This window comes from Miniopterus natalensis, chromosome 22 (assembly GCF_054644295.1).
Source record: "Miniopterus natalensis isolate mMinNat1 chromosome 22, mMinNat1.hap1, whole genome shotgun sequence".
Taxonomy (NCBI): Eukaryota; Metazoa; Chordata; class Mammalia; order Chiroptera; family Miniopteridae; genus Miniopterus; species Miniopterus natalensis.
Window position 1 is genome coordinate 10,319,050 of NC_142102.1, and position 144,179 is coordinate 10,463,228.

The 144,179-nt window shown below is 46.7% G+C and overlaps 1 protein-coding gene across 1 annotated transcript; it reads left to right on the forward strand.

The window, feature by feature from the left end:
- Positions 1–4,679: 4,679 nt before the first annotated feature.
- Positions 4,680–100,001, forward strand: MCTP2 (multiple C2 and transmembrane domain containing 2). The gene is made up of 22 exons (XM_016197728.2): positions 4,680–5,144; positions 11,899–11,961; positions 13,241–13,349; positions 23,269–23,411; positions 24,149–24,225; positions 24,788–24,899; positions 27,848–27,883; positions 38,705–38,869; positions 41,067–41,197; positions 45,204–45,390; positions 47,255–47,348; positions 52,881–52,983; positions 54,531–54,633; positions 60,110–60,211; positions 60,534–60,608; positions 62,487–62,606; positions 77,668–77,790; positions 80,058–80,099; positions 89,940–90,049; positions 93,285–93,394; positions 97,027–97,124; positions 99,253–100,001. Exons 1-22 carry the CDS (start codon positions 4,683–4,685, stop codon positions 99,319–99,321), a joined length of 2,634 nt encoding a protein of 877 aa, XP_016053214.1. The 5' UTR covers positions 4,680–4,682; the 3' UTR covers positions 99,322–100,001.
- Positions 100,002–144,179: the final 44,178 nt, after the last annotated feature.

Below are 144,179 nucleotides of genomic sequence, written 5' to 3' on the forward strand. Positions count from 1 at the left end.
GAGTCAATATCTTTCCAATGATTGCGTTGTAATGATTTGGGCTTGGTTTGAAATTATGCTAACTTTCAACTTCTGGTGAAATTCAATTGTAAGCATAATTAATACCTTCGATAATAACATAGATGGATTCCTACAGCTTTGAGTGCCTTGAGTCATATCTTTTCAAGGGCTGCCTTGTGAAGACTTACTGAAAACTGATGTCTCACTGTGAATTTTCAGTGTCTCATGTGGACATAGCAGCTTTTATAAGGATTGAATTATATGCATATCCTATGCATTGCTGTAGACTATTTCCTAGTATTTTTTGTTAGTTTTAATATTCCTCCAGTGCTGAACAAAGTCTCACCTGAGTATTTTCCACAGAGCCCATTATATTCCCAAGTTCACGGCAATTGTTTTATCAGCAAGGCCTCTCAAGGCTCAACCCTACCCGGTGAATATTGTCATCCTCTGGCCTGGACAATTGTGTTCCATCTCTGATATTTGACAGTGATGTTTTGGAATTTGGAACAAGGGTGTGGGCTATTTAAAGAGTTTTACTCATTCATCTGTTGTGCACAACAGAAATTGTGTAGGGAGATATGTATAAGGTTTTGTTTGTTCTAAATTAACGTGCATCTTTAATCTGACTTTTCCACTGCATTTGATAACCTAGAATAGCTTCTGCAATATGCAGTTGACCCAGGTGGGGTAAGATTTTACTGGAAGTTAACATCTTCCCCTGGTGCTGTCCCCCTGCCCGCCAAGTCCCAAAGGCACTTCAGATGTCCTGGTTCTGCAGGTAATTCCTGGCCAAGGAAACCTGCGACTGGGCTGATAGTGTCAGGCAGGATGTCTGAGGTTTGGCAGTTGGTTTCTGATGTAGGAACTTTCTCAGAGCTCTGCGTGTGTGGCTGACTGTGGGGCCATTAAGCGCAATTATGCGCAGAAGTGAATTAATTTCTCTCCCCCTTGCTGTGCGTCGGTGGGACTGCTGATTGCGCAGACTTGGTTTGCAGAACCTGGGCCTGCAGTTGCAGGGCAGGTAATAAATATTCTGATAAAGGAATCAGGAAAATCTGTGCGTGTGTGTTGGCAAGTGATGGGTAGCGGTTAATCAGGTAATTATTGATTGAGCACTGTCGCCAAGAGGCGTGTGCAACCATGATCACATTGCATCAGCATGACCCACCCATGTCCCTCTTCTCCAGCCCAATTGTTTGAAAGTCACCCAATCTATTGCCTCCGTTTCTTCCTTCCCACCTCCCTTTGGAACCTATTTCAGCCGGGTCTTCTGCCCCCAAATGCCACCAGAGCAGATCATGCCAAGATCGCCAGTAAGCAATGTGGCACCTCGTGGGGGGGCAGCTAACCTGCAAAGCTTGCGGTGCTCGTGGCCACTTCCTCCACGAAATACCCCTCCTTTGTCTTCTCTGGCTTGAGTTTTATTTGTCTTAAGGTGACACCACACTTCCCCCACCCCCCTCTCTGTTTGTTTTTTTGCTTGTTTTTATCTTTTGCAAGTTTATCCTACTCGAGCAGACTGGAGTTCCTTAGAGCTCATTCCTGTCTTTTCAGTTTTATATTCTTGGCATTTCCTTGCCTCCCATTATCATCTGAATGCCACTCTCTCCAGTGCCTGTCTCTAGACCTGACCCCTCTCTCAGCCCCACTATCATGTGCCCAGCTGCCAACTCGGCCTCTCCTCTTGAGCTTCTCAAACACAAAGAAGCCAGCACCGAGCTCAGAACACCCCTTAAAACCTGGACGCCTGCCTGCGAATGGCCCCAGTGCTCTCCAGTCGTGGCATTTTCCTCTCCCTCTTTCTCTTTATTGAGTTCTGTCAACGCAGCGTCATTGCTGTTTCTCAGCACCTTTCCTCTTCTCTGTACTGACAGAACCAGAAAGAACCTGAAGAACACAGATCGAACCAATAGAGTCACTTAGTTGCGACTACTTGACATACAGAGAACCCAACAGCTGCAGGCTTGACCGTGAGCTGTGCCGTGAAGAAGGCCTCCCACTGCAGAGGAATGAAAACATAGGGATTTTTCCCCCCCTGACTTAATCCTTAGGAATTAAGCTAGAAGTCAAAACACAAAGATAACTGGGAAATCCCGTATGTTTTAGAAATTGAGCACTACTAAAAAATCTGGTGTTTTCAGAAGGTCTCAAAATGGAACTTAGGAAACATTTTGAATTGAATGGTAATGAAAATATGACATATCAAAAGTTGCAGGATGCAGTGAGCTCAGTACTTAGAGGGAAATGTATAGCATTAAATTCATAAATAAGAAAATAATACAGTCTGAAAACCAGTATCTGATTTTCCATGTCAAGAGTTTTAAAAAAGAATAGCCAATTGAACTCCAACGGTGTAGAAAGAAGGAAATAGTAAAAATAAGAACGGATAAACCAATAAATAAAATCAACAAAGGAAAAGTTAGTCAGGAAAACAAGGGATAAATAATATTACCAATATACTGTTACATATTGAATTAGAGGCCTTGGTCAGTACAGAGAGAAAAAATAGAGGTGTTTTGGAAAAGATGAAACAAAACTGTGCTTATTTAAAAATAATTTGGAAGTCTACATTGAAAACAAAAATCAATGATAATTTAGAGACAAATCATTAGAGTTAGTAAATGAACTAAGCAAGATAATTAGAATTATAATCCATGTACAAAGAGTGAGTTCCCTTTCTGTATGCTAGGAATTTACAATGAAAATATAAAACATTAATCACTATGAAACTGTGAGGTACCTAGGAATTAGGTTAGCAAAATATGAGCAAGGTGTCTATTATGAAAATTAAGAAATTTGACTCATGGTTATTAAAGACTGTTTATATAGATACCATATGATTCAGTGATCATGCTCCTTGGTATTTACTCAAATGAGCTGAAAACTTATGTCTGCATAAAAACCTGCACGCAGATGTTTATAGGAGCTTTATTCACAAATGCCAACAATTGGAAGCAGCCAGGATTTCCTTCAGCAGGCGAATGGATACGTAAACGGTGGTACGTCCATGTAATGGAATATTACTCAGCAATGAAAATGGTTTGTTCTTTATCTGGAACTGAGCTGGAGAGACTTTTTCCTTAAGATAGTCTCCCTTAGGTAAGGGCAGGGGTGGTTTCTGTTACAAGAACCCTTAAATAGGGTGTGCAGATCGTTTTCCCGGCCCTGCCAGAATGCTGAAGAATCCTGCGGAATTTCATTTGCCTTCATTTCTCCCATGAGATAAGCATACGCCATCAGATTTGCACTTTCATTGAATTTAGATTTTTCTTGTTCCCCCCATGTTAACAAGATGCAATGTGAGATTTTCTTTCTACGGGTGAGAAAAATACATCTTGATGATTAACCAAAAAGATATGTCAGTAATGACACATTCTAACTAGTAATAGCTACTTGCTGTCATTTGAGTTGGTATCTGGATTGTGAAATCAACGCCTTTTCATCACGTTTACAGTAAAAGAGAACTTCGAGAAGCACCGCACGCGAGAACTCTCATCCTCGTAGTAATAACTTGCTGATGCTATTTTCCGACCTCTTCCCGTCCTTGAGTTTCTAGTTTAGATAGTGGTTGTGGTCCAGGCTCAATCAGAAACTTGGGCGGCATTTAAGGGCTCTGTTTTTTTTCCATCTGCTAGCAGCCAGCTGGGGAGGATGTCTGGGTTAAAACCATAATAATTGAAACTTCCATTAGGCTCCTTGGCTTGGGGCCGTTTCCTGTAAAGACCTTGTTCTGCCCTTAGTGGTTTGAAGACGCTCAATGCTTGTTTTCTTCAATAAGTGAAAGCCCGGAGGCATAGGCTCCTTGTTTTAAAGAGAGAGTATGCTTGCAGTGCTGAGGGGTGCAGATTAGAGGACCCTCGTACACTGTTGGTGGGGATATAAATTGGTATAGTTATTATGGAAAACAGTAGGGAGCTTCCTGAAAACATTAACAAGTAGATGTACCCCAGAACCCAGCTATCCCTTTCCTGGGTCTGTATCTCAAAATGATCCCTGAACTCCCTTGTCCGTTGCAGCATTCTTTATAGCAGCCAGGATCCAGAAACAACCTAAGTGCCCACTGAGGGATGAATGAATAAAGAAAAATTCGGTACATATACGGGGTGGGGAAGTAGGTTTACAGTTATTCGTATGGAAAATAATACAGTAATTAATAAACAGTAATATAAGAATAAATTCTGCATTTTGCTTACTCACAATGGCAAACCTACTTTTGCCCACCCCTGTGTATACAATGGAATATTATTTACCCATCAAAAAGGAAATGCATCCATTTGCAACAGCATGGATGAGCCCGGAGGACATTATGCTGAGTGAAATAAGCCAGAAATAGACAGCACTCTTCCTATGAACCACTTTTTGTGTGTGGGTGTCAACCTAATAATTTCATTAATTGCTTTAGCTTTTCTATAACTTCTTTAATAGGAAAAAAAAATCTTAAAAAAATTCAGTTCTTTAAGCTTTTCCTGATATTTGTAGACGTTCTCAATCAAATGTTTTGATCTCGATCACTTAGGGGGAAAGCACAGTTTTCGAGTCATGCTCCCACTTTCACGGGCCCTGGCACCACAGCGAAATTTCACGTTCTGTCTCCTTATGTTCTGTCTTCTAGGAGCCTCTGACGTTTTCAGGGGAGGCGTTTTCTTTTGCGGAGCGACTCCTGGGGTCTTCATGCAGCCATGGATCTGGATAAACCATCTGTCTGGGGCTCATTCAAACAGCGGACCAGGCCTCTGCTACTCAACCTGAGGAAAATTAAGAAGAGCCCCCACAAACCGCTGGACTTAGGGGAGGGGCCCCACCTGGATCGCCGCCTCAGCCTCTCTGTCCCCGACCTCCTGGAGGCCAAGGCCCTGGCCCCGGAGCATGGCCCTTACTCCGGGGCCCAGTCCTCCTACACCTCCGTGCCCAGCAGCCTGTCCACGGCGGGGATCGTCCCCAAGGGCTGCAGTAGCTCCTTGAAGCAGCCTGAAGAAGAACTGGACTGGAGCCAGGAAGAAGCGGCCCAGCCCCATGGGGGGGACACAGACTCCGAGGAGACCTTCGCCTCCCCGGCCGAGGACAGGAGGGCCTCCAGCGGCGGCCTCTGTGATCTGCTGCAGAAGGCCCCCCTGGGAGAGGATGCCCTGGACGAGCCAGAGGTGAGGCTGGGGCCCGCGCCGTCCCCTCGCTTTTCTCTTACTTTGAATTGCACCGAGTGCCCTTGGAAAATTGGATTCGGGGTTATTTTCGTGGTTAGCTTGGATGGAGGCAGTGTCCTTTACAAGAAGTGAAGGGAAGGGAGTATTGATCGCACCAAGTGTTCCCATCGGTGCTAGGGTTGACCTCTGCGTATTTTAAAACTATTACAGAAACCCTTTCTCGGACACTTTAAGGCATTAAAAGCCCTATTGGATGAGTTTCCCTTTTCCCGTCTCCTGGCAAAGAAAGTAGGAGCAGAACTTTTCCTCTAAATTTGCTTAAGTGTGTGTCTGTCTCTCTGTCCCCCCCCCCGCCCCCCCCTGTCTTGATGAGATTGCCCAGCCCTACCGTAGACAAAACATGCATGTCACTGGTCCTAAGAAATGTAGGAGCCTTGGCCTGTGTGGCTCAGTGCTTAGAGCATCGCCCTGGACGCTGAAGGGTCGCGGGTTCGATTCCCTGTCAAGGGCACGTGCCTCAGTTGCGGGTTTGTTCCTGGTCCCCTGTTGAGGTGTGTGCGGGAGGCAACCCATCGATGTGTCTCTCTCACATCGGTGCTTCTCTCTCTCTCTCCCTCTCTCCCTTTCTGAAAAGCAATAGAAAAAATATCCTCACACGAGGGTTAACCAAAAAAAGAGATGTATGAATGTACGTTTCCTTTTGACTTACAGAGTGTGAACTCTCTTCTATTTCTTTTTTTTTTTTTAATATGTTTTTATTGATTTCAGAGAGAGAAAGGGAGAGGGAGAGAGAGAGAGAAACATCAGTGATGAGAGTCATTGATCGGCTGCCTCCTGCTCGCCCCCTGCTGGGGATCGAGCAGGAAACTTCCTCTGGTGCCCTGGCCAGGAATCGAACCCGGATCTCCTGGTTCATAGGTTAACTCTCAACCACTGAGCCACACCGGCCGGGCCGAACTCTCTTCTATTTCACACATGTGTATGTGTGTGTACGTGTGTGTGAACACTTACCCGAGGGCAGCTTCACCCGCATTCTCTAAAAGAAAAAAACTAAAGGAAATGCATTCTTACCAGCACGGTGATTTTACAAAGCTTCAATATTCCAGGAAGGTAAAGCAGCCAAATATAGCTCTGAGACAAACCTTGAATTTCTCGGAAGAGTCTAATTTAAATTTAATCGCCATATTATTAAGTCATGATTTGATGATCTATTGATAAAGTTTTAAACATCCCCCTGTTAATGGCACTGAAGGAGGCCGCAGTGTTGAGGAAAGCGGGTCATTTATCTGTATTCCAGGTTAGCGTGAGAACTGCATAGAAAAGCGGTTATTCTGCTGGGATTTTTGGTCACACTTTTGGAACCGACGCCTGTTAATTATGTCACACGCTTCACGTTAGGTGGGGAATGGCATCGCGGCTGCTCAGAGGATGCCGGGTCCGAATCTTTGGGAAATGTCACTGCCCCTCAGCTGACTTTCCTTCACCGTCTTTTTCATTTATGAAAAATCCTTTCTGTAGCAATTTTATGGTTTTTATTGGATTTATAGGTCTGAGATACATGTTTCCACTCATGAAAATATAAACGTAACCTTCACTTCTTGCTGCTTATTAGCTGATGGGAAAAAGTGGACGGGCCTCTTGCTGGGGCATCCTAAGGATCTCAGATGGAAGTCAGGGCTGGAGATCTGAAACATGCTGATCCTCAAAGAAGACTTTTATTTTTCTGTGTCCACTTAGCAGCTGGGTGGGCTTCTTGTCGTGGTCAGTAACTAGTTACCCCGAGTGAGAAGATCGCCACCTCCCGTCACCCGCGTCGTCTCCCTTGGGGCCTGTCCGTCCCTGATGTCGCATTTGCCGGCTGGAGTTTGAAACACGTAGCTTTGGTGCTCGCTTACGAGGATGAGTTGAGGGGCTTCGGAAAGAGCCCTGTTGGGCTATTTCTAGAAGCCCACAGAGCTTCAGTTTAGTGACCACAGAGAAGCGAAACGACAAACCACAGAGAAGGGGCGGCCTGCCCCTTGCAAAACCAAACAAGCCCATCCGTTGCTCCCCGCGCCAATCATGTGTCTTTTACTATTTTTGTTTTATCTCAAAACTCTTGACTCAACATCCTGGCGTTAGAGGACCTGGCCTCTTGCCCCCCCTCCTCCCCCCTTCCCGCCTGTTGAGCACCTACTGTGTGCTGATCGTGTCCCAGGCACCAGGAGCACGGCCACCGAGAAAGACAAAAGTCCCCTTCTTCGTGAAGACCCTGATTTGAGCAGCGGCCGGCTACAGATGTGCCTGGGTGTCGCACGAAGGGCGAGACTTTCCCATCCTGTCGCTCGGCTGGGCTCTAACGACCCCCTGGCTGGGGACTGCGTGGGGTCCAGAGGCGGCCTGTGGGCTCCGTGCTGCGTTGCTCACAGGCAGGCGAGATGGGGACAGCCGGGCGCTTGCTGTCCCTGCTGTGGACACGCGGCCGTGTGCTCAGGCTGATGACCTGTGTGAAGGGTGATGGCTCTGCCAGGCCTTCATCAGCCACTTCTCTGTCTCGGTCATGACAATAGTGCTGATGGGAAAGGACGGATGGTCAGGATTAAGGGAGGGACTTGGGTTGCCCACCCCGTCATGAGTTTCTTTTTCCCTTGTCTTCCTAAACAGGCCCTAATCATAAAAGCAGTGATAATATTAATAATAATAGAATAGCTACACCAGTCTAACGCACTTACTGAGAGCTAATGTGTAAGGAACTCTGCTAAGTGCCACGTAAATACTATCACCTTTGACGACATCTATTTGCTTCACTCTCTGTATATATACAAAGAGCGTAATACAGTGTCCGGCCCAGAGAAGGTGCTCAGTAGATATCCTCTGAATGAATGAATTTGTCTCCTAACAACTTACAAGGAAAGTATCTCTTTTGCCCCTTTCAGAGATGTTCCCACGTTGTGACCTTTAAGGAAACTTTTCAAGGGCACAAAACTAGGAAGTAGTGGGATTCGAATCCAGGTCTTTCGGACCCCAGGGCTTTGTCTCCTCCTGTGCAGAGCTGCCTGTCAGTATGTCGGGCGAGGTGTTCATTCTGGGCACAGCTGGGGCCCAGGAGAAAGCGTGGATGCTCAGGGACTCAGGCGAGGGCTCACTCTTGCTTTCCTTGGGCAGCCATCCAACCTCTTAGCCCTGACTTCTTTATTTGTAAATGGATGACACTAACGACAGCCCATGGGCCCCTTACAAGAAGTTAATAGAAGCTTGTATTTGTAAATTATCAAGTTATAAACCAATGTCAAGGGGGTCATTATTTTTTTTAAAGCATCTCCTGCTAACAAGCATGAAAAAAATGTATAAAGCGTTTGTGGATAAATATTACCAAGCGCTGGGACAGGTTTATTATACCAGGTGTTGGCAAACTTTTCCTTACAGGGCCAGATAACAATGATCCCCAGCTCTCTTGGCCATAAAAACTGTTACAGCTACTGAACCTGCTGTTGTAGTGTGAAATGAGTCATGGGCAATATATAAACGGATAGGCGGGGCTGTGTTTTACCTACAAAAACAAGTGCTGGGCTGTCCTTTGCTCACCGCTGTTTTATGGCATCACGTGATTGAGCAGGGTGTATGTGCACACACACGCACGCACATGCATTTACACACGCATGACTTAGATTTTGTATATTAGATAATCTAGGGGCATCCCTTTTATTATTTTTTTATTTTTTAAAAAATATATCTTTATTGATTTCAGAGAGAGGAAAGGAGAGGGAGAGAGAGAGATAGAAACATCAATGATGAGAGAGTCATTGATCGAGCCCACAACCCGGGCCTGTGCCCTGACCGGGAATCGAACCCCGATCGCCTGGATCCTAGGTCGATGCTCAGCCGCTGAGCCACGCCGGGCCGGGCTCGGGGCATCACTTTTAGAGAACAGTCTTGGGGTAGGGGAAAATCAAACACATATACCTTGATTGTATGATCAGTCCCCCCCAAAAAGTGGCATAAAAACTATGAGCAGACTGAGCCATCTGGTAGACCTGAATTTTTCCCGACACGCGTTCCAATTTTGACTCTACTAGCTGCGTGGGTCGTTTCGGTTGGACCCCCGAGCCCAGGCATTGTGGGATGGTCTGTCCAGGCAGCTGAGTCCCTTGGCTCATTCTGTGATTTCCTTGGCCCTGGAGATATTTGTGTTTGTGACGCAAAGTATTCATAGTCTCAGCAAGCCAGATGTGGGTTAAGGAATTAAGTAAATACGTATTATATCTGTCAGCTGCTATACTTCAATGGAGTATCTTTCAAAGACTACGTAAGTGGTCTTCTCAGCCAACTTTTTACTGTCACTCGGCTTTCCCAGCCGTGGGTTTATGTTTCCTTCCACCGAAGTGTAAACGGCCAGCGATGGGTTCGAGTGTGTGTCCTCTGACTTCCCGCGTGTGCTTCGCCCTGAGACCCTTCAGCCGCGTGGGTGGCGGTGTGTGTGGGAGATCGCAGTCAGTGTACACGAAAGGAAGACGTCGTTTATACACATCAGCGTCTCGCTCTTGAGGTCCTTGGCGACTGGAGGAGAATTTCTGTCTTAAATCATCATCCCTCCTGACATCTCTCCGTTTCCTGCCGCATCTTCATAGATTTGCACTCCCGCAGCTAGTGTGCTCCCCAAAAGAGAAGGCAGGCATGCTCTGCCCTCCCCTAAGTGTCCATTCAGCAAGGAAGAACGGAAATGCCCGTGCACACTCACTGTCGGTAAACACGCACAACCCGCGGACCTGAAAGGCAGTGAGTGGCACGAGTTGTGTGAGATGACTGACCAAGGCGCTCCTGCTGTGTATCCGAATCCGATTAGACAGCTTGCCGTAGCAAAACTCCTTGGCATTGTTGATCTTCCATATTATCTCTCTTCGCCTAAGGATGTCCTTGGGAACAATTTGTTTGAAATTATTAAAACTAATGCCCCGTGGATCAATAAGCCATGGGGCACCCATATGATGGAATACTACTCGGTAAGGAAAAGGAGAGGGCGCTTATACAGAAGACGCCTTGGATGGACTTCAGCGGTGTGCTGAGTGAAAGTTTCCAGGGTCTGAATCTATTTGTATGATATTCTGGACAAAATGAAAGTGTTCTGCTGATAACAGATCACTGGTCGCCATGGGTGGGGTGGAGGGCTGACCACAGTGGGATAGGATAGCATAAAAATGTTTTTTATGGGGGGGGATTGACAGAACTGTTCTGTGTCACGATGGTGGTGGTGGCTACACAAATAAATACATGTGTTAAAAGTCACATCACTATGCACATGTGAAAAAAAAGGCCAATTTTGCTGTGTGTGTTGCTTTTTAAGTAAAAATTTAAAAAACCCGGACTGCTTGATTATGGTTGTTGAGAACATAAAAAAAAAACCCCACATTCTTATGATAGTGGGATACCAGGGACTCCTCATGAGAAAAATATTAACTGCCCCCCTTAATGAAAACTCATTGATTACTAGGTTTACAGGGCAGATGGAAATAATGCAACTTTTGCTCGGTGGATGGCCCCTGAGGCTCTGTGCAGAGTGGAAGGGACACTCGTTGTGGGTCCCCCGGCAGCTGTGACCCGGTCCTCACGGGCCTGTGTGGCATTTTTGTTCCGTACGGTGACCGCTCCCCTTCCTCGGTGTGTGTATGGCGTGTGACAGTTACGGCGGCTGTGGGAACCATACCTTTAAGTCCTGCGACTTTCCTGGGAGTAAAAGCAGCCATCGCGTTGAATTAATGTCCTTCCTCACGTTTAATTTCCCTGTTGTTGTAAGTGGAAGACTTACTGCCCATGCGAGCAAAAGCTCTGCGTTCATTTCTGATGGCAGAGGAGCGATGGCGCTTGTTGGACTAATTTGGCCGCTTAATGAACGTTGTCGTCGAGCACAGTGGGGGGGTGCAGGTGGTGGGCCAGCCTGAGGGGTGACGCTCCTTGGCAGGAGAAGACCCCCAGCCACCACCCTAATAGCCATGCAAGGAATCAGCCCTGGCTAATGAGAGACACAAACTGGGACATAACCGGAATGCGGGGAGACAGACCACCTGCTCATTTCCCCTGTGCGGGGAGCCCAGGGAGCCCCCCAAACCCCCAGAGCGCCTCTGGGCCCTGCGCCTCTGCAGGTAAACCTGGAACAGTGGGGCCGTCCGCTGGATCCCTTGCTAACCGCTGGATCCTGCGCGTTTTAGGGCCTGTGGGATCGCTCCCCCAGCATCTGAGGAATATTTAACTTGGGAAACAGACACCTCGCCTTCTGGGCTCCTTTGTTCAGAATATGTGCCGCCTGCTTTTTGGGTGGTGACCGTACTGATGCTGGCAGACCCCTGAGGGTCTGGTTTGAGGAGGGTCTTTCCGATCCCATCTTGAGATGTTTTCGGCCCACCTGACAAGCTTGGTTCCCCGGTTCCCGAGCTGTCACCTCCCGCCGATGGCTGGGGGCCAGGCAGGCCCACCCTGGGCTGCTGCTCCTGCTACGCATTTGATGAGCTCAGTGTGAGCCATCGGCCCACCAAGAACGCCGAACGGGCCTTATCAGGGCTCTGATCGGTGACTGGGACGGCAGGGGCCACAGCCAGATGGGCCCTGTGACTCAGCCTCGAATTGCCCGGACTTGCCACACAGGCCGGGAGGCGCCCACACACTGAAACAGCGCGCAAAGGACAGATTCCCCTGGGGAAAGCCCCAGCACAGGATTTCCTTGCCGCTTTTGCTTTCTTTTTCTATTTCTTAAAGCAGGGTAATTTTTTCTTTGTATTTACAGAAGCTCTGTGGAGGTGGCGATCTCAGCGCTTCCATGACATCCCAGCATTTTGAAGAGCAATCTGTGAGTGACGTTCCTTTAAAACAAACACACACACGAAAAGTCAACAGTGTCAGTAGTTCCTGTTGCATGCGCCCCCGTCTGTATTTCTCTGCCTCATTTCTCTCCAAAGAAGGCTCGACGGGATTCACTTCCGAAGACGGGCCTTGCAAATTATAGCTGGAAGAGATTAATTCGGTGCCTATTGATTTGTGAGCCTGGGATAGATTCTTCTAAAAATACAGACGCTATGAGATCGAGTGACATAGAGCAGGAGATAAAGCCGTTCTGAAGTGCTTTGAAACAGAGAACGTCAGGGGTTCACCCAGCCCTGGGATCGATAAACGTGAATGTCAGATAGGTGAACAGCAAATTATTTCATCCGGCCTTTCTCTTCGGAACGACAAACATCTGAACTAGTGCAAACCTCAAGTGCAAGGCTTTAGTGGGATTCATTGAATAAATTACTCAAAACCAGGCTTGAATTGGACCTTATGGCCTGTAGGAGTGGATGCATTCCCAGAGGGGGGCCTGAGGGTGTTGGGGGGGGGACGGTGAGGGTAAGTATAAGGGACACACATTGGGGCCGGGTGCTGGACAGAGTGTGTCCCACGTGGGCGCAGACGAGGGAGGGCCGTGTGCCGGATGGCCATGCGGCTCAGCAGGCTGTCAGCTGAGGGGTTACATGCTGAAAGGTTTTTTATGCACTTGGAGGAGGTGGACTAGGGCCATTGGGGGTGGGTGGGAAGCAGGGAGAAGAGGGAGACATTTTGCATGTGCGTTTGGAAGCTGGCTCCCCAGCTGCGCTGCTGTGTGTCCTTTCCTCTCTTGGGCTCCACCGGGAGTGACCGAGTCGAGAATGCTGCCCTCAGTGAATGACCCGAGGGCCATCCAGAAATAGAGAGAGCCTGGCACCCGAGCAGTGTAACCAAGTCATCAAAGTGAGTGGGAGGGGGTTTCGCGCTTGCGGATTGGCTGTTGGAGTGACCATCTTCCTCCCCTTAAAATTATTATATATTTGTAAATATATTTTTATTGATTTTAGAGAGAGGGAGAGAGAGAGAAACATCAGTGATGAGAGTCATTGATCGGCTGCCTCCTGCACGCCCCCTGCTGGGGATCGAGGAGCCTGCACCCTGGGCCTGTGCCCTGATCGGGAATCGAACCGCGATCTCCTGGATTCCAGGTCGATGTCCAACCACTGAGCCACGCCAGCCGGGCTCCTCCTTAAATTTAGATGTGTTTCTGAAATTCTCTCCCGTGGGGGCCCAAGACAACTGACTTGACTTCTCTGTCTGTGCAGACCCTCGGGGAGGCCAGCGATGGCCTGAGCAACCTGCCCAGCCCCTTCGCCTACCTCCTGACCATCCACCTGAAGGAGGGCCGGAATCTGGTCATCCGGGACCGCTGCGGTAAGGCCTGGCTCTGCCCCCTTTTGCTCTCTACCTTTGTAGCAAAGTGGTTACCAACCTTGCCCATCTCAGCGTGCTTTGCAGCAGACGGGACCTCAAATCTGAGTCTCTCCAGGGATCAAGGCATTTGCAGAAAATTAGTTAAACGTATGGAACCTTATTACCCTTTACAGTTAGTAAATTAATAATAATAATGATAGTCACCACCACATAAAGTTGTTTTAAATGAACTAAGACCCCTGTAATAACTTCATTACCAGCATCTACAGCAGCTGCTCAAGAAAGTGTCCCCTTGATCTTACTTTAATTATCCACGAGAAAGATGTGAACAATTGTTATTGTGAAGTCATCCAACATACACAGAGACGGAAAAGTCCCCGAATGCCCCCCCCCTTCCTGCCCCGAAATCCCACTGGACTCCCTCCCCCAGGAGAGCATCTGTTACCTGTATGTGAGTGATTTGTTCCCCTTTCCCACGTGATTCTGTGAGTTCACACCCATGCTTTTTAATCGAAAATCATCCTCCGATGTCCATATTCTGCAGTGGTTTTGTTTTCACTCCCTAATATGAATTCGGGATCGAGGGTGCTTTACTGTGTACATACGCCTTTTCTCCTACACACTGACCATAGTCCACAGCGTGATGCGTCCTTCAGCTGCTCCCCTATCGCCTTCAGCTGCTGGGTTCCTACTTTCTCAGCAGGATAAATGCCACTCTGGCCATCGCTTGGCACCAAGGGGAGGGGCCAGCGCTGGCCCATCCATCTGCTCTGCGGCCCCCTTCTGCTCCCCACGTCTGCTGCCTCCAAGCTCGGAGCAGCCCTGGCTCACCTGCCAAACACCCTTCCTCCGTCCCGCCCCACCCCTGCCCCTGAGAACGTTTCTGCTGATCTCTGCTGCTCCTGGTTTGGGCTATAGATTCTTCCATCCCTCTGATCTCACTGACTTGCATTGTTTAGGGCTGTGTGAAATATGCCCACTTTTTTGAAAAAAAAAAAAAAAAAACAGAAGGGACTGTGCCTTAGAGCTGGGAGTGCTCGTGCCAGCAGCCCTGTTTTCCACTTTGTGATGTGGGAAAAATCCTAGGGCATTAATTCCTGGAAAACAGGAGCCCTGGCATTGGAACCCCTTGTTTTCTGCTATTATAAGGCAGTTAGCAGCGGCCGCTGTGGACCCGTGAAGACTGTGCTGCTTGTGCCCTCTGGTGGCCATGTTGCGCTACTGCAAAAAGGACAGAAAAGCTCTTGGAAGGCGTTGGTGTGAGGTCCCTGGGGCCAGAAACATGCCCTGGCTGCAGGCCGGAAGGTTGGTGGTTGATGGGAGTCGTAGGCGATGACATTTCGGGGCCCGTTCTTCTAGCAAGCTCTTCTCCCTCTCCATTCCCAGCACAGGTAGATGGTGGGCCTTGGTTTTGGAACACATTGCAGGAAGAATACATTTCCTGGAAAAAGTCATTTTCCTATTTGGAAAGAATGGTTTAGACAAAAGATTTAAAGACCTCCTGCTAGGGGAAAACATCTGCCATCGAATAGGTGTTTAGTAAATTACCGAACGGCTAAAGGAATGCTGAAATGTCAGCTACCTCTGATTTCAGACCCCTTCCTTTTGCTATTTAATAGATTGATTTTTATGATTGTAAACTTTTTTTATGATTTTACATTTCTTCTTTAAAAAGAAAAGATATTCTTTTTGTTTTTGAATATGTTTTATTGATTTCAGAGAGAGGGAGAGAGGGAGAGAGACATCAATGATGAGAGAGTCATTGATCGGCTGCCTCCTGCACCCCCTCTGCTTGGGATCGAGCCCACAACCCAGGCGTGTGCCCTGACCGGGAATCGAACCAGTGACCTCCTGGATCCTAGGCCGACGCTCAACCACTGAGCTATGCCTGCCAGGCAAAAAGATATTCTTATATTAGATCTAGAGAGAAACATAGTTTCTTCCTGGCAGCTGTTGATGAAAGAATTTCTAAATCTATAGAAATGTTTTATAAGAATTTATTTGAGCCAAAATTTTGAGGACATGTCAGGAAGCAAAATCTCAGTGGATTGAAAAAATGCTCTGGGGAGTGGCAGTTTTGCAGTTTCTCTTACCTATGTAGAATCGAAGGAGACCTAAGGAATGTGCACAAAATGCACTGGGGGGTAACATAGGAATAGACAATAGTTTTGTTTATGCATTTTTCGTTGCAAAGATCTTTTCAAGTCTTATGATCCTATTCTAGAGTCTTCCTTTGTTTTTGTACCTAGAAAGGCCTTTTGTGTCTTGAGAGCGATGCACATTAACTTATATTTATTCTCTTTTTTGTCTGGTTTGACATTTTTCTTTTATCTCCTTGATCTGCTCAAGTTTATTTTGATTTCTGGCCGAGAGTAGGAACTTAGTTTTACTTTTTGCCAAATGGCTGTTTAATTAACTAGCACTGAACTTTCCTTTCCCTCATGATTTGATTGCCGCTTTTTAATTGCGTATGAAAATGATGCATATCAGGGTCTGCTTGGATTTCTCTCTGATTCCCACAGATGTGTTGTTCTGGTCAGGTGCCAGCAGCGCACAGAAGTTTTATTGTCCCAAAAGGTCACCATTAGCACTTTTTATTTTGCAAAGACCTGGCCTTGGCTTCGCTTTGGAGTGTCTGCTCCGAACGCCAGGTGGCGTGAGACCATCAGATGCTGCGAGGGAGCGACAGAAACGCCTCTGGCCCGCGCATCAGAAAGACTGTCATTCAAGGGCAGACTCAGAGCTTTCCAAGATGCACACGCGCCTCCTGAAACGCAGGCCGTGGGCGGTTTCCTGCGCTGTTCTGGTGGCCTGCGCAGGCCCCACGGCAAGCAGGGGAGCTGCAGTTTGAAACCTGCCTCTTTATTCCCTTCCCAGGCTATGGAGAAATCCTTTTCTGAAGTTGGGGGTGAAAATGAGCTCCTAGAAGCAGCAGCCACCATCTGCAGAACATGGGGCCGGGGAGAGCCGGGGTGGGCACAACCCCTTCATTTCATGTGGCTCGGAATTCTGCTAGACTTGAACCTATTGTTTTCTTCAGCGAAATGCATTTTGCTCTACAAAGAAAACCATAGTTTCTCCTGGCCAGTGTGGCTCAGTGGTTGACCTAAGAACCTGAAGGTCACGGTTTGATTCCTGGTCAGGGCAGGTGCCCAGGTTGGTGGCTCGATCTCCAGCAGGGGGCGTGCAGGAGGCGGCTGATCAATGACTCTCATCATTGATGTTTCTCTCTCTCTCTCCCTCTCCTGTCCTCTCTCTAAAATCAATTTTAAAAATATATATATTTTCTAATATAACAACTCAGCAATGTTAGAAAAAGTAAAAAGAAACCATAGCTTCTTCTCTCCCATGTGACAGAGGAAAAATTTCCTCTGGGTCCCCAGAGTGCCCACTGTGGGGTCTGAAGGGGTCACTGACGAAGGCAGCGCCCGGCCGCTGGGGCCTGGAACTCGCCGCTTTGGCCGCCAGGGGGCAGCAGCAGCCGTTGCAGAGCCTCCCCCAGCTCTTTTTCTGGGAATCAGGCCTGGTCCCTGATTTTAGCCTCAGAGCAAGTCTGAACTGGTGGGTCCCAGATTAAAACAGCTCGGGTTTCGTTCGTTTTCTGGCAGAAAGAAACAATTCAAAATAGGTGTGTATATATTGAGAACATTCTAAATGTATAAGACAGAAGAAAAGAAGCCAAATGTGTGCCTTTCATCTGTTTCCCAGCGCTGTTTGTGCAGGACGGGCCCCTCTCTAGGCAGGTCCGTTTCCCTAAAGATTTGGTAAATAACTGTTGACTGGAATCTGAACCCTCAAGCTCTCCCGACAAGGGTTATCAGATGCTCCAAAGCGCGAACTTAGTGTAAAAATATGGAGACAATTTCCTTTCATGAGCAAACAGCTACTCTGAGAAATGCGTTTAATTAGAAAACTTTTCTAGCCTGAGACGACCTTTCCTTGGGAGAGGCTGTATGGTTCAGGTTGCGAATTTGGCAAAAGAGCTCTGCTGATTGCAAAGTAGTTTTGCTTATAAATACTGCTTTCACATTCAGTGTGGTGGATTTTTAGTTCAAGTTAGGAATGCTATTTTTTTTTTTTAAAAAAAACTATATTATGCACTAAGTTTTCATATATGGATAAATATACACATAAATGACCGTTAAACTGATACGTAGAAATATATTTATGGGCATGTAATAGGTCAGTGTTATTAAAGGAAGAAAGCAGGTAAAAATACAATATGATGGGCTGATTTCTCTTTGTGGTGTGTGTGTGTGTGCCTAGAGTGTAAGTCCATATCAATATATTAAATTTGTAGATGGTGGTAATTTCTTCCTTTTGTTTTCTTTATCTTTTTTAGTGCATCTTGACTTTCCGCTTTTTCTAACATTGCTGCGAACTGTTACCTTAGCAAAAGCAAGGCGTTCTTGGCAATTAGCATTTTCTTGCAGATTTACTTTATTTGCATCTCAGAGCGGTCCTTGAGCCAGCCCAGGTGAGGCTGTCAGTTCTGTGTCCCACTTACCCTGTTGCTAGTGGCTGTTTTCCCCCGCAGCAGCCGTTCAAGATGCTAAACAAGATGCCAAGAGGAAGACAAAGCCGTCAAATAATCTGGTTCTTGATGCCTCTCCTGATGAGGGACCTGCGTTGTCATGTGTCCTCGCTGGGCCGCCTGTTGTTTTCATCAGGTTTAACCTCTGAAGCCCTCAGTGGATGACTGTGGGATTGTAGGCAGTGGCTGTGAGTAGTTAGCGATTGCAGTTTTTACACGACCCTTTCCTCCCAGGACAGCTCAGGTGGTTTCATGAAAACTTCCCCCCTTGTAAGAAGTGTGTAAATAAGATTAGGCATTTTCTGTTACATTTATGATGTAAGTCCCCCACTTCTGGAGATGGCAGTAAAAGGGACACTAGAGAGGCAGGTTTTCATTCAGCACATGTCCTCTCGGGCAGCCAGAATAAAGTGGGTGAATATTAATTCCTGCCACATATATTGGTATACACGCTCCCCTTTCAACTGAACGGAAGAGTCATGCTAAGAACAGTGGCACTTACTGTCCGTGGGACTTGCTCAGTGAATGGCTGGGACCTGCTGTCATTGACTCACGTTGGTTCCCTCCGCTCGCAGCTGACCCTTTGAGGCTGGTGTTTTCCATCTTATGGGTGGGGGTGGTCAGCACAAGGATGCCGAGTGCCCGGGGTGACACGGTCACTGCGAGGACGGCCTGGGGCTTAAATCCGAGCCCGTCTTGGCTCTAAGTTCATTCATTCACTTGCCACCTATTTATAAGGCGTCCACCACGCACATTCGGTATTCTGGACACAAACGCTTTACCTTCCAGAGCTCTGAACTGGAGGTGATTAATATTAGGATCGTAGATGCTCCGAGTCAGATATTTTCTATGTTAAAATAATTTTTGTGGGATGCAGAGTAGAAACGATTGCAGCTTTTGTTAATGTTTTCGCCTGTCTTTATGCGGTTCTTGGCAGAGTTTAATATCTCTGCCCCATAACATGAAGTCCTAAGTGAGAAGATGATAAATGGCTTTTCCCAGTGGGTTTGGGGACATTACCCTCTCAGTCCCCAGAGCACCTCGAGAGGAACGTGCCACGGGCCCTGGATTTTCGCTTCTCGGGCCTGGGGCAGCTTCCTTCCAGGTCCTCGGTGCCCTGGCGCTGGGCTGTCCCGGCCACCAGGTTTCCTGCATTGCCTGTTTCTTCTGCCTTCTAAATGATCAGCTGCTGCCAGATTTATATTTCTCCAGCTTGGCTCTGATCACCTTACTCTCCTGCTCATGAGCAAACCTGAATTTCCTTCCCTCCTTCTGCTAAAATAATTCCAGATGGACCGAAGGCTTAAGTGTAAAGAAATGAAAACCTGCAGAATCAGTGGCTGAAAACATAGCTGAACCAATTTAAAATCTTACGGCCAGAAAATTCCTCCTAAGCAGAACGAAGACTATAAAGCCGCAAATGTGACTAAAATTGGGTAAATTGGGCCAAATAAAAATGAAAATTACTTACTGAGAGAAATGACATAAGTTTCAACAAATTACAACTGATTTCCATAATTAAGGGCCCATTCAAACCTGTAAGCAAATGATGAACCAGGAGCCCACAGAGAAGGGGCAAAGAATACGGGCAAGAATTTCCTTGATGAAATAGGAACTGAGGCCACTAAAATATGATTTACTCAAAAGTAAGAAACAGAGAAAAGTGGAGATACCATTTTTCATGCCATCGGTTTTTTTAAAAAAAAAAGATTATAACATCTAATGTGGATGAACATGTAGAAAACAAATAAAAATATACTCTTGCTGGGAGTATACATTTGACAGATTTTGGAAGAAAGACTTAACGTCTCTTAGAACCAGAAAAGGCATTTATTAATTTGCCCAGCAGTCCCAATAATGTTAAAAATTTCTTTTAAGGGTAATCACTGAGGAGCCCCCCAAGATAGTCGTTCGAGGATGCTTATTGTAGGATTGTTTGTATAGCAAAAAAACAGAAGTCTTTGTTTTTTTTCTTAGCTTAATCCCTTCACCCTTCTGAAAACTGTATAATTTTATTAACCAGTGTCGCTCCAGTAAATTCAGTTAAAAAATGGGAGTGATGTGAATGCCTCCTTTTGGGTGATCAGTGACATAAATTAAGACACACTAACACAATGGTAACTTACGCAGTTGTTTCATAAAAACCAAAAACCGGTGAACCCGTATTGCTGATGTGAGCAGAACTCCAAGGTCCTTTGATTGTGAGTGAAAACATGAAGTCCAGAGCATATAATATGATTGCATTAGAATTAAAAACAATTAGTGTGTTTACACCCAAGAAACTGGTCCATTACAGGAATGGGAGCAAGGGAAGCTTAAGGCTTTGCTTTTTATTTAATTTCTTTCAGAGTCATGTACATGTCTTATTTTCGTTAAAATATTAAAAACGAAGAGATCAGGAAGAAACAAAACGGCCCTGCCCGTATCTCTTCCAGAACCAACACTGAGCTCCCTGTGTGGTTCTTTCAGGGCGCTCCGGCCTCTGCCTCAAATCTGCCTTTGCAACTCCAGTCCTTACTCTATTATCCGTATTAATTTCTGGATACATCGAAATGCTTGCCCGGCTCTAGACGAATCTTGGCATTTTGGTCTCGGTGTTGTGCCCCTTTGGTGCCAGCCCCTCCAGCTCAGACCACCTCAGTCTTTCTCTGCATTTCAGATTCTCCCAGTCTCATCTCCCGTCCCCCCAGCCCCCCTCTCCCAGCTGGTCTGATGTCCCCCGGCCGTGAACTAGCTGAACTTCCAAGTTCGGTTCTGCTTGGACACTAATTTTCCTCTGCACCCCCATAGTGCTGGGCACCGAGCCATACTGTCACCTGGACCAGCTCGTGGCACCTGAGCAGTGCCAGCGGGCCTGCCAGGTGCGGAGTCCAGGGAGACGTGACGGGCCGTGGTGTCACTGAACAGGAGCAGGAGTGAGCACTGTCACACGTGTTGTCAGGGGTGTCAGTTGGTGGGACCTTTTTGGAGGACTGGTGAGTGGCTGTTAGTCTGTCTGAGCCTGCGCAGAACCACAGTGTATCTGGGATGGAGCCGGGAACTGAAGGCCTTGATGGTGTGAATCTGAGGTGGTGCCACCCCCGGGGGCCCACACGGCAGGATCGGTGGCAGCCCCAGGACGCAGGCACCGTCCCCAGCCTCGTAGCATCCTTTCCTACCCAAAGCGCCGCCCGGCCTGCTTCTGCCAAAGAGCCCCGTTGTTCCCGGAGCCCCCAGCCACGGAGGGTCAAGTCCACCCATTCAGGTGTCATCTCGTCATTGGTATAATCTGGGCGCCGGGCTTCTGAGCGGCTGCCCCCTTTTCAGAGGCTGCCTAGTTGAGATGTCACATCCCCGACAGGGGGGCCCTCAGGCTGCACCCGCGCCCCCTCCCCCGGGCGCCCTAACAATGACCGCCGCGCCGACGGGACACCCTCCTCCTTCCTTGTCGGGCTCTGTGAAACCCCGGCCCCCTTTCCGCTGGATCGCGGACGTTCATATTTTCTTTCATGCAACTGCCGCCGGTCACCCGTGAAACGGTGGGGACATTGTGGAGCTGTCAGGATGCCTGGGGATTACCCGGCATGCTCCGCCTGTGAGAAAGTCACACGCCGGGCCGCTTTGGAGACGTTCACTTGCAGGGGACGCTGACAGGCATGAAGCCCTGATCCCAGAGTGGCAATTTCATTTAATTAAGGGCCTCTTTTTATTACAGATTTCCCTCCACTTTTTCTTTTATGTTTATATATCTATCTATCAGAATGATGGGTAACGCCTGGCTTGCTCGGGGGTGCGCGCCTGTGCGCGGATGGCTCACTCGGTGGTGACGGTCCCACCGAGTGGCCGGGGCTGGGCCCATTTTTGCAGCCCGCTCAGACCCACGTGTGTGTGTCCAAGTTGAACCCAGAGACGGCTGGGATCCTGCAAACGGGGGGCTTGCATACGTGTGCGGGTATCTTCGTGGGCTAATTTCTTTATTTTGAAGCTAGCCTCTTGCAGTCCTGGACGACTAACATCAGAATCCGACCTGTGCCCAGCTATGGGGACTTGCAAACAACACACACACACACACATACACACACACACACATATATATAATATCTAGCTCTTCGGGGTTGTGGCTTTCGGCGAAAATAGTTGGGGGATGCATTGCTGTCTCTTTTAGTAATTTTTACCTCTGCAGCTACATGGAGATGTAAAAAGGTGCTAAGAAAGATTGGAGCGATTAATGCTGGGCATTCACCATTCGGGCGCTGGTGACAGAAGAGCCTTGTTAATTTTTTATCTGACACCCTTAGGCGGTTTTGGCCTGATGTTAACGCCGGGGTTGCCACCCAGCGCACACGGGGGCCTGTGCTGGGCACTGTGCGAGGCACCTGGGGGTAAATCGCTGGTCTTCATGCATTTATTCCTAATTCTGTGATTCACGATTAATTATGACATCACAGTTCCCCAAACTGGGCTTTTTCTTTCTTCGGAGCAATACCAGCTGGCTGTCCGTCTGTGCCTCCTTTATTCACAGCTCACTAGGTCTTAACGCATGTGGGTCCCAGTCACTAGTATGTGTCCCAGGTGTGATGCCCCCTCGAGTGCATGTGACACACATGCGCAGCACACAGTCCGTGTGTCATGTGTGCAGGCCTTTTCCCCCCTCTCGATTGATCTGAAAATATGGGGGAGGGTCCATCATCGGCTCTTTTTTCTGCTTGGGACAGAGAGGCTGGAGGCACCTTATTAATTTCTTTTGGCGCCCATTTCAAAGCGCCCCCGAGGAGCCTGCGGGTCAGGGGGTCCCCGAGGCCAGCGAGGGCCCGGCTGGCGTGGCGCTCCCCTCGCTGCAGGTGCGGAGGCTGCGAAGAATGGCAACTTTGTCCCTTTAATCCCCCCCTTTCCAGTCTCGCCCCGTCTTTTGGTTGCAGAGATTGATTGATTTATTACGATTATATTCTGAAGTGCGGGTGCTGGCGAGTCGGCCGTCTGGCCGAGCGCTTGGAAACGGCTCCCCTCCCTTGTCACTGCCTCGCTGTCATTCTTACGAGGGGTGGGCGCCTCCCCAGGACTCCTGCCACCGCTGGGTTTTATTGCGTGGGTTTTACTGCGTGCATTTTTGCGGGTGGGCTCGTGGTGACATGCCCACAGTGAAACAAAACAGCAGAAGCCCAAGGAGCCCCTTATAGCCCGCCACCCAAGGCGAAGAAGAACCGGTCATTCGCCCCCGATCGTTTCATGTGTCTCTTGTCCCCACCTCCGGGGCCTGCGGTCCCTGCCCAGGGACAGAGGTGTTCTGGGTGCCCCGATGAGACGCTCTGGGCCCGGAGGCTGTGGAAAGAATCTTGACTCAAAGGACAGATCCTGGGCTGCACGTGTATTTGAAAAATCAGTGTCGGTCTCTCTCTCTCTCTAAAGGCACCAGCGACCCCTACGTGAAGTTTAAGCTGAACGGGAAGACGCTGTACAAAAGTAAAGTCATATATAAGAACCTGAACCCCGTCTGGGATGAGATCGTGGTCCTGCCCATACAAAGCCTGGACCAAAAGCTCCGCGTGAAGGTAACTCACAGAAGCCTGTCAGGCCTGCCCTTTTATAAAAACGCTGATTTCTGAGCAATCTGTGCCCTCTAGAGAGTGACCCTCCCCAGATGAGCTCCCTTGCTGTCCTTAAGCGCTGGGTTAAAAATATTAGCATGGAGAGGGTCGTTCGTATGCTTTGGGGACACTGTATATTTCTTTCAGATCAATGAGAGACACTCTAGAGAAACTCGGAGTGAAAGCAGTGTCTCCGTGGATGGCATCTGAGCTTACTGAATGTGGAAGAATTATCACTGCCTGTTCGGTAGCGACGGGCTCTCAACCCCCTCTCATTAGGAATAACTTTATACTTAATAGAGTTTTGGGCGACTGGTTGTAAGCATTAATTGCTCTAACATCTGGGTTAAAACTGCATGAGTTGAGTGCAGGATGAGATTGCTATAGGATATTTAGCAGATTTCTACTTCATTGGCAGACCTGCCCACCGTGGAAAATACTAAATTGTAACGAGAGACCGTTGAAACCACTGCGAGTAGCCCATTGTGCGTCCCAGGGCCTATGGATTCGGCCTGAGATGTATTTTTGCCGCTGTTTGTAATGGGCAAGTGAGGAGTAGGCTGAATTCCTCTTGAACTGCGCTGTGCGAATTAGTTTTAGATCTAGGAGACTGAATGCAGATGTAGAAGCCTGTTGCATTTATTAATGATTTGCCAAACTCGGTTGACTGCATTAATGGGTGTCACTGGCCCTCTTTTAAGGTATATGATCGGGATTTAACCACGTCTGACTTCATGGGCTCTGCATTTGTCATTCTCAGTGATCTTGAACTTAACAGGTATTGTATTTTTTACCTTTTTAATAGTTATTGATGAGTTTTAGAGGGAACTCAAGATAATGTTCGCTGGCATGTGTTTAGATCATATCACAAAAAAAAAATCAGAACAAGTGAAAGAGTGCTTAACTGTGATATTTTAATGATTGTTGCTTTTTACCTCCCAAGTGTGCTTGTTGGATATCAAATCCTCCGTAATGTTTTCTAAAGTGTGCATTGGATTTTGCACTTTCACTTGTTAATATTCAGTTTTCTGTTAACCTCCCCTAACTTGACATTAAAACAAGTATTTCAATTTTTAAAAATTTTTTAATTTTTTTTAAGTATTTCAATTTTATTTGGGGGAGTAGGTGAGAAGAATCGGTTAACCAACTGTTGAATTAGGCAATGCCAAGCAGTTTCTCTACCCTGAAGCTGGGTGCTTCATTTTCAGAATTGGGTGCTTTTTAAACTTGTATCTCACCCTTAGAGTTAGGGGAATTTTCCCATAAGCTTCTGATAAATTATAAGGTTGCTCAGTGCTGCCAGTAAGTGCTAACGTTATTTGTTGTTGTTTTGCTTGTAGAACGACTGAACATATTTTAAAACTAGAAGATCCGAACAGTTTAGAAGATGACATGGGAGTGATTGTGTTAAATCTGAACCTCGTAGTAAAACAGGGTGATTTCAAGAGACATGTAAGTGCCACTGTTGTGTTCTTTCTGAAATCCTCCGTTGCAGTTGCCCTTTCACTACTGGGCTACCAAATGGCTGATCTTTCTGTAATTGTTTTGCGGGGGAAACAAATAATTTTATAGAGACTTAAAGAACCTATCTGTGGTTATATATGTCTTCTCTTTTAAATCTCTGGAAAGAAATTCAGTTAAGCATTCCCTCTTTTTGGGCCAGGGAGATGGAGAGTGCTGCTGTGACTAAAATGCATACATGCTGCTTATGGTTTGCTTTTAGCAGATAATTTGAAATATACCTTTACTAAGTGTTAAGGTTTTTATTTACAGCCTTCTTAGGTACGAGATGACTTGGACATTGTTCAGTTATGAAAAGCGGTTTCCAGGATTTAATTATTGCATCGTACGTTATTAAGGCAGCCAAGTATATATTAGAAGCACGTTAGCCCCTTCTTTCTTTCTTTCAGCTCCCAAGTTTTCTCCTGAGAGTGCTTTTGGGAAGATGCAGATTTTAACGTTCTCTGGTCCATTATATAGAAATTTCTAGTTAATGCACAACCTAGTGATTCCTTTAACATCACCAAAGCCTTGGGTTGTGTGGTGATATGATTGGGATTCTGTTATTTTCGACAAATAAGTGCATGCAAGTACTAATCTTATTTGACATTCAAAGAATATAATTAGACTCCAAGAATTAAAGTCAGGACAAAAGGCATCTTTGGTTGTAACTTCTTTGAAAGGCATTTTTAAAGCCAGCTAGAATACCTCCTTGATAAAGGACTCGGATGTACTCAAGTTGGGCATGTTTAGAATCTGCCATGAAACTCTGAAGCCTGTTTATAAATTAGGCTCCGATAATGCTTCAGGAATTGAGTCACTGGGGTCAATGAGGAGAATATTCCTCATTCTGACATCATCTTTGCTTGTAGTTGTAATTTACTTTCCTGATGAAAATCATGACTGATTTACTGGTGAGCTCAGAAAATGGCTTTGAGAAGTAGGAAAACTGCAGTGACTTTGCAAATGCCAGAGGGGCAGCTAAATAGTTGCTATTTTTAATTCAAAAATCTTACGAGTACTTACCTGACAATAACTGGATAAAACCCCTTCATCATTTTTTAGAAAAGTGTCAGTGTTAAAACTCGAGGCCTCTAAAAAGCTGATATTTTGATGTTGACGTGTCTTCGATTGCTGTTGAAAATAAATTTATTTTTCTGTCGAACATAATGAAGAAGGGATTTCCTGTGGCTTTTCTTAGTCTGGACAGTTTTGCTCACTGGAGTCATTGTCACCGTGAGCAGTAGGTGACCAGTTACTTGAGCTGGATGCCAGGTTAAAATAACACGCAATGTAAGTAAGTGTCATTTGCCACATGGTCGAGCAATTGCTCGCTTATATGTTCTAATAATTTCTTACATATTCAAGTGGGCTTTGCAAAGTTGGCTAATTTCCCCATGAAAATACTCACATGTTTAAGCTACATCATAGCTGCATATTTATCCCCTTGTGTGTTTTTCTGGGATGTATTAAATTATGTTGAGCAGTAATAACGACACTTAAAACATACTGAAATATTGCCAGAATTTGGAGTCTTAAACGACCTTAGTTAAAAATGTATTTCAAATTGCAGAGAAATATATTCGATGCAGCTTGAGTTTGTTTTTGTAAAACGCCCCAAGGGATATTGTTTCAGATCCCGAAAGGGGCCGCATTTGTCACCTTACTTGGTTGGCTCTCCTGTCCTTTGAGTCCTCACCTCCCCTTCGTGAGAGATTTTCTAGCTGGATATGCGCTTTCTCACCTACTTGTCTCCCTTTCTCTGCTCTTTGCTCGCCTGGCAGAGGTCTACATATTAGCTCTACACATTAAAGAGACAGTCATAGTGATTTCCCATTAATAGCCATATCCATTTTATTTATCTTTTGTGATTATTATAAAAATCAAAAGAATTATATGGCAAAAGGCCCTAGATAGCCTTGTATTCCTATTAGACAGCAGTTAATCTTGGTGTTTGTTTTGGGTTGAAATACTCCTCAACACGTTATTGGGAAAATCAAGAACTGACTTTAGGACTCGGGTTCTAGTATCTACAACTCCGTGTCACGTGCTGAATGTTGAACTCACAGTTTCACCAGGAGAAGTGTTTTTAATGAATAATAATTTCAAGTCGTTTCTGCATCAACATTTCCATTCGCTGGCCACTGGAATGTATGTGGATCTCCCCCAAAGAATATTTATTTTCTGGTTTCTAATTTACTGGGAGATGCATTGACAGAGGGGTAGGTCATTTGCCTAAAGGTATTTTTGTCCTTAAACATAATAGTCAGCTTGGGCTGCTCGATTAGATTCATAATTGAGTTGTAATCTTCCAGATTTATCCGAGTTTGAACGTCCAGTTAGCTGGTTAACCAGCCAGAGTAGAGCTTCAAGTCCTGGACGGTGATGGGAGTAATGAGGGGATTTTGCCACGAGAGAATCTGAATTGTCTACGAAATTCAGCAGCTTTCCCATGACATATGGGAGGTCAGAAGAGAGCCGTGGTGAAGGGACTTGCTGTTCAGAAAATTTTTTCTTCCCTCCCTCAGAGCTGTATTAGCCTATTTTTCTTAATTGCACAGGAATGGCTCGGAGATTTCTGTGTCTTATTATTTTGAAAATTGAGACTTAATCAGTCCAGGTAAATGGAATTATTTTTCTAACATCTAAAACCTAAACGTGAGCTAAAGAAAATGGTGTAACAACCACAGAAATGCGGTTTTTCCTTGTGTTTCTATGTTTTGAACCCTTTTTTTGCTCAGTTGTGTTTTCTCTGTAACCTCAGAGAAAGGCTGGGTGTCTGTCATTTGAATGTTGTCTGCACCGTCTAAAAATATAATAATATTTTCGTATTGTTAACGATTCTTTTCCTCTCTTTCCTTTGGCCATTTTTTTTACTGTTCAATGGATGCAATCCTCAGCGTTGGTCAAATCGGAAGCGCTTAAGTGCCAGCAAGGTAAATACCTCTGTTTTTTGTGTTTTTCTTTAAATTTACATCATTTGGATAAAAGTTCATCTTCGTTACAAACACAATGTATATGTAATTAATACAACTGACTCTTGCATGAAACAGTGTTCTTTCCCTCTTACTGCTGTTATGAATAAGGGCATGGCCTCCCTTTTAAAATTTCATTTAATAAGGGGCCCAGCCAGATGTTTGGACTCACATCTGCTCTGGTGGTGACATTTTATAGGTACCAGCCACGTTACAATGTTTCGCTTCGTTGGGCTTCAGATTATTTGCAGTGTAGTTCAGTGAGGTGGGGTCTTTTAGGAAGTTATTTACCATTAGATAGAAATTAGCTTTGGTGTTATAGGGACAGTGAAAAGATGAATCGAAAGGATTTTATGGGGTATTTTATAACTGTGTTTCAGATCTTCTGAAAAAACCATATATTCCTTTTTATTTGGGTGAGTTCCTTTAGATATTTCTTCGTGAAGCACCAGTGATTTTTCACGTTGTTAGCATCTCCTTAATCAATTATATACCCCGCCGTCCAGTGTGTAAAAAGTGCGGATACCACTGTAGAAACGCATTATGAACGAGCAGGTTATTAAATTAGCACGTCGTAACTTCAGCCACAAAATGTCTAAAGTGGTGTAAAAAGAAACCAACAGAACATTTTAAAAAATTATAACTTCATTTAGCGGCTCGGCTGCTTTGTTAAAGAGAAATCCCCGACGTGCCGGGGGCGGTGGTTTATGTGCTCATGGGGGGGGGGGGGGGTGCAATAATCTCTGTGCGCGTTTATTTACACAAAACCCGTGGGCAGGTAGATGCCGGCTCTCGGCTCTGATTTCTGACCTCACCGTGCTTCAGCTGCTTGCTTCTCTATAAAATAAGAATGAAACAAAGATTTTGTGAATTTGGGAGAGTGTGTGTGTGAAAGAGAGAGAGGGAGGGAGGGGAGAGAGAGAGACTTGTAGCCCGAGGAGCCCATCATTTAGGAAGGCAGGCAAACTTTAGAAACCTTGCCTTTGGAAATTCAAAGGACCCCAAGTCCCGACTCTTCCTAAAATCTCTCTCCTTTGCATCTTGAACACTTGAAAAATAACTCTGAGAAGGTGTTTTGCTCCGGTTCACTTGGTTTCCCAGACCCTGGCTCCTTTTCGAAAATGAAGAGACAGTAAATTCTGTGCAGCCGGCTCAGAAATCCCTCCAACTTGGGTCTTGTTCCTTTTATAGTCACTAGAGGGTAGAAGAGCATCGTCTGTGGCCACCGAGGGGCGCCCAGCTCCCAGGCTCCCGCATTAGGAGCTTCTGGAGCCACCGGAGGCCCGCAGGCCTCAGGCCTGACAAAGCAGTATTTTCTGGTTTATAGATCCTCCTGCCGCACTAAAACACTGGGCCTGTACATCAATAACCAGCTTTAGTTAGGGAGCCCTGGCCTGTGGAAGAGCGCTGGCAGTTTGTGGAAGAACATAAAGGCTGGAGAGAAAAATTGTGAGCTTGGGGAATATTGTAGCCGAGGGAGGGCAGGGGAGGTGATGGGGTAACGGCCGGAGGGATGGAGGGAGAGGGAAAAAATGTTGACGGCCTGGGTAAAGATATCAAAAATATGGGAGGAACAGAGGGGCCCGGAGAGCAGTATTTATATCCGTGCTGCAGAGTGTGTCTTCCCGGTGAGCTATTGTCTTCCCCTCCACCCCCCTACCGTGGTAGTTTCTAGAATTTTGACTTAAGTGCACTGAGCTCAGGGACAGAAGAAATGCCCAAACCTTGTACCTGTGTGGAATAGAAGCTCAGATGACTAGAGCTCATTGAAAACTATTTACGAGCTTACACGAGAGATGCAGTTTATATATTGGTGGAGTTGGGCTCGGTGCCTCTTTGCTACTTAGAGTTGGCTCCTGATTTGGCTCATGGAAATGAGTCACCTGGAAAACCCGGAGGTGCTGTGATTAACCCTCTGGGCGAGTTGTTAAAATACCCCGATCGACCGATCTTGGTATTTTTGAGCTACCTGTAAGCTGCTCTTTTAGGATTTCCATGTTCTATTTAAAAACCAGGTAGCAGGAGTTTGGCATAAGGAAGATTCTTCTTAGCTCTGAGTATCTAAAAATTTACTAATTCCGAGTGTCCTGTCACCCAGCAAGTGTCGACTTTTGCACCTCCACCTTAGTATTTTTATAATAACTTTATTTAGGTAATTCTTCTTAAGTCCACAAGTTTATACATTAGCATCATCCAAAGGAGCCCAGAATGGCCAGATCTTTCTAGAGTCTCTTCTAAAATGTTTCCTTACTACGCTGACTTTGATTTTCATATGTTAAATAGAGAGGTTGCCTTCATATATTTATTTAGGTTCATCCAGAGCCTTTGCTTATCTTGTGATGAGCATTTTAAAATGAGAACTGAGAATCTGAATCAATAGGGCCTGAACCAGATGACTAGCTCTTTTTGGATATTTACTATGTATAATCTTGGCGGTGAGTAGCTCTGTTTCTGAACCTTACTTCTGTCTGTGTAATGCATGGAACAGTTAAAAGATAAAAAATTAACAGCACTTACTTCTATAACATCAAAGAGCCTAACTGGAAAGAATGCAGTGATAAAAAATGGAAGTGAAGAATTCCTGAGTGTATTCAGAAGTCTGCACACACGCGCACACACACACACACCTGCTCTTGAGTCTGCACAGGTGTGACACCTGAGCACTGTGCCCCTTGAGTTATGGATCTCCCCTCCTTTAGATGAGTTCGCCCAGAGATAAGTGTATTTTCTTGCACAGCCCCTCTTTTGACCCACTGTCGTATGCAGTCATATGTCAGCCATCAGGGTGGGAGCCGCGATGTACCTCAGGCGAGAGACACGTCGCATGCTGGTGTAACGTTTTTTTCCTGCATGAAATCAGTTGACTGGTGGTGCCAGTTTTCGGCCTCTTTGGCTTCGTAGCCTTTTATCTCTGCTCCTCTGTTATTTCGGAGGCTGATCCCTGCAAGACAGGTTGTCAAGGTCCCCTGCCAGCTGGCCTCCAGCTGGCTGCCCGCAGTGAGAGGAACTGGGAGGGTGCTGGAGGACAGGAGGGGGAGAAGCTGGGTGTGTCCGCATTTTGCATCTTCCCTGAGCCAGGCCAGCTGCTTTTCGGCTTCTACCAGGTGACCCTGACCCCGGTGTTTACTCTTTTTGTCTCTGTGGCCCGGGGTCACCGAATGTCAGCTTGGGGGCCGAATCCAGCCCTGTGTCTTTCCCCAGATTGAAGCTGTGCTGGACACAGCTGCACGAGTGGGTCAGTGTGGGGTCTTTGGGACGGACACCCCGTGGCCTACAAGCCTCAGTGCTGCCCCTCCAGACCCTTGCAGGGGGAGGCCGCCCCCCCTTGCCCAGCCTGAGTCTCCCACGCCTCCCACTGCTCCCCTTAGTCGTCCCAGTGCCCTGTTCAGTTTCTCAGCAGCTCCTTCCTCTGGGAAGACAGCTCTTTGCAGCTCTGTATTGTGTGTCCTCTGTCTTCAATCCTGGGGCTGATTTTCTTTTCCGGTTGGATTCCAAGACATGCCCTTCCCTGCCTCTTTTGCACTTTTCCACTTTCTGCTTCATTCCTTTGGCTCTGCCTGTCCCTCTGCTTCTCCTGGCATCTGGGTGACAGGGCCGCCCATCACCTCCCAGGAGGGTGCGGTTGGCAGAATTGCTGGGCTTAGGTTGGCCTGAACCCCGACGGCTGTCCCGTTGCATGGGCCAGAGCCTCCTTTCTTTGCCCGTTTTTCCACTTGGGCTTTTTAAAATCTGCAGTCCTCAGACTCACTCATCACACAGTCACCCCCAGGGCAGGGTGCTGGGGGGGTTCTTGTGAATGCCTTGTAGATCCTGCCCTCTTACGATGGGGCCGTGGGGCACCTCCTGTCTGTTCTACCCCTCTGATAGGCTCCTGTCCCCCAGTGACTGAGTCTGGGGGTTAGCTGCCTGGCCAGAGGGGTTAAATCTGGGAAGCCTGGGCAGATTATCGTGGGGTTACAAACGGTCATGATTCCGTCACGCAGGCTGACAGTGTCAGCTTCCCCCCTGAACACGTGGCCGAGACTGGCGAGCTCGCTGCGTGTGAGCACTTTGCAGGAGGCGTGTTCAGGGGATTCCTGCTTTGCTAAGGGCTTGGCCTCTGGCGCCTGACACACGTGGTTTTTAACATACTTAGCTCCTGGAAGGTATCTTGCCACGAAGCTAGTTTAGTGTTGGCCCTGGGAGGGTGGTGGGGGTGGAATTTAATAGAGGACAGTCAGAAATTTGGAGGGAACGCCCTGTCCCGCACCTCTTTGCCCAATGGAACTCACGTCCCTGTCTCTGTGGAGGCGCAGGGAGCAGGTCAAGCAAGAGCCTTTGCAAGACGTGGGGTCCTTCAAGGGATTACTGCGAGGGCGTGGTGCCTGCAACCCTTTCCCAGTGAAGAGAGTGCTTTCTGTTTGCTCATTTCGCTCTTTTTTCATTGCCACACCCCCCCCAACTCGTTCCCCACCCATAGTAGCCCCTTTTTTTCTTTGTATTTTCTGGGATTGGAGCATTGCATGCGTGTATAACAGAACAGCCATGTACAGCTCTGCATCTCTGTACCTGCTTACCTGTCTCTCTTCCCATATATCCAAGCTCCCTAATTTATTTCTGTGTCTGCATGTTACTCTTTACTGCCTGTTTCTTTATATATCTAATCTATCTAATTTATTTGTGTGTCTCTAAGTCTGTCTGTATATCTGTCTATCCATCCACCCATCTATCTACCTACCTACCTACCTACCTACCTATTTATAAGTAGCAGTGCACAGGCCACCGCTGAATATCTTAACCCCAGTGGACAGAGCCCTGCCTTCCTGAACTTTTCATCAAATCTCTTCTCTCAAGTTCAGCCTCAAGTTCAGCCAGAGGCTTCTCGCTGACCATGTCCTCTAAGGGCAGGACTGCTGTCCTGGGCATTCAGAGATGAATGAAATCTGGTCGTTCTGGCTCACGAGCTACTAGGAGAGGTGCAGGTGGAGAAGTGGATATGGTTACACCCATAGCCTGACCTTGCCGCTGGGTGGGGAGGGCTGAGAGAACTGGAAAGTCTCAGAGAGAACTGGAATGAATCTTAATAACCAAATGAGGAGGAGGGAAGGAGCTGAGAGGTGGCGGTGTAGAATTAATGAGGGACATGCGGGAGCCCCAAACTATCTGTCATCGGCCTCCAAACAGTTTGGTTTCCAAAGCGGGCCCCTTGCACCAACACCACCCGCATCACCTGGAAATGGTTATAAACGCAACTTCTTGGCCCCCATTTCAGACTTCTTGAGTTAGGAACTGCAGGGATGGGAGCCAGCAATCTCTCAGCAAGCCTCCCAGGTGAGTCCCAAGCGTGTTCAAGTTTGAAGACCACTGGTGTGGTCTCGGGTGCAAAGTGGGCTGCTGGGCGGGGTAGGGGACAAAGGTAGGGGTGTCAGAAGGGCAGGCCGCGTAGGCCCGTGGCTACACTGCTGAATCGTAGGTCGGGCTGGGGTTAGGGTGAGGCCAAGAGGTGCCCAGGGTGCAAAACAGAAGACGCTTGGGCTCCATTGCCAACCCTGCCCTTGAAGAAGCCCGAGGGAGCGATTCCTTAAGTGTTTTATCCCCAAGAGTTCCAGTTGCTTCACTCTTTTCCCAGCCCTGGATGGAACAGCCCTGAAGCACTTTAACTGAAGAAGAGACGTAGAAATATGGAACATAGAAGTGCAGGCCGACCCATGTGAATCAAGAAATACTAGGCTTCCCGGCCAGCATGAACCGAGAGATCACAGTTCGATTCCCGGTCAGGGCACATGCCCAGGTTGCAGGGTCGATCCCCAGCAGGGGGCGTGCAAGAGGCAGCTGATCCATAATGTTTCTCTCTCATCGATGTTTCTCTCTCTCTCCCTCTCCCTTCCTCTCTCTGAAATCCGTAAAAACACATTAAAAAAAAAAAAAAAGAAACACCAGACGATGAATGATTGCATGCGAGCTTGCTAGAGATCAGGACAGTAAAGAAAATCCTCTTGTATCACCTGGCCTTCATTTATTTTTCTGTATGTGCTAAATGCATTAGAACCATCTTCTTGGTTCCAAACCCTGAGAGTCATTGAGTATTTATAGACTTTATCAATTTTTAAAATCTCCTCTTAATCTGATCTTTATTTTTAAGTGTGACAACTGAGCGATGATACTCCCTCATAATTAAAAAAATATTAAACCGAATATAAAACTTTTATCGCTAATATCTTTGTACACACAGATTATTCATGCCCTTGGCACTGTGTTAGAGTTTTCATCTACAGATATAAATCTCATCTTGCATGTCCCTGTCCATGTGGGAAATTTAAAAGGCTTCCTTTATATCCTTACACAGATTTTTGTGTAGTTGTAGGGAATTTATGCCTACAGGACCCTCTTCAGATGATATAAGGGGCTGTGGGGGAGGTTTTCTGGGATGGATCTTCTCATGTCACGCTGTGAAAGCTGTTGACAATTAGCAGCAGTTTTACATGTTGAGGACGCCGGACAGAAATATTTCAGGGAAACCTTTCACAGACCCAAGTTCTCCCTTCGCTTTTCTAAGTAGTGCCAGCATAGCTGCAATCTCGCTTTCCTACCGTTTTACTTACAAAGTTAATTTTCCCGTGCATTTGTTTTCATGGACTGCCTGCTTTCTCACAACGGCTTAGGAGACGTAACGAATGACAGTCGCCTTAGGATGCGCCGGTGGCTTTGGAGCACGTGTCTACGTATTTCCACAGCGGAGAGGCTGTCAGAAGCACCCATAGAGTACTTGGGGCCTATTCGAAAAATCTTGTGAAAATATTTTCTCGCTGCCCCCTTTAAAAAATTTTTATCTTTTAAAAATGTGGGGGGTTATTTTGTTATAGCCAAGGGATTACTTGGAATAACTACCCCATGATAGTGGTCAAGCTGTAACCCGCCGTGTATGTCCCAGGAATGACAATCGGTTCGCTGTTTGGAGAGTCCCTTCCTGCGTCAGAGGGTCCTGAGGATTCTCTGCCTGTGGGAAGCGGGCAGAAGCCCCTGAGCTTAAACTTCCAGCCCCCCCCTTTCATCCCTTCCTTGTCTCCAAAATGTGCATGACCTGGAAGTAAAGGAATGGTCTTGAAGCTGCTTCATTTTCATGAAAAGCAGTAGATTTCTAAGTTAACTATTTCACAAGTAGCAACGTGCACGTAAGAGATGACAGTCACTCTGTTTTGAAGGGTGCTGCGGGTTTGGTGGCGGGGACCCGGGGAGAGCCAGCCTCTGGATGAATCCACATAGACGTAGTAGAAGGTTCTGGTCCTTTGGGAGGAAGGAGAAACATAACAAAACCCTGATGTGCTCTATTTTATCCGTGATGTCTGCTGAGAAATTAGGGTCAGGACCCAGAAACTTTGCTCTATCTGCGGGTGTTTGTTTCGGCCCAGGTGGGGTGGGCTTCTCCCTTTGATGGGTCATTTCCTTTCCTCCTCTCACATTCCACGCTGCATTAAGATGACAAATTTCACTCACAGGCCCAGGCCCAGACATGAAAACCCGAGCCACAGAGCTCACGGAGTGAGTGCAGGGCAGTCGATTTATTGTGGGGAGAGAGGGAGTGTTGGAAGAGCGCAGGAGGATTGGAGAGCCCAGCTCTGCATCGGGGCTCAGGCGGGGTGGCCCCCGCTGCCCCCAGCCAGGCTCTCCAGGGTGGACTTCGAAACGGCTGATTAATTAAGAAACTTTTTGAAAAGCCTGTGTGCCCGTATCCCAGACTCCTTAGCGAGTGGATGCAACTTTATTTGAACATAACCTTAGAGCTGGCTTTGCAGAAATATTTAGGGGGAACTAAGCAGACTAGAGGTTTTATGTTGAGCAGTGCACATGTCTCTTTTCCTATCCTGCCTTTAGTAAGGGGGGGGGGATCTTGGACGGCACAGAGCAAATCCGTCACATCAAACAGGGCTGCCTTAACTACAAAAATGTTCAAAGTCCGACGGAGATAGATAAAGGCTTTGGTGGAAAGTGGATATTTCCCAGGGACATTGCGAGCAATAATCCAGATGTTCCGGGCTAACGCAACGAGTGTCCGCAGATAGATCGGGAGCTGCAGCCAAGCCGCGCCTGATGGAGGCCTTCGCCTCGCCCTCCCATGCTGTTCCGCCATATGGAACCTATCTCTAGGCCCCCTTAATAACCAGCTTTGGATCCCATTTTCACAGAGCTCCTAGAGCTAAGTGGGGCTGTTTTATGAACAAGTTAGACAGAAGCCTTTCCAAGATAAACATCCAATTTGAAATTAGGACATACCGAGCCGCAGAATTATTTTGAGCATATTTCATCGAAGCACTACCATTTTTCTTAGGCAGTTGCCAGACTGTAGGATGCCCTTTGATCTTCTGTGGACATGACTCCCTCCTTTTTAAAAAGGATTTTGAAATAGTTGCAGTGTTTAGGGAGGAATATATCTGTCGGGCCTTTGAAGCATGGCCATGGGACAGGTCATGCATTAGCGTGGTGGTTGGCAAGTCAAACTTGAAGAAGAGAAACACACACAAAAGGAAATGGCAGCAGGATATATGAATCAAAATCTCATTTTCTTTTTAAAGGTAGACGTTTTCAGCCTGTGCCGAATAAGCTATAAAATGTATCCACTGCATCTACCTCTATATGTACGCATATAGACACATAAACACGCATACATATATATTTATATACCTGTGTGTCTATTGTGATGGTATGTGTTGTTCTTTTTATTTTATTTTAATGTTTTTATTGATTTCAGAGAGAGGGAGGGAGAGACAGAAACATCTTAGATGAGAGAGAGTCATTGATTTACTGCCTCCCGCACGCCCCCTGCTGGGGATCGAGGAGCCTGCACCCCGACCGGGAATCGAACTGGCGACCTCCTGGTTCAACCACTGGGCCACGCTGGCTGGGTGGCATGTGTTGTTCTTAATAAGGGAAAATTGCTTCCCTTGAACTATCTCACAAACTTTCCTTAAGTAGCATATTCGATCCACGACCCAGGGGCAAATAGGAGTCACAAAAGAATGCTTATGTTCTCGAGAGGAGAGAGTTTTTTCTTCTTTATAAAACGAATTCCTTTCTTATCTGCCCTCCCTTCTCTGTCTCAGTGCCTCCAAAAGCTGTGCATGTGTGTGTGTGTGTGCATGTGTGTGTGTGCATTTCAGGAGAAAAGTGCATGCATGTGAAGTATGGGGGCAGGTCCCCCTCAGTGTTTCAGGCGGGTATGAAATGATCGGCCGGACGCTCGGTGCGGTGTCCTTGAATCATTTATTCAGAGTGGCGGAGTGACGTGTGCCGGATGATGTAAGCCGGCAAATAATTAATACGGCCCTGGCATACCATTTGTTGTGATAAATTGTGACTAACTGGTGTCCGAGCAAATTGGTGTCTGAACGATCTGGAAGATCTATTGAGCGGATGACAGGAAGAATATATAGTGTTAGAAATTCATTGCTTTCCTATGATACTTGGTGCCATTTACATTCCACAGTCCATTTATTTCGCCTTCAAATAAAGTGGCCTGTGCGTGCGCCATTTCATTGAACAGAGAACATAAATGAACTCCGGCAACTAAGCGCAGCGTGCGGATCGCGCGGGGATCCTCGCTCGAACAAACTAACCATAAAACAACATTGTCGAGCCCGTCGGGGAAATGTAAACACGTTCTGGATAGTTCACCGTATTAAGGGGATTATGGCTGCTTCTGTTGAGCGTGATCATGGCATGGTGCTTACGTGAAAACAAATATGGATTTTGCTTTCCAGTATTTCAGCCAGAAGCCAGTAGCGAAGGGATAGATGAAATAAGCCCCTCAAATCGTGGGATCTGGTGAATAAGTCCTTGGAGATTTCGGATACTGATCTACCTTTGGATATGTTTGAAAATGGACAAAGTGGAAATTAAAAAATAAAGTGTGCTGGTCCTCTTGATAGTTTAATAATGGGAGATGTTTGCCTTTTTCTCTGTGTGGTTTAAGGTGTACATGAGTGGGCTTGAGTCACATAATTTAGAAGGAAACACATGAGTTAATAGTTGCTGCACCGTCCCGGGCCCATGCTAAGTCCCTTATGTACCCTTCCCTGCCCCGAATCTGGGCGGCTAACCGGCCGGCCCATCGCAGGCTCTGTCTGGAGCCGTGACTCTCGCAGGAGCTTTCTAGCAGCCGCCCAAGGAATCAAGGGAACTGGGGACAGATTCAAGTGGGAAGGGTCACCTCCAAGCCGCTGGTTCTGAATGCCCAGAGCTCTTTTGTCTGCCTGCAAAGCGATGCCTTGGCCTTGTACCCCTTTCTCAGAATGCCCTCCTTCCCTCCCTGCTATCGAAACGGCCAAGGGCCCTGTTGAAGGGCTGCTACCCGAGATCAGGGCTGGGGCACAGGCTGCTATCCGAGATGGGGGCGGGGGCACGGGCTCCTACCCGAGATCAGGGCTGGGGCACAGGCTCCTACCGATGATCGGGGCGGGGGCACAGAGATCGGGGTGGGGGCACAGGCTGCTACCCGAGATCGGGATGGGGGCACAGGCTGCTACCCGAGATGGGGGCGGGGGCACAGGCTCCTACCTGAGATCGGGGTGGGGGCACAGAGATCGGGGCGGGGGCACAGGCCAGGGCCAAGCGCAAGAGTCGCTCCCACTCTGCCTTTCCCGATATTGTCACAGGGTCAGTGCTGGGGGGAGAATGTCGTCACTGTGATCGCAGGTGCACGGCCGAGGAAGAGCGCGCTGCTCTGCCCAGGCAGGGGTGCTGCTGCCTGCGGTCCCCGGGCGGCCCGAGGAGCTGGCGCGGCTGATGTCCCCTCTCTGTCCCCCGCAGTCCTCGCTGCTGCGCACCCTGCGGCTCTCGGACGCCCTGAGGAAGAACCAGCTCTGGAACGGGACGGTCAGCATCGCGCTGCTGGAGGGGAAGGACGTCTCGGGGGGCAACGTGGCGGAGATGTTTGTGCTGCTGAAGCTGGGGGAGCAGAGGTACAAAAGCAAGGTAAGCCGCCAGCTCCTGGGGACAACGGGAAATCACGTCTTAAAAAAAACCGATTTTTTGGAAAAAGCCTTTTCCCGCTCCACATTTTGCAAGAATAGAAGTTCCTTCTTTTTAACCCGCTTAACTGTGTTAGGATTATTCCAGAAAGCAAATGATGGCAGAGATGCAGCCAATTAGTAGGAGTATTTGATTGCTGAGTTTAGTTTATTTTCACCCAGTGATTAGAGCTAGAGAGAGCTTATTAAATAATAGATTGGAAGGCATGATTTATTTTGTTTTGATAAGCAAACTGTGTTTCAAGAATTCGGGAAAAGGGTAACTAAATGTTTTCAGAATCTAACAAAAATAAAACAGTAATATATGTTATATTTGGGTTACAATATCTATGATAACTAAAACTATTTTCAAAATTATATACAGTTTTCTTTCCCTTACTTGTTAGTCTTTACGCCAGAAGTAGACTTCGAGGGCTGCTGTTTTTTTGCTGTGATTTAAAAAAACAAACTATCTAAAGTATTAAAAGTGATTTGTTTTGAAAAAGAATAATGGCATTTTTAGCTGTCTTTAAAAATCAGTCATCTTATTCCGTCGATCCAAATTCCATTTAATTTTTAATCTTACTAATTTGGTGTGGTTTCTATTTCAAAACCCAGAGTCTCCAAACCATGGTAATTAATTAGTTTTGCATAACTGTCAGACAGGAATATTTTCTGTGTTTTATGGGTCGAGGGAACTGGGGTACTTGAACGTTAAGCCACTTGCCAAAAGCCACATAATAAAAAAATAAAATAAAAAAACTCCAGTGGAAGATTTTGAAAATAGACCCGAGGATATTTGCAGTTGAGGCTTTCCCGGGTGGAAGGCATAACAGATGCAGACAAGTTGGAAAGTGATTTAGGGAGGCAAGGGGTTGTCTCTGATGTACAATTTTCAGCACAAAATCAAACATTAAGCGTCATTTACACCAGCCCAAGGACTAGGGAATTGAGGCTCGTGTTGACGACTCGTTGATAAAAAATGTGAAAAACTGAGGGCCAGTGATGGCAGAAATACGCAGATAATTATATTCAGCAGGAAGTTTCAGGCTGTGCCTCACGCCCGGGTAACGCATCCCTGCCTTAGATCCCCTGAGCCAGCCAGGGCCGAGCTCAGGATTTATAGAAAAATTATTCATCTCCAGGCATACACTCAGCCCTTTGGACTGAGGTGAAGTGTAGAATTAGTCCAATATCTGCTACATTCCCCCTCGGGGGATATTGCATTTAATTTGTGGTCTAATTGGTTTTTTTTTCCCCCTTTGTGGTTTCTAAATTCTGTGACCTGATATATTAAGTCCGATGTGGAAACAGCTTCAGCGATGTTACGTGACGTTGGCTGCAGCTGGGGTCCGACTCGCCCCTGTTTTCCCATGGGTGACAGTTGGCACTAAGATGCCATAGCTGATGCTGTGCCCCCAGAGCCTGGTACTCCGCGGCCAGCATTTCTACTCACTTTTTAGCCCGAACTGAATCTCTACGTAAATGAAACAAAAATGACAATCCTGCCAGTGGCTCGGGCAGCTGGGACCCCGTCTCGGCGTACACAGAAGCGCTGGGGCTTTCAGCCCTCGTTTGTTCCTTTTCAAATTGGCCACGGTGGAATTTTCTAGCCTTTCTCTCACTCTAGCAGCAAACTGGGATCTAAAAACAGGCAGCAACGTACAAGGCATGGGTGTCCCGAGAAATGCATCTGACAGATGTTAACCAAGACCCCAAACTGTTAATTTATATCGTTCTTAAGCCACTGCTGAGTGGATGTGCCAATAAAAATGATCTGATGAACCCATTAATATATTTTCTGTAAGATTGAACAACTGTAAAATGCCCATTGAAATATGTCATATATGTGTGTGTGTGTGTATATGTATATATATATATATAAAAGTTATGGTTTTATATATATACGAAAGTTAGGGCTGCTTGTGAGGTAACAGTGTTCTTTCTAGCTCGGTTGATAAATTATTAAATCTGAGTGGTGATGTTTTGCCAATTCCCAAAACCTCCAAGTCCCTTTCCTTCCGAAAAGGAGAGTTTAACTTTGCAAGGGACAGACAGACATACCCTCCCGCCCTCCTGCCGTTTAGAAATGAAATGTGTAGCTGCTGTTGCACCGAATGGCATTGTGAAGAAAATAAATATTGTAACCGCATGTTTTCTAGACACTGTGTAAGAGTGCAAATCCGCAGTGGCAGGAAGAGTTTGACTTTCACTACTTCTCTGACAGGATGGGCATCTTGGACATTGAAGTTTGGGGAAAGGACAGCAAAAAACACGAGGAGCGACTGGGCACGTGAGTCCCCTCTGCTTTTTGGGGTGGCGGGAGCTGTGTGCGGGGCTTAGGGTCAGACCTCCGATCCCCACCCCGAGGAGCCAGAAGCCAGCTGGCCCCGCGCCTGGGGAACGTTTCCGTTTTGTCAAATTGGTAGATGCCACTTAGTATTGATTAGGACAGAGGGACGCAGGAGCCTAACTGTGACCCAGCCTTTGGCAGACCCTGGTGGTCAGATTTCTAGTCTGGTCCCATGTCCCCTCCTCCACCTACACGGGGTCCCTGAGACGCCTCATGCGCTCCGACGCGTGGCACCGCGGTGACATACCGGTGCCCGGCCCACGCCCCTGGGTGAGGGCATCAGAAACTTGGTGCTCGCCAGCTGAGCAAGGGTGGCTCCCGTCAACGTGCACTGTCCCCAGTGCTATCTGGGTGGCAGGAACGGGGGCCCCCGGTGGTGAAGGCCCCGCGACCTGTTCTCTTGGTGCAGAGTGACGCCCTCTCGCGTCCCGTCGTCGGAAATGCTTTTCCCCATGAGTGTGAAGTCCCTTCTCGGACGCAGGCGCTAATTTCAGGTGTCCCTTGCATGCCACACGCTGTCATTTGGGTATTTATTTAGCACTCCGGCCGTTTCCTGTTTGTAACTTAGGTGCATCCCTGTCCTAGCGGCCAGTCTGTCTTTTCTCTCATGGATTTTAAAGGATTTATTTTGGGTTTTTTTTTTTTTTGGGGAATTATTTTCCTTTTTCCTCTCCGGCGGTACAAGAAGAGATAACAGAAGTATTTATGGGAGCTGGTTACGTACCGATTCTCAGAGTTAAGGGGAGACGGGGTGATGCCTGCCACAGGCCCGTTCCCCAGTGTCTCTTCCTTCCCATATTTCACTTCTTTCTCATTTCATTTTATTTGTTGTTGCAATTCCAAGGCTCAGTTACTGGATCCCCCAAGTGTCGGGAAATAGCCTTTTGCCTCAGGAGTCCCTTGGACGGTGTGAGTCCCTCACAGCTGTCTCCCGAGGCCTGTCGCGTAGTTTGGTTTTGCAGAACACCCGACAGTTCTTCATGGCCTCTCCGAGGAAATTCTTGTCATGAGGCTTCCCCTCGGAGGCAGTTTGACGTGAAGGAAGGAACAGCAGCCCCTGAGGTGGACATCCTGGGCTTGCTGGTCAGCACACCCTTTGTAGCTGGGTGATCTCGGCCCGTGAACTTGGAAGCTGCCTTCCTCTCCGGGTAGTGGGGCCACTGACCTCCTCGCGGGGTCATCAGGACCACCAGCAACAATGCTCATCTGGTACTTAGGTCCTTTCGAGCACCGAAAGGTAGATGCTATTATTACTATTAATCGTGAGACTTTTCTGAATGGCAGCTATAGCTATGACATTTGCAGCTAGACTTAGGCAATTTAAGCACATGAAACAGGACTAGTAAAAATTCAGCCTGTTTTTCTTTTTTCAAAACAGTATAGTCATCTTTAATTTCTTATGGAAGTGAGCAGTGAATTGCCCCCAGGACTCGGTGGGAAGGACATTTGTTGACTGAGGACTGAACAGTGTGACTTGGTCTGGACAGTGCTGGGTTCTATTCCTGTGGCTAAAACGCTGGGGTACCGGTCAGCTATGGAAGGACAAATCACATTGGCATTGGTGAACTTGGTGACAGTTAAAACATGGCCCTGCCTGTCACCCAGCCTCCTCGAGGCTCCTGAGTCACGGGGAGCTGTCTGAGGCCCTGTGTGTCATGTGCACCTGAGCCCCAGGTAACTCCTGTGGAGGTCAGGGCTGGTGCTCAGCCAGTTCCCCCTGATACCATCGAGCCTACTGACCCCAGATGTATTCGCAGGCAAAAAAAAAAAAAAAGGACAGTCTTTGATCCTAGAGTCCATCAGTGGTCCAGAGACCATGAAGTTTGAGGGGGAGTAAGAAATAAAGCCACGTTTAACCTGCTCCAACTTTTAAACAAAGTGGTAAGCGTATACATTGCAGACTCTCCCATTGCAAACCTGTACCATTTCAAAATAATTTCCTTAACGGATATTTTACATTTGAAGGTGATTCTAGAGATCAACTCGTTATAGAATCTTCCAGACTTCATTGAGCTTGGACGATTTAAGAATGAGAATGCTCGAGCCCAGGCTGCCCCAGAGCCCCCATCCTTGGCCCCACAGGGTGACCCAGAGAGGGGCTCTGACGCTCACCCATTTAATAGTGACTCCGATGGGGTGGCGAACCAGGGCTGGGATATTTTTCTGGACAAATTGCATCGCATGTCGTCGATCTGCTTTTACAGCCACGCTTGACACATCCACCGTCTTCTTCCTGTTCCCCCCCTTCCTCCGCCTCTGAGATTTACAGCTTTTAAGACGAGAGCACCCTTTTCGGCCCCTTGCATTTAAGCTAAAAGCTGACCAGTCTGTAATATAAAACAGAGAATTATGGTAATGAACGAGAGGTTAAAAGCTATCATGGCAAGGGAAACTTGAGCAGGTTGGGCTGACCGATATGGTAAAATTATGTGTTGAATTAAAACAGTAAAATGCTGTGGGATTAATGGAGAAAGGCAGGGACAGGAGGTCAGAAACAGTGCGCTCTCCGCACATTAACCGCCGGAGGGCTGCAGAGCGCAGCTTTAGGATATGCTTGCTGCAGAAAAAGTAATTTAGCCTTGTTTTCTTTTTAAATTTCTACTGATTTCAGAGAGAGGAAGGGAGAGGGGGAGAGAGAGAAACATCAATGATCAGAGAGAGCCATGGATCAGCTGCCTCCTGCTCGCCCCCTGCTGGGGATCGAGGAGCCTGCACCCCGGGCCTGGGCCCTGACCGGGAATCGAACCGAGATCTCCTGGTTCATAGGTTGACGCTCAACCGCTGAACCACGCCGGCCAGGCCGTTCATCTGATTTAATAACTTTGGAGAGCAATCGAGAATCTCCCTCTCTGCCTCCCCCCTCCTCCCTGTCTCTCTTCCACCCTTCTGTGCATAAAGAAAGCAGGTGTGGTCCAGGCAAACCCAGATTTTTCAGTGTTGAAGCAAATAAGTGCTTAGCACTCAGCCCCCCTTTTTGGCGTTTGCTTCTGTATTTAAATGTGCTTGAGGTTTTCAACATCCCCGGCACACTGACTGTTAAGAGGCGGAAAACCTGTGCTTTACAGCAGGTGGGGACAGCCCTGCCTGGCAGTGTGCTGAGGCGGGATCTATCAGCACCACTTCATGCTCCATTTGTCCGAAAAGAAACCCACCGGGGAAACCCTGAGGAACTGTGCCTGTTAGGAAAACACCTTAACACGTTTATTTAACTAAAAACTTGCCCGTTGGCATTAATCTGGAAGGAAATGGTGTTTTCATTAACCCTCTCCCACAGGCCCGGATTGCGGGCTCCCACTTATATTTATTTCTCTTGTCTTTTCTGATTTTTTTGAGACCCTTTATTGTCTTTGCTGGAAAAAGACACAGTGTAGAAAAGCCACATAGGGCCATAATGCTTAAACCTAGAAACCTTTTTTTCTCCCCAATTTTTTTTTTTTGTGTGTGTAATCCTTACCTGAAGGTATATTTTTTTCCATTGCTTTTGAGAGAGAGAGAGAAACATTGATGAGAGAGAGACACATCGATGGGTTCCTCATGCCCCAACTGGGGCCAGGGATCCAGCCTGCAAATGAGGTACCTGCCCTTGGCTGGAATTGAACCCGGGACCCTTCAGCCTGAGGGCTGATGCTCTAACCATTGAGCCAGACAGGGCAGGGCTTCTCCCTAAATCCTGATCTCTTTCTCTCTGCAGACCTCATTTGCGAGGATCCGACTCCTCTTTTCATTGCCATTTCCATTCTTTGCCCCTTTCTCTCCTCCACTTCAGGGTGCCCTAGGCTGGGGGTGGGTGCTCCAGGCCAGAGGAGCCCCTGCCGCCCCCCCTGCCCAGGAAACCCCAGGCCCAGCTAGAGCACGGTTCGGGGCTGGGAGATGAACACAGGTGCTTGGGGGGCTCCGAAGTGGCCACAAAGCCTCACTTTTCTTTCTCTGATTTCTCCTTTCCCAGGTGTAAAGTGGACATCGCTGCACTGCCGCTGAAGCAGGCCAACCGCCTGGAGCTGCCTCTGGACAGCTGCCTGGGGGCCCTCCTGCTGCTGATCACGCTCACTCCCTGCTCGGGGGTGTCCATCTCCGACCTGTGTGTGTGCCCCTTGGCGGACCCCAGCGAGAGGAAGCACATCGCCCAGCGCTATGTGAGTGCTCTGCCTCGCAGCACCGTTGCCACCCCCAGCACCCTTTTGAGTTGCAGCAAAGTCCATGAATTGAGACACTGCATAAAAAGAGGTCTTGATCCCAGGTTTAATGGTATGTCTCATAAACCCAGACGTCAGACCTAGAGGTTAATGCATTAGCGAGGAGGTGGAAGAACATTAGAGTTTACCTTCCTGCTCCTTTACAAGCCAACAAAGGTGTTTAGAATTTGTAGCTTTTTGGAACTTTGGAGAAAACTGAAATCCTCAGCGAGGCAAACTTGCTTAGCTTGTCTGCATAGGAATTTTAATAGAAGTTCATGAAAGTAGTCATTTAAAAAATATATATATCTTTATTAATTTCAGAGAGAGGAAGGGGAAGAGAGAGAGAGACAGAAACATCAATGATGAGAGTCATTGATCCGCTGTCTCCTGCTCGCCCCCTGCTGGGGATCGAGCCCAAAACCCGGGCCTGTGCCCTGACCAGGAATCGAACCCCGATCTCCTAGATCATAGGTCGATGCTCAACCCCTGAGCTATGCCGGCCGGGCAAGTAGTTATTTTTTAAGCAGCCATCCATATTTGCAACGTTATAGATACTTTTCCAGAACCTTTTAGATCCAAGTCTTATAAAGCCAAGCCCTGGACAGGTGCGGAGGCCTGTTGTCCTGTCCCACCCGGGATAAAATTGGCATCTGAGATTTTTGTCTAAATAGATGCAATGTGCTTCAAAGTCTGCTCAGCACTTTTAAACCGAATGGCTTTGTCTTCCTCATTTATTTTCCCTCTCTGGCTTCCTAGGTGTCTTTATTTGCATTCTGTTTTTATCCCATCTTCTTTATAAATCAATATGTTTATTGCCACACACGAAAGACATGCTTTAGAAAAGTGGCATAAAGATGGAGCAAAGACGGATCTTTATTTAATGGGAATATTACTCTCAGCATAAACGTTAGTGCCTCCAAAGCCCTTCGCTGGGCAGGTGTATTGATTAATTGAAAAATTCTTCATCTTCGGGAGTGCAAACCCCGTAGCCCCGCATCTTATCGTGGACACACATTCTGCAGGCAAGGTTGGCATAGTCCAAAGGCATTTGACAGACTCTGCTGTTCCAAATTTTTTCCAGTGGCTTTAGTTAAATAAAAAGTTGATGGTAAAAAATAAAGCTTTTCTCCACATTTTCCCATGGATAAATTGCCAATTTTAACAAATTAATAAATAACAATGCAAGAATCAATTCTTTCGCATACTCACAATTATAAACCTACTTTTGCCCCACCCTGGGCTGAAGCCTTGGCTCATGCAAACTAAAAATGAGCATCGCTGTGAGTACAGGGTGCTACTCTGGGCTCAGCCTCCAATTGAATGAGCTGGCTAAGCATGGGCCAGAAAACTCACCCTCCGTTTCCATCCCCACTCCCTTTCCAGGGGTAATAAGAATCGACGGAGGGCCCAGGCGCAGCCCTCTGGTGTCCATAAAGTTTGCACAAACCAGGTCAGAATAATGGTGATTTAAAACTTTCATTAAAGTGAAAGAAAGAGAAAAGGGGAATGAATGGAGCTCCACGCGCATTTTCCCGGTGGGATCCCTGTGCTTTCACCAGGGGGCGATGTTAAAAGCCGATTGTATGTGTTTGTAATTTGTTCATTTCGAAGCTGTAGTTAATTAATTCTCAGTCACTTTTAATCTGGTGGCTGTCGGCGCCTAACTGTCCTGTTGACGGATACGATGCACTTTGCAGCGTTTCTAAGCGTTACGTGAGAAAGGGGGCGATCAATCTAGAAGGTTCTTCCTGTATGACTTTATGCCATTAAGGGGTATATTAGAAAGCTGTTTTCATTTGCGATCCGCGTTTCTTTTCCTCAGTGCTTACAGAACTCCCTGAAAGATCTGAAGGACATCGGCATCTTGCAAGTGAAGGTTTTAAAGGCCGTGGACCTCTTGGCTGCAGATTTCTCAGGTATAAAACAGTTTTATTCATTTTTAAATTTTTATTTATCTCCCTTTTTGAAGTGATCTTATGGCAAAGCAAAATGTTTTAATAAGTAGAAGTATGGACCCAGCAATCATGCTGTTCCAAATAGAGAAGAGATTTTCAACCTTTGTCATCTCATGGCCCATATAAATACTAAATAAAATTCTGCAGCACACCAAAAAGTATATTATATTTTTTGCCAATCTGACCAAAAAAAGGGTATAATTTTGATTGATTTACCAAAAAATCATGATAGTAATTACCTGCTCTTTTGCTCCAAAGTGACTTTTTACAAAATCAGGCGCCTATACTTGTATATAAGGATTATTGATACCAAGAATTAACCGATCAGACGCAGCCTTATCATGCGACGTGACCGGTAAGATGCAGCTGTTATGTGACCTTTATATTTATGGTTCACACGGGATGGCTACTGTTGTGTTGACCGCTGTCATTTATTTTTATTTGACGGTCTAAGGGAAAAGGGGTCAGTCCCCCTGACTAAATAGTCAGGTACTGCATGTTTTAAAAATTCTCGGGGCTCATCAGTTGAAAATCGCTGAAATAGAGTCAAAAAAGAAAAAAAGACTCAGACAAGCAGTTTTTTCACGGAATGAATCTTTTTTCACCAAAGTCTGCTTCTTCGAACGATCGTGCTCTGATTCGATAATGTTCCTGGTCCATTTGGCCCTCAAAGATATTTGTGGATTCTTAGTGTCATGACTTCTTGGTTAAATTAATTTTTGGGTAACGCTTTTCTGGGGTCCCTCCAAAACCAGAATCGGCTTCTTGCCGTGACTCTGCTGAGGGCCTCTGTGCCCAGGGTGCTTTATTCTTACCCACTTTGCAGTTGCCAGTGCTTTGCACGGGGTTTCTCTTGGTGCTCCACTAACCTGGACTTGGAGGCATTGGCTAGAGTAGACCTGCCTTGTGCTGAATGATGCCTGACCGGGAGGAGAGCGCTCTGGACATTCCAGTGTCTGATTGGAGGGTGACTGTCCCTCGTTGCCAAATAAATCATCCCCTGCGCTGACGAACGATTTAGACACCTACACGACAGATGTTATTTACCAAGAAAATTGATGAGTACAGAGAATATCATACAGCGCGGCTCCTCGACATGGTAGTGCATGTTTATTTACTTATTTCATATTTTTATATTTTTTTTAACCGTCCCCCGAGGATATTTTTTCCATTGCTTTTCAGAGAGAGTGGAAGGAAGAGAGTGAGAGAGAGGGAAACATTGATGTGAGAGAGACACATCCATTGGTTGCCTTCCGCATGTGCCCCACCTGGGGGGAGCCTAGGTGTGTGCCCTTGGCTGGAACTGAACCCAGGACCCTTCAGTCCACAGGCTGGTGCTCTAACCACTGAGACAAACTGCCTAGGACTTTATCTCATATTTTTAGAATGTGGTCTTTTCCTCCCAACAGAAACAGTTACACTGAATTTGTATAACTTCTGAACTTTGGAGTCTGAGTTTGAGGAAGCTCAAGCTTTGGAAAAGAGAATTTTCATTTTAAGCACTTTATATTACAAAAATGATGGGAAATGTTACCTTTGTTTAAGAAAAAAATGTTCTCTCTCTCCCTGAGAAAGTGAAACAATGGAAATTACTACTCTATAAGCCCCCGAAATAAATAAGGTGATCTCGATCTTAAGGAAATACCCAGTGAGAAATCCAAAAAAAGGTTTTGGCCAGTATGGCTGTAAATTTCTCAGGCTTGTAGATGAAACACTCAGATGATTACTTCTAAGGCTCATTAATTTAGTTGCAAAAGTTTCCAGTGTTGTATTTATTTAAACTTTTTTTTTTAAACAATTTACAGTTTATGAAAACACTTAATTCAAGCATCTCCCACGTGCCTTTGCAATGAATAGTTCTATCATCACTAGAGCACATTTGGAGTTATCTCCTAGTTTTCCAGGGCAAATTATTTTTACTTCCATCTAAACATGTACATATAGCTCTTTTTAAACCTATGATTGTTGATGTCATGGGGAATGTAACCTCAAGTCAGTTTGTCTGTCCATCTATGTTGTTAATAAATAAATTTAAGGCTCTGGCCTGTCCCTCTGTTATTAAGAAGGGCCTGCCCATTTCTGCTGGCCCAGTCAGCTCCCTCCTAAACCTTGCTTAAAATTCACCTCCGCTGTGGATTCTTCGTAGACTTTAACCAACCAAATTAAATGCCCTTGAACTTGAGATTCCTCTTCTACACCAACATTAATCGCTTTCTAGAAGAGGGAAGGAGAACTGCATAAAGCGTGGTTTCTTGCACAGAGCGGGAGGAGCCAACACCCATCACCAGCAGCCAGGGGTGTCCCTGCGGCCCCTCTGTCACTGGGCCATGTGTGCCCGTGTCGGGTTTGCCTGGATCAGGCCCCTTGGGTGAAAATACAGGGCTCACTTTGGAACAGAGACGCACAGATGTAGGATGTCAGACATACCAGGAAAACATACAGCCCGAGGTCAAAGGCGGAGCACTCAGTCCGCTGGTGGGGAACATGGGGGAAGTTTTCATGGAAAAGGTGACATTTGCTAAAAAGCAGAGACTGTTCGGAGAGTCCCATAAAGGTAATGGCCTGGTGGCCTGTGTACATCAGGGCCTGGTCAGCTGCCAGGAGTAGAGTGTGCGCTTAATAAATATTTGTCAGATGACTGATACGACCTCTAAAATACATTTATGACTTGTCATCCCACTCCTGTAACTCATATAAAGGTAGAATTATTTAAATGAGGAACCTCTACTTGCCGTTCGAGGAATGTAAATGAACTTGAAAGCGGTGTCGGAAATGGCCCAGGCTCTTGAGTGCAGGGTGCTCAAGCCCCGTGAAACTCCAGGGCCGGTGGTGTGATGCGTCAAGGTGACATGGCAGCTGGCTCTGGGGGGGTCAGCTAGACGCTTCACCTGCAGACACAGGCGGAGCGCGGAGGAAAAGCGCCCACCCGAGCGGCCGTGGGTCAGCTTGCCCGGTGGCACGCTCGGTCCCACTGGGGAACACTGGGCGTGTCATTTATTACAGGAAATCATTCTGATCCCGAGTAAAAACGCTTATTTAAATTTCATTGAAAGGCCCTGAACTTGGAACCTTTGCAGGGAAAATAATTCATAAAGTATTTATAAACGACTGTCAGTGGCTAAACGTCTTTGTCTCTTAATCTTTCTCTCTGCCTGTCTATCCTGTAATATTAATAAATGCGGCATTTTAATGAGCTTTGACGGGATTATCTTCAGGGAGCTGGTGCCCTGTGTTCCGTGGAGACACGTGACGGAAGTTCCCAGTTTCTGGAAGGAAGGATGCTCCCCCTTAGCTGGGACGGCTGGGTGCGGGGTGCGGGCCCAGGCCCAGCTCCAGCCCCTGTGGCTCCGCCCTGCTGCGGAGCAACCCCAGGGCTGGCATTAAAAGTGTCAGCCGGTGTCCCCAGAGCAAGCGCTGATGGACTGTCACGTTGGTGTCTCTGGAGGAGCCGGGCTGACACCTACTAACAGTCTGCCAGCTGGTTAAGCAGAAGCCGCTGTTGCAGCCCGGGCTGGGGGACCCCGCGCCCGCTGCCTGAGCGCGCAGCTGAGAGAGGGCTGGGTGCTCTCTTTCAGGGTCACGGTTGTTGTTGTTTTTAATATATCTTTATTGATTTCAGAGAGAGGAAAGGAGAGGGAGAGAGAGAGAGAGAAACATCAATGATGAGAGTCACTGATCGGCTGCAGCCCGCAACCCAGGCATGAGCCCTGACCGGGAATCGAACCCCGATCGCCTCCATCCTAGGTCGATGCTCAACTGCTGAGCCACGCCCAGCTGGGCTCAAGGTCACGGTTGTTGAGGGGACAGTATATTCTTTATTATTGCCAGGCTCCCGCCCACCCAGCCCCTAGCCCGTGCCTTGCAAATCATTCCGAGTAAAACACTCTTTTTTTAAAAAAACAGATATCTTTATTGATTTCACAGAGAGGAAGGGAGAGGGAGAGAGAGAGAGACATCAATGATGAGAGTCATGGGTCGGCTGCCTCCTGCTCGCCCCCTGCTGGGGATCCAGGAGCCTGTACCCCGGGCCTGTGTCCTGACCAGGAATCGAACCCCGATATCCTGGGTCCTAGGTCGATGCCCAACTGCTGAGCCACGCCCGGCTGGGCTCTGGTGTCAGATATTGGTTGAGATTCTTGTGCCTGAGTCTTCCCATATTTTCCAGTGCTTTCTCAAGCCGGATTTTGCATTGTTTGCAATGATCCTGAGAACTGTTTAGTTCATTTTCTGCTCATTTTAGGCGGGGACCATTTTCATTGTTAGTAACTGACAACTCGAACTCATTCATTTACCCCCATGACCTGATCATCTCCTACTGGCCACTGAGATAACAGCATTGACGTAAAGGCTGTGGCCACGCATGTGTGTGTGTCCAGGCCTCTGGTCAGTTGTATGAATCTCCAGTTTAATCCTGACCCTTCCCCATGCATCTGCTCTTCTCTCTTTTTTTTTTTTAAAAAAAATACCATCTTCACGCAGGCTCCTGCACATGTAGGTCTTGCTATTGATGTGCAGCACCTCCTGGTCATTAAGTGAATTAGATCTAAGTTCGGTGACCTGAATGGGAGGCCGGGAGGTCAAGAGGCCTGAGCACTCCCTGCGTTAGGCCCTGGCCTGGTTTCCTTGGCCATTTGCTGGAGCAGCATCTGTCCTATGCCCCCAATTAATTTAGTGCACGCTGCCCTGCAAGTCGCCGGTGCGCTGCGGAGGCGTCAGTGTGCTCCTGCCATGTCGACATTACAGAGCCAGTCATTCCTTTGCTGGCAGCCCCGATTCTAGATCCTTCGGCCAAACCCAGCGAAAGTGGAGAGAATTTTACAGGGTCAGTTTGTGGGTCCAGCTTTGGGTGTTGGATTTTTTTTTACTCTGTTGGAAGCCGTGTGAGGTAGGGTGGAAAAAGAAGAGGTGAGGTGGGGGAAGTAAGGGTTAAGCTTTTTCTTTTAAAGGTAAAAACTTGGAACTGACGTTTTTGGAATTATACTTTCGCATGTTTGTGAGCACCCAAAATGTAGCCTATGTTCTCACAATGCACTGAACATGCAGGATCATATATGTTTGGCCACTCACTCCAACGCTGCTTTAACTCCTAGATAGCCCTGTTTACACTTTTTCTCGCCTCTCACACCATGTGGGAACCTGTAAGTTATCATGAGCTCCCAGTTATAGACAAGTAATGATCTCCATGCGCTCAAAGAGAATCTAGGAAGGAAACAGAGATGAGCTTCTGGGTTTTTTGTTGTTGTTTTTTATTGATTTCAGAGAGAGAAAGGGAGAGAGAGAAACATCAATGATGAGAGTCATTGATCGGCTGCCTCCTCCTTGCCCCCTGCTGGGGATCGAGCCCGCAACCCGGGCCTCTGTCCTGACTGGGAATTGAACCGCGATCTCCTGGGTCCTAGGTCGATGCTCAACCACTGAGCCATGCCGGCCGGGTGACCTCTGTCACCTCTGAGACTCATTTGTCTGTGACCAGTGTCTCTGTTCTCTTTCCAGGGAAGAGCGATCCTTTCTGCTTGTTGGAGTTAGGCAATGACCGGCTTCAGACACACACCATTTACAAGACCCTCAACCCCGAGTGGAACAAAGTTTTTACATTGTAAGTGCTTTAGCCGCTGGAATATCCAGGCACGTCTTTAACTCCCAGACCAGTTATCCCTGATACGTTTGGGGCGGCCTGGGGCTCCTGAGTGGAACTTTCTGTCCATTTCTCTATGCCAAGAATGAGTTTTATTGTTTGTTTTTTTCCCCCCTTCCGAAAACCTTTTTATCTTTTCATTTTATAGGCTTGAGGGGTAATAATAGAAGAGACCATTTGGAACTGCACAGGAGTGGGAGAGGAGGCATGTAAAGTAGGTTTTTAGTGACTAAATTAATCAGTGAGTGGAAGGAAGCTTCAGTATATCCAGACGAATTCATCCCTGGGTTAAAGAAGATTAGGAATGCCGGCCTGCCTTAAATTCAAAGAGCTTATATGTTACAGCATTATTTTAATTATATTCTGCCAGGGCCTTTTGGAAAAATACAGGTCATCTGTGAGTCCTCAGAAGTCCCACAGGCTCCTTGTCAATCTCGGTGACCTGGTCCACGTTTGAACTCAGGCACTTAGGGGGCTGGTTGTATTTCTTAGTTTGCCTTAGACTCTGGATACCTGACCATCCCTGTTGAATTTGGGTGAAACAAATGGCAGTTTACTGCCTTCACTAAACTGAACGCTCTGCCTGTGCTTGTGGCCGAAAGAGTAAGGTCTGTTTTCAGTGTGCTGATGGTTCCCAAGTAGGTGGTTCCCAGGGCCAGTGAGAAGTGGACCAGCTCTGCCGAGCAGGTTTGCAAATTGCCCCGTGCAAGAGTCTCTTGTTCGCTGAAGACATTGCCATTGACCTTGGCTCCATTGGTCGCTGGAGCTGATGTCAGATTTCTGGTCAACATAAAACATGTTTCTAAATACGATGGGATTTTTAGCATGTTGGATTTTATTTCAATAATAGGACATTTTCCGTGGACCTCAGCCAATAGTGATTTTAACCACTTATTTTTAAGTGAATTCTTCATAATTTTTTAAAAAATATGTTTTTTATTGATTTCAGAGAGAGGAAGGGAGAGGGAGAGAAACATTAATGGTGAGAGTCATTGACTGGCTGCCTCCCGCACGCCCCCTGCTGGGGATCGAGGAGCCCGCAACTCGGGCCTGTGCCCTGACCGGGAATTGAACCTCGACCTCCCGGTTCATGAGTGGACAGCCACTGAGCCACGCTGGCCGGGTGAATTAATTAAAAAAGAATCTTATTTTTGCTCTTCTTGGAGGTTACTAAAAGGACATCGCTGTCCTTTCATGCTCCTCACTCTGTCTCCATTCTCTCCTCACCCTGTTTCTCCAACAGCCTTACCTCTGAGCGGGTGTAGACTTGGGAAATGTCATCGAGTAAAAAAGTTGACTTCTTTTTTCATGTGGATGACTGAATCTTCTCTGATGGAAGGTTTGGGAATATAGTCAGTTTGATTTAATTTTTGGAGTTTAATTAAATGGGAGTTTGATTCTCTAAGGACATACAGACTTAATTAGTGAAACCGTGTTTTCAGATCTTCGTGGAGCAGACTTCACGTGCGTGTGTTTGTATATGACACACGTGTGTTTTCTTGTTTCAGTCCCGTTAAAGATGTCCACGATGTCTTAGAAGTGACGGTGTTTGATGAAGACGGAGACAAGCCCCCTGATTTTCTTGGAAAAGTCTCCATTCCCTTGCTGTCCGTAAGTTGCCTTTGTTAATAGTTGACACGTTTCTATGGGGCTTGATCTGCTTTATCTTTGCAACCTGGATGCAAAGAACTCCTTCCCATTCTAGCGGGAAACAGTTGTTTTATTATTTATTGTTATTCATTATTTTCAGTAGTTTCAGGTATAAAATAACATCATTTTCTTTCTGTGTCAGTCAAATATGGTTGAACCAACCCAAACATTTTGACCTGTCTTTTACAATTCACGCTCAGTCTTTCTATCTTAAGATGGGAGTTTCTCTTTGGTTTCAAGACATACATAATCTGGGACTGATTTTGCATTCATTGATAAAAAACATGTTTGTATTTCTTTATTACCTCCTCACTGCCCATTTCTTCAAAGATTAATTGCTGAGAACCTCACGGTTGTTCTCAGTTCCACTAAAGATCATTTTCTCTGAAGGCCTGTTTGTCTTTTTAGTAGTCATGATTGCTTTCAGTCTCGAAAATGCTCTGAGGAAGAAAGCAGGGAGCCTCTCTTGCAAAAAGAGGGCTGTTTCCAAAGTCCAGCTGCAAAGCAACGTGCCCGAGTAACCTAAGAGCTGAATCAAAAAATACCCCATAAAATTCAGAGGTGAAAGCACCAGATTCTGACCTTACATCGGCAGAGGAGGAAACTGGGATCTGAAGTCACCTATTAATGGGACGTTAATGTGTGTACCAGTGTATTGTTCTAGAAGACAGAACTCCAGTTTTCCATCCAACCCTGAAGACAGTTTGTTGTCCAGCCTCTGTGGCCTTATCAGTCAGTGAGGCTTTATTTCTTTCTTCCCGGAGACTTATCGGGCCGAGGCGATTAGTGTGTCATCGTGGCTGGAACAGTCTGTAATGCAGCCCCGAGATTAGACGAGCTCGAATGAAGTTTCAGCAAGGACGGCACCACTGCACCTCCCAATATCTCTCCTGTTTTTGATCGCTTGGCTAATTTCTCCCCAAGTTCTCATCTCCCCGATGTCACTCGAGGAGAGCGTGGAGCAGCTGCTCCGCCGTGGAGCTGGCTCCTGCCACCTGCTCCGAGCCCGCAGCAGCAGGCCGCGCCACTCTCCGCGAGGGGATTCCTCCTGTTTTTATTAAAACTTTGTCAGTTATTCCTAAAAGAATACATGTAACGGGCATGGAGCACAATTTTATTTTATTATTATTTTTTAATGTCTTTATTGATTTCAGAGAGAGGAAGGGAGAGGGGGAGAGAGAGAAACATCAATGATGAGAGTCACTGACCGGCTGCCTCCCGCACGCCCCCTGCTGGGGATCGAGGAGCCTGCACCCCGGGCCTGTGCCCTGACCGGTAATCGAACCGCGACCTCCTGGATCCTAGGTCGATGCTCAACCGTTGAGTAAGGCAGGCTAGGCAAAGGTGTGCTTTTTTAATCAATAAGGAAAAGATCTGTCAACCTAGCAGAAAAGTTAATTTGAAGAGGGAGAAATCAGAATAGTTAAACTAATAGTCACATGAATGGCTCATGCTTTATTCACACACGATTATGATTATTATGAGTATAGATCATGAAGCCAGACCACTTGGGTTGGCGCCACTTTTCTTCCTTAACTGGCTGTGTGGTTTTTGATGATGCTGAGCCTCTCTGTTTCTGTTTCCTCCTTGATGAAGTGAAGATTCTTATCATAATACCTACATTGGAAGCCTGTGGTGAGGATTTCAGTGGTGTGGCAGATGTAAAGTGAGCACATTAGAGCACACAGTAAGCACTTAGAGTGTAAGCTATCATCTCCATCACCTTTGCAGTAGTAAATTAAATTACAACTTCGTTTAAGCAACCCAATTAATAAATACAGTAAAGGTTTTCCATTAGCAGTGATGACTAAGTGTAGAAAAAGGACTCTCAGGCCAGCCACCATGGCTCACAGTTGAGCGTGGACCATGAGCCAGGAGGTCGCAGCTGGATTCCCGGTCAGGGCACAGGCCCGGGGTGCAGGCTCCTCCATCCCCAGCAGGGGGCGTGCAGGAGGCAGCCGATCAGTGACTCTCATCATTGATGTTTCTCTCTCTCCCCCTTCCTCTCTCTGAAATCAATAAAAACCTATTTTAAAAAAAGAAAAGAAAATGACTCTCAAACACTGTTGGAGAGAGCTTAACTTAGAACAAGCCTTGTAGAAGGCACCTTGGTGAAGTGGATTAGAATTGAATAAACACGTATCTTTGAGCATTTATATGCTAGGTATCTATGTTAGAGAGGCCACTGAGACTCGCAGATACAGACATTACCTGCGGTCACACAGATGCTTAATGCCAGAAGCGGGAATTGAATAAGTCTGGTCTCTCAATCCTACCGTGGCCCACTGTTAATAAACATAGGAAAGAAAAGGTTCAGTCTCATTGGCTATAAAAAAGAGCACATATTGAAACGACCCGAGGCATTTTTATTCCTGTGAAATTGCTGTATATTAAATAAAAATGGCCAGAGTTGCAAGGAAATGAACGGTCTTCCTCTCAGAGGCTAGGACGGTAAATTAACACAGCATTTTAGGAGGGACAAACCGTCCAAGTAGGTCTAGCCTATGACTCAGCAGTTGTGCCCCTAGGAATTTGTTTTTGGGAAGGCATACCTCCTCTGTCCTTCTGTTTCCTAACCTATAAAAGGTGGATTTAAAAATGACACTTATCTCAGAGATGGGTGTGAAATGATCAGTAAAAACAGTAAGAACAGTGACCAGTACATCGAGGTTGCTTGTTAATAACATCTAGGTTTTAGTCTTATTTTAATTTATATATTTTCAGTCTCTTAGCCTTTAAATTTAAGAAAATGTGTGGGCAACATTCCCCAATGTAGTATTTGGTTATTATTTCCGTGTTTAATTATAATATTAGATATTGAAATGCACCAGTCTGTTCCCAAACCAAACATATTCCACATAGCTTTTTCCCAAAAGCTGTTCCTTCTAGCAGACAGCCTGAATAGGGGGATCAACCCAATGTTCATCAACAGGAAAATTCATAAATTGTGGGTTATTTATATATTTGTTTGTTTGTTAATTTTTACCCGAGGATATTTTTTCCCCCATTGCTTTTCAAAGAGAGTAGAAGGTGGGGGGGGAGAGAGAGGAACATCGATGTGAGGGAGACACATCCATCGGTTGCCTCCCCTCCCACACGCACCCCTACTGGGGCCTGCCCCTGACCAGGAATCAAACCCGGGACCCTTCGGTCCGCGGGCCGATGCCCTAACCACTAAGCAAAACCATATTGTGAATATTCTGGGCTGTATTTTGAATATTATATAGCAATTTAAAGAAATGAGGCAGATCTACATACTTATACAAATTACTAAATACGAAATCATATTGTTAGATACAAAATGAGGTTGCAAAGTACGTGTAGTTTGTGAATATAAATTCTCAATGAAAATTTAGGAATTTACATGCCCAATTTCTATCTAATTTCCATCCTAGGGGAGAAATCGTGGTATTTATAGAAGTTCAAAGGGACTTTAATTTTTTCCCGTTATTTTTCAAACTTAAAAAAAAAATTTTACACTTAAAATTTATATATTTTAAGATAATATTATATTAAAGTGCCAAACATGAATAGCCTTAATTATATCTCTGTCTTTTATAGCTACTTGAATGCCCCTTGGCAGATTCTGTGTTTTCCTGACACAATGCTAGGACATTGAGAAAGAGGAAATGATCATTTACCAAATCAAAAAAAACAAACAAAAAAAAAGAACCCAAAAAACAACAAAGCTTTTTTTTTTCACTATAAAATATTTCTTTTTATACTGATAGCCCGTGTTCTTCTGTTTGACCTTCCCCAGCCCTTAAGAAATCATGGAAATTTTAAGATAACAGTACAATGCCTGTGGGTTGAGGCAGAGCTAAATTGGACGAAAGTCCGCTTGGCAAATTGTCATGCTGTTTTTGTATTTATTTCTTTCAACTTTCACACCCACAATTTATTAAGTGACACTGTGGATAAAAGAGGAAGCCCAGAATCCTGTTTGGACACCGTTTCGGAAGGAAACCAGGTCTTTATGGGGCACCCCCTTCCTTTCAGGCATTGGCCAGGAAAACCATCTTTCTGTTGAAGACCTATTCAATCTAGAGAGGTGGGGTGACTTTGGGAAGGAAGGTGACCTCTCCCTTGTAAAGTGAAATGGCTCTGTTTCCCCCCATGACTGATTCAACTCATTTCCACCACTGTTTATAAGAACACTTGTGCTGAACGCTTGTAGTGACAGCAATAGTCATTTAAAATATGGCTCGGATTTCATGGCCTCAGATTTCCTATGTTATTTCAAATCTGTGGTGGTGACAATCCCAAATGGCGCTTTCGGTCGGCTCAGATTTTGCTGATGTCATTTTCAGAGTTAACAGGTATGCCTCCTACGAGCCAGAAGTTTAATCAATACGTATTCCACTACTGAGTATAGTAAAAGCATCCCTGCTGTCAATTCTGAAAAGAAATGGCCTTAATGGGAGCCGAGTTGTTTCCAGCATGATGCAGGAGGAGGTGTTTTTCTTGGATGCCTTGCGTGCTGGGGCCCACGGCTTAGACTAGTGTGTGAAGCTGATGGGACATTCTGGCCTGGAGAGCCTGTCAGTTTATTTTGAAGGTTTGTCAACACTTTGTACAGTTTTGAATGTTTTTGGATTTTTGACCTCAGCTTTAGTGATCTGATTTCTTTAATTTGCATTTTCCCTGCCTGGGAAACATTGACCATTTTATTAAAATCGGTTCCTTGATTCATTTCTTTAAAATATTTCCATAAGTTTTTTATTTTGGAATAATTTACAGAAAAGTTGCAAAGATAATACAGAGTTTCCAAATACCATTCACCTGGTTTCCCCTACAGTTAACATCTTTTATGGCTGTGATGCATTTTTCAAAACTAAACAAAAAAACTAGAAAAACACAACTGAAAAAACACTAAAAGAAAACAGCCTGACATTGTGCGTTACTGTTGTGCATTACTGTTCACTAAACCCCGGTCTTTATTTGAATGTCAATAGCTTTTCCAGTGATGTCCTTTTTCTGTTCCAGGATCCAACCCAGGGTACTCAGCACATTTTGCATTTCTTCGTCTTATCTCTATAGTCTTCTGATTTGTGACAGTTTCCAAGAGTTTCCTTTTTCCCATGACCTTGGCCGCCTTGAGGAGTACTGGCCAGGAATTTTGTAGAATATTTATCTTTTTATGTAATAAATAAAAATGTGTAACCTCTGAGATTATTGAAAGAAAGCCCATGTATACTTAGTAATAATTTATGTCAATAATTTTCCATTAAGACAATCAGTTTCCATTAAGATAATCAGTCACTTTAGCTTCTTATCGGTTATAACAGCACTCTAGAATTAAAAGCTGATTTAAGATGATTTTAATATTTGCCTAATCTGTGCTTGATCTGTGTGTGCATTCTGCCTCCTCAACTTTGTCGGTTTGTTTAGTTGAAACCCCAGAGAAAGTTTGTATTTTGTCTATTGCTTATGACAGATTCGAGACGGACAAACAAATTGTTACGTACTGAAGAATAAAGATTTAGATCAAGCTTTTAAAGGAGCCATATACCTGGAGATGGACCTCATCTATAATCCGGTAAGTCTAACTGGGCCACACCTTCAGATTTCTCTACACCTAACCTGAAAGGTGACCAGCCTGGAGAGGCTCAAATCCATGCAAAAATTTCAAATTTATTGCAGAGAGCGAGAGGGAAGGGCTAGGGGAGAGAGGGAGAGGGAGAGACAGAAACATCGATGACCAGAGTCATTGATCAGCTGCCTCCTGCACACCCCCTGCTGGGGATCGTGACCTGAGCAGGAATCGAACCGCGACCTCCCGGATCATAGATTGATTCTCAACCTCTGAGCCACGCTGGCCGGGCGAAACGCCTCCCTTTTTAACAGTGGTGTCTTTCTAGGTCAAAGCAAGCATTCGGACCTTTACGCCCAGGGAGAAGCGATTTGTTGAAGACAGCCGCAAGTTGTCCAAAAAGGTAGGCCTCGGGGCCAGCTGGCTGTTGGCACACTTAGCATCCAGGACCCGAAGTCCTGTTTGTCATTACTTTCTCGGGTCTCCCCTTTTCTCTTCTCCTCTTCTGTCATTTCCAGTCCCCACCTCTCCATTCCTTTCTCTTTTCCCCCCATCTCTCCCCAAACAAGGTCTCCAGGCAGTTTGATAAGAAGGGAAAGGCTTGAGCCATGTCTGTTGGATGAAACAGGGGGGCAGCCCTCCCCTGACCCCCGAGTCAGCCTGTGAGCAGCACCCCTAGGCTCAAGCCTCTGAAAGCCTCCGACCCCGGGCCCTTAATCACAGCCCCTTCTGTCCCTGCCCTTCACAGTTTCTGGAGGAACTCTGTCCTTTAAGTTCACAAAGAAATTATCCCGATGGGTCTCCAGAGACGCCCAGCCTCGGACCCGCGCAGGTTTCCCTGCCACGTTTGTCTTGTCTAAATTCGGGCCTGCTGGCACTTCACCTCGTTTCCAATGACCTGTCCCCCCTCTGTGCCTCTTGCCCTGAATACTGTCCTCGTTTCAACCAAGAGTGGACATCTGAGCCCAGCAGGGGAAGTTTCACATTTTTTTCAGACGTGACTTTACATTTATTGTCAGCCCCTCCCTGTCCTGTTCAGACGGCGCTCGGGATCTCACTCAGTACCTATTGTCCCACTGTAGCTGTGTAACCAAGGACAAAGTGTCCCCTTTTTTTAAGTGTTTATTACTTCCCGCTCTTCCCGTGGGGTGAGCAGCTGCGGATGACACAAAGCAGTTAACCAGAAAGGCATCTTATCGCGCTTGCATTTCCCACGAACTTCTGGGCCCACTTGGGAAAGGCCCTCCGTGGCTCCTGAAGGGAGCATCCAAATGTTTTGCTTTGGTCTGCAATAACACTGGGCGTAATATTTACCTTGGGTAATCGGAGTAAACCTCTTATTTTTTTAATTCTTATTATTGCCGTCTGCTCTGTTTACTTGAAAGTTAAAACCTGAGTCGAGGTAGGTGGGGTCGCTGCTTTGCAAACAAATTGAAATGAATCCGCCTGCAGCTGGGAGAAGAGACGTTTCCTTTGCCAAACACAGACCACCGCGTGGGGTGGCTTTGGGTTCTGAGAGCACCCGGGGATTCGGGGCTGGGATCCTGGGGTGTGTTAGGACCCTCCCCTGTGCCTCCCACCACTAGGTGTCCCCCACTACCAAGTATCCCCTTATTTCCATAAAAATGAAACTTGTGCTTATGATGCAAATAATTAAAAGCACTTACTGTGTGACAAGCAGTATTTCAGGTACTTGAATTCTCTCCAGGATCTTCAAGGTTGGGACTAATTTGAACCCCACTGAAAAGAGAGAGGTTAAGAAACTGGCCCAAGCTCACAGAGCTGGGGGATGGGAGATCTGTGTTCCTTTCCCAGAGCTATGCTTTCCTATAGATTTTTCCTGCTGATTTTCCTATAGACTGGATTAGTTAGAATACCCTTACATTTCTGCTGTAAATTATCTATTTCTTTCTAAACTAAACGAGGTAAACACTTGACCCATTCTCTGTGTCTGTGTCTGTCTCTGTCTGTCTGTCTCTCTAACACCCCCCCCCCCCCCCCCAGATGCCTGGCTTCTGCAGCGTTCACCAGCTCAGCGTTGTGATGCACATCCTTGAAACAGGTTTTCTTTCTCAAAGGTGCTATCAAATGCACTGGCTTTTCTTTTCCCCTATGGACGATCGTATTTTAAGAAGACGTCCAGAAGAAGTAGGAGCGCTTTTTGTTTCAATTTTTTAATGGGCAGCAATACAGAATACATTCAGTGACCGAGCCGCCCGCTCTAAAGAGAATATTTGGAGGATTCAAACCCAGCTCTCTGTTCCCCATTTCCCCCTCTCAGATCTTATCGAGAGATGTGGACCGCGTGAAAAGAATCACCCTGGCGATGTGGAACACGATGCAGTTCCTTAAAAGCTGCTTCCAGTGGGAGTCCACACTGAGAAGTGCCGTGGCGTTTGTGGTGAGTTTCCTTTCTTGTGCCCAGACTGTTCGCAGCCCAGGCCATCCCGCTGAAGGTCACACCTGCGAGGACGCTGTAAGGAGTAGATGGTAAATCCATTCATCTTTCTAAAATACATCACGGCTAGGTCGTTATGGAGAAGATGTCCTTCTGACATAGCACATGTCGCTTACCCTTGGAAATCTCTTAACTTACCCAAATCCTACTCATATGCTACCTGTTGGCAAGTTTAAGAGAGCCAGTGTTCTCTATAGTTTCATTATTTATTTATTTATTTATTTTAATAATATGTTGGTTTTATTTTTTATTTATTTTTTTAAATTTTATTTTTATTTAAAATATTACAGATGTCCCTTTTTCTCCCCTCTATATAGTTTTAAATGTTTCTGTCCTGGGGCTATAACATGTTTGTACGGGCCCTGCATTGTGTGTATTTCTCTCCTTTCCCAGAGAATGGTAGTGTTTTTTGAAAAATAGCCGTTGAAAAATCACGAATAAATGAAGACAAAATTGCTCTAATGGTTAAGTCCACCATTCGCCAACTTTGATGTAAAAAACATTCATTCGTATTGTATCACTCGAGACATAACCGACTACGACATGTTACAGGCTGACTGAACCCCGCGAGGGGGAACCACAAATGTATGCGAAATGCGCTTCTTGCTGATAAAACACCGGCCCGCCCTTATAGGCCCGATGAAATCACAGAGTCTCAGGGCCGCCAGAGACCTTAAAACCACCCGAGTCAACCACAGAGGGTGTCAGAACCTTGGGAGGACTTGAAAGCTGGCACCATGCCCTCCCCTCACGTCCCTGGGCATCTCCCTTCGTGTGTAAGGGGCTTGTCCTTGGTCAGGTTGGTGGGGTCAGACGTGGGAGCAGAAACCAAGTCTCTCCACTGCCCGTCTGGTACATTCTGCATCGTGCCATTGATTTCTGTCCTATGCAAAGGTCACAGTAGGGCCTGAGTGGCCTGAGTGGCCCTTCTGTGCCCTGTTTTCCATGTCAGTGCTCTCTCCCCCGCCCAAGGCAGCCCCTCCTCAAAAAAACTAGCCCAAGAGGCCAGTGGGGTCAAGGTCACGCCAACCCTTATGGCTCCCACCTGTGGAGCAGGTACATCGCTCTCTAAGGGGCTTTGTTTTTGTCTGTGCGGAGCATTTTGCTCGGCCCAGTTAATTATAGTTTTTTTTTATTGCTTCAGGATGTAGAGGGCCTGTGGTGGCGGCAGCCCCGACCTTTGATAAACTCCCTCTTTGGTAAAACAATTGGCTTAATGACAGCACCAGTCAGGGTTTTATTAGCCCATCTCTCTCTTTGCCTTGGCATCTACTCCCCTCCTTTCTCCTGGGCTGGGTCCCCCTCCAGCCTCCCTACCTCCGCTTCCCCCCTGAATTCTCCTAAAAAACCTCCCGTGGGACGTTGTGTGTGACTCCGGGCCGACGAGAGAAGTCACCGCACTTGGTGGCTTCTCCCAGCCGGCACCCGAGCCAGCGTCCGCGAGGACGAGAGCGTTTCCTCTTGCTTGAGCTGAGTTTCTGGCACTGTGATTTTTAGAAAAACAGATCGGTGGCCCTGGGTCACGGAGGATGACAGAAATGATTAATGGGCTGCCGGGCCGATCCGAAGAAAGATTATAACAAATGAGTAGAAATGGGTTGTCTTCTGCGGGGACTCCTGATTGCGAAGGGGGCTCCGGGCCAGGGGGACAGGAAGGGAGGCTGTGGCCCTGCGGCCTGGCCCCTTCCCTCCGTCGCCGCACCCTGGGGATCGCTGTGGGTGTCACCGACGGTGCCCGCTGCTCTGTGGTCTCCGAGCCCAGAATGCTGCTCCCGGTCTTTGGTTGTCAGTGTGGTCATTTTTTCCAGGCTCCATCCGCTTGCCTTGGCCTCGCAGGGCCAGGACAATGTCGTGATGCTCTGAAGGAAGGCCTTCAGCCAAGGGCTTGCTCAACGACTGTCCGTGGAGGCCTTTCTGTGTTAGAAACTGGCTGCGACGTGTAAGGGTCCACTGCTGGGCGTGAAAGAAGCCCTGTGGGCTGCAGCCGTCCCCAGGGGGGCGCCCCTGTCACCTGCGGGGACTGGATGTCATCCCGGCCCCCAGGCTAAGGGCGGCGATGTGGGAATCCTGCGCTCACTTCTGTTTCATCAGGTAGCACAGACTAGCTCGTTAACATCTATGTCTCTGTTTTCAGATGATACAAAGCAAGAATGTTGTAGGATCAGTTTAGTATGTTCTGGCTGTTAATTTTAAGACGTTAGAAAAGCAAACCATATGTTTTCTGAGGATTCCTTTGGATGTGTGTGTGAATATATCACACCGCGATGAAAGCTTTTAGATGACAAAGAAGGGTTTTCAAGGTGAGAGTAAAGGCTATGAAGAACCAAGTCTTGCCCGTTACTTTTTTTAAGTCTTTCTCCTTCCTCTGACTTTTCTAGATATTTTATTGTGTTTCATTTTCTGAGCTTCACTTGTTTGTTATAACCTTATATATGTAATTTGCTCAAAAAGTCACTCAATTTTCCTTCAATGGAAGGATTCTTTACTTTTTAGTTTCTCTTAAAGAATTCAAGGTTGTTCAAAATATAGGATTAGAGGAGAGGAAAGTAACTATGTCCATTAAAACATCCCTTCCATGCCCGGCCGGCATGGCTCAGTGGTTGAGCATTGACCTAGGATCCAGGCGATCGGGGTTCGATTCCCGGTCAGGGCTCATGCCCGGGTTGCGGGCTCGATCCCCAGTCAGGGGCGAGCAGGAGGCAGCCGATCAATGACTCTCATCATTGATGTTTCTCTCTCTCTCTCTCCCTCTCCCTTCCTCTCTCTGAAATCAATAAAGATACATTTTTTTAAAAACCAAAAACCAAAAAACATTCCTTCAAAACATCTTAAAACCGTAGGAATCAGAGAGATGAACCCACATGTCTAGCGTGTGGGGTGCTCTGTGCTATATCCCCATGTCTCAGCGCAAATACATTATTTAATGATGCTGAGACAAATTGAATTTGTTCTCAAAAGATAATCATACATGTGATATTGATATTATAGAACCAGTTATATCCATGAGGCTTTTTTGTGTGTGTTTTTCTATTGGGCATTATTTTATAAACCCCAATATTATTTATACAAAGATACAAAGTAATATTATGGCATAAATGCATTACTTCTTTCATATGACAATAAAGCTATTACTTGACAGATGGCGTCAACAGAAGATTATTTTAAATAGCGAAGGTCTCCTGATGCTGTAGAGGGGATTGCGTTTGTGTAGTTTGCTTTCTCTACCAGCCTCTCAGGCGCACACCTATTGCAGCGAGGGAGGCAAATGTGTGGGGCATTGATGGATTCCTTATTTTATTAAATTTTTTCCTGGACGTTTGATGTTAAAAGTAATCTAAATCTACCATCTATCAATGGGCATCTTCATAAAGCTGTGATTTTCACATCTGTGACTTTCTTCCTGGGTTTTTTGAGTGTAGAAAAATGAAGAATTTATTCTTCAGCGTTGACAGGCCCTGCAACATGATACATGATTTAAAGCATCAATCAACCCCCCCCCCACCCAATAAGGTTAAAAATACGCTTCTCCGCTTTCTTAGTGATAGCCCGCGTTTGGCAGATACAGAACTCTTCGTGTTTAGAGCTCCTAGAATTTTGAGGCATCGGTTCATATTAACTTAAATGAAACAGCAGCAGTAACAGAACTAACCCTTCAATGCACACGCACACATATGGACACACACATGCACACACACACATGTGCGTGTGCACACACAGAAGCAGAGGGCATTTGGGAAACAAAAAATTTCTCTGTTGAACATTTTGTGAGTACAGTTTAGGGAAGATCTTACATGTGATCTTGAGGATCGCTCCTAGGATCCCTCCTGTGGCCCCCAAAACATTCAGGTTGAATTTGGTTCGGTGCAAATGGCAACGACAATGAAAACTTGTTTGCAGATGGGTGATTCGCGTGGTGCTGGTCAAGTGTTTTTTCCATGCTTCAGATGTTTGTGTGTTGGCTGTGTCTGGAAGATTTATTTCTTCTTTAAGCTCTATCACCAGTTCATTCACAACTAGATGTACCTGCCTTTGATTAAACTTTCAGTGGCTGTTTCTGCATCTACCCGAAGTCCCAGCACATGTGCAAAGCTGCCTGCGCGGCCGGTAGGGTAGGTGTTGTGCAGTTGTAGCTCAAAGATTAACAGTATTTCCACAAAGCTGGGAAAAAATCCAGTTACAATAATCACTTTTCCTGGAGGAGATAATTTTAAATAAATACATATATATACACGTATATGCAAAATAGATAAATACATAAAATACTTAAAATATTTGACAGTCTATTTTTGGTTCATTTATTATTTAAGATGATTTCCCAAATCTCCCTTTCCACAGAGAACTACATAATATACTTTTCAAAATATGTTCAAGTCTTTTTCCCCCAACATTTTTTTATAAGAACAATCCATTATTGCAAATTGTAATTATAATTTTTACAACATAATTACACCTTCTATTGACAACTTCTCAGGCATTAACTAATTATGCCATTTAATAAAATTACAGTAATTGCATTAAAAGATTATCTGTTGGAAATTTAAAAGGACAGCCTTAACTATATTTTAGCATATTTTCATGTTTATATTTTCAACTTCCTAATTGAATTTTACTTCCAGACAGAACCGTGGCTGTGCCGAGGGAAATCAGTTGGGATTTGGGGAACGTGTCGATTTTGACTAGTAAGCATTAGGTCTTTATTTTTTTGGTCCTGGGTTTTTAAATCCTGGGGACACTGCCAGTCTTCACGGGGCCCTGTTAGATAATAAATGGACGGTTAGCCCCCCGATTTGTCAGGTAGGCTCAGGCCCTACCTGGGAGCCCTCCGTCACTGAGGTACCTCCCTGAGCTCTCTGAGGGTGACACACCTGCCAGCACGCTTTCTGCTTCCTGTGCGTGTTCTGCTTGGGGGCCGAGGTCTTCTGCAGATCCCAGTGGATTCAGTCCAGTCTGCTGTCCAGAGAAACCCTGCTGTGGACCTGAACTCGACCCTGCTGTTGAGACCTCATGTCACCCCTCGGCCCAGCCACCTCGACCACCTTCCCCAAGCTCCCTCTCCCTCCCTTTGCACAGCCATTGCCTGTCCAGTGTCTCGCACCCTGCGAGATACTGAGACACAGAGATGAAATTTTCATACTAACCCCCTCTTTCCCTCTCCCCCAAGCCCCCCTACTTTCCCTCCTCCAGCTTTTCTCCACTGTCCTCTTCTTACGTCTGGAACCAGGGAGGCCACCTTTTCATTATTAGGGGGCACCCTAAGAAAAATTAGATTTTCCCTCTGGAGATTAAATTAGATAATACGCATAGAAATATTTTTAAGGTATGAAATAAGTCCTACAAATATGGGTAGGACTTATGATCTGATATGACTATTGGTTGATGATGGTGTTGCTCTTATAACTCAGAGGAGGGCCTCGCTGAAGTGAGTGTGCATGTGCTGAGACACACACCCACCCAGAGTTGCTGTTTTATTGCAAAGTTTGTTATCCGAGGACTCACCAAATGACCCGCTCAACAATAGGGTAGACATGCAAACCCTTGTATTATGTGCCATGTAATTAATGCCCCAGAATGAACTGTTTCTAGGTCCAATTAATATACATGGAACCACCAGATGCAGAAGCACGTGAGCCTATATTTTAGGCTAGGATAGCGCTTTCCACGTTTGACCTCAAAATTAAGCCCATCACCTCAAAAATAGGCCAGTTATGAAAACAGTCACAGGGACGGAAGCACAGCGCGGGGGTGGAGTCGGTAACACTCACGACCGCGTACAGTGTCGGGGCTGCGTGACTTCGCGGGTGATCGCCAGGTACACGGATGTCTAATCGCCGTGTCATACGCCTGAAACTCACATAATATTTTATGTTAACCGCCACTGAAAAAATCATTTAAATCAAAGAATTATTTCAATGACCTAATACTTCAGGTTAATGTCAGACACTAAAAGATTATTTAGTGTAACTGAGCCGCATGATTGAAGGGTTCCTGTAGGACACCGTGCGCTGCAGGCCCGTGCGCGTCCTTACGGGTGGTGGTCGTGTCGGGCACACAGCAGGCGTCTAATCAGTGCTGGAAGGGCTCCCAACCCAGCACAGACGCCTGTCCCAGGCCCTGCTTTCCTGCTATTCCAGCTCCCTCCCCCCGTGGCAGCCCGTGGGCCCCCCCGGGGGCAGAACCCACAGACCGCTAAGGGTTTCATCCTGATCGCTTCTCCTCTCCTTGATCCTGCCCCCCCCCCCCAGGGGGACAGGGCTAATCAGCAAAACTGCCAAAAGGTGGCCCGGGGCAGGAGGAAGGGACCTGGCCGACCTCTGACCCTGACCAACAGGCCCTGAAACTGGGGAGATTCAAGTTTTTGATTTTTACAGAGCCGAGTACTTTTCCTCCCCTTTCCGTCTGTTTCTATATGTGAGACTTGGATGAACAAACATTTTGTCTGGTGCAAAAATCAAAAAATATTAGGAACAAAAGAGATGGAGGAATGAGGGGAGGGAGACAGAGGGGGGGAGAGAGATGGAGAGATTGAGAGCTGGCGTGTGTGAAAACAGTTACAGCCAATTTCCTGCTTGGGTTTCGACCTGTTGAAGGAAGAACCACACTCGGCCCTTGTATTTCTGGCTAATTTGATGCGGCCCTTTTGCGATCTGTGCTCTGTCATTTGTTCCTGAGCTGTCACTTTATTCGCCTGCCTGGCCGATCTTTGGGGCTCCCCATCGGGGGGCGTGCACTGTCCCTGCCTGGCTGGGCGGGGGGGGGGCGATGGCCTTTTATTGCTGGGCGATGTGGGGGCGCTTGTGGGGAGCCTGTAATTAGACCCACCGCAGGGAACAGCGACAGGAGAGCCTGCGAACCCGAATCCGTGGGGCTGCCCCTCTGATGTTTATGGAGAGAAACCTTCCCTGTGGCCTGGTTGGGGTTTGCTCTGCTGGGTTGCGCTTTGCCGAGTGATTTATGGTTTGGGACCGTGTGTCGCTCTCTCTCCTGCCAGGCTGGGCTTGTGTCACTGGCTTTTTAAATAATAGAGCTAATCTGGGGGGGGGAATTTTCGTTGGCCTGATAGTCTAGCTTTCACTTTTACAAAAAAAAAAAAAAAAAAAAGATACAGTGACAAATCAAAACCCCATTCAAGACATCACCGTCTAAGCCACATTTCTCTAGTGTTTACTGACTTTTAATCTCCATGGAATGTCCTCAAGCCCCGATCCATATGTTTTTGGGCCCTTTGATATGACTTTGCTATTCCTGCCCACGCTTTTAAAAAATTTTTGTTTCAACTCGTTGCCAGAGATGTTTCATTTGGTCAAGTAAAAAAAAAAAAAAAAAAAAAAAAAAGGAAAACATAAAGAACATAAAGAAATACACTTCTCTGCTGCACTGGCGTTAAAACCGGACCCCCGGGGCTACTGTTTCCAGCCTGGAAATGCTTGGATGTAAGGACGTTAAATCGGAAGGTCCCCTGTTCATCCATAAGGGGGGAGGCTGAAGGCTTTGTACAGTGACCTCCCGAGGCCTCGTGGCTTGTTAGGGCCCCAGCTCCCCACCCCGACACCCCATCTGCAGCGTGTGACTTGTGGCCACAGGCTCGGGAATCGTGGATTCAGGAGTGTGAGCCTCATTTACACAGGCCTTGTGGATTTTGTTATTAAAAATTAAGCCAGCACATCTTACCTTAGGTCTTCCATTTGGGAATATTTTATAAATCTGTCAAATTGCTGCTTGAGAGGGGTGCTGTGCCCTGGAGGGTAAAAGCGGTGTTAAGTGAGGTGCCTGGCCCGTCTCTTGCAGCAGATGAAGCTTCATGGTGGGTGAAGACTCGGGGTGACACTGATGATGATGGAAGGTGATGACTTGACCACGATGCTGTTGATGATGCTGATAGGCTGTGTTTTGCGACGCCTGCAGTGAAATAATATCTTATATTTGTTTGTTGAAAGAGCAACGACATACTAAGTATGAATTTGCTGAGAGCAACATTTGTGTTCTGCTTTGGTATAAGCCAGGTCCATGCAGTTAGGAGCTTTTTTCTGAACTAGCCCGTAGCCAAAGCTGCTTTCCTTAGAGACCCCTGAAGTCCTCACAGTTTTCGTAAGGAAATCCCTGTGGCCCAACTCCCTCTTCAGAATTCTGCTTTGCAAAATGGGTGGTGCGATGGGTATTTAGCTGTTAAAAAATTAGCTGCTGGTGGTCTCAGTCAACTAACTGCCCTTCCTTCAGAAAGTTTAATTTTGCATTTTATTAGTGATAGTTACGCTTTGAAAGCGAACATGTTTTCAAAAGAAAAAGAAATGATTTCCTGGAAATTTAGGGCACGCACACACCCAGGAGGGAGAGGGTAGAAAGGGGAAGGGACAGGAGAAAAAATAAAGCATGTAGCATGTAGCATGTAGCAAATAGCCTGGCCCTGCTCAAGTTCACTTAAAGACAGTCCTGCAGGTGGCGATAGAAACCCACAAATGATGAGAATCCCAAAGGGAAATTCCTGTGCACTGCTTCTTGGGGGTTTTAAGTTTAGCAATTTTCTTTTTAATTTGCTACAGGCATCTACACGCAGAAATCATTACATTAGTCAAAAATGAAATTGTCATGTCGTGTAGTGTCCTCTGTCTTTATAATCATGTTCCCACCTCGTCTGGGGTGTGTTCCTCTTTAGGCAGAAGGAGTAAGACCCAGATTTTGCCGACTTGGTACAGCTTTCCTATGGCAAAGGACCATTTTAAGCCTGTTTTTATTTTATTTTTTTTACCTAGCCTATAGCCAAAATGTGATGCTTACGCCCCGGGTGAGGGTTTTGCTATAGAGTATTAAGTGTCTTAGGCATATAATGCTGTGTGTGTGTGTGTGTGTGTGCGTGTGTGTGTACACAGACACATCTTCAAATCAGAGAGTCAAATCCAGTTGCTTCCAGAGGACATTTCTTTCCACAGCCAATTGTCAAAGGTTACTTTTAATCTGAGTGGGATCACACATTTCTTTGAAAGTGATTTTACCCGGAGATGAAAACACAGCATAAACAATTTCTTTTAAAACTTTAGAAAATGCATCGTGGCTGTGATCACATTTTATCCCATTATGTGTGTTATTTTTATTTTGGACATTAGACTTTGTCAAAGAGCAAAGTTAATGCAGTCAGTAGATCTTTCTTTCCTGCTAGTTAAGGTTCAAAAGTTCTTAAATTGCCTTTTGTGAATATATATATATATATATATATTTTTCACTTGCAGTTTTGTCTTAAACTTGAGTCTGAAAATGCTAACGCTCAAGTGATTTGCTTAAACATAGAGCTCATTTTCAGCTCTCCTCTTTTCTTGGAGTCTCATTTTAAAAACCTCTGCAGTGCCCATTTGCCCTGATTCTAAGGAAACGTAATTATTTTGGTTTAAATGCTTTAGGCTTTAGATATTGAGTGTCATCAGCAGACAACTGTGATGGTCTGGAGCAAATTATTTTCGTCTTCTCTGTCTTCTGAGCATTTCATTAAGTCTTCTGGTGAAGTTCAACACCAGCGAGGCCTTGTATCCTGTATTGTTGGACACAGGCTGTCTTATAATAAAAGAGAGAGGGAAAGAAAAAAAAAGGGGGAGGGAAAAGAAACCTCCTGGCCTTCTCATATTCTGTTTCAATTGCTATTCCAATCACTCAAGACGGAGGCGAGGAGAGAGCAAGTCAGACCCTCGGAAAACCCATTTCGCTGCCTTCCTATAAAGAATATTCAGTTCTCTGCTCTGTTAGCAGCTGACCAAAATCTAATCCATTAAAAAAATATATCGCGGTAAGCAGTTCTTGAACATGTTTATAATAAATGGTAAAAGCCAAGCTTCCCCTGTGAGATTAGCAGTTGGAACAGGATGTGCTCATCAGGAAATAGGTTATTGCCTGACCAGAGCGTCCTGCCGCGTAACCTGCGGGATAAATGAAGATTTAAAAGCCCGCGGTGCCAGGAGTTTATTTGATTTCCCCCCTTGGCTTTCTTTTGCATATTCCAGCCTTGTTGATCGCACACGGCGTTTTCCTCCGTGACTCATTTTATGGACAAAAAGCACCCGATGTTTTGAAGCTGTCCCCACCCCACGCCCCTTGCTCACCCAGTGGCCTGTGCATATTTATGCAACTAAGTCACTTTTACAGAATGGATTTTGGAGCTTGAAAAAAATGAAATAAAATAAATAGCAAGAGAATTGTGCAAGACTGTGTTCCAGGAGTCCGGACTTGCTTATCTTAAAGATGCAAGAAGCACTGCTGAGGAGGATGGCGATTTTCCTGCCTGGAAAATCCATGAGTAATGCCATCTGCTAGGACAGTACCTAGAGTGGCACTCGAGTGACAAAGAGATCAGACGCACTAGCTGAAAAGCCTTCGGGGGAAGCATTATGTGGCTGAGGCCTGATCTGTCCTCCGGGAGGTCGCAGGGTGCAATGCACTCTGCAAAGATTCCCCTCCCTCCCTAATTGCTCCGGAGCTTCCTGAAAGGATTTAAACAGTCAGCAGAGGTGAGCCCCTGGTCAGTTCTTGTCTTGGGCCCGCCTGCCCTTGAAGTTGAGCTGCCTTTCCACTGAGACCGCTAGGCCGGGTCCCCCAGCCGGCCTCAGAGGCCTAAACTGCGTGGCGGGGGAGGCGGTGAGGGGTGTTATTTGCAGTCACCCCCTCTTTAAATGCTTGACATTCCATTCTGGTGTTTACGTTGCGGAAAGGGCAGCATATCTGCGCTCACAGGGGGGCTGCGCTTTGGCTTTTGATCCGGTCTGTTTTCGTAATCTTTTCTGAACGCCAGTGGGGCCCGAGGTGGCATTTTGCATCTGTGTGATTTTGGTTGAAGACTTTGGGAATAGTGAACTTGAAGTGTTTCCTCCCCAGGAAGTGCACGTGCACACACACACACACACACACACACTCACACTCTCAGTGACACTACCCTGAAATGTTTATCCTGAATTAGGCACGTACAGGACCGACCCACGCGTGGGGCCTGCTAACCTTGTCCAGGCGCAGCACTGTACATTTCAAATGTCATGCAAACACCTCTTTAAAAAGCTCTCTTCTCTTGCTGGGTCCCGTGTGTCTAGAGATGACAGCAATTTTATCACACCCTGTGTCTTACTTCGCTTTGATTATAACTCAGTGTTTTCTAAATGACACTGAAAAGTTTCAGGGAAGCTTTTACCCGTTCTTTCAACACGGCAGTTTGGGGCATATGAGGGACCTGAATGTTTGAAAGAGGCTATTGTATATCTCAAATTCACAGTCTAGCCCGGCCAGTGTGGCTCAGCGGTTGAGCATTGGCCTATGAACCAGGAGGTCGCGGTTCGATTCCCAGTCAGGGCCCAGGGTGCGGCCTCCTCGATCCCCAGTAGGGGGCGCGCAGGAGGCAGCTGATCCGTGACTCTCATGATTGATGTTTCTCTCTCTCTCCCTCTCCCTTCCTCTCTCTGAAATCAGTAAAAAAATAAATAAAAGAAATGTAGTCTATATTTCTGTAGGGGCGGGGAGGGCAAGCTTGCTTTCGCCCTGAGAATTCTCCTCCCACTACACACAGTTGCATCATGGAGAAGAACGAATTGGGTTCACACTGCAATATATGTGCCCAGAGCCTGCAGCACAATATTTATGTAGCTTCCTTGGGAGGATTTCCTGTAATTCAAGATGGTTGTCTGAATGATGGGGTGTAGAAGGATTTAAAAAAAAAAAAAAAAAAAGAAATCCTTGTTTGTCCCATGGGATTTTCACACTTCTCAACGGATGCCACTGTATTTTACTCTGACTCTACGGAGCTTTCAGTGTATTAGTTATATGTGTCTCCCGCAGACTGTGAGCCGGATGAAGGGGACAGTTGCTAGAGGGGGGAAAACACATTCGAATCCACGTCTCCAGGAGAGAATTTCTCTGCTGTCTCCCATCCCTGCGCCTGCATGGACTGTCCCTCGTCGATGAGACCGAGTGTTTCATCCGTATATAAAAATTAAAAATTCAAACAAAAACCTGGCCCCCATGAAGAATAGGCCCTGTGGGTATATGGTTCATTATGCATATTTGTTTAATTACTAAAGCACTTGGGATGGCTTCCCTGCCCCTGCTTTCAACTGGCAGAGTTGAATCTCTCCTCATGCACAGAAAATGTAGCACAGAATTGTGTTCTGAAAAGGGGGAGAAAGAGCCTTTGAAGAAATTACTGGAATTCGCCAAAAGGAGGTGTGATTCTCAGGATGAGGCTGATGGAGGCCGGCGTTTCTGTCTCTATTCCTGTCCCTGTTTGGCTCCCCCTTCCTCCCATTCCCCCCGCTGCCCCAGGAGGCTGGTTTGACCCTGGTTAGTTTATATGAACCGAGCGGGGCAGGAATGCGAGGCCCAGGATTCGGGTTTCACGTGCGTTTCTTCTGAGGGCTGAAGTCTCAGGACGAAGCTCAGTTTTATTGGCTAGAAGGGACTTGCTGTGAAAGTGTGGCCTTAATTGATTTCTCAGGGCCAGCAGGTGGTGATAGTTTAGACATGGCCCAGCCCCAGTGCCACTCCTAATCTGGGGCTGCACGTAGAACAGCTTTATTAAAATAAACAGTGGCCTGGCTTCGCTGTTGCCTGGACATCTGCCTCTTGCTTTCGAAAGGGCCTTTTCAGATATGTCCATTCTGTGCTCACATGGGCCAGATCTTAGGAAAGCGGAGGGAGACTTTCTTTTCCCTTTGTGTCATCAAACTTAAGATTTTGGGGGGTTTGAAATTAGACATAAACGTTATTTCAGGATTTTTTTATTTTATTTTATTTTTTGGTGGTGGTGGTTTTGAGCACATTTATTTACACGATGCAACAGATTTTGAACGTCACAGGCCAGACATGGAGTGTGGAGTGGCTGGGTTTGGATTCAGACTTTTATTCGGGTGACCCACTGATGGTGAAGTGAAGGAGCGTGTGTGCCAGTGAGCATGTGAGTGTGTGTGAGTGTGCGTGCTCGCACATACACATGCTGACAGGCTGTGTTTTGGGTTTCTTACTGGTTTATGGTTTTTTCTCAGCATCGGAGGAAAGCTCTTTGGACTAGTCCCGAAGGAAAGGACACTCCAAACCTTGGCGTTGTTATTGTTTTTAGCGGCAAGTGTAGGTGGCTCGGACAGAAACACAGTTTTCTTTCTGGTTATGCAAATAGGTGGCCTGTGTGAGTAATGGGAGGCCACCCGAGACATTCTTGATCTGACTCCTGAAGGAATTGTGCTTGGTTATAAATAGCATTGCTCACTAATCACCGTGGGAGGGAGGCTCCCCAGTTAAAGCACCTTGAGCATGGACAGAGCTGTCGCGGGCTAATGGGAACTTACTGGGACCCTGTGTCTTTCTTTTAGTGCCAGAAATAAAGCTGTAAGTGGAGTAACTTAATACAGTGAACTGCTTTATTCTGTTACTGCACTAATGCTAATTAGATACACTTGCTTTATTACCCGGAGCGTTTCTGCTGCGTTCCCTCTGACCCAGTCTTTCTCCAAGCACGAAGGAGTCGTAAGTGTTAAGTTGAGGCTTTTAGTCGCAATCGCGGCCCGATGCCCACGTGCCCCGAGTCAGAGAACACTTTCGGGGGAAGCTTTGTCCACTTAGAGCACAATTAGAGGCCCCGCGGACCTCACCACGGACGGTGCCCACGGTGCCAACAATTACACCTCGGAAATGAATGAGACACTTATCGGTGCATTTAATGGAATTTTTTTCTTGACCTCTTCAGGATACCCAGCTTTATGGGGAATAAATGAATGTGTGAGGATCCTTTCTGCCTTCCTTTAATCAGAGCAGAGAATTTGCTGATGGCTTTGAAAGATGAATTTACCCAAATCGGACTTTCAACTGCTCAATTACCAGCTTCGGCAAAAACACATAATGAGAAATTTATTGTCTGATTCTAGACCTGAAATTATGACCACTTCAGGGGGGGAAGCCAATAGTTGCAGCGTATTAGATGCCTTCTTTCTTCGCTCAGTTAGAGCTTTTCTGCTTTTTCTGGTTACATCTTCAGTTGACCACCATGACGTATAGGTCCTTCCATTAACTGACCCCTTCCCTCTAGCTTACACTTTCTTTTATATATACACACACACACACACACACACACACACACACACACGGGGGGGAGAGGGAGAGATAGAGATATTGATTTCAGAGACAGGACGGGAGAGGGAGAGAGAAACATCAATGATGAGAGTCATTGATCAGCTGCCTCCCGCTCGCCCCCTGCTGGGGATCGAGGAGCCCGCAACCCGGGCCTGTGCCCTGACCGGGAATCGAACCCCGATCTGCTGGATCGTAGGTGGTTGCTCAGCTGCTGAGCCACGCCGACAGGGCTAGGGCTGTGTCCTTACTTGCATCCCAGTCTCCTGTGACCATTGTGACATAGACGGTTGGTACAAATCTAAGCCCTTGCTTGTCCTTTCCATGGTCGGGGTCACACAGTCAGCGGCTGATAGAAACTGGGCGGGTGGGGGGCATTCCTTGTCTGATGTAGGTACTTCTAATTCATCATTTTCTTGGGGCCATCCAGCCTCAACATTGGAAGATTTTAAGATTTTTAAAGAGACTTTGGAAATTGGATTTTTTTTTTTTAATCTGAACTATTTGGATCTTAAAATATCGGCAGCCAATTGGAAAAATATTCCCGCTCTCCAGTTGAAAATCAACTTTACTCTTGGCAAAATTTGGTGTGTGGCCTGGCTCTTTGAGACCTTGGGGTTTTGCATAGTAATTTATCTTCAGACTGTTACAATAAATCTAGGATCAAGAAACCACTGAAGGGGAACTGGGGTTTCCAGGTATGGGACCGTGTATCTGTCTGTCCCAGAGTGTGACTGGCCAGTTCATTTCGTCTTCATTGTACCAGTTTACAACTGTGTAAATCATTGCACATGTGTGCACATACATGTGTGCGTGCTAGCTTGTTTGTAACTGTTTCTAACAGCTACTGTGTTTAATTTCTTGAATTTAAGATTGTCCCTGTACTGTGTTCTCAAGCAGTGATTTGCCCTTGTTTTTCAATCAGGTGTTTTTGGTCACTGTCTGGAATTTTGAACTGTACATGATCCCCTTGGCCTTACTGCTGCTCTTTGTCTACAACTTCATCACACCCGTGAAAGGGAAGGTCGGCAGCACCCAGGACAGCCAGGTGAGCCAAGATTCCAATAATTCTGACGTTGGACTAGAGACAAATGTGTTAACAATAAGAAGCCAGCACCACCAGCACCAGATCATGACCCAACTCCATTTGGTTTGAGCCTCGAGGAGCCACCCTGCACATATATCCAGGTTATAGTAGAGATTTTTTTTTTTCCATTTTCAAATATGTTTTTATTGATTTCAGATAGAGTGGAAGGGAGAGGGAGAGAGAGAGAAACATCGATGAGAGAGAGAAACATTGGTCAGCTGCCTCCTGCACAGCCCCTACTGGGGATTGAGCCTGCAACACGGGCACGTGGCCTTGACCCATGCCTGGGATGACACTCAACCAACTGAGCCACACCAGCCAGGGCTATAGTAGAGATCTTATGTCAGCTCTGACCTGGGCTCTTCTTTCTATAGTATCTTGCGTTTCTGAGTCTTGTCCTATTTCCTCAGGGTCAGGAGTGCCCTCTGTCCCTTGGTCACCTTTTCCATGCCAGCAGCATATGTCTATGTGCATATCTGGTTCTCCGTAAGCTGAACATTCTCAGCTACTAGAGAAAGGCCCCTTCAGGGGACACAGAGCATCCGTGAGGGTGACTCGGGCCCCTCCACCAGGCCCACTGTGCCATGTTCTCCTCTGATCGGAAGGCTCAGGGGCTTCTTGGAGGCTTGCCAACTCCCAGGGAAAGCAGAGTCTGGGTGGGCATGTGTCCCTCTGTTCTTGAGTGCTTGCTGCCAGCAGTGAATAGGTTAGTTGTCCGGTATCAGTGAGTGTCACACACCTGCTAGTTGAAGCTCATGGGCTTCTGGGAGGTATTGCATTACCAGCCCTGGAGAGATTGCTCGACGCATGCCCAGTGGTTTTATGGAGCATAGCAGCGTACTCTCTGGGTGCTTCAGAGTTGCTCCCTTTTAAGAGTATGATACTGACAAATATTTTTTCCGTGGGAACAGTGACATCTAAACAGCACGCCTGACCTTTGCAAGGTTAAGTGGAGAGGCAAGTGTCCAAGCTAAAAATAGGCCCTGGTTTTCTACTATCCAGCATTCTTTGCAAGCCACCGAACCTATGTGATGGTGAACCAACATGCCTTCGCTTTGAAATATTGTAGTGATAGGATGGAAATGTACCTAGTAGAAGGACAAGATTTTAAAACCAATCTGAACCAACCCATTTGCATCCCAACGGGTACTGTGACCCCTGAACTAAAGCCAGGCACCCTACAGCCCAGATCGGGGCCTAGTTCCTCCCCTCACCTGCTCCCCCACCCACACCCCAAGCCCAAAGAAAACAAGGGTAACGTATAGAAACCTATAACTTGTTCTCGAGATTGATTATATTCAGACTAATGCATTTCTACTGTCTAATGTTTCAGTAATGGCCCCAAAGGAAAAGACAGAAATCATTACAACAATGAGCCTCGCACAAACGGAGTATGGTATTCTCAGCCTTAACGTAGCAGTTGGCTCATTTGTCAGAATGAGAACAAAACTGTTTACAGAAGGTACAACTCAGCAATGTATTTTAAAAGCTGGGCGCCTTCAAAGGGCACTTGCCTAATAGCGTTATTTATAGTAAAGTTTTATGGAGATTATGCAGATTGTTTATACTTATACCACAGAGTCCCTGAACTTTCAAAGTGTTATTTTCAAGAGTATTTAAAATATTGCACTTTTTAAAATACTAGTACTGGCCCGGCCAGCATGGCTCAGCGGTTGAGCATCGACCCATGAACCAGGAGGTTACGGTTCGATTCCTGGTCAGTGCACATGCCTGGGTTGCGGGCTCGATTCCCGATAGGGGCATGCGGGAGGCAGCCGATCAATGATTCTCTCCCATCAGTGTTTCTATCTCTATCCCTCTCCTTCCCTCTTTCTGAAATTAATAAAAACATATGTATATTTTAAATACATCTTTATTGATTTTAGAGAGAGGAAGGGAGAGGGAGAGAGAAACATCAATGATGAGAGTCATGGATTGGCTGCCTCCTGCTCGCCCCCTGCTAGGGATCGAGGAGCCTGCACCCCGGGCCTGTGCCCTGACCAGGAATCAAACCGCAACCTCCTGGTTCATAGGTCGATGCTCAACCACTGAGCCACATCAGCCTGGCAATAAAAACATATTTAAAAAGCAGCACCACTCTTTAAAAAAAAATACTGGTACTTATATTATGTAGGAAAAGAATTTTTTAATATGAATGAGTTTAGCTCGCATTTGGTAATTTCTGCTGACATTTTATTAACAAATGTTAATAAAACATTTTATTTCAGGAGGGCACAGACGTGGATGAAGAGGAAGATGAAGAAGACAAGGTGAGTGGCCCAAGACAGACACGAAAGGGGCGGAACATTAATGTCTCCGGCAGGTACCTTTCATCCAGGTTGAGTCAAATGGTATTTTTTTTTTTTTTTTGGTACTACATAGGAACCAGTATATTTATATTTTTTGTAATTTAGAAAACATATCCCTTTTTGCCCAGCTGGCATGTGGGTCAGTGTTTGAGCTTTGACCTTTGACCTGGGAACCAGGAGGTCGTGGTTTGATTCCTGGTCAGGGCACAGGCCCGGGCTGCAGGCTCCTCGATCCCCAGCAGGGGGCGGGCAGGAGGCAGCCGATCAATGACTCTCATCATTGATGTTTCTCTCTCTCTCTCCCTCTCCCTTCCTCTTTCTGAAATCAATAAAGACATATTTAAAATATATATATATATATGTCCCTTTTTAACAAATATTTATTTTTGGCATTCATTTTTTAAAATGTGGATGAAAGAGGCAAAATGTAAGGCATAATTGAGATAAGACAAAATGCTCCCCTGCCGGAGGCCTGTCATTGGACGCAGGCGGGGGCTCGCCGCCTCCTGGGCACAGGGAGGCAGCGCGGGAAGCGCGGGGAAATCTCCCCTCCAGGCTCCCGCCTGCGCGCTGCGGGGCCGCACCCACCCCAGAGCCTGTCACTTCCCCAGCTGTTGCTGGCACTGCTTCCAGCTATACGTCTGTGGACATCTGTCCCTTTCCTTCTCCTGGGAGCATCTCAAACCCGTTGCTTTTGTTGCTGTTACGCTCTCAGACAAACCTTCTGGAATGAAAGGGAAAAAGGGAAATGCCAAATTCGATGCTACCAGCTTCGTGGCCCCCCAGCCCCCCAGAACCTGTGGGTGCGCGGGGCGTGTGATGGCGGCATTGAGGGGGTGCTTGACGGGGAAGGAAGGGGCAAAGGGGGAACCTTAAGAATTAGCATCCAACAGAAAATGCCCAGGAAATAGAAAGGAATCTAAAAACGCCGGCTCCATGACACAAAGAGCCTTAAAATTAATCAGGAGAGCCAGATGCTTTTGCCCATTTGTAGCAAATTGAGGGGATTACAAAGCAAACCGCATTTGTTGCGTTAAAATGATCGTTCATAGCAGAATAATAAAATTAAGTAGTAAAATATTTTCTTTAAAGCGGATTGCCCTTTTTCAGAATAAAGGTCACACAGACGCAACTATCCTCTTGATGAATCGATGCGAGTGGCCTCTGAGTGACATAACTCCCTGCGCACGGGACGCGGTCATAGCGAAGCCAAAGTGCGTGAGGATCTGGTTTACCAAAGGGAGCGCGAGTCTTAATGACGGTATTTCAACGTTATTTCTCCTACACACCAGGAGAAATTCTGCATTTTATTAACCAAGACTTGGAAGTGAGGAAGGTTTCTTTCTGTTTGGCCAACCCTTTTTATTTATTTTTAAATACATCTTTATTGATTTCAGAGAGAGGAAGAGAGAGAGAGTGAGAAACATCAATGATGAGAGTCATTGATTGGCTGCCTCCTGCTCGCCCCCTGCTGGGAATCGAGGAGCCTGCACCCGGGCCTGTGCCCTGACCGGGAATCGAACCCCGATCTCCTGGCTCATAGGTTGATGCTGAACCGCTGAGCCACACCGGCCGGACACTCTCACTTCTTTAAGGGATTTGTATCTAGAGGGATTTTCAACATTAAGACTTCTGGAGCACACATCATTCTTATACGTTTTTTTTTTGTTTTTTTTTTTAAATATATCTTTATTGATTTCAGAGAGAGGAAGGGAGAGGGAGAGAGAGAGAGAGAAACATCAATGATGAGAGAGTCATTGATCAATCCCACAACCTGGGCATGTGCCCTGACCGGGAATCGAACCCTGATCGCCTGGATCCCAGGTCGAAATCAACCGCTGAGCCACGCCAGCCGGGCATCTTATACGTATTTTAATCCATTATTTCTTCCCCATGTCTAGCAGCCTCCACGACGGAGGCACCCTCACCATCGACCTGCGCACACAGGCACCGAACCGCCGCCCTCGGTGGCGCGCGTCCCCAGGCCTCACCCGCACGGCCCTTCTGGCTTCTGTTGAGTCTTAGACGTGACAGACCGCGCTTCTGGGAACTGTAACACACCCGGGGAGACAGGGACTGTTTACAAATTATAAACACACAGCCGTTTCCTCCCCAGCTAGGAGGAGAGAGGGAACTCCTTTCTATCCAAACTATCCATCTTGAGAGTGACACCCCTTAATCGCCAGCGCCCCTTCCCACCAAATACCATCGCAGACGAGCGGGGAGATGAAAGCGCGCCGGCCCCCTTGGCGCGGCCCTCTCGGGGGATGGACGCTTTCCCAGGTCCTGCCTGTCTCCGAGGCACAGACCAGGACGCGGTCTGGCCTCTGTCATACTTTTATTGTCTGGAACGGGGATTGTTGTAAAATGACATCACTGTAGCCTTTTGCTCCCTCCTGGATGTGAAAGGCCCAGGTGGCGACCCGTGCTAGAAACCAAATCAGACTCCGCAGTTCTGCCTTCCTGGGCCTTCAGCTGCAGCATAGAACTGTCAGGTAACTAGTTCTCTGGCTTTTAGGGAATGAAATGTACAAACTAAACTTTGAGGAGAGGAACATTTTCTTTCTTATACCCGATGGGCCGCACGAGAAGTGCTTGTTACAAGTCCAGGGTGCGAGGCGCCCAGGTAACGGCCAGGTTCAGCCAACAGCAGTCGGCTGACATTTCTTATGTGGCTTAGATTCCTCCTGTGGAATTCCTTGTGGGCCTTATTCGTACGGATGGATTACAGTGAAAATCGCATTAATTTTCTGCGCAGTAAAAGTCAGGAATTGAAGCACGAACCAGGAACTATTGTGTAAAACGCTGTGTTCCGTAGAGAGGAAAGGTCATGCCAAGCCATAGCCGCTTGTTTTCAATGGGGAAGGCACAAGTGCTTGCATTCGAGTTTCTTTCTCTTTCCAGCATAGACTATTTCAGCATCCACTATTAACATCAGGGAGGAGACATCATAAGGGCATGGCGTAACAATTTTTTAAAAGTCTTGCTCATTGCTAGCATAAAGAAAGTACACCGCGACGGCCGCATTTGTGGGTTGGTGGGTGCTTAGCTCGGCTTTCAGAACAGGACCTCAGGGATCTGTCTTTTAGGGTGATCAGTGAGTTCACAATTGCCCTACAGTGTCCAGGGGGAGGAAATCACCCTTTCGTTTTAATTATGGGTGAAAAGCAGCTATAGATGTTTTCTTTTAAGAAAACAGGGGCCATCTGATGTACTTTTGTTGATCCGTCGCAGCACATTTCACATCGAAAGGATGCAAACGCATATTAGACTGTATCTTTTCACAAGTTAGGACGTCATCATTAAAATGTAAGTGCTTTTTAAACCATCAATTTAGGCAGGGCCTTCTTAGAGAAAGAAGCACGTGGCATATGTATTCAGAAGGAATTCTGGCTGAAGGTTAATCGGCATAGTCCTCTGGGTGAGGCGGGTAGGTCCACCGGGCCTCATTCCCTGAGTTTTCTTGCTTCCAGAGAGAGGAGATGACCCGAAATACCTGAACCAGGGGCGCCTGGAATTATCGGAGGAACTCTCCTCACAATCTAACAGTGAGAGTAGTTTTACTTATGATCCCTGTGCGACTTAAGAACATCCAAACCGCAGCGAGCTAGTTGGATTAGTGTTTTTTAAAACTATTGACTAAGCAGTGGTACATTAAGATGATAAAGTATGGCATTTTTAAGAAAATAAAAAGTTGAGAATATCTTTGAAAGGTGAACACTAATTGAAAATATATACACACATTTTAGAGCCCATGGAAACTACATCCCGGGCGTATTGTAGAGGACCTGCTTATGGGTAATTTTCAGGGTAAAGTAAATGGCCATTCTGATTTAACTGCTTTTAATTTAATTTAATAGGAATTTTAGTGATGAAGTAATTTAATTGCTAACATTTCTACCATACCATCTTAGTTTGGAGCCTTGAATATTAAAATGGATTCCAGCCAATTCTTAATGATGGGTGTCTGCGTGTTCAAACGAGAAGGGGTTGGCTTCCTTACTTCCTACAGTCTTTTCCCTGACACATCGGCTAGCTCCACTTCTCCTTTTCAACATGATACCTCCGTTCTTAATCGTGTTTTGGCTTCATTACCTTTAGAAGTGATCCAGAAGTGTTATTAATCTGACCTTCTGAAGCATTAGTCACCCTACTTACTTATCAGGCTCACTGATCCTGGTCCTTGTGGATTTACTGCGAGACGTCTACTGTAAGGATTTTCCTTGTTCTTTTACTCCCAAATATTGTGAAACATGATATACCAGACAGTAAATTAAATGGATTTTCTATCCTTCTGTTAGCTAATGTGCACTGTCTAACAGAATAGTCGCAGGCCCGGCCGGCGCAGCTCAGAGACTGAGCATTGACCTATGAACCAGGGGGTCACGGTTTGATCTCTGGTTGGGGCACAGGCCCGGGTTCGGGCTGGACCCCCAGTAGGGGACGTGTGGGAGGCAACCAGTCAATGACTCTCTCAGCATTGATGTCTCTCTCTCTCTCTCTCCCTTGCCCTTCCTCTCTCTGAAACCAATAAAAACATTAAAAAAATAAAAGATAAAAAAGAGAATACAGTCAGAGGCTCTGATTTTATAGAGTATAATACATCTAGATTTCCCCTTTGATTCCCCATTGCCTAAAATTTTTACATCATGCTAATGTAGACTGCATTGGACATTGCATCTCAATTACCCACAGGTCATTGCTTTTCTGAGGATAGTAGCTGTTTTCTTGTCTTTAGTAATGAAACGCCTTGTTTCAGTATGGTTTGCACTAAGTCCCAATTACCCAATCAGTTTAGAAGATAATTGATAGATAATTTACAAGATAATAGATAGAAAGGGAAGGGGCAACCACTTTTTTTCCTCAAGAGAAAAGTATTAACTTAATGTAAGTTATAGATGACACAAAAGTAGTAATTCAAAACAAGATCATTTGGAGTAAGAATTAGTTAAGTATAATTAGGTTTAGAAATAATATTTGTAGAGTGTTTACAATTCCAGGCTGGTTTTATATGTTTCAGCTCACTCAGTACCCAAAATAAACCATGACATTAGCTCTTTCCCCATCTACAAATGAACAAACCCAAATGAAGAGAAATGAACTTGCTAGGATAGTAGCAAGACTGAAATCCAGCTCCTCTGACCTCAGTCACATTTGTTTGTGACTGTGCCACATGGTGATGGAGGAAAGATGTCATTCGTGTATTGGTTTATTTTCTGCATTATTACACATTTATGGAGTATTTTCTTTGCATGAGACCCTCTACAGGTACAAAGATTGCAACTATAAACCAGGTGCTCAAAGTCAATAATCAGAATGTGATGCTGCTTTTATCCAAGTTCGTTCATTGTGTTGGGCCGTGGAGATGAAGTGGTGGGTGAGTCAGGAAAGCTAGAGGGGCTGATGTTCGAGCCCAGGCTTAGGGTAATAAGAATTTCTTATCTCATTGCTTGGGCACGTAACTATTTTCTCTTCCACCCTTCCTTCCCCGCGGCAAAGAAAACTAAAGGGTGCACAGCTCAGTCGGCAACCCCAGCTCCTCACGTTTAGCAGTTACAGTTAGAGAAAAGCACCAGCCCCCCTGCCTTGTGGTCACAGGCCTGGCATCTGTCAGTTGGCTCAGCGGAACTTAATGAAATGTTGGAGCCAAAAACGCATGTTGGTAAATACCTGTCAGCGTGGAAACGCTGTGTGTAATGAACAGATAGAGTAGTTTCAAACCACTTAGAAATTACATTGATTCGGAATCCAAACAGTCTGTTTTATATTTCCCAAAGCAGACGTACTACTGGAGAGGGAAAGGCTCTCCTGAAAGAGGGCTGATTTCCTTTCCCTCGTTGCAAAGGCATGCACCGTGGAGCTGGCTGCGTGTGTGTGTGTGTGTGTGTGTGTGTGTGTCCGTGTCCGTGTCCCATGCACGCACAACACATCCCATGGGAAGACGCCTGCAGACAGTTCCCAGTGCATTCAGCCAGGATCCCCAAAGAACACTTTTTAATCTCGTATATCAGAAACACTGCGTCTTGTTCTTTGTTATGACAGATGTTGAGAGGGGTTTTTTTTTTTTTTCATGCTAAATGCCACTCAATCTATTTCTGATGTTTATAATGTTTTCAAGTTTTCAAATTGCAGGCTTTTAATATTCGGTGGGATGAAACAGACCAAACACACTCCCGTTTGCAGTCGCAAGTTATATTTTTGCATCTTTGCTCGAGATAGCTGACATTCCTGGGGAGATCTTGAGATAGATATTTTGCATTGCTGCCTTTTGGGACTCCTGTGCAGCTTGTGACAAATACTCAATTTTTAAGCACGGCAAAAAGAGTTTTCCTGATACAGTTAATTTTCAGGGCTGTGACTCTGGTTTTGCTTAGGTAATTAAAGAGAAAGGAGAATTTTTCCTAAGTCAGAACAGGAAGGCAGGGTTTAAAGTCACATACTGATTATAAAATTATGTCTTACTTGTAAATTGCTATGGTGTTGATTCTCTCTCACAGTCCTGTACTCACTAGAGACATGGGGAGAACAACAGGGCCTTGAAGGAAATATTTGCTTCTTGATTTATTTCATTTTGTTTTTAAAGAAAGGACAACTCTGTTACAACACAGGCACACTTTAAAAAAATGTGTTTTTATTGATTTCAGAGAGAGGAAGGGAGAGGGAGAGAGAGAGAAACATCAATGATGAAAGTCCTGGATCGGCTGCCTCCTGCTCACCCCCCACTGGGGATCCAGCCTGCACCCCGGGCCTGTGCCCTGACCGGGAATCGAACCTGCGACCTCCTGATTCAGAGGTAGATGCTCAACCGCTGAGCCACGCCGGCTGGGCTGTTATTTGTTCTTAATTCAACTGTTTACAAAACTTAGCCTAAAAATTCAGGTTTTTCTTGACATTTTAGACACAAATAGACCATGAAAGCATGGTGATCTTGCCTTTATCTTTATATAACATACATGCTTAGGTTACAGAGCTGCCATTGTCATTATTTTTCTTACGACAAGGTCCAGTCTATCTTTCTGTGACACGGAGGAACATTATGAAATTGCAATTCTGGATCTGAACAGTTCTCTGCTTCCCTCTCTCCCGTTAGATAGCGACACTGGCTTGGCTCACAAGCTAGACCCTAAACCATGTGAATTTTACTTAGGCCTCTGTGTGTGCTCAAATTCGCAATAAGTACAATCCTTCCTTCCTCAAAACCTAAAACTATGTTGTTAGCCACAATTACATTGTTTGCCAGTGGCCGTCGCTATTTTTTTAATTTTTATTACTCATTTCCCTCGAATGATCAGGAGCCTCTGATGTGAAGGAAAATGGGAGCCCAGGTGGCGGCGGGTCTGTCTCTCTGAATGAATCGCTGCTGCTCCTCGGAGGGACCCGGTGGCGGCCGCAGATGCACCATCGCGTCTGCTAAACTGTGTTAGCGCCACATCCCCCGGTTCAATCTGAAACGTGTAAATAAAGCCAGCGTGTTGCAGACAGAACTGCCAGATAATCTCAGATAGCACAGGGGAGCAGGAGTAGACTTGTCCTGGCAGATCAGTGCTTTCGAAACCGAAATGAACCCCAGTGTTGTTTTGACTAGACCGGGGGCTGCTCACTCATCCATTTGCCTCTTTGCACCCTCGACGGCGCGGGCCTCCTGTGTGTGAAGCACCTAGAGGGTGCCAAGTCCCTTACAGAAGGGGTGGTGTTTAATTCTCCAAAGACACCCCCCCCTCGGTGATCTCCCTGTTCTAGATAACAAATTTGCAACTCAGGAAGGGTACGGGGCTCGCCAGGATCCCCGAGCACGTGGATGACAAGCCCAGTGGTGAAGCCAGTGGCCTCTGACGCCACGGCCTGTTATTCACGGAGCGTGCAGGCCTGTGGAGAGGGACCTCTCCCCGTGCGTGTGTGCATTTTCCTCCTAACACCAAACTTATTAAAAAGGAAAATGACCTTGTGGGAATCATTTATTATGTTGGTGTACTAACTCAGGCCTCCTTTCCAACCAGAACGTCAGCACTTGAGTGTTTCTTGAGGGGGGGAAGGAAAACCGGTGAACTGAAGTAGGACGTTTTTATGAAACTGAGCCACGTGGAGATCTGAGGCATTTTCCAAGAAATTGTTTTGACCTAAACTCTCTGCTGGTGAAAACAGGAAGCCGCTTTTGCCCTTTGGGTCAAGTTCCCCGATGCTTTCAAATCCCCCTTTATAAACTGGAACACTGACCCGGCCAGCGGAGATGGGTTTTCACCATTGCACCCGTTCGTAGACATTGCTGGGTTGCCGGGCATGAACTGGGTCACTCTGGTGGCCTGTCTCATTTACAATGTGAGCCCCTTAAAGAGTTCGAGCTCATAAGGGAGTGAAGGAAATAGGACTTTAAAGTTAGGGTGGAAAAGGGGAAATGGCTTGGAAGTTGGGTGGCGAAAGTGGAAACAGCGAGTGTGACTCCTGTGTGCTGGGTGGTTGGGTGCAGGCCTGCAGACCAGATGGCAAGGGGTCATTCAAACCAGAGAGGAGGTGCCAGGGGTCCCCTCTGACCTCCCGCTCTCTTTGGTCTGTCTCAGCCAAGGAGTTTCACAAACAGGAACAGGTGCAGGGTGGGAAACTTACTTTTTGACATTTTTCCCCATATTGGTGCTTTTACCCACAGTCGCTACAGGGTGGTGGTTTCTCCCTCGCTCCACCCACGGGCCCAGTTGGATGGAACAGAGAATATAAGGATGAACTTTTTTTCTTTCGCTGCACAGAAGTTTATTACAGACATGGTCTCTTCATTTTAGACAGTAATTGCGCAGTTCTAACCCAAGTAAAATTCTAGGTAGGAAGATAGAGTTTTGCTTGTTACTTAAGGTTGTAGGTTTCCTATAGTAGACGTAGTGACTACAGTGGTCCAGCTGGACAGGAGCTGAGAGAACCAGATAAATTCCAGGTAGAGTGGACTTCATAAGCTAGAATATGGTATAAACATATTAGAAATAGTGTAAAAATTCCACTATTTAGGGCGTCTTCTTTTATCCATTGGATTAATGTCTAAATTATTTTCAGAAGCATCCACTCCCTCACATGGTAAGACACTTTGAAGGTTTTCTATAAGCAAGGGATAATATTCTTAGGAAGCCGAGTGCCAGTTCACAGGCAGAATTAGAGACTGAAGGAGATGGACTTATATTTGCTTCCAAGGAAAAAATAGCCAACCGTCGGGCACCCTCCTTAGAAACGCACGGGGTAGGAGGCAGGCCTCAGATGGGTACCGTCTGCTGACTTCGTAGCCTGTCCCCTTCTTCTGTTGCTGAGGGGCTGCCAGAGGGGGACAGACACATCCCTCAGGCCCTCGGTGGGTTTAAACAGGGTTAAAAATGCAGCAGCGTTTGACCAAGAGGTCACAGTGCTGGGAAACCGTAGTATCTACATGTCCAGCGTGCCATAGGAGTATTGTGATGGGGGTGGGGGGTCGGGGGTGGGGGGGAGGTGAGCCAGGGGGTAACCTTGTGAAAACCAAGGAACCAGGGGCAGCCAAATGGAAGGAACTGTCGTGTTGGATCAGGAGCCCCCGCCTCCGGGGGGAGAGGGAGCTGCTGGTCTGTGGGCTTCCGTTCATCATGATCGCGCGGGAGGCTCACCCTGAGAGTGCTCGCATCTGAACGGGCGGGCGGCGCTTTTTTCCTGGAGCCAGTGCACATTTATGTTGTGGGAAATGTGACATCTCTTAGAGTCGCTCTGTGGGTCATGACCGTGCTGTTCCATAGCACAGTCGACCCAAGTCTAGAGCAAGAGAGTAACTGAGTCAAACCTTTCTTTTCTGGTTCTCAGGAATCCGAGAAAAAGGGCATAATCGAAAGAATCTACATGGTACAGGATATTGTGTCAACGGTTCAGAACATCCTGGAGGAAGTAGCTTCTTTCGGAGAAAGAATTAAAAAGTAAGTCCCGCATTTGGGTCGTGGTGTTGGAATTAGAGCTGCCATCCCCAAGGGCAAGTAGGGGTGGGGAGGGTGAGATCAGAAAATACAGAAACCAAAAGCAGAAGCAATAGTGTCAGGCAAACCCTGCGAACTTTGGGGGGTCTGCTCTTTGGGCTTGTCAGTCGCACCGCACCGTTGGGCAGTGCCTCAGAACTGGGGCGACCATATGGCCCAACTTACACCAGCCATCCCAGTGTGATGATTAACGGCATCTTCATTCACTCTCTAAAAGATCCTGGACTGGGTGAGAAACTAGATGGAAAAAATAGATGACCCTGCCCGGCCAGTGTGGCTCAGCGGTTTAGCATCAACCTCTAGGATCCAGGAGGTTGTGGTTCGATTCCCAGTCAGGACACAGGCCTGGGGTGTGGGCTCCTCGATCCCCAGCAGGGGGCGAGCAGGAGGCAGCCGATCAATGACTCTCATCATGGATGTTTCAGCTCACTCTCCACTCCCTTCCTCTCTCTGACATCAATAAATATATATATATGTGTGTGTGTGTATATATATATATTTACAAATAGATGATCCTATTTACAAATAAGAAGGGAAAGCAAATATGCTTTAATGGAGTCTTTTTTGTCTGAACCACAGGCCTTCAAAACTGTTTAACAAAAACGTAAGTGACGGTAGAAAGTCGTGAAGTGAGGAGGAGGGCGTCATCATCCTTCATTCATTCCCTCCTTCAACTACCGGTTTTTGAGTTTCAGGCACCGACTGGGTCTGAGGATGAGAAATGCGTCCGTAGCAATAACGGCAGCATTCGCTGATGTCATGCGCCGGCCGGACAGCGTCTGGGCCCTTCGCACATAGCAGCTTCTTTAGGGAGTCACTTGGAGGAATGGGTCCAGCGATTCCAATACCCCTGTGGAGTAAGGACCCGTAATATCCCCACTTTACAGTGATGAACCACGTCACCCCAGGTGACACAGCTAGTAAGCCATGGAGCTCGGAGTCGAACCTGCGTCGCTGTAACGTCACTGTGCTCTGTAATGTCACTATGGTCCAATGAGGGAGGACAGTCATAACGTGATTACAGTTCAGGAGCATCGATGCTAGATGGAGGTGGACGTGATGTGGGGGGGTCTGACCAGCCCAGAAGGAGGTGTAGGAGGGAAACAGAGGGCGATTCTAACAAAGCAACCGTTTGTCAGCTTCTCCAAGAATCGGGAGAGATAGCTGGGCACAGGCTGGATGAGTGGGGGCCTCAGTAGGTGCAAATCGTTGGGCCAAGGCTCAGTGCCCAAGGCCACGCTAGACGCAGGGACGCGTAGGTGAGGCCACGTGCCTGTGCCCTAGGCGATGGCACTGTAGCCCTGGAGGTGAGGCAGATCATCTGGGGACTTGAGTGGATTGACAGAAATCAGTGGAACAAGCAAACTGAGGGAGGGAGGTAACTGCAGCAGGGAGGGACGGGAGGCCGTGGCGTGGGGGCAAGACCGAGGCAGGAAGGCCGCGCCTTTGGTAAAACCGTCCCCATGGCTGAACGTCTCTAACAGACAAATGTGGCCGTTGTGCAGCCGATAACGATGAAGGAAATGTGTCTGGCGGGAGAGGAGGCGGCGTGATTGAAAAAGGCCCCCGCTCCGCAGAGCTTTGAGGGCCACTGTGCCCGGCGCAGCTGCGGTGGCCCTGTCTGAGACGTATTTTGGGCCATGAACAGGGCACTGTTCTGCCCAGCTGCGGCACAGGAAGGCTGCGCTCCTATTAATTCTCTGGCCATTCATTATTACAGTGACCTTAATGTCCCCGCTGGCCATTCAAGAGGGATGTCGCGTGTAACTCTGCTGGAATTCCATTGTAATTCACTGCTTAGGGACCAGGAAAACTTACACCCAACTGCCGGCCACCAGCAGATAAATAGCCTCACATAAAACCCCGAGAGCAAGGCTCCGCCAACGGGACGGCCTTGGCACGCAGTGAACTGTATTTTCTTGTTTCTACCTGCTCTAATGTTGTACAGGTTTCAAAGGTGCGGAGAGATCGGGCTAACGTGAGCCAATATGCTGCATCCGTATGGTCCCAGGCGGCAGGCAGGGTGTCGGAAGAGTGATTTATATGTCCTGTCATCCTGCAGTGGTGGCTCCAACCCCTGCGTCCTTGAGCGGTTGGGGGAATGTCCACAGAGGAGATGATATTAAGGTGGACCTAGGACAGGGAAGTGCCTGAGCAAATGTTCCAGAGGAAGCCTTCGAAGGGACACCCTTAGGGACTGGAGCTTCTCTGGCGAGGAAGTGAGGTTAAGGAAGACGAAGTAGGCCTGGCCGGCGTGGCTCAGTGGTTGAGCGACGACCTGTGAACCAGGAGGTCACTAGTTCGATTCCCAGTCAGGGCACCTGCCCGGGTTGCGGGCTCGATCCCCAGCCGGGGGCATGCAGGAGGCAGCCGATCAATGACTCTCATCATTGATGTTTCTGTCTCTCCCTCCCTTCCTCTCTCTGAAATCAATAAAAACATAGTTAAAAGAGAAATAAATGGGTCAGTAGACACATATGTGAAGAAGAAGAGATACTCCGGGCCCTCAGAGGACTGCTCCGGGGCATTGGATCGGCGGACCATTTTCTAGGATTGTGCACGATTTCCACAGTGCCTTCAATTTCCCATTCCGTGTTCAACGTCTCCATTCCCACCCGTGTCACAGCAGGCAACAGACACAATTCAGGGAGCCAAGGCCCTGTGAACACATGTCGTAACTTCGCCTACGTTGTCTGTGGGTTGGTCACGGTTTACAGTAAAATCGTCCCGGCCCATTTCAGGGCATTATTTAGCTTCTGTTGTAAATTAGTCTGGACATGCTAACTGTGTTATTAGAAAACATGGAAGGACCATAATAATATCCTTTCTTTCCTAAATATCTACTAGCAGCCGTGTGGTAATTGAGATAAATATTGGGTTTGAAACGACCTACACGACCTTGAGTTTTGAAGATCTCCGTGTGCGGAGCCATGGTGACAACATTGCAGTTTTTATCTGCTTTCGAGAGCCACAGCCTCCCCTTTGGAGCTGCGGGTTGGGGAAGCTCAGGGGCGGTGGATCTGGAATGTTTTCCCGGGGCCCGATCTTTCCTGCAGACGTTCACCTCTCGGTTTTCAAAGACACTTTTCCAATAGACTGTCTTCATTTAACGTGACCCGATCAACCCGTGTAGCTGTCCCAGCCCTGTGGACGGTGACCTTGGTGTGTTTCTCCGCAGCACGTTTAACTGGACGGTGCCGTTCCTCTCCTTCCTGGCCTGCTTGGTGCTGGCGGCCGCCACCGTCGCTCTGTACTTCATCCCCCTTCGGTACATCGTTTTAATCTGGGGTAAGTGTTGCTAGCCGTTGGCCCCAGGTAAGAACCAAGGACTCATTTTTAAAGCAGGACTCTAACCTTGAAATGCGCTCCTGTCGGCGATTAAACACGAGGTGAAGGAAAGCACGAAGGTGACCAAACTCTCAGGACCTCCCGGACAGGGCCGGTTGCCTGAACGATCAGCGTAGCTATCGGAAGGCCTGTTGCCCAACTGGGGTCAAATAAAAATGGGATTGTCCCTGTGATTTCCCTTCCGCTCTCACAGCCATAAATTCTCTTGAATAATGTGTTGTTGTGGCCCAGTAACTTTCAGGATACGCTGTTATTCGAACAGTGAGCAGACACCTGCGCTGTGCCCCTGATTTTATGTAAAAGTAGCCAGGTTGCTCCTGACACTTGATCTCTTTTGCAGGAAAAAATAACCCAACCCAGCGCTTAAATCCAGGAGCGTTGGGGGCAAGGGAGGGCCTCCCAGTGATTCCCTGAGCAGTGCCAGAAAGGAGGGGGAACTGTTACTTGCCAGGGGACGTGGTGCGCCCATGTCCAGTTTAGCTGCTTTAAAAAAGTAGAAACAAAAAAAACGGCCAACTTGGAATAAATGTCACGGCTTGATTTGCTACTCCAGCTAGCGCCTGGACAAAATAGGAGCAGCTCTGCGAATACTGGTGACTGTTGCCGGGTGGGTGGGCTCTGGGTTGATGTAAGGAGGGCCCGTCGCAGGAAATTAAGTCGCAGAAACCACCCGCCTTTCCCCGAGAGGGCCCGTGACGGCTCCGGTTTTCCGTGACTCGCTCCTGTGACTGCTGCTGAGTCTTCAGACATCGTCACTATTGGGGAGCTCCGGATAGTCAGCGGATCAGAGAGGTGGCGAATACAAGAGACCCCTACGAGGTGCACTTACCTTTAAGCAAAAGCCGAGAGCGTGCAAATGCGGGATAAAGCCACAGCCTTTCAAAAAAGATTAACTGCAGACCTTTTCAAAGAGAAAAGCCACAGGGGAAGAATCCTGATGTCAAAGGCAGCCAAACCTAGACGCGCAGAAATGGGAAAAGTCAGAGGAAGATAGAACAGCCCTTAAAGTCTCAGAAGGAGCAGGATTTTAGGAGAACAGGGCCCGTTCAGCCTCTGTTCTGTGCGGGAGAACCATGACTTACCCGTTTGTATCTCTGTCTGTTAGCACAATAGCTCTTGCGTGGAAGGCCCTCAGTATCTGATCCGTGAGCAAGGGCCTTCCCCCCGCCTCCCCGACCCCCACCCACGCACTGCAGTCACCCACATACTTAAATATCTGAAAACTGCGTTACGATTCTGTTTCAGGCACTTATTCCCTAGTGGCCACACGCGCAGAGCAGTCACGCGATGTTTCCTCTGATTCTCTGCACGTGATTTTTTTTTTTTCATTTTAAACCGGCGGGCCCATTCCACGCCACTGATCTGTTCTCTATGATCTGAGAACATTAAACGATGGTGTCCCTTGGTGTTTGGATCTCACTTCCCTTTTTTTTTTTGGCTAAAAAATAAATAAAAACTCACAGCAGAAATGCCCTCTATCTGAATCGTTTTGGTTAACAATCTAAAAATTTAGATGTGTGATCACAGGCCTGGCAGCGATCCGCCGGCTCCGGCATCCTGCCTTTTGTGTTTTCTTGGTGTATTGTCATTATAGTAATGACGGAACCTGCCTCCGCTGCCGGGGGATTTCAGATCACAGAATCCTCTCGCCTATCGGCCCAGTGTGATCCTTCCATCAACCTGGGAAACTACGGAGGGCAGGTCTTTACGAGTCACATTTTAATAGAGAAATCGGAGGCACGGGAAGGTTAAGTGACCGGTGTGAAGTCACACAACTAATGCCTGGTACAGGCCGGTGTTACTCCTGCTCCGTAACCCTGCTCCTGGCGCCTTAGGGGTGACCAAGGGTTGCGTGATCCCCGTGTGACACTGGGACTCCGGGTTCCGTATGCTCTTTTTTCTAACGAAGTTTTTCCAACATAGACAATCTCTGTGCATTGCGGGCTACTGTGCAGGTTTATAATAGTCTCAGTAACTAAGAATGTGGTGTTTTGATCGGCTGTGCTATTTCCCCAGCCGTGCTGTTCATTGTAAAGGCTCCAGATGCGCACACTATATATAATTAACAATAGGAGATATATCTTTTCTCAGTGTGTCTTTGTCTCCCTTTATCATTTTTGCCTCGTCTGTTTCCTTTAGCCAGAAAGCCCATGCTGCAATTAATGTCTTTAGAATAACGCAGCGAGCGTATCTCTGTTTAAAGCAATGCTGTGGGGAACTTGAGCTAGAAGCATAGAGCTTGCTGGGGGGGTGGAGGGGACACAGTGCAGCCCTGACTTGGGGGACGGGGGGTCATTTGCAAGAAGCCTTCCCCAGCCCGACCACCAGGTTTCCACTTGCCCGTGGACCTTGGCCGCCTGCCGTTTGCAAAGCAGATGTAAACTCGATGCTCTCTAAGGAAATGCCCGGAGGTTGGCCTAGTGTCAGGTCCAGTGCCCCCCCCTTAGATGATGAAAGTGAATCAGAGTCAATGAAATTAGAAAAACAGCAAACCTTGTCTGTGTTGGGAACCGTGAAACAGTTAAATGGCACCTTGGATGCGGGATAGGAGCCAGTCAGGGCCCACAGCTCAGGCGAGAATTCATCCGGCATCCCCGAAATTAATAAGACCGTCAGCCTGGACCCTTGTTAACCAGGTTCTCTGTGGCAGAATTTTAAGTTTTCTGCTTCTAAAACTCAGCGTGAAAGAGGGTTGACATGTGGTGAAAAGAACACTATTTATGAGTCCCGGATATAGGCAAGGGGCAGAGTAGGGGACAGAAGGTGGACAGAAGGTCCCCTCTGAAGGGGACACCGTGGACAGATCCCACGGTGCGGCCACCAAATCCGCCGTAAACACCGAATGCCTCTGATCGTCACTGTCCCCGGCCGAAATTAGCAAGGCCCCCATTGCCGACACCGACCCACGCACCGGCGCTGCGGTCCATAAATTAAGCCAGCAGCCGCGGGAAGATAATTTTCCAATAATAACTTTTCACAGTTTCCTGCAGCCTCAAAGTACAACCAACATGTCAAGCTCTGTTCTGCTGAGAGAGAGGAGAAACCTGTGAAAATGAGCTGGAGGGGGGGAGATAGATTCCTGCAGCCTCTTTTTAACAACAACAAAAAAACCCCGCTCCAGCCCTGCGCCTCCCACGGCTGCACGTGGTCCGGAGCCCCCAAGCAGAGACTTGTTGGGGCTGATCAAGGTCTTTTCCCATCTGGGACATTTATTTCCCCGGAGTGGAGGCTGTTAATCAGCGAGGCCCAAAAACACCAGTGAGCCCCGCAGTTTCCCTGTGTGTTCCTGCCACCCCGCTGCTGGGATTGTAATGGGATTTTCACAGCTGAAGAAGGCAGAGCCCCTGTCCGACAGTCCCCCCTTCCTTCCTTCCGTCCTTCCTTCCAGAAAAGGCATTTGTGAATGAGCCCACGTGACAGCAACGGGGGCATGGCTTGAGGTCTAGTAATTGTTTTCACACTAATTTTTACTTGTGAATGCCCCTCTCTGCCAGGCGGGCGACTTTTATAGATAGATAGGTAGATAGACAGACAGACAGACAAAGAGATCTCCCCGTGTTTCTGTTTTCCAGGCATCAATAAATTTACTAAGAAGCTTCGCAATCCCTATGCCATCGACAATAATGAGCTCCTAGACTTCCTCTCCAGGGTACCCTCTGATGTTCAAAAGGTACGTAATGAGGGGGTCACCACCAGCGGGGGGCCCCAACGCGGAAGCCTGGCCAGCCCCGGAGCCCGAGGAGCCCGAGGCTGTGCCAGTGTGAGTAATTGAGATTACGAATCGGAAAATCCTTCAAGAGGCCTGGCTTGCAGGGAGGTGGCAGGAAAACCTTTGTGCCAAGCGTGAGATGATTGGGGACAATTATCCTGAAAAAGGGCCACCTGAGAACGATCTGGAGCTCACACTGCGCGGCTGTAATGCAGTGGCATTTGTCCCCCGTTTTGATTGCCTGCCCCCCCCCCCAAAGAGGGTAAGACAGGCTCAGTGAGTGGGAGAGCGGGGGGTCCGAAGCCGGGGGAGGCTGGCTTTTTATGGGAAGCAGGGGATCGGAGGATTATTCGCTTTACTCTTGTCTGCTCTGATTACCTCCTAGGCCTCCCTTCTGTCTCTTCCCTCTGAAGATTTAGGGATGCTTAGGGCGAAGTCCCCACTCCCTGTAACACACAGAGAGGCAAGGGACAGCGTGAAATAATTTGAGATCAATCAGAAGTATTATTCCCGGGTAATGGCCGCTTAGTCCAGCGCCGTCCTGTTTCTGTGGATACAGAGATTAACTGAGTCAACAGTGTCGGGAAGCGGCCTGATCTGGGCCCCCACAGATCCGGCTGCTGCAAACTGCGGGGCAGGCGACGGTTTCTATGGCAGAAGATAGGGATCTTAGAGCCAGTGGATGGGAGGCCGTGGCATGGATGGCGTCACCGTGATCAAAGAAAGTCACAGCTCTTTATGACCCCAGAGGACCCCAAGGCAAACGTCAGTCTCCATCCTTGGTTTCTTGGGAGCCCTGGGTGGATTTCCAGGCCGTGGGGCTGAAGGACCCTAGAGTCTCTTCCCCTTCATTCCACGTTCTAGAGGTTAAAATAGACTCTGCGATGCTGTGTCCCTTTGACCTCCCTTTTGATATAGTTACCTATTAAAATGTGTTCTCGAACTGTGAATGTACTGTTAACATTTGCACTGTGTGAGTATAAAATAGCCGCCTGGCCGTGGCTGCTTTTGCATTCAAGATTGGCCGGTACGTCACCCCCTGCTCCCCGGGGGCCACCTTCACAAAACACTCCGTGGAAGGCGTGTTTTTCCCACGTATCTGCTTTTGACCAAGTGGAGCGCAGCTGATGTGATGGGTCCTGATGTCCCCCGGGGAGTTTGGCACAAATGCTCAAAGTGATGAGCACATGGGGTCTGTAGTACCATACTTTATTTTTATTTTTTTAAATATGCGTTTATTGATTTCAGAGAGAGGAAGGGAGAGGGGGAGTAGGGGGCCTCCTGCTCGCCCCCTACTGGGGATGGAGCCCACAACCCACACATGTGCCCTGACCGGGAATCGAACCTCGATCTCCTGGATCCTAGGTTGATGCTCAACCGCTGAGCCACGCCGGCCGGGCTGCGATATGATACTTTAACTAAAGCCACTCCGGAGCACAACAAAAGGACATTCCAGGAAGATTCACAGCGTGTCAGATCCTCCCTGTATCGGCAAGAGCACTTTCTGATAACACAACAGACAGCTTGCCACTGGGGACTCCCCTGGGGTTCATATTTATCACAGATGTTTTAGCCATTCCATTGGAAAGGAAATTCATTTTTAAGAGAAATCTATATAAGTCTGGGGCCAGTATCAATTTCATCATTATTTCCCTCTCTGGCAAAATAAATGTATATAATTTGCAGAGATCCCCCCCCCAAGATTTTAGATATTTTTAAATGAATCATTCCTGGTAAGTTGCTGTATCATATACTAAGATAAACATTCCCAAGAGGCTGTTAATAAGCTTCGTTATGGTGGGAAAGGGGCACACGCAGGACCAGAATCCTCCAGCCGTGCCCAGGGCAGGTAGAACCCCGTGCATCTCATTAGAAAAAAAATCTGCTTTTAATATTTGGGTTTCAAGAAATGATGCATGACTTCTCAAATCCTTCCTGTAATTAATCCCCCCATGTTCCCGTGTTTAGAGAATGATTCATTACCTTTGAACCCTCCTTCCTTTGCCTCGGCTTGTCCTTGGGGAGCCATTAACGCACACTGTGGCGAGCTAGGGTTACCCAGCCGCCGGCCTCACGTCTGTTTTCACAGGTGCAGTACACGGAGCTGAGGCCCTGCAGCAGCCAGAGCCCCCTTCGGAAGAAACGCAGCGCTCTCTAGGACGCGCCGCCCTGGACCCCAGCGCCCCATCCCGGGGTCGGGGGATTAGCCCTTCCGTGGACCCGTGGCGTCACTCCGACGTGCGCGGTGTGGGGTGCCCTCCCTGTGCTCCCCCCCTTCTTTAAGCGCGGATGCACACGCACACAGACACGTGCACACGCGCACGCGGGAGTGTCCCGGTTGCACAGCCGGGGAGCCCCGCAGAAGGAGACGATCCGGAGACTGAAAGACTAACAGCCCTTCTCACGTAGGAGACGAAGCAGCGAGGCTGCCACGGGTCTGGGCACCCTCCTTGAGAGCAGCCAGGGGACCACTGGGACTCCAGGGTGACCTTGAACCTGTTTTCGCGCCTCCAGCGGCAGATTCTCATTAAGATTCACTGGTTTCCACTCTCCACCCCCACACTCCTTTCAGATCATTGTCCGTGTGAGTCCGTTTTTTTTCCCTCTGAGCTAACAAGTGTCTGATAGACATCATCTACCCAAGTAATGCGTCTTATATAAGCAAATTTTTAAATAATTACCGGATTCGCCCAGATCTTGGGGAACCGTTCAGCTGTGATCCCCGAAGACCTGGATGTAAAATTTCAGTAAAGTCTTTGGTGCTGGGAACCAGCCTGTATCAGGGCCCGTTGCCCACTGCTGGCGATGGATGCCCCAGGAAGGCCCCGAGGGAGCACTCATCCGAGTTCACGAAAGTATTTGGTTGCCTTAAAACACCGTTTCTTCCCATTTTACTCTCTGCTGATTTCCAAAATGCCAGCTTTACAGCTTCAGGAGGGGCAGGGAATGAATGAATGAACTCTGAGAGTATTTAGAAAGATCAAGACTGGGGAGCAGGGGACTAACAAGTGGGGCTGCTTACCCCGTGGTCATAGTCACTTCATTTGCCCGCATTTTTAGGCAGAAAGTAAAAATATCGTAGCGGACCAGCTTCATCTTCTGTTCCTGTTAGGGGTAAAGTAAGCTGCCCACAATAAAACTAGATCTCAGAGCCCCTTTCCTAGACAAGTACCACTTCCTTCGAGAATGTCTTTCTCCTACAGGCCCCAGCATTTCACAGTAACACACCCGCCCCCCCCAAGTAAAAATTCCAGTTTTGTGCATATCTATGATATGAAATTTTCTTTCTTTTCAGATGACATGTAAGTTGTATAGACTGCATTTTGTTGACACATCCTTTGTATGTGCTGTTATATCTATATATAATATACGTATTGTAAAGAAAAGTTGAGGGGAAAAGATCTGATTTAATAGTGAGTTTTACTCTGTTCCCCTCCCCCCGTTTGTAATTTAATAATCTTCAAACAAAATGTTTATGAAAAATGCCAAAGATTCTAAACCTTATCACGCCGTGTCTGTTTTTCTTCATATTGCATCTTCCTGGGTTGCTTTCGGCTGAGCCAGATTTCTGCATGATTTGATTTACTTCAAGTTAATGAAGCTGGCTGGAAAAGAGTCTTGCAGAAATTATAAAAGCTCCAGTAAATCTCTTAGTTGTACATACAATAGATACCCGAGAACCTCTTTTGTTAAACCAGTTTCTCAGTCTTCTGTATAAACAATGCCTCATTGTCTCACTCCCAACTATCGTTGGGTTTATCACAGTCTATCATTTTGTAAGGACCTAAGTAAGACTTTTTTAAACAGACATGTGAGATCTGATCAGTCATTTGAATGAAAACTTTCAGCAGCAAAACAACCCCTTATTTATTTCAAAGGGGAACCAATACTCTATTGCCATTCTCTTTCTATAGAATTTCAAAATGAAATAATTCTCCTGACAAGAAGGCGTCATTAGCTGGCCTATTTCTTCTGTATTCTGATGACATTCCCAGCGTTCACTTTAGGCCCACAAACAGCCACTGGGACGCTGGGGCTGGACCGAGTCTACCTTTAATAAGCTGCGTATGGAAAACAGTTGTTAATCGATTAAGTAGACACTGGACGTTAAAACTGAATGTCAGTTGTAAGTGGACTGTGAAGGTTTATACAAGTCCTGAGAAACTTCTACTGGAGGGTCATTTAACATTGTGTAAGAGCCGGGAGTCATTTTCAACAACGAACCCAAAGGAGACGGTTCCTACACAGTTTTAGTGCATGGGAAATTCAGTTTTATCAATCACCAGTTGTTTTTTTCAATATGTTTTTATTGATTTCAGAGAGAGAAGGGGAGAGAAAGAAATATCAATGATGAGAGTCATGGATCGGCTGCCTCCTGCTGGAGATCGAGCCCGAAACCCAGGCCTGTGCCCTGACTGGGAATCGAACCGTGACCTCCTGGTTCATGGATCGATGCTCAACCACTGAGCCACGCCGGCCGGGCTCAATCATCAGTTTTTAAAGGTCTTTATTCTCAGAAGTACTGTGATCACCTACTAAAGCTTTAAGAAGGCATCTACGCTGTCTTAACAGGCGAAGAAAAGCACTTAAAACAGGAAGACAGGGCTTCTTAGAAAGGGAAGGAGGGACAGAGTGCACTTGGGGATACAGATGACGTTTAGGGAAAACAGATCGGTCCTTAGGGGAACAGAGATGTGATAGTTTTGTGGCAATATCTCTTTAGGTGCCCATCTTCCCAAGCTGCTCTTGGAGAGGGGATTTAAAACAATTGGGTTCTTTAGGGGTGCTCTGCTTTTATTCCAATAAAGGGGTTCAGGGGAAAACAATTCCTTCATCTGTTGATTCTCAAGTGCTTTCAGCTTCAATATGCTATGTATATAGACACACACATTCATACGTTTCTGTGAAATTACACATACCTCTAAAAATTGGTCCACAGACTCCAATTAAAAGCCCAAGAATCTGTGTTTTCAGGCAAAACATTCCAAGTTGACCTCTTGCTGCATTTGAAACCTCAGGGTAAAGAATGTGTTTTTTTGGAGCCCAGTGTCAGTAGCCTGCGCGGTGCCAGAATTCAGCTCATTTATTATTTAATCCAGCTTTTCTCTGGGACCTATCTTATTAGGCCAGTCTTTATAGCTGAGAAATCCTGAGACTTCAATTTGTTTTCCATTCCTTTAGTTCATTATGATAATACATACAAGCCTCTCTTTTGCATGGATTTTCATTACTGGATCAAAACAAGTGGTTGGGAAAGTAAAACATGAAATCATTTGTTTAACTGCATAGCAAATAGGCATGACTGATTTAGTATGCATTGACCAGATTATGATCTGGTGGCGGTAATTTTGATCTACTTAGTGTAAATGCTTGCCTGGAATTTGTTTTTACTTTTGCCTTTGTTTTTGCTCCCAAAAGGCCTGCATAAGCTGAAGTGGCCCAGCCAAAGAAATTAATAAAAAGGTAACAGGGACAAGCGGAACATTCCTCGCACAGTTGAGGGAGGCAGCAGATTGACTTTTTCCTAATGGAGGCCTGAGTCACCTGCATCTTATGTGAACTGAGTGTTGGGCTGAGCCCAGGTAGAAGCCAGAGGCTGATGAGAATCTGGTATAACAGGTGGGAGACAGAGTCTCTGACTTTGAGAAAGGGTCAGACGGAAATGAACCGGGACAGGGTCTCCGGGTGGGCAGAGCTGAGCTTACTAGGGCAGAGACACAGGCACAGGCTGGCTTAGACTCTGAAAGTTTTGCACGTGGCTGTGTTTATTGTCTCCCTCCGGTGCAGAAACTTGCTCCAGGGATTTTAGAAGTGCCACTGATTTAGAAGTGCGACTGTTGAGGGAAAAGCCTCTTATCGTGTAAGAATAATATTGTCTTTACCATCAATAGATAGATAATTTAATTGAAAAATTACCTGAAATATTTGTGCTGTATAGTCTCTCTTCCAAATCACTAATAAAGATGCTAAAACAGGACAGCACATGACCCTGACTCCTTCCACCCACTGACCAGACACCTGTCTTTAAGCAGATCCAGTAGATTTATCATTGTCTCTACCTTCAAAAATACAAGTGGTTTTCAACCTCACATTTGGTTTTTCCCCCCCAGCATGTTAAAATTGGAGCTCTGTGAGGTCCCACTGAATCTTCTACTACTTATTATATTTAAATAGCAAACAGATCTTGTGATTATGTCTAGAAAACCACCCTCCAACTCACTATTCTCAAGTGTAAGCATCATAATCTATAGTAGTCCATTTGCCTGTAAGACTGCGGGCCCGGAGCAATGATACCAGTAGGTACCGTTTACTGACGGTCATTTATATTCAAGGCACTTTGAAATCATAGTTTCAGTCCATTATGAAGATATTTTATATAATTAAAAGGGTCTGTTTGGGCTTAAGATTTTGATCGGTGCTCCAATTCTTAATTTTACTCGAACCACTTCAAAAGAGTCCTGGCTGGGGGCCGGTGCGGGTGGGGCAGGTATCCTGGGACCTGAGCAGTTTTACAACCTCTGATTTTCTAAGTGATGAGGCTTCCTCCTGACAGTCCTTTTGCGGCTTCCTGTAAGTGGTTGCTTGGTCAAGCCGTCCGTTTCCACTGAGTGTTCATACTGGCAGTTCCTGTGAAATGTTTCCAAATGACTAGTGTCTCACTCATTGTGATAATTCCGCCTTTCCGCCCAGCCTTGGTTTTCAGCCTAGATGTTGATGATTCACCATCCTCGGGGAGTTTGCATGAATGCAGTTCCCATGGGGTCCTCAAACGTCCCATTCAGTTTTAAACTTAGGAGTTTTGAGCTTCTCTCCCAACATCCTGAGAATTGCAGACCTGCTACCTTCCTTGATCTGTGTTCACCCATGTTCTCTCGTTTATACCCGTCCATTCTCTAATTCGGAGGCAGCAGTGATTTTGCAGGCCCTAAAATAGGCCTGTTTAAAAAGGGGACAAAACTCAGAGGACGGGTCGAGCCCAGATTTGGACCATGCCGAGATCACAGCCGGCTCTCCTTCCTCATCTGCCGTTGGTGAGCCTCTGGTCGTCGCTGGCTTGGGGCTGGGTGACTCCCGGACCTGGGGCCGGGCGACTGAGGTTCAGGTCCAAGATCGGGCCCCATGACACTAGTGTCCTGTGTGTCTTCAGCCAACACGTTTACCTTCCTGGTTCCTTTACCTACCTGGTTCCTAGTTCCTGGTTCCTCCGTTCCTTTATTTCTAGAACAGGAGTAATACAATCCCAACCGTGGAGGTTTCGCAAGCATTTTTTTCTTCCTTTCCCATATTACGACTGTCCTCTCGCTTTTTATGGTGTCCCGGCGGCGTCTTTTAATAAAAAGAAGTTTTCAGTCTAAGGGAGCCTAATTGATTACCTTTCAAGTTGTCTGTGCCCTTTGCATCTCGCTGAAGAAACTGCGGGGACTCTGACGTCACGGAGGTGCTCTCCTGTGTGTGGCCGCCCCGCCCGCAGCCCGCCTTCGGTCTCCGCCGTCACCCGAGGTCTGCAGGCGCGAACTGAAAATCGCAGCAATGAGCAGCAGGATGAAATCTCGCGGGATGAATCCAGGAAAATCTCGCGGGACGAATCCAGGAAAATCTCGCGGGACGAATCCAGGAAAACCTCGCGGGACGAAGCCAAGAAAACCTCGCGGGATGTGCCACGCTCCGCAGGAGGTCGACGACCGGCATGGGCCCCGCGTTTATGCGTAGAAGCCTCTCCGGCGCCGTGGCGGTGGCCGTGGCGGTGGCCCTGGCGGTATGGCAGGGCTTGTGTTCAAGTGACCCTTATTTTACTGAACAATGGCCGTCCAGGCCCAGGGCCGCGGCTGGCAGCTCGGCTGGGCCTAGGGCCCGCCGGCCCGCAGCAGGCGCCGCCCAGGCCCTCCCGCCTCCCTCGCCCGGAGACTTTCTGGAGGTGAGTCCCGGGAGATGGGTTTGGAGGGACGGCACCTTCCCGCAGCTTTTCTGACAGTTTATCGATATAATCGCTCTGCTGTATTCGTAATTGTCGGCCTCTTACTGTGCTGAATTTATGAGCTGAACTCACCGCAGCCATGTGTGCCCGGGAAAGTACAGTGTGAACGGCTGGGTGCTGCCCGCGGTTTCAGGCCGCCTCGGGGCCTCGGCGTGTGTCCCCGGGGGTACGGCCGGGACCACGGCACGGTGTGGCGGTGGCGGCGAGGCCCGGACGTCGAGAGCGGAGGCTGCGGCCCGGCGTGGAGTTAGGTCCCTCAGGGCTCCTTCCCAGCGGGTGTCCGGGTGACACCGTGTTACTCGCTCTGCGTACAGTTGTGATTTCTCCTGCAGCTTTAAGGGTGGAGACGTGGGTCGGAGCTTCATAGCTGTTTCATTGCGAAGTGATTTAAAAACGTCGCTTTGTTTTCGAGCCCTTCCCCTCCCCCCTCAGCATCCTGGGCAGATGAGTTCTGACAGTGCCTCTCCCCCAAGGGCCAAGGAGTGTTTTTACATTTCCTCTCCTTTATTTTATTTTTTTTATCAACTTGTTACTAAAGGGCTTATAGTGACAGAAGATAAAATAAAATGCAATACAATAAGTACAATAGATGTAATAAAATAAGTTAAAATAAATTAAAATTAAAACCAATAAAATCCAATCCAATCTAATCTGATCAAGTATATAATCTATATAAGTATGTAATTTATAAAGAAATAAAATTTCAGTTATTTGGGCTGTTCAAAATATCTAGTTTAATAAGATTCCTCATCTGACATGTTTCATAATATATAATATTTTAATAGTCTGGTATAAGTATATAATTTATAAATAAATAAATTTAAAATTATGGGGGGCTGTCCAAAAATACTTGGCTCAGTATTCAGCTTTTTAAAAACGTAAAGGTCTTGTAACTTAATCACTGTGCATTAAGATGTATAAAAACAGGATGTATGAGTACTTGTTATAATAAAAGAAAATAAGAATCTTAGAAAGCAAAGATTCATTTTTATCTTTATAATAGTTGTTATACTAGAGAGATGACAAATGAAAATATAAACAGCCATTTTCATATTGTGGATTCTGATGCTGTAGATGTCCCAAGTTCACTGCAACAGAAAACACAAATTACTGGAGTTTCATATCACATTAGCTGAATTGGAAAAACAACTATTTAGAGAGAGACGCATTTGATGGGCGCTGGCTAAACACTACCCACCAGACGACCTCTCGCCCTTCCTGCCTTCATTGGTTAAAAGTGTAATAAAGAGAAGTGCAGCGGGAATGTCTGGAAGTATAAAGTCTCTTGGAATCATTAAAAACTAAAAAGGGGGACAGGATTAAGAAGTACAAATTAGTAGTTACAAAATAGTCATGGGGATGTAAAGTGCAGCACAGTTAATTATGTTGTAATAACTACGTGTGTTGCCAGATGGGTACTGGATTTGTCAGGGTGATCACTTCATGAGTTATAGGAATGCCTGATCCCTATGTTGAACACCTGAAACTAATATAGATCACCTGTAATTGAAAAATACAAAAATTATTTTAAAAATAAATAAAAGAACTATAAAAGAAAAAAAGTCACATTGATAAGCAGAAATTTTTAGTGAGGTTTAATTTTTTTATTTTTTTAAATATATCTTTATTGATTTCAGAGAGAGGAAAGGAGAGGGAGAGAGACAGATAGAAACATCAATGATGAGAGAGTCAGTCATTGATCGAGCCCGCAACCCGGGCATGTGCCCTGACCGGGAATCGAACCCCGATTGCCTGGATCCCAGGTCGATGCTCAACCACTGAGCCACGCCCGGCCGGGCTAGTGAGGTTTAATTTTAATCTTTAGGCCTAAAACAATAGGATGCATTAAAGAGACTGCTATTGTATGGGTTCCCATTGCCAGTTTTCGCAGGAGCCAATTTCTCTTTTTTTCCTTAGGAAATCCTTTTATCCATATTTATTTTCAAAGAAGACTTTTTTATACTTGCATGGGTTATACTCAGACACTCACACATGGGTGCACGTGCACACACAGACGCATTCCTGTGTTATTCAGAGCACCCCTGAAAAGCAAACACATCCTGTTTATAAAGGGAAAATGCCCTATTAAGGGCTTCGAGGCAGCGTGGGATGGTATAAAGCACTTCAAGATCAGAATCAGAAAGCCCAGGTTGTTGACCCGAATCTGCCCTTTTATAAACTTTAATGTAAAACGTTATTAGCAGCAACGCTCGGAAGAGTTGTGTGGCGAGTCCTGGGCATGCATTTGTCTCGAAGGTGTTTCCTGGCGTTGAAATTCCATTGAGGAGCCTCACAGCCAAGTGATGGTCGGCTCTAGAGGTGCAGGTGGGAGGGAGAAAATCCTACTCTAATTACACAGCCTGGAAAAGCTTTCACATAGTAGGGACGAGACGCGAAGCTCGCCTCCGTTAGCTGAATAAAAAGCCAGGCTCCGAGACACTGCTTCTTCCTTCGTGTCCTCACTCATATTAATTGTTGAAACACTGAGTACAAAGTTGCGATACACCGTAACTCAGTTTCTCTACTAAAGGAATCGATGACACCTTTAGTAATAGAATCATAAACAGTCACAGTGGAAAAATAGTTACTTTTTTTCAGATCTTGGCATTGGATTAGTCCACTTGGTTCTGTAACAATATTCTGTAATGATATTTAGTGAAAGTGGACCATGAAACATCATTAGATGTAGTTTGGCTTATATTTCCCCAAAATCTCAGTTTGAATTAGTCGTGTTATACTTGCCTCCTATCATTTCCAAAAATCACAAGTTAATAATCATAATTACTTAATTCTTTTTGGACAAGCTGTTAAAAATAGAGGCTTTAGAAAAAAATCAAGTTTTTTAGATTGATTCGTTCGGGGAACTTTTCCTCTGGATTTGGGCCATGATTGGATCGGAGTAACTGATCATCTTCGCAGTGTACTTGAATTTTAACCACTAAGTGGCATGACTTGTTTTTGGTCAGAACTGGGAACCATAAAGCTGGAAATTGTATATAATAATAGAAACGCCAATTAAGCTGGGAGTTGCAGAGGCAGCTTTGGATCTTAGCTCAAACCTAAAAACAGCAACTAGAGGCATTTAGATTCTTCCTGAATCTGTTTTCCACGAAGATCAGCGGGCTGCCGGAGCTCAGCCTGCCGAGAGGTGTGAGGTGTGCGCATTTGGGGACACGCATATGCTGTTCGGCAAGCAGACAACAGGGCCGGCTAACAAGGAGCGGTCGCGGGAGGAATTCATCACGTTTTAATAGGTTTGTCATATTGACGTGAAGGACTCTGTTAGGCATAATTTGCTGCGGAGGTGAGTCTGCGCCAGCTTTGCAGCTTAATACTTGATGAATCAAAGTCCTGTTGGCATCTGCTCTCACCACCCCGCGGGTTCAGTTTTGGAGAGAACTTTTTAATGCTCGACCCAGAGGAAAGTTAATTTCCTAGCTGTGTAATGCAAACTTCAGTCAGTTAACCTCACTTCTGCGCTGGTTTTCCGATTTGTCAGATGGGGATTTCTGTGTGGATAAAAATCCAGCCGTTTCATGCAGAAAAAAAGTGATGAGAGAGCGAGAGAGAGACCTGAGCACTCTGTAAGGTTTTGTTATCGTTATTGAAAATGACCCATGTTTGTCTTAATTTAGGATAACCTAACATACAGATTTCTATATGGGAAATAGTTCAGGTTATATAAGTATTTTTTTTTTTTTTTTTTACTCCTTTAAACCATCTGCCTTTATTTCTTGCTCTGTTAACTTCAGCCAGTGTTCCAGCTCCTCTGTATTTTCGGTCAGGATCCCCCCCCCCCCCATGCTCACCTGCTCCCGTTTCTTGACTTTCTGATTATGCCTCAGTCCATCCAGAAGCACCTTTGTGAGAAAGAACTATCTGAGCTCTTTACAGTCTGAAAATGTATTTGTTCAGCACCCACACTCGTCTGGTTCAGATGTTACTGTTCAAGTGCTGGCGTCCAAGCTTCCCCTTCGAATTCTGGGAGAACCGCACCTAGCGGCTGACAAGTGCTTGGCCGCCAGTCTAGTTCTGTTTATCGGATACCTTTCTTCCTTTCTCATGAGCTTTTTAAGGACTGCTTCTCTCTCTCTCCTTGAAATTTCCTGAGAATTTTTCTAGATCTCTGTTATTTTTCAAGTCATTCCTGTTGGCCCTTACGTGCATATTTATCTGCTCAGATGTTTTAAAACAGCCTGTGGCAATGGGCAGTGTGACAATCTTTCTAACCTAGTAGCTCCGATTAATCCAGCTCAGTCAAGTGACAAAGATGGGAATGCTTTTTCTTGTTTTCAATATGCCTAGACTTAAACACGGGCTTTGATGTATACAAAAGCCCAGGCCTAATAACCTGTCTGAAGAATCTTGGAATTTTATTCTGGTGGAGTCTTATTGTGAAAACGTATCCCATGTCCCCTAGTTCCTTTAGGTCATTTAAAAATACTGACTATGGACTTAAGCACTGAGTGAGTGTTGAGGATCTCGGACGAGAGATATTCTCTGCCTTTTAAAACCTCATGATTGGCCGGCGTGGCTCAGTGGTTGAGTGTCGACCTATGATCCAGGAGACAGAGGTTCGATTCGTGCCCGGGTTGCGGGCTCGGTCCCCAGTAGCGGGTGTGCAGGAGGCTGCCGATCAATGAGTCTCTCTCACCATTGATGTTTCTATCTCTCCCTCTCCCTTCCTCTCTCTGAAATCAATAAAGACATATATTTTTTAAATTAAAAAAAATAAAGCCTTATGATTTTGTGGAAAAGCTTAATTCTTCCTCGGTCTATTTCTCAGGTGTTGGACACAGGTTCTGCTAATATAATGCAAATGATCATTTTAAAATTTAAACTTTCTTAATGAAGCCAGTTCTTAGACGTTTCAAGCCACTGAGTATTCTTTCTTTCCTATGAGAAAAGTTATCCGCGGACTGACTTCTAGCCGGAACCTTAGGGAAAGTCAGTGCCACCTCTTTGCATTTATCACTGCCAGTCTGCTCTGCATCTTTTTTCAGTATTCGCCAGGCATTGTTAACGGTGATTGTCATGTAATTAAATCACTGCTCATCACGAGAGTCTGTGTTTATGCTGAGATAAGCATCAGAAGCGGGTGGTAGGACCCCCAGATCAATAACGATGCTCCCAGTGGGATTACCGAGAGGCTGGGGTTGAGCAGGGCACCAGAATTAATTAGGAATGATTTCTCTCTTTCTTTCTACTTTCAATATACTTTTAATTGTTTTTCCATTTTCAATGGGCTCTACCTACCTCTTTTTTTTTTTTTTTTTTTTTTTTTAATTCCTCACCGATGCTCCCTTCTGTCCAGAGATTTGTAGAAACTGAGCTCTGAATCTCTTCCATTTTTTCAGTCACATCCCCAAGCTGCAACTTAGTTTAGTCCTAGTGATCTGAGTTGCTTTTGGAAGGAACTTTGGAATTTAGAGCTGGCCATCCAATTTCACAACGTTGTTTGAGCATTAAAACCCAAGCTTCCAACTGGAGGCAGGTTTCTTGTCGTAGTTTGCATGCTCTTGATGAAATTCAACATCCAGTTTTGAGAATTATCAGTGCATTCTAAAATGAAACAAAACCCCCATGAAATGTGATTTTTTAAAAAATAAAACTTCTTGGTCTTCAGTGCACTGTGTGTGACATCCTGCCGGTGAGTGACATGTGAAAGAAATAGGAACAGGGCTCAGTTTCCCTACTGCAGACGTTGTATCCTAAGTAAGAGGCGCGTCCCCGAGCAGATGGGGGTGTCCTTGCAAGGAGAGCACCTATAGTTCTAACTTCAAGGATTATGAAAATCCCTGGCTGCAGAAATGGAGATAAGACATCAGTGAGGCAGCAGTTGTAGGAGAATGGGGGGGGGGGGGGCAGGTCTCCTCAAAGAGTAAAAAGTGATGGGATATTGTGACCTAAAATGACCCCGTGGTGAGATTCCATTATCAGGTGCGCGTGGCCCCAGCTGGGCTTTGACAGAGCACTAGAGTGGAAGGATGGGGCTTGGATGCCTCTTACCTCCACTAGTCTCTGGTAATTAAATCACAGATTCATTCTTTCAATCAACGCGCGCTTACTGAGTGCCTACCGTTAGAGCTTTATGGCATTTAAGGGGGCTGTAACACCCCTCGTTTCCCCCAGAGTTCAGAAACAACTAAGAGATAGGTGCAGGTGTCAACAAATGGAAATGAAAATCCATCTTCATTACGGCAGTCGGACAGTGAGCACTAGGCTTCCGCTTAACACTGAACCCCAGAAATTAAACAGTCCTCCCCAGCCGGACACAGAGAGTATTGGATACCAGGGGCCCCCTCAACACCCACGCAGGGCCCCAGCCTGCTCCTGTAGGACCTGAGCCAGAAAGGAGCAAAGCCAGATGCCCCCTCTCTGAGGACAGGAGGACTCCACAGGGAAAGAGAGCGAGTGGGTCTCCATGGGCTCTTCCCTGGAAGGTGTATTGATGGAGGCACTGGGGGGAGGGCAGGGGTGTGACTCGAACATAGCTACCTACAGGGCAGTCTCTCGAGTAGTGCCCCAGGGCAAGGGACCTGTCCTCTTAGTAGCAACTCTATGGACTAGGAGAGGGAAGAGAGATTCCTGCCGGGCGGGACCTGGACATGGTTTCTCCATGCCTTCGGGGAACTTAGAGCAAGGCACAGGCAATAACATCGCAGGTAACCAGCGGCCTGTCCTGGCAAGGGGAGCATGTTGGAATACCTGGGAAGCAGCTGGGCTCAGCCTAGCTTTTCAGGCCCATATGACAATATTTTCTCAGAAATGTTGCCAGTTCCACGCAAATCGCAGCCGCCTTCCATCCTAAATACACACACTTGCCTTGGTCTGCGGCCGCCTTCTCTCCCCTCACTCTCTCCCAGTGGCAGCCTTTCATTTCTCGTTACTTTTCCCACATTTCACCTCTTGAAGAAACATTGTTGACCCCCACGATCCTGCAGAGCCTTTCCTGCTTTTAGCTGTATGGACCAGCTTGTGCCTTTCTGATTCTGAAAGGAACAGAACGCGCTCGCTCGACCTCATTTCTCCTTGGCTTGTGGAATCATCATCTTGAAATGGCTCCTAACATCTGCAGAAGCTGTTATGGTGGACACGCAGTAGGAATCTTAAGTGAAATAGAAAGCCAGTGCAATGTAGGTCTGCCTTTTAAACAGGAGAATTGAAAATAATATCCAACACTTTCCGATCTTACCTGCCGCTGACATTTCTTATTAAATTCTAGCTATGAAACCCCAAGTCCAGGGCAAAGCAGTGGAGAGGAGATGGTCCCTGGGCTCCTCCCCTTTTAGGACTGGCAGGCCCTTACCTCCCCCCCCCCCCCCGCATGTGCTCAGATGTCCCCACATCCAGAGAAGGGGTGCAGAACATCGGGCCAGAGCAACCTCTCTCAGCCCTTCAGCGGCCCCCTCTCTCCACGCAGAGCTGCAAGTGCCATTTACCATTTGAAAGAATTTAAATCTAGAAGGTGGCAGATCTGCTGTAAAATTCGGGAACTCAGGTTTTCTGCCACGTTCCACAGGATACAGAATTTCATCATTTGCTCTCCGCAGTCCTCGTGTCATCCCCTTGTGGGCTCAATTTTCCCTGCACTTTGGATTTTTCATAAAACAAAAGATTTTTCCTTTCCAAGTAGAGGCTCCTGGTGACCTGCATGCTGTTTATTGCCTCCCTGGCTGAATTAGACCTCCACGCTGTGCAGCGGGATTTCTAAAGGACATGGGCCTCAAACCTGCCAACCTATCAACTTAGTGGGGAAAACAAAGAAAAGTGAGCGTCCCTCTCACACGCTGCGGATTTTTTATTGGCACCGAGCTCTCAGCACATTGTCAGCTAAGAAACCTGCTCTTGCTGAGTTGCAATCACCTGCCCCTCTCCCCTCCCCACCTTAGACCTTTCCAATTCTTGCTTTTGTCCCTTGAGAGGGAACTGCTTCTTCTCATTCTGTGCACGATTTTTCTCTCTGAGGACCGTGATACGATGTCGAAAGCAAGCCACTCTAGCCCACGAGTCCCTGCCCGTGGTTTGAGAGGTGACTTTCTGTAATGAGGTCTTGGTGCCACTAGGGCCCAAAGAAAATTATGAAACGGAGCAAGCCCTGGGCAACTTCCCAGCTCCCCATCCTACTCTCTCCACAGTCAGTCAGTGTTTTGCTGTTTGCTTGCTTGTTTGTTTGTAATGGTTTGTGGTTTTTAAATGTTGATGCATTGAAAAATACCCTCCCAAGCCCAGCTGGCGTGGCTCAGCGGTTGAACATCAACCTAGGATCCAGGAGGTTGCGGTTCGATTCCCGGTCAGGGCACAGGCCCGGGTTGCAGGCTCCTCGATCCCCAGCAGGGGGCGAGCAGGAGGCAGCCGATCACTCTCTCATCATTGATGTTTCTGTCTCTCTCTCTCACTCTCCCTTCCTCTCTCTGAAATCAATAAAAATATATTAAAAAAAGAAAGGAAGAAAAATACCCTCCCAAGTTCCTCCTTCTGCCTGTGGAGTGTCGCTGTCTATTCAGCAGGGGCAAGTGGCCCGGCCGGGACCGAGTCTTTCCTGGGTTTCATATGCAGGCATTGCAGAGAGCTGTTAGATTTTGACTTGGTATCCTGGACTGGAAGGAGCAACTGGCCGCTATTTTGTCTGCCACGTGGACTAAGTCAGCCTGCAGAACAAAATCCAACAGAAACAATTGTGAGATGTGAGCTCTTGGCTCTGCCTGGGACTCAAGCAGGAATCACCCCCAGACATCTGAGTTAACAGATTCAGTACTTTCCCATTTTCAATAATTTGCGTCACGTTGGAATTCTGTCACTATGACACGAATTTCGAGTACTGCGTATGATAAAGCACGAATGCTTTCTCCTGCCAATTGGCAGATCTTTGGTTACATATGACTGAGCATTAATTTATGTTTGCTGGATATTTCGATTTCTTCTCTAGTTGTTTTTTTCATGCTCTTCGCCCATACATGATAATTTTCTGTTTTGTGATAATGGTTTATGTACTTAGAGTATTTAATTTCTTTTCTGTCATATATGTAGCAAATTTCTCCCCCAAATTGTCATACATTCTTTAACTTTCATAGGTTTTCTTGGCAAACAAATGTTTTCACTATGTGTTCTGCCTTTGACATTATGCTCAACAAAGCCCTCCCTAATTTAAGATTTTTTTTTCCTCCAATTCAGCACACAAAATAAAATTTAAAAATCAATAGCATTTTCTTATCCTGGGAATAACAATTCCGAAAAAAACGCACACAACAAAAACAAAGTAACATACTTTTTGAAAAAACAGCAATAGCTATAAAGTGGCTAGGGTTTAACCTGACAAAGAATGACCAGACGTATATAGACACAATTCTTGAAGAATTAAAGGACATAAAAATATATTTGATTAAATCTATTTGGTGGAACAGTATAATAGTGAACTTAAGATGAGTTAAGATTCATTGAGGGGCTCACAAAATGGTAGGTATTTTCCAAAGGGCTTCATGTATTAGCATTGCAACTGCTCACTAACCCTAAGTAGTAATATTATCAAGAACAGTAGATGCCCAGTTGGTGTGGCTCAGCGGTTGAGCATCAACCTAGGATCCAGGAGGTTGCGGTTCGATTCCCGGTCAGGGCACCTGCCCGGGGTGCAGACTCCTCGATCCCCAGCAGGGGGCAAGCAGGAGGCAGCCGATCCATGCCTCTCATCATCGATGTTTCTCTCTTTCTCCCTCTCTCTGAAATCAATAAAGACATATTAAAAAATAATAATAATAACACTAGACTTGCTGGGACTAGAACGTATAGAGTAAGAGAAGTAGAATGGGAATGATGGGAAGAAAATCAAACTATAAGAGCGTGTTTTTCACAGACCCGTCGATGATAGTGAGCCGCAGGCTGGGGAGTGTTTGTATGTGGTGTTTGTTCCTGATGTCCAGAAGCACGGAAAAAAGTGAAGTAAAATAAAAGAAAAACATAAAACCTACATTACCTTCCACTACCTTTAATGTTTTATTTTTATATTTGGTGTAAATTGTGAGAAAGTATTGGCCCTATCAGGTTTCTCCCCTTCGCCCTAAAAAACTAGCTGGTTGCCTTGATATATTTTATGGCTAATTTTTTCTTTTTCAATATTTGAAAATGCCAAGTTTATTTTCTAATAATAGACGGATATGTTTCTGCTTTTTGTGGTCGTGTGCTTCTACTACGCCAGCGAAAAACTTTAATAAAATAGTTGAGCTTCCTAAGTCTGACTTCCCATTCAGTGGGTCACCAGATCTCGTTAATTCTCCTAGATGCTTGTGAAATGCTTTCGCTTCCATGGCCGCGCCCTCGCCCGTGAGTCACGGCGCCCTCTTTTCCCTGGAGCACTGCACCCGCCTCTATTTGCTCTCCTGTGTCCCTTCTCCATCTGTCCCAGACCAGCCTCCATGCCGCAGAAAACAATGAACTCCTTGGACCTTTCTCTTTTTTGTGCTGCTTCCCTGCTCAGGCCCAGGAACGTTTTCCCTGCCTGGGCCGCATGCGGCCCACTCACTCCTCTCTCCACCTCGCCCCGGGACTCTCGGGAGTCCCATCTCTCGTCCACACTGAACCCCTTTTGTTTCCTGACTGTGCCAAGATCTTCCCCCGCTGGGCATCCAAACCTGCTTTCCTTCCCCGGGGAACTCTCTTGCTCTCTCCACCCTTGAGCAGGTCGAACGTCGCTGACGTGATTGAAGTCTGACGTGGACGGCTTTGGGCTCACTTCACGGCCGGCCAGGGACCCCATCCGTGCGCCCATCAGGGTGGAGGCCTCTCATCCGGGCAGAGAACAGCTGTTCTCTACAACCCACAGCTTTCTCTTAAAACATATTCTAATGTGTGATTCAGCCTTTACGACACTCCTGTCATTAGGTTTTACTGTTTCTCTTCCACTAGACTGTAATTTCCTTGAAGGCCAGAACCAGGCCTGTTCTCTCCCTCCCACAAGCCAGGTGCACAGAGTAGGGCCTCAGAGTATTTACTTCACGAAGGACCGACACCTGCTTGGTCAGGTCATCGCCTGTCATCTTCATCCGGGCCAAAGATCTAGTCCAGCTTATTTTTCGACAGAATCTTTTCGAGGATTTTTTTCCCCCATGTTGTAATATCTCCTACTGGATTTCATTACATTTGTAAATTATTCGGGGGACGATTTACAATGTTCACAGTATTAATCTCTCAACATGTGAGCATGACAATAATATTAAACAGCTTTATTTATAGTAGTTCCACCCATTTCCTACAAGGATTATTCATCTTTTCCTTATTGTATTTTCAAAAGGAGACCCATTTTTAATATAGGAAGTTACTGGCAGTTTATATGTAGTTTTTAATTGGCAAGTGTATTTAAATCAATTAGGCTATCAAGTCATTTACAGACAGCTTTTTCTTTATCTCTTTCATCATCAGAGCTATTATTCCATTTTTGTATTTAACTCCATCAGTTATTATTAACATTATAAAGTAAGATAATACTAGAGAAATGGGGTAACCGTGTATTTCTAAACCCAAAGAGAATTCATTTGGTTGCCATTAAGAGTGATGCACCACTACCCTGGCATAGGTTTGTTTCAGTGTTAAAAAGAATTTTTTATCTTCTTTTACACAAAGTTTTTATCTAGAAATGATATTTAACTTTATCAAATGTATTTTCATTCTTAATATGATGAATTATAAGGAGAATGGGGAAAACAGTTGAGAGCTCAGATCTAAATACCTTTGAGAGCATTTTTCACCTGGGGTGCACTGCGGTCTTGGGGACCACACAAAACACCATTAAGTGTTGGCTCTTCGTGGCCTATAGGGCAACCCCCCTAGTTTATTGGATACTTTGCCATCCAGTGGCCTTTTTATTAGGATTTTACTCTGATTCGGCTGCAATTTAGGAAGAGGCTGTTCCTTGAAACATTGCTCCAATAATACGTTTGAAGAGAAAATAGTGTGACAAGTCCCCCATAAAAGAAATACTCAAGCTCATTAATATTAACTCTGGGATACATATGTGTCTTCCAGTTTGCTGAGACCTCGAGGCCGTTGCAAAATTAAATACGAATTCCCTTGAAAAGTAGGCGATTTTACTGTCTTTGCATTGCTCTTTCTGCTCACTTGGGTCAAAACTCATTCAGAAAATCACAGCTCCTTGGTCTTTTTTTGTTACAGGGCATTGAATCTCTTTTTCTCTCATTATGAAAAGAGTTTTTAGTGTGTGTGTGTGTGTGTGTGTGTGTGTGTGTGTGGGCATACACATGCTTTGAAGAAAAAACAACATAAAAGCCATCCTACAAGGCGGCACTTCCCCATTGTCCTTAGGTGTCTAAATTAAGTCACAAGAGGTGTGGCTCCCACCCCCCAACTCTCACCATTGTCTATAGTTGCACGGACCCAGGCCTCCCTCTCCTCCCTGCTCCCCAAGAAGCTGGCCACGTCCTTCTCATCCTTGGGCACCTGTCACCCCCAAAATCCTTCCTCACTCTCACCAAAGTGGTTCCTGTTTACCCAGCAGCTGGCGGGAGCGCCCCGGGCCGGGGGCCCCGGAGCAGCACAGCTGCTTTTCCCCGCTGTCCCGGAGAATTCCGAGTAACACCCCCCTCGGAGGAAGTCAGGGGAGCAATGGGAGACGGAGTAAAACCTGCTAGAAAACAGTTGTCCAGGAACTTGGCCATGGCGCGGTGTAGAGATCGATACGCCGTGAAGGTGAAATCTATTTTCCCGTTGTGTTCTGTTTCACAGTTTAATGGTGTTTTAATGCGTCTGTCACCAAGCCCCTCCGTGACCTGCAGGTAGAGCCTGTACTCGGGAGAAAGGACCCGGCTCTCATGCTTTGCTGTGACATCTTATTTACCAGCTGAGACCTGAAACTTTCTTTGTCCCTTCCAGGGCCACAGGAGGTCTAGCGAAGCCTCCCCCCACCCGCCTCCAGCTCTTCTCTTCCCTTTGCATTTCTGAGTTCGTAGGAGGCCAGGTTGGGACGCTCTGAAAACTCCAGGGTGGGTACAGGACCAAAGAGGAAAATGATGGAGACTTTTCTGACCCTTCCACCTTGTGTCCTCAGTTGTCATCCTGCATTTTGCTGAACCCCAGCTGGTTCTGGTCAGTCTCACTGTCCCCCTCTTCCGCCAGCCCTTTTTGCTTGATCCCCAGCTTTGTCTCCCCACATAGAGGTCCCTGTGCACATCTGAGTCACGGGCCTTGCCCCCGCTCCCCGTCTCTTATGAGAGAAATCCTGACTCTTTATTTTTACCCACAAAGAGATTTTTGTTTCCTTTACACACTTTAAGTCACACAGTAGCATAGCAATTGCATTAGTTCCCCAGGACTGCCGTAACGAAGCACCCCAAATCTGGTGGGTTAAAACAACAGACCTTTATTCCCTCGCTGCTCTGGAGGCTGCAAGTCTGAAATCAAGGCCAGCAGAGCCACGCTCTCTGTGGTGGCTCCACGGGGGAATCCACTCCATGCCTTTCCCCTAACTTCTCGCGTGGCCAGGAGTTCTCTGCTTTCCTCGGCTTGTGGGCCCAGCCCTCTGATCTCTGTCTTCATCATTGCATGCTATTCTCAAAATGCAGCTCTGTCTTGCCCGTGCTACTCCACTATGACCTCACCTTAACTAATTGCATCTGTAACAACCCTATTTGCAAAAACATGGTCACATTTTGAGGTTCTGGGAAGGAGATGAATTTGGGGAACACTATTTGTCATGGTTAATTCTGTGTGTCTCGTTGACCATGGTGTTCAGGTATGTGATCAAACATTATTCTGGATTTTTCTCTGGGAGTGTTTTTGGATGAGATTAACATTTAAATCAGTCGACTTTGAGTGGAGCAGATTGCCCTCCATAGTGTGGGTGGGCCTCACCCAATCAGTTGAGGTCTTACTAGAACAAAGACTGACCTCCCCCAAGCAAGAGGGAATTCTGCTAGCTGACTGCCTTCAGGCTTGAACGACAACATTGTCTCCTCCTGGGTCTTTAGCCTGTCAGCTCAACCCACTCTGAAGATTTTGGACTTGGCAGCCTCCATAATTGCATGAGCCAATTTCTTCACTCTCAATCAATCAATCAATCAATCTCTGTCTGTCTGTCTGTCTCTCTCTCTCTCGCTCTCAGTCTCTCTCCAGCGTGCTACACTCCTGCCAAAACTACCGTCCTATGGACTTGCAGGATACATATTGTCCTATATTTTCCTTGGTAACCTTACTCCTGGGATTACGACCCAATGAACGGCCACTTGCTCAGATGGCAATGACTAGGAGAGGAATACTGTGTAGTGAGTTGGAGAAATGAACCGCCTCGTGTTAGGACAGGTCAGGGATGCAGATGAAAACTTGCAAATCATCGGTATGTAGAGGCTTTCTAACTGCGGGTTGGGAATGGAAGAAAAGAGAAGGCAGGAGGGCCACTCCTACTATGAGAGGAAAGTATAACAGACAGAAAAGACCAGGCAAAGGGAGTGAGGAGGAGCCGGGCACGGACGTGGGAGGGTAACAAAGCCTGTATGTTTGACGACTACGTGACGTAAAATGTTTTGAATTTTATGGGGTTTGGTAAAGAGAACCAAGGCTTCCCCTGCTGGTCTGCCATGCAGACAAATGTGGGCAGCAAGGCAGGAGCTCTCTGCCCCACACCAAATGCTTACTGTTCTTTGCTTCGCAGAACAGCAAGAAAGGTTAAGGCTTAGGATAACTCATTCATTATTTCACTCACTCACTCATTCATTCATTCATTCAATAAGAGTCTATTCAGAGAAAATATGTAAGTAGTAGTAATTTATGCACTGAGAATATGAATTTAATAAAATTTGCTTTCTAACCTCAGGTAATGAAGGAAGGTTTCAATAAAACTAGGGGACCTGAACTCAGCATTTTATTCTGATGGGGATACAGGAGAAGACTGAGAAATGCCTGAGGATCCCAGATTTGGGTTTTATCTATGATTTGGATCAGACTTTTTTTTTTAACATCTTATCACAGGTTTTAAACGATGCTGAGTGAATGCAAATTAAGGGGCAAAAATGACCAGGTTGGTTAACGCCTGAGATATTCTGAAACATCATCATTTCGCCAAGAATTGAGACTTTTTATCACCATTTTGCACTTTCCCAGGGAGGGTATGAACCAGCTGCCTGTTGAGCAAAAATATTTCCATCCAATTAATATTTTGGAAGCGGTGACGGCCGGCTCTAACCTCCTGGCTCGGCAGTCTGCTCTGAGAGTCTGGTCATACAGGCAGGAGGATGAACGCTGGCCGTCGGTTCATCGGGTCCTCGCCACCAAGAGCAGAGGCCACTCACTGACGCCCGAGAATCACAGAAGGCGGCAGGGGGGAGTTTGCATCTGAATTATGAATATTTAAATAGGCTTATTAAAACCGTGTCCACAGAGAGTAGAAATGCATTTGCTTTCAAGACAATTAAAAATATAAGGGGCAGCGCGGAACACTCACCAAACGCATAAAATTTGGAGTCCAAAGACGCAGAGTGTGTCCCCAGCCCCGCTCTGCCCAGCCATGTGGCATGGGGAAATGAATTTGACCTCTATAAGTCTCATCCAACCCCCACTCCTTCACTTACTCTCATTCATTTAGCGAATAAAGTGTTAAGAGCGTGGGTTTTTCCCCGGAGTCAGACTGTCTAGATCTGAATCCTGGCTCTGTCACTTCCTAGCTACTTGTACCTATTGCTTAGCCTCTCTGTGCCTCGGTTTACCCTTCAGTACAGGGGGATAATCCCTGTAGTTATGTAAGGCCAGTTGTGAGAGTAAATGAATTAATTTACAGAATGTATATAGAAGAGTGTCAGGCACATGACAAGCACAAAATAAATGTCAGCTGTGACATTAAATGTCGTTAGTACAGACTAGAAACTCTGTTTAGTGATCAGATAAAACCGTGAGCAAGAGGAACACAAACTTTGTTCACAAAGAGACCATCGAACACGCAATAACAGGAGAGGTGTGACGGACGTTTACTATGGGAACTGGAATGTCAAGGAAGCACCTGCGTTGGTGTTCAGGGATCGAGGAAGGCTTTCAAAGAGGAGTGAAATGTAAGCCGAGGCGTCACAAGTGAGCAGGAATTAGCCAGTAGCACGAATACTCCTTATTTGTTTTGGTCACCACTATAGCCAGTGTCTTAATCAGTGTCTCATGTGCAGAGAGCACTGTATAAGTAATAGTTAGATAAATAGCCTGGCCGGCATGGCTCAGTGGTTGAGCATCAACCTATGAACCAGGAGATCGCGGTTCGATTCCTGGTCAGGACACAGGCCCGGGTTGCGGGCTCCATCCCTAGTCGGGGGCGTGCAGGAGGCAGCCAATCAATGATTCTCATCATTGATGTTTCTCTCTCTTCCTCTCCCTTCCTCTCTCTGAAATCAATAAAAACATATTTTAAAAATTTAGTAAAATCGTTGCATAAATTTAAAAAAAGCAAAATAAGCCTCGCTATGCTTAAGTCTAAAAAGGAAAAGGGATAGTAGGTGACAAAGGTGTTAGAAAAATAAATAAGGGGGCAAACTAAAAAGAAATCTTATCCAATAGCGTAACCTTTTCTATAGATTAGTAAACTGGAGAGTCTGTTTGATTTTAACAGTCAGCATTGTTGACTCTCGGAGAGTAAGAGTGACCTGTGGAGCATAGGCAAGGGCCACGGAGGTCGTGTTTTTCTCACAGCATGGTTTTCTATGCTTGTCCATTCATGTGGATTTTTCTTGCCTCTTTGATTTTCTCACTAAGGACAGAGATCGTGCATTCCACTTCTTGTTATGTCTTTCATAATGTTTGCCATTTGTCTCAGGCCATTGGGCTGTTGTAACAAAATACCGTAAACTGAGCAGCTGAATAACAGCAAACATCTATTTCATATAGTTCTAGAGACTGGGAAGACCAAGATCAAGACACAGGAAGACTTGATGTCTGGTGAGGGCTCACTTCTTGGTCCACCCGCAGTATCTCTTACTGTGTTATCTCCTGGCACAAGGGCACTAATCTCACTCATGTGGGCTCCACCCTCATGACCTGATCACCTCCCAAAGGCCCCATTCTAACACCATCGCTTTGGGAGTTAGATTTCAACATGTGAATTAGGGGTCAGGTGGTTTCCCAATAAGCAGCAGTAGAGCCACAGGGAAGAGAGTTAGAGGAAGGAAGGGAAGGGAGCCAGCAGGTGCATCCCTGAGGAAGCTATTGCTGCAAAACACGGCAGCTCCATCTGGCCAGGGAAATGTGGGGGATAAGCAAAGAAAGGGGGTATCTATTCTCTCATTCCCACTCCTCATTGGCTAGAAGCTACTTTCAAGGGGCGTTACGCTCCAAGAACTTCCGGCCCACCTTGCCTGCAGGCCAGGAGAAAGCCCTTGGGAAGATGCTTGGGGGGTAGCACATCATTGGCATGTCCCCAAACAGAGAAGGCTGAGGGGTACTGGGGGCCGTGCATAAGGCGTCTCCTCCAGTTCTGTCAGTAATAGATCCAGACTGAGACCCAACAAGCAACTCACAACCAGCTGTAACGTCAGTTACTCGGCTGGGAAGTTGGGTGATCTTCATGCTGGGTCCATAATCAGTATTTCTCTCGTTGTCAATTTCTCGTTCCCTTGAAAAGATTGCCAACCATTTATTAGATTTCTTTCTCTTTTACTTCCTCAGTCTTTGGATTTTTTTAAACATTATTTTTTCTCTTCCAGGAATAAAATACATCCAATTTAAAAGGAGCACGCTATAGTGACCGCCACATATGTCCCGGCTTACTGGGACACTGGGCTGCCTATAGATGTTGGTGGCATTTGAAATTCATGTAGTTAGAATTATAGAAATAACTTTTTGTTACTCGTGGGAACAAATCCATTTTCTTAGAAGTGTATCGCCAAGGCGATTTTAGCATCACCTCCCCCCTTCTTTCTTTTATAAATTTCATTTTGTCTTATATCTTCTGCCTTCTTTCCCTTTCAAGACTACTGGCAAAGACAGAGCATAAGTAATTGCTATTTAATAGTAGGTGCTTCAACCGAAAACAGATTCTATCACATGGCTCCCGGCCCAACACTGGCATTTTCTTTGTGAGAAATACAATGAGGGCTGAACATTGAAGATGGTCAAAAATTATAATTATTAATGTTACTTTTAAAACTTGGGGATAATACGATATGATGAGATGTGGCTCTCCGGTGTGGCATAGACTGAAAATATTATCATTGTAGTATTAGCAAAATATTAGCATAAGGCTTGAAAATATTTTTTAGAGACAATCTTTTATCCAGAAATACAAACTCAATTGACCAACTATCACTGTCAAAATTTCCTTAGCCCTCTCCTAGCAAAGGCAGTGTTCGTACAAGAGTTAGAGGAAAATTTGAAAAGGAAAGGAGTTTGGCCCCACCAGCGTGGCTCAGTGGTTGAGCGTCGACACATGAACCAGGAGATTTCAGTTCGATTCTCGATCAGGGCACATGCCCAGGTTTAGGGCTTGGTTCCCAGCAGGGGGCGTGCAAGAGGCGTCCCATAATGACTCGCTCTCATCATTGATGGTTCTCTCTCTCTCCCTCTCCCTTCCTTGCTCTGAAATCAATAAAAACATTAAAAAAGAAAGAAAGAAAGACATGGTAGAAAAACGTCATTAATAACTGATTCTAGTGCTACTTAGGAGAAGCATAAGATTTGTAGAAAATTTCAAATGACAGGCTGAGACACTGGCAACCCAGGATTTTGCACTGGCTCCCCAAAACTGCCTTCCATTGCTCTAACTCACTGCCTCTGGGCCACAGGCTGTTTGTGCTGCTTGTCTTCTCAGGTCTCGCTAAGAAACCAGTTATTAGTCTCTTCCCTTCTAATATCAAAGTACAGAAAAATCATTAATAGATTGTGGGAGCAGGAGAGACACAGAAGTTTGTGCTGCTTAGAGGTAATGTGCCCAGTAAACCCTCAAATCTGCCAGCATTTTGATGCGTTGAGGCTGCATTTTCTGTCCCCCACAAACAGGACTGCTGTCCAGTGGCTTCCAGCCCAGGATAATCCTCAGTTCTAATTAAGGTGCTTCGCAAGCCCACTTATCTGGCAGGCACACGCAGCACACAATACGCACTCAAACAAAACCTTTGTTTTAAAATCCAGCCTTTTACCTCCTCCCTAGCTTCTTGGAGCGCAAAAAAGGCCTTGACAATCCCATCCCTGGCTCCAGCTGATGCTGCAGTGGCTGTGCCTCAAATTCTTCCTCTCAATCTATTCTGTTAAAGGCAGAAGGTAAACCAGTCCAATGAGTGACCCATTGAGCCATTATATTGACTTGACCCCATTTGTCCAGATTAACAGCATTTTTATCTTTGCAGTCAGTCACCCAGCAGTCCATTGACACTTGTTTATTTGACAATAACTAGGCAAACAAGCACATTTCAAACATTGCAATTTGCAAATATTCTGACTTTACTACAACTCCACCTCCCCCAGAATAGTAGGCTCTGTGGGGAGAGAGGGTTTATGGGATGTTTATATATATGGTTCTTTTAAAGAAAGCTATAAAACTATGATGACATGGGATTTATGTGAATGGCTTAAAAGCAGAGAGTTTCATTGATGGGAAGAAATCTTGGGGATTATGTATTTCTACACCAAATTTTCTGAAGGAAATATTAAGGGACTCAAAGGTCAAGGGACTGGCTCAAGGTCATACAGACAGTGAGGGCTTATTTGAGACAAGAACCTCAGACCTATTTAATTCTGACTGTGCATTGACTTCAGAGAGCTAAACAATGAAACAAAAACACAGCATTTAATTGTTATATGAACAGGGATGTGCGCTCAGTAACTATACCATTTTGGCAGTCAGTGAGATGTAGTCAACATCAAATGAAAAGAGGTGAAAGATTTTAGGGAAAAATTCGGAAGCTTGACGAACCCCACAAAAATAGTAATAGTCTGTAAAACATCTCAACCCCCAAAGAGCACATGCTATATAGAAACACCTGGGGGAATGGGGTGAGCAGAAAGAGGTAAGGGGTACTGGTCAACTTTTACTCTATGATGTGAGAGCTGGTTACATGGCTGTGTTCACCTGTTGCAGAAGTTTCAAACTGTTCACTTGTAATATATCTCAGTTTAAACATTTTCCTATATCACAATTAAAAGTTTTACTTTCATTTTTTCCCTTAGGAGGTTAGCCCTCCATCCACTTCAAAAGTAATGTAGCTGAGACTTAATCTATATTTTTCCAACTTTAGGGAAAGAAGTAATGGCCTGGATTCAGGGCTGTCTCCAGATCCTATCACACACCACTTAACTCTCTTGCTGTATTTTTACCCGTAAAGGGGATAGGATAAGACATTGACTTCCTTGAAGACTAGGGGCTGTGTCTAATGGCTGTTGTACTTCCACTAAAATGGGTGGTGGTGTAGCAGTGAATAGATATGACCAGCTTAAAGTAAGCAGGACCCCGCCTCACCCGAGGTCCTATGTGGCTGTAGAAGCACAAATACTAACTCACCTGCCAAAGACTTCATCCTCAAACCCAGCATGTTGTTATAAACAGTAATCTGGGCATCACTACCTCATGTGGTTCTACCATAAAATGGATATAACATTCCTTGATAGGAAAACTTTTAATTACTATAAATGTTAGGAACTCACAGTGCAAGGAAAGTATTGGGTGGTCAGTCTTATTCTGTAGAAGCTTCTACAGTGGGGGGCCAACCTCAACGCTGTATAAGGGAACTAATTCTGATTATCAGATTAAATTTGCTCTTGTACATGCCTGTGATTTTTTTCACCCAAACGGTGTTGTATCTTATACATTGTGTTGAAGCCTCCTCCCTCTGTGAATGCTGGGTTACACCCCCCCCCCCCCCCCCCCCCGTATCTCTTAACAAGCTCCTTGGTGCAGCTGGAATTAATGCTTCCTGTCATTTTAAATAATGTGACATTGAAATACAATTTTTTAATGTGCTGGCATTTAACATGCCACAATATTTCAGTTATTTTACATTCATTTGGGTGCTCTAGTGTTATTACAGCTGTTATGAAATTCTGACAAAGAGATGCATTTCCTTCTTCTGTTCCACCATAATTGCTTTTTGCTGCATCTCTGAACCGTAACCATGGCGATCTGCAACATTCATCAGAGGACCTCTTGTTATTTCCCTCGTGTGAATGAAAAACAAAGTGGTATAAATACTCAGAGAAGTTTTAAAAAGGCAACCTCTCTCTCTCTTTCTCTCTCTCTCTCTCTTTCTTTCTTTCTTTTATCCTTTCCTTCATTCTTCTTTCCCAACCCCCTTTTTTTTAAGTTTTCATACATGGTCTACTGAGGGGAAATTAAGCTGCATGGCTAGGGATTTTTCATTTATTTAATTATTTTTTAATGAGAAATTATACAGGACCTTTCAAATGGGAAATTAAGTCAGTGCCTTCAGGAAGAAGGAACTGCTGTCATCAAGAATAAAAAAGGAAATGAAAGGTTTAGTCTTTTCTAAATTTGACTTGTTACAAACAAGTGCTTGTTGGAGCTACTTGATGTGGAATTTCATTACCATATTGGGGCAACTGGGTTGATGTTTCAACTTGTTCTTTCTTTTGGTGGGAGGTTGAAATGACCGCGCCCCGGCTGTGCTTTAAATTGCTATCTTTCTGGCAACTTAGGGGGATATAGGAGGTCAACCCTACCTCATGTGCCTGTACTCTTCTCATCTCTTCTCTACAATGCAACATAAGCATGGGCACAGCATCCATGACTTTTACCAACGTTCACTCTATTGGTCAGACGCAAGGCGCATGTTTGCTCACACTCCGGGAAGTGGGTCATTCACGGGCGTGATCCATTGGGGTGGGGTCATCATGGGGTACGTCCACCACTTCCTGGCTCCCTCTCCCATTAAATGACCACCTCCTGGACTTCCTGGTTTCCTTCTGTTCCCAACTTCTAGAAGAGCAGGCCTACCAGTTTGTTGGACATGCCTAGATAGGCCTCATTCCTTCATCCCCATATCCATGCCATTAGCAAGGACTTTTAAATGCACCCTTGAAATGCATCCTGTTTCTACCATTGTCAACATCTCCCCCTCCCCCTCTTACTCCAAGTACTACCAGTTTGCATTGCTGCCACGCTGACTGGTCCCCACTCTTCCAACTCTCCTATAGCCCATTCTCAACAGTGCAAACAGTAATCCTTTGAAAAGTCGTTAATCAGATTGGGTTGTTCTCTACTGTAAACTCTCCAGGGACTTCCTCACTGTGCTGAAAATCCAAACATCTCACCACAGTCCACAAGGCTGGATGTGAAGACCAACTGGGTCTGAGTTCATGAAATGAACACAGAGGGAAAGGAGGAGGTGGGCACTGAGCTTCTCATTTTGAGAACCACAAATCAAGGATGCTAACCTGCAGAGATGAAGGCACAGGGCTGGGCTAGAAGGAGCCTGAGGAGCAAGGTGTAGAGGGCATAGATTGGAAAGGCTGGGTCACAGGGCTTTGCGAGCATGACTGAGAAGGTGCTGTGGGTTGAATGGTGTCCTCCCCAAAAGATGTTAAAGTCCTAACACTCAGTACCGGCGAGTTGGATCTTATTTGGAAACAGGGTCTTTGCAAATGCTCAAGTTAAGATGAAGTCATTAGTGTGGACTCTAATCCAACATGACTGTGTCCTTATAAAAGGGGGAAATTTGCACACAGAGACCAACACAGAGAAAGTCATGTGAAGATGAATTCAGACAATGGGGTAATGTGTCTACCTACAAACCAAGGAAGGCCAAAAATTGCCCACAAGTCACCAGAAGCTAGGAGGGAAATACAGAATACATTCCCTTTTAGAGCTCTCAGAAGGAACCAAGCATGCTGATAAGTTGGCAGATTTCTAGTAAGCCTCCCTCCGTTCTTCTTGGGTATGAAGGAGCAATAAAGCTCTATGTAATTTAAGGTTGTTTGGAGCTTACTGTGATAAGACATGTGCCTTCTCTGAACCAATACTCAGCAGTGGTATGTAGGAGAAGACTTTATTACTCCAGGGAGGAGACGGACGTGACTCACCCATGACTGTAAAGCTTTAGCAGTTGGCAGAAGCCCATGTCAAAGTTCATGTTTTCTCCCATACTTCAGCCTCTATCCAAGTGTGGTCCATGCGCCCTCTATGGAGCCTGGTGCTGGTGGAAAATACTAATTCATGTCTCCTGAATTTCCATCTCTGGAATTGAGCCTGGAAGTCCACTGTGCAGTGAGCAACAAAGTTGATTCTCAAGCACACTGAGGATTGAGAACCTCCCCAACTCAAGCCACCTCATACTCAGGTACAGGCACCTAGCAACCACAGTGACATCTCTCAGATGCAATCTTATAAACGGAGGACACTGTCAGAGTCACTTCATCTGTAGTGAGTGAGCGGGAAGCAGAGCCACGTGTCACCATGGCCTCGGTAGAGGTAGAGGCGGTGAGTTAGGAGACTCCCCACCTTTCCTTGGGAATGGGGGAGGGAGCAGAGAAAAGCAGTGGTCCAAGCAATTCCTGGGTGTTCTTCCACACCCGACAGACATCAGGGTCCATGGCGTCTGTAAGCCAGTCCTGCTCCTTAACTCTGCTTCTTTCTGAACGATTGTCTTCCTTCCGTTTCCTCCCTAAACCTCCACTGCTTTGAGGCTCCATCTGCTTGTCTATACCCCCCCCTTCCCCCCCATCGCAGCATTTACTATCCTCCTTAGCCCCTGCCTCCGTCAGCAACTGGCTCACAGCCTCCCTTTCATCTTGCATCCTTCCCATTAACCAGAAAAACCCTGGCCCCTTGCCCTCGACCTTATCTTTCCCGGTGATGGGCCCATCCTTTCCACCTCAGCCGCCCACGCCACGATTACACCCTGAACCTTAGGAGCAGAGCCCTCCCCATCTCTAAGGTCACCCATCAAAACAGCTGATTCTCCCAAAGTAACCCTTTATTCTCAGAGCCTCTCTGCTCAAGTGCATCTACTGCAGTATTTTCTCAGACCTCTATCCCTCCCCACTCTCTCCATCAATTAGCCTCAGTCTTAGTCAGTCTGTGTGCATCCAGCTCCACGGAGGAGGCAAGCATTCTTTTGCAAATACGCTTATCTCCTTGCGTCTTGGCCTGATCAGCAGGAGCCAAATCTCAGTCCAGAGAGAACCCAATCACTTGCGTTCCCCATCCCCCATCCATCCTAAAAATTAAGCCCCGCTGGGGGATGAAAATCACACAATTAGGCAGATTAGAATCATTACAAATTCATAATCTTTTAATCACCTGCCTCAGCTGGGCTCTCATTAAAGTCTAGCAAACATTCGATTTCTCTCGTCAGCTCCTGCCTCACTGTCCCAGCAAAGGAAGGTCCATCTGGCTAAGCCCTGGCTACTGGAGATAGCAGTCCCTTGCTATTCCCTTTCTTCCCTTCATTGTCTTCCTCGCTTTTGCACCTTTCCATTAGTATATAAGCCAGCTTGGTGCTCTTTCATCTTCGAGAAACAAAAAACAAGTGTGAGAACTAGAATCTTTCCTTGGTTTGCACATCACGCCCCGGCCACCTCTGTACCTTCTTGGACCTCATGTCAAGTCATTCACACCGAGACTTGCCAATTCCCCCGCCACACACACTTGACTGTGTGCTATTTCCATCTTGCAGGTGCTCATCCTTGGTTAGCTTTCTCTATGCTTTTTTTTTTAGTCCTATTACTGTTGTGTGTTGATGAACAAAGGGAAAGGGAGAAAATTGTTGACTGAGGCCACTCTGGGCCCTAACTTCATGAGGTCCTCACTGCTGTAGCCTTTTCCCCATATTTTGTTGACTTCAGGGTGTATGCGTTCAAGGGTCCATCCCACGTTGTCCTCCTTCCAGTGGATGAGCTTGTCTTTGGATATATGAAGACGCATGTGATTTGAGTTCCATCGATTGTCTTCCATGCTCTGTCCAAATATTCCCCCTCTTCCCCCTTCATTCTTCACAGCACAAGAAGTGTATTTCTCTCTGGACACACCCAATTCTCACCCGTTCGTGCTCCCTTGTGACAATACTATAACCTTATTGTCTTCTACTTACTGCTCTTTCCCGAGAATGCCTTAGTGACTGGTATATGGAAAGCACAAATAAATAATGTGACTTTATTTTCCCAGACAACTGGGGTTACATATGTGTCAAATATAATAGAAAAGATAGGGAATTATTCTTCCATTAGCTTTCTAGGCTTGCTTAGCTTTCAGAGCAATTTAAATCGAAATGAGAGACAAATCCTTATTTGATTGTTAGGCAATCCAGTGCTGTTTATTTTGTGTAAGCTGGTGTGGAGTATAAGTGCACTGTGGTTAAAAGGCTAGTTAATGTCACATAGAGGGCCTATTAATTTTTTCGATAAATTGCCAGCATGTCCAGCCGGTTACTGGACTCATTGAATAGGGAGAGTCCGTTCTTGTAAAAGTCTGTCTCCATCCTTGGCGGCAATGGCCCTATAGTTTATGTGCTGTTGGGCATCCAGAGGCACTGCCTTTGCTCTCAGAAGTCTGGAGATAAATCCCAAAGTGCACGTGTGGTTCTGTTAGAAGAGTTGGGTCAAGAGAATGTACGAGTTTTGTAGCACAGCTTATAGCCAATAGGCAGAGCATGGTGGAGATTCTTATTTTTATTTTTCTGGATGATTTGCTTTTTATTAATAATGAGAAGTGTTATCATTGGTGTTGAATTTCAACCTAAGGTTGGTAAGGAAGCATCTTTATTTCTTCTTGAAGCTGGACCTTCCCATGAGCATTTCTTTCCCTAATTGATCTGGACTCATAAAGTTGTTTTTCTTTTCTTTCCTACAGTTGTCATATAATTGCTAACAGATTAATGCTTATTCCTGGATATATGAGTTGCCTGTTGAGAATAGAGATAAGAGGGAGGTCAGGGACAATATCACTATACATTTCAAATAAAATCATATATTTCCCAGGGACTAGTTTTTTTTTAATGTATGTTATTAACAAATAATGTAAGGTAGAGTGTAGTATCTTATACAGTCAGGAGCCTTATCTGTTTTAAAACCAGCACAATGCTTAGAACACAGCAGAGTCAATCAGCACTTGTCGAATGAATGGATGGATAAAGCTATGATAAAGAAATACAGTGGTACCCGTGGAAAACTCACCAGAAGAATTAAAGCAGATTAAAGTGTTGATAAAAGACATTGCTATGAAATAACAACAACAACAATAATAGCATTAATAAACTTTAGTAAAGCCGTAATCTTTAATTTTTTAAATAAAGCATATCAAGAAGGGATGGAGGTGTTTAGGGAAGACATAGTAAAGCAACAGGGAATAGGTAAAGCGTTCAGCTGGCAAACCCTGGGGGTCACATGGAGAAAAGAAAAGAAAAGAAAATCACCACAAAAATGAGGACCACACTGCCAAGAACATAAGAGAAAGGGGCTGAAAATACAAAGAAGCATGGGGGCAAATTAAAATAAACAAGCAAAGTAAGAGAGAGATGAATGGAGATTTAAAAGGAGAGAGAAAATTGGAATAAATGAAGACTAAAAGGAAGATCCAGCCCAGGTACTATTGGTGTTTCCAAAACAGAAAGTTGAGTCAGTGGAACAAATGCAAACGATGGAAAGGGAGAAATTTTACAAATCCCGTGAGTAAAATAAGACTGAATCTGTAGATTTAAGACGTACTCAGTGTCTAGGAACATTATTAACATAGAACCACCCAACAATAAGACATATACTGATAAAGTTACTGCACTTCAAAGAGAAACAAATATTCTTTGGAAATCCAGGTAAAACTATCCCATCCCTTAAAATGAAATAAGGTCGGCCTGGCTGCCAGTGTGGCTCAGTGGTTGAGCGTCGACCTATGAACCAGGAGGTCGCTGTTCGATTCCTAGTCAGGGCACAGGCCCGGGGTGCAGGCTCCTTGATCCCCAGCAGGGGGTGTGCAGGAGGCAGCCGATCAATGACTCATCATTGATGTTTCTCTCTCTCTCCCCCTTTCCCTCTCTGAAATCAATAAAAACATATTTAAAAATAAAATAAAAAGGACATCGCCAGACTGGCCTAAGGGTTCTTGCCCCTGCCCCCGCCTCCCCATTCACATATATTCACACAAACAGCCACACCCCACATAACAGCGTTTCAGTCAAGCATGGCCCACACATACGATGGTGGCCCCAAACAAGTGTAATGGACCCGAGCAGGTCCCATCACCGAGTGCCGTCGCGGCCTTTCTAAATTGGTAGCGCGAGGTGTCGCTCACCTGTTTGTGGTGATGCTGATGCAAAAAACCCCCACGGGGCTGCCAGTCCTATAAACGTTTAGACACACAAACACTTACCATCGGGTCCTGTTATAATGAAGCAACACACTTCTAGAACCTGCTGCGTGTGCAAAGCAATGCTCTCTTTCTGCTGAGCAGGTCACTGAGCGTGCAGGCTGAGGCCTCCCCTCCGCGGCCTGCCTCCGGTCCCGAGAAGAAAGTGTCTGTAGTAGGAAAGAGTATGAACAAAGCCGGGCGAGAATCAAAGCTGAGAGATGAAGGAGCCCTGATCACATAGCTTGAGCCTGTGGATGGAGCTGTGTTCAAACCTGCACTTTCAAGCGACATGAGGCTATAAATCCCTTTGAACCGGCTTGAACTTGGCTTCTGACACTTGTATGGATACGGCTCCTGACCAACACCCAATGCCTCCGTGGCCTGTTTTCATTTACATTGTGTGTGAGGCCCCAGGACAGCAGCCAGCATCATCTCCCTCTCCTTTGAAATGACAGACATACCGAGAGTGTAAGTGAAACGGCCACGGTCATGCCACTTGTCAGAGGCCGAGCCAAGATTGACACTCAGGCTTGTACGACTCGGAGGCCCCATCACAGTCCTTGCACCCCAATAGTTGTTGGTGTCCCACTAAATAAGACACCGCCTCGACTCTGAGGCCGCAACAGCCAGTTGCACAGGTGAAACTGAAGGCGTGTGTGGGTACCCCATGGGAAAGAAGCGCTTCGGGGCGTGCTGCTGACTTTTTAAAGAGAAAAAAAGTGAGATTATCCAGAATTATGTGAATAAACAGAGGTGTGCTAGTAACACCTTAGATCGGTATGGCTACATTTTACAGAGCACTTAAATATACACCGTCCTCAATAAATCATTTAAATGATTCCAGTAACGCGTTTAAATCACTGCGATTGCACAGAGGCCACATTAAAGGCCCAGAGAGGCACAGTCCCTTGCTCAGTGTCTCACAGCTAGAAAGTGATTCGAAAGAAGACTTGAACCCACACCTCTGACTCCAGTTCACAGTTCTCCAATGAACAGAAAAAGTGGCATTTCTAACGTAGTGACCATCTTGTGGTTATTCTATGCGTGATATTTGAAACTCTGCTAGGTCGTAAAGACAAGTAAAAAATTGTCTTTCGTATTTCTACCCTTTACCCCTCTCTCTGAATCCCTTACCCCACGTGACCATTGACCATTCACAACACATGGATTAATGTGCTGATTTCTGTGTGTCCATTAAATAAAACCACGGTCACCTCTTTGACCTGCTGCTGATCGCATCAATATCCCTTCCTTTTATATAGTCCGGATGCGGTCTTCCCTACACGAGTCCCTCGTTTTAAAATTCCCGCGCTTGCCCTAGCTGGTTTGGCTCAGGGGTCCTGGGTTTGATTCAGGTCAAGGGCACATGCCTTGGTTGCAGGCTCGATCTCTGGCCTGGTAGGAACCAGAGGCAACCAACTGATGTGTCTCTTTCACATTGATGTTCCTCTTTCTCTGTCTCACCCTCTCTCTGTCTCTGAAAAGCGATGGGGAAAAAAATATCCTCAGGTGAACATTAAAAAAATAAATAAAATTCCCATTTTGCTTTGTGTCATGGCCCACCCTGCACCCAGTGTAGACCTGGAGCTGGCTGGGAGTGGTGGGCAGAGACAGGAAAGGAAAGGAGAGAAGCCCAGAGATTGCAGGCCACAAGTTCCTGCACAAGCAGCTGGTGGCTTTTGCAGCTTTCCAACTTGATGTCCATATATCTAAATTTGGTTTGTAAGATCAAGGTTAAAAGAAAGGGGAGCCCGGCCGGCGTGGCTCAGCGGTTGAGCATCCACCTAGGATCTAGGAGTTCGTGGTTCGATTCCCGGTCAGGGCACAAGCCTGGGTTGCGGGCTTGATCCCTTCCTCTCTCTGAAATCAATAAAGACATATTTTTTTAAAAAATAAAAGAAAAGGGAGATGCTCTCACAGAAATGAATAATATGGTATTAAGCATGGGGTTTAGCTTTAAAAATATCTATGAGAAAGAAGACATTAAGAAATGGGCTTTTTTTTCTGCTAACCCCAAAATTAATATTAGGAAAAAACAGTAATGGGCAAATAGTCTGAGTTTTAGCATTAATAAAATTAAATGGGAATTTGATTATGCCGTGTTCCAGCCACACACAATGTTCTCAAGCATAACTTCTGCAAATCTGTTAATTCCACTGTGATTAGATATGTGCATTTCAGCACATCCTGCTGCCCTTTGAAATCGAGCACAATCAAGATGTTAGGTTGTAAGTTATTTTCTGGTTATTAAGATGTGTCTCAATCCTTGTCTTTAATCAACTGGAGACTCACGGCATGGCCTTGATACGTGCACTGGGGGGGGGGGGTGTTTCGCACACCTCAGATTGATGCGCCGTCACTGTCGTCTCCTGGACCTCAGCGTGTACCCTCCAGCGTGTTATTAGTAAGGAATCTGTGTTGGGTTTCATTCATTTAAAAAGGGGTGCTGGTGTCTGAAACGTCTGTTGGCATCTCTAGGTCCTGGCAGGGCGCCCTGAGCAGGGCCCTCCTGTCTGAGTCTGCCCTGGAAGGCAGGACGCGGCGGGGCGGCGGGGGTGCAGCCCGTTGGCGGGTAACGCCTGGCTGCCCTCTGACCCTCGGGTTAAACTGCTGTCTGGGCCGCTCGGGCTGGAAGCCGTGTTCCAGGGAGGCCGAGCTGCCAGTTGTCTGTCAGCAGGCCGGGGCCTGGGCTTCATCACAGGGAGGCACAGAGACCAAGTTCTCCCAGTGTCTCCTCTCGGCCCCCTCCCTGCGGCGCTGAGGCCAGGCCGGTGTCCACAGTTTAGGGAGTTTCCCAATTACCCGGGAACCAATGACTTCCCCGGACGCTCCAGAGAAAGCAGCTGAGCTAACGCGTTTACAGAGCATCGTATCTCAGGACTTCCGTGCGGGTGTCTGAGCCGAGAGGGTGGTGCTGCATTGCCTCCAAATGCTGCTGGCACACAAAGAGGGCCGCAGCCCGTGATTTAAATGCCTGGTGTGGAGCATCTCCACGGGGATCTCAGCCAGGGCTGGCGAGGGGAGACACCACACGGTGGGTTCCTGTGTTAGGTGCCGCTCGGCTACACCTAAAGAGAAGGTCATTTGGCCAAGAGGAGCAGAGACAGGCAGGGAGAGACAGAGAGAGACACAGAGAGAGCTCGAGAGAGATGCACAGAAGAGAGCAAGGAAGGCAGAGAGGGATGGAAGGAAGAGACAGACAGAGACAGAGGGACACCCAGGAAAAGACACAGAGAGGGAGAGAGAGATGCAGAAACACATGCAGGGAAAGGGAGACAGAGTGAGGCAAAGAAACAGAGACACAGAAAAGCGGAGGAAGAGATGGAAAGATAGTTGGAGGTACAGAGCTTGCTACGGGGAAAGACCTTCTGGGCTGTGAGGTGGAGGGAGCTCCAGGCGATTTGGAAACAGGGCCTTAGCCATAGGGCGGCTGTTAGAAGGGAAGACGCCCTGCTCTGCTGGGGTGTCCCCTAAGGAAGGAGATTCAGCACAGGGTTGGGGAAGGAGCCCCGGGTGGCCAGGGCCTGTGGAGGCCGTAAAGACAGGAATCCCTCCTGGCTGGGCTGGAGACACCTGGGCTGGGCTTTTCTCTCCCATCAGAGGCCTGCCCTTCCCTCGGCTTTCTCTTCCCCGCCACCCCTCTGCTCCGTCCGTGCAGGCCCGTCCACTGTGCAGGCCCTCCTCAGTACGTCCGTCCATTCATTCACCCATTCCCCATTCTAAAACTATTGAGAACCTACTATGTTCTAAGCTTTTCTCTAGACTAGAGCCTGGGGATGAACCAGTGGGATAAACCAGCTGGGGCTCTCTTTAGTTAAGGGTCTTACTGTCTGGGCCCCCAAGCATCGGACGTGACGATGACCAGGATGACATTTCATAGACTGCACGGGCAGCGAGGTGGAGCTAGAGACCAGCGTGTTGAAGAAGAAGAAGACCGGGGGAATGCGGAGAGAGCCTGAGTGGGGTTGTCCGTGCTGGGTGTCAGTCAAGGGAGAGAACCGCCTGCCACGTCCAGGCAGATGGCCAGTGGGATTCGTTCATCCAGCTACCAGGCGCTTATTGAGCATCTGCTATACACCAGGACCTGGTTCAGATGCTTTGGGTGAGTCAGGGTCAGCAAATCCAACACAAGTGGAACTTAGGGTTTGGGCCCTTCCACTGTTTCCCTCAACTAATGACGTGCAGACGCTAAAGGGATGGTGGGCAGGCATCTAAGTCAAAATCAAATGCCGTTCTCTGTGAGTCCCTGAGGAGAGAGGTCCAGGCTCTGACCATCTTGCTCTTTCACCCAGGGTCACCATCGGCTGTTGAAAGCCTTTGTTAAAAGTCCACACGATGCAGAAAAGACTCTGCCCTCCACCGCTGTCTGTGCAAGTTACCCTCTTACTGAAGCGCAGCTGAGTCCCACAGAAAGCAAGCCCCAGGGGACGCCAGTGTGGCCCCTCGATGACAGCTGGGGTCAGAGCCCTGGGCTTCCTGCCGCCCAGAGCCTCGGGCCACCCAACACTCGCCGATGGTCTTTGACTGAGCAGAAGATGGAAGTCAAGGTAAGCGTTGTCTCTTTATAACCATGCAGTTTTCACTTACGCTCTGTTTAAACTTGGGGTTCAGTGCTCTGCTGGGGCCTTGACAGAGCTCACACTGCCCTCCCTCCGGAGCGTGGAAAACCACAGTTCAGTGGGTGGTGCTGTTTGCCTTCCAGTCAACCTCAGATGGGACCCTGGCCTTGAACTTGGGCAGCCCCAGGGTGGGAGAGACCACTCGTGATATGAAGGGAAACTCTAAGTGTCACTGCAACATACGAGAATGCGCGCTGTTTTACTAATAAGGTTTTTAGGGACAAACTCAGCCGGAGATGACCACTTTCCACGCTCTTCTAAAACTATTTACTTACTGCACCTGGGCATTTATTTGTGCATTCATTTATTCAGGCCATAAATATCTACTGAACTGCTCTTCTGTACAAGGGAATGTGTGGGTTTCTTACTGCGACTATTAAGAGGAACAAAGAAAATGTATAAAATATGATCCCTGCCACCTGAAGCCTTTAAACTGGTATTAATAAAATACGTTAGTTGAGGACCTACCATATGTTGGCTATTAAGCGTTTCATTCATATATATATGTATATATTTTTTCCTGCTTTTTAAAGAATTTTTCACTTTCCAGCTGTGCAGATGGACATTTTGAAATATGGAAGGACTTGCCCAAGGTTGCACAGCCAGCAAGTGGCTAGAGGTGAGTTGGAGGCCAAGTCTATGCCCTTAAACTCCATTTCCTTTCCACTGTGATAAGATAACGGGGCCAGGACTCCTGTGGGACAAGCCAGATGCCTGGTGTCCCCTCAGATAAGGCACAGGCAGAGATTAGGTGGCACGTGCCAACCAAGAGGGGAGGCCTTGGGCCTCCTTTGCTGGCTTGAATCACAGTGTCACCTTTAAATAGCTGTGCAACCTTAGACAAATGGCTTGACCTCACCATAGCTCAGTTTACCCATCTGTCAAATGGGGATCATGATAGCACCAGGCTCGAAGTGGGGAGCAAATGAGATAATATCCAGTGCTTAGAGACTCATGCATAGATAAGCATGATATATTTTTATAAATAGACCACAATGATTACATGGAAAGGCTGTATGTGAGCAATATCCTCTAGGGATGCAGTTTAAGTCGCTCAGTTTATGGGGGAGGGATGGCTTCCAACTCTAGTAACCTTGGATCTTGACAAGATGGAAGGATTCTGATGACTTCAGGTAAGAATACTTGTAGCAACAATAACCTCACTCTGTTTAGTGTTTACTTTACGCCAAGTGATCTGCTAAATCGTTTGTACTCTTCTCATTCCATCCCTCTGAGAGCCCTGTGAGGTAGACACTGTCATTGTCGTTTTGAACTAAGTCGGGGTGGACTGGTCCAGGCAGGACATGGCACGGAGGGGGCTCCCCCAAGGGCAGATGCCCTTGGTCTGTTTGGTGCGTAATGAGAAATCCACATCATCTCATGCAACCTGGGGAAGTTCGAGAACAACCTGTGAGCTGAGATGGGCTAGAATCTGACCTTCAAGGGTCTTCAAGGGCGGATAGAAAAGTCTGCCTCTTACTTGGGAGCGGGTGGGGAACAGTTGTGACCTGGAGATTTGAAAGGACAAGTACATTTGCCAGGTGCCTTTGTCTGATAACTGAAAAGAGCTTGACCGACCTACAGCTTGGCTAGACTTATGGTTTAGAAATTCAGTATTTAGAAATACTATAATCTTGTATTGTTGAAATGATGGGGTTATTTGTATCTATCTTACAAGAGGCTCTTTGAAATTTTAGATGAGTTTGTTTTTTTTTTTAAAGTGCTAGAAATGTGAGGAATTTTAAAGTGCCAGCTGGTTCTACTGAATTACCTGCCTGGGCTCTTCATTTCCGCCTCTGTCATTAGTTCAAATGCATGGACCACCTGGGGAAGCGTTTTGAAAGCGCAGGCGGGCATTCTTCCGGGAGAGCGCGGGCTAGGGCATGTCGAAGAAGAGCATCCTCTGGCCCTGGCCGGTTTGGCTCAGTCGTTAGAGCATCAGCCTGCTGACTGAAGGGTCCCGGGTTCGATTCTAGCCAAGGGCATGTACCTCGGTTGCTGGAAGACAGGGAGGCTGGGTCCCGGTCAGGGAGCAAGCGCGAGGCAGCCAATTGATGTCACTCTCGCACATCGATGTTTCTCTCTCTCTCTTTCCCTTCCACTCTCTCTAAAAAGCAATGGAAAAAAATCTTTGAGTGGGCGTCAAAAAATAAAATGTTAAAAAAAAGAAAGAAAAGTGTGTTCTGAACACAGAATTTAACAGTCAGTGGAGACCTCATTACCCAGAAAGACCCAAATGCAGTGCTTTTTCTTGAATACTCCCACACCCGCACCCCTCTTCACCTCACCCTGCACAGCATGATCGAGTGTAAGGGGCTGCTGCTCTTTGCCATCTCAGTTCATCTTGCCGTAAATGGCAGGAGACGGACCCAGCCTCCCTGTCTCCCAGCAAGGCCTGCAGGAGAGGAGACCTCCTACTTAGAGTGGTGGTGGTTTATTTGTTGTTTTATGAGCCTCTGCGGTGTAACCACAACACCGCTAGGACCGGGCGGCACCGTGAGGAGAAGGGGCTCCCGGAACCCTCCTGACACTGTCCTTTCATGTTGCTGGAAGTGCGCTCCTCTTGGCGGCCGGCTTCACGGGCTTCTGGAGTGCGCAGGGGCCGCGATCTTATCAGAGATGCCCTCCCGGCCCCCGTCTTCCCTCCCCCCCTTCCCTCTTCCTGCAGACTGTGGGGCCTGAAGGACCAAGGCAACGTCATGAAGGGGACCAGAAGGAGCAACGAAAACCATGCCGGCCGGGAATAGGCCGCAAGCTCCTGCGATCACAGGGTCCCCCTCCCCACCCTGCCTTCGTCGGTCTGAAGCAGAAACTGTAGAAACCCAGATGTTTCACGCGAGTTCCCCAGGAGACCGCAGTTATTAGGCAGGTGCCCGTGGTATCCTTAGGGTTAAGGTAGAGAGGAAGGGCCCCAGAGCCCAGGTTCTCCATTGCTTTTGGTCACTCCGTCCCGGGCCTCCTCCCTCAGGCCATGCACCCGAGCACGGTGCTGGGGGTACCCCACCCGCTGAGGTCACCCGCTGTGCGTGGGCAGCTCAGGGCAGTGGTGGAAGACTCACACTTTGCAGTTGTGTGAACTTGAATTTGAATCCCAGTCTCACGGTTTTCCAGGCGAGGGCTTTGGGTGGACGGCTCATAGCTCCTCTGAGCCCCCGTTTCCTTAGCTGGGAAACGGAGAATAGCACTTGTGACCTAAGAACTCTGTGGTGACTCAACAAGGCAACACACGCGAAGCATCCGGTAGACAGGAGAAGTCTAATTAACTATAATTGCTCCCCTCCTCCTAACCCTTCGTGTTCATAGTTTTATTCTGTTCCTCTTACTGTTGTTCCCCCTCCATTTTTTTATTTGTAATTCTGGGAACTGTGGAGAGCAAGGGTCAGGTGCTGAGTCCCGGCATGAGGAGGAACCGGCCAAATGTGATGTTCCGTGGTGTGGTCGTATGCATGCCAAATAAGAGATGGCTTTTGGAAACCAGCTACCACGTCCCAGGGAAACCCAGCGGCTGTGTGGAGAGGCCCATCTGGGGAGGAAATGAGCCCCTTTGCCGAGAACCCTGGTTTGGCCCCTTAGTGCCAGCTTCCCAGCTGAGAGTGGGTCCTCCTGCTGCTGACCCTCCGCACTCCCCAGTGGAGTAAACCTAACTGACCCGGTGCCGGGCAGGCCTGTGGCACTGCTGATGAGCTCGCCCCAAATTGTATATCTCTGAGCAAAATAAATGCCTTAAGCAACATGGGGATAAATAACCGTATCAGAAGAAAGCAGAGTTTAAACATGTAGTTAAGCGTGGCCGGCGTGGCTCAGTGGTTGAGCGTAGACCTGTGAACCAGGAGGTCACGGTTCGAGCCCCGGTCAGGGCACATGCCCGGGTTGCAGGCTCGATCCTCCAGTAGGGGGCGAGCAGGAGGCAGCCTGTCAATGACTCTCTCTTATCATTGATGTTTCTCTCTCTCCCTCTCCCTTCCTCTCTCGGAAGTCAACAAAGATATATTTAAAAAAATAAAAAAATAAATAAACGAGTTAAGTGTGATAAGTGCTGGAAAGGAGAAGACAAGCCCCCAGGGGCGTGTCAACAAGACAGCTCGCCTGGTCTGGTCCTGCTCTGCTTTGCTGCTAAGTAAACGCTCTTGTCTGGACAGATCGATGGCAGGTGTTTTGCTAGGCTGCCATTCCCAGCAGAGGCGTTTGTTGCTGCCTACCTGGCTTTCTGAGGTGCATCCAATTCGAAAACACCTTCACTCTCCTTGTATCTGTGTTTCCCTTCTGGGAAGCGGGGCGGGTGGGGAAGCGCGTCAGTGGGCGATGCAGCGCCCGTCCGAAGTGAACTCCATTTACTTTCATCTCCTTCATCATTGCACAGAAAATGGAGCATAAAAATATCCCGTGGAAGGTTAAGTGCTCTGTATGAAAGAAACGCGGAGGGCGCAGAGGAGGCGGCGAAGCGAGGGCCGGCGTGAGCCGGGAGGGCTGGGTTCAGATGAGGGGCTTTGGTCTTTCCTTTCTCTTTCGCTACTGTTCGAATGAAGCTGTGTGATAGAGCAATTAATAGAGTAGAGGGAGATTGCACAGAAGACAGGCAAGGGTGACCTCTTTTGACAGAAGTCCCCATCAAAGCAGGCGGTCTAGAGAAGCATCCTGCAACCCGCAGACCAGAGCCAGGCCATCTCGTCCGCCGCGGAAACCTGGGCCCGGGCTGCCTGTGCTCCCAGCCTGGGTGAGGGGTGTGGAGGGCAGGATGGAGCCCGGGGCAGGCCATGTCCATCACCCTCCCCGTGGGACAGTTGTGTTGGGGTCCTGGGGTGTATTTAGGTAAAAAAACCCAGGTGATCCAAGCTTGGGATGACAGTGGTACTTTTAACCTTGGTTCCTTGGTTCATTCCCTCAGTATATAAGGTGCCTTCTATAGGTATCGTAGGCATTGGGGCATTCATAAGACACATTCATTCTAGCAAAGAAAGAGACACAGTGTACACGTAATAAAGAAACGTGTGAGCCCTGGCCGGTTTGGCTCAGTGGTTAGAGTGTCGGCCCGTGGACTGTAAGGGTCCTGGGTTCAATTCTGGGCAAGGGCACATACCTCAGTTGCAGGCTGTGTCCCCCTCCCCAGCCGGGGAGCGTGCAGGAGGCAAGCAATTGATGCATCTCTCTCACATCGATGTTTCTCCCTCCCTCCCTCCCTCCCTTCCTTCCACTCTTTCTGAAAAAGCAATGGAAAAAATATCCTCAGGCGAGTATTAAAAAACAAACATAAAAAGTGTGTGTGTGTGTAATTTCTTACAGAAATAAAGCGATGGCGTCAAGTCCTATCAGTCCTTCTATTCAAAGACCTCTCACTCAGATGTTGGCATTTCCTTATAACAGAATAAAGTCCCAACGATGTCTCATGACATTTAAGATCCTGCACAATCTAGTCCTTGCTCCAAATTATTATCAGTTTCTCTTCTTACCTCCCTCCCCAAGACACACTCACATGCTTCAGTCTTGTGAAGGAGTTGAGAGCACAGCCTCTGGTGCAAGCCTCAGTCTTGGCACTGACTGGCTGTGTGACCTCAGGCAAGTCACTCAACCTCTCTGAGCCTTAGCTTTGACATCTATAAAGCGGGTAGAATGCTGTCTCCCAGGGTGACTGCAAGAATCGGATGACATCATGGCCTTGGGAGAGTAAAGAAAGATACGACTGTATTCCTATGTGCATGTGCGCACACGTTGTGTAAAGTTTAATCATGGCTCTGCGGTCAGTCAGATTGCATCCGTCTTAATGCCACCGAGTCAGACTCGGCCTGTGTTCCTCTTCACGCACGGTTGATAGATGCTGAATAAAACACACTCGGCTCACTTGTGTGCCTGGCAGCGGAGGGTAGAGATCTTTAACGAGGGCTCGGGATGGTAATTAGGGGCCTGTCGGTGCGAAGTGGTGAGAACTGCGCTCTTCAGCTTTAAGATCTGAAGCCGGGGACCGTATTATGAGAATCCACGCGAGCCGCCCGGCAGCATTAGAATTCCGAGGCTGCGATCTTTAAAGAGATGCCCTCCCCTCGCCGCCGGGCGGCGAGGTGGCCCGGGCTGCTGGAGAAACCTCGGCGAGCCTTTTATCATTTATATATCGTTCCAGCAGGGGCAGGAAAAAGGGAGAAAAGATGGAAAGTAAAAGTTAATTAAAAAATAAAATCAAGAGGAATGGCTCTCGGAGGCCACCTCTGTTACAGAGACCACCTGTCATTAAGCATTTTCCTGCCTATAAACCCGAGATGGGAAGCCAATGGACTCCTCTGTTGTTTAATTTTTAATGCCTCCTGCCTGGTCCCTGGGGCGGCTGTGACAGTCAGAGGCTGTCGCGTGGATATTGTACCTCGCCCAGAGAACAAGTGAGCGTGCCCCCTGCCAGAACTGGCATCCGCGGGGAGCCCCCCCCCCCCGGGGAACTGCCTCTTGGAGTGATGTTCTCCTCTCGTCACTTCGGGTGAGTTAGTCTGATTAGCGGGGAAGGGAATGTCCTTAGGAGAAGGAAGCTGAATGTGGAGCAGCAGCATCTTCCATTCTCTCCGTCTTCCCAATTCCTCAGGTCCTTCCTTCAGTGGGAATTTTTCAAGCACCTACTATGCGCTCTGCATTGTGGTGGGTATGGAGGTGGGGGCAGGGAAGCCGTCAGGGGGGAAAATATCTCTATTCTCACGACCCAGCCCTTCCACTAAGGGAAGGGAGGGGAAAAAAGACTTTACCACAAAAGGAGGCTGGGCCACTTTAGACGGTGGGGGTTCAGAGAAAAGCACAGCTGGTGACACAGTGCCCTCAGGAACAAAGGCTCCCTGAGGAAGAGCCCGTCGAGCAGGAAGGCAAATGGTAAGAAGGACTGAGGATGCCAGGTCCACAGAACCGCGCGCTGGGCAGAGGGCACAGCAGACGGGGGTGGCTTCTCCAAGAAACAGGAGCGTCTGTGCCAAGAGAAGGGAAAACAGGCAAACGACGCAGGCTCAGGCGACCGAAATACCCGAGGACTCGGGGAGCCTGCGAGCAGGGGAGGGATTGGGTCCGTGGATTCCGTTTCAAACCTGGCATCGAAGCGTCCAAGTGCGGCCTCATTCTGGCGGGTGGGAAAGAAACACGTGCGAGGTCGTGAATTCGCCATCAGCGAGCGGATTCCCTCAGCCACTCGTCCTAGAAAT

Excerpts from the sequence above, each read along its gene's own strand:
- MCTP2 (XM_016197728.2), top strand. The coding sequence starts at position 4,683 with ATGGATCTGGATAAACCATCTGTCTGGGGCTCATTCAAACAGCGGACC. Across the intron at positions 47,349-52,880 it reads CTTGGCTGCAGATTTCTCAG|GGAAGAGCGATCCTTTCTGC; the intron begins GTATAAAACAGT and ends TTCTCTTTCCAG. Across the intron at positions 80,100-89,939 it reads AGGAAGATGAAGAAGACAAG|GAATCCGAGAAAAAGGGCAT; the intron begins GTGAGTGGCCCA and ends TCTGGTTCTCAG.